A 124,796-nucleotide genomic window follows, 5' to 3' on the forward strand; every position below is an offset into this window, starting at 1 on the left:
AACCCCATTCTCCTGCCTTCTCCCCATAAACTTTGGCACCCGTATTAATCAAGAATCTGTCAATCTCTGCTTTAAAAATATCCAATATCTTGGCCTCCACAGGCGTTTGTGGCAATGAATTCCACAGATTCACCACCCACTGGCTAAATAATTCCTCCTGAAACGAGGATAGGTGACGTATTGGGTTAGGACCCTTCAGACTGTGCCTGACCTGAAATGTCACCTATCCACAATCTCCAGGGATGCTGTCTGACACACTAAACTCCAGCATTTTAGTTTTGTAAACCAGCTGTTCCTTGTGTCTACTTTTTCCACACAGAGGGTAATCAGTATCTGAAACGTGCTGCCAGTGGAAGTTCTAGAAGCAATTACAATGACTTCTAAAAGCCATTTGGACAGATAGATGGGCCAAATGCAGGTAAATGTGACAAGCCCAGAATGCCAACTTGGTCAGCATGGGAAACGTGGGCCAAAGAGCCTGTGTCTGTGCTGTCTATGAGTCTCCACTCCCCATCAGTTGGTAGACTGTCCTTGCTCCCAATGGGGCAGCTTTGTAGCGTAACTTAATACAGAAGATTGGTTTCTTGCTTCAACAACATTGCCACTCTGAGCGTGAGAGGCAAGCATGGGGGAGCGCCTTGTGACCGTCACCCAGGGGGGCAGTCGGGGCCGAGAACCTGGAGACGGGAGGAGGGCGGAATACCAGTGCAGGGCAGATCCTTGGGCAGGGCAAGCCGAGGAGGAAGCCTTCGGGCAGATGGTGGACATCTTTTGGAGACTTGGTGGTGCCCAAGAAGGAATGGAGAAGCTTTGCTAGGAAGGACGTGGATGTTTTGAGTGGTGAGAGCTGGCGAGAGGAAGACAGGGAGCGGGGGTCAGTGTGTTCCTCAGGACCCTTCCCCTACCCGGAGTCTGCACCCAAGAGAAGTGTAGAACCTCCAGGACACTCAGTAACTCTGCTCCTGAGAGACGGAGACACAGGTGAACCAAGACATTCACAGGCTGAGCTCCATGAGGTGGAGAGGGGAGAGAGAGGGGACATTGAGAGAACTGTCCCAGCTGAGCCAAGGGAAGTAGAACAGGGCAGACTGGGAATGGGAGCTCTAAAATGGGAGGTGTAGCCAATCCTAAGGAAAGGTGGTTTCGCCTTGGCCGGGGAAGACCGGAGAGGGAGCTCCAGCCAGACACGTGGATCCTTCACAAGGAGAGACCAAACCATCTCCACTTGGACCGAGGGACCTATGATGGGAGAGGTCCTACCCCAGTAGAATTAGATCACCTACCCAAGCATGAGTTCCTCGAGTTAGAACCAACTCCATTGGCAAAGGTAGAGAACGGAGAAGGTGAGATGTTTAGTGGAACATCCTGCAGGAGATGAGGTCCAACCTGGGTAAACCGGGCAAGGTTATGCCCCACCAAGTTAAGGAGCAGAGGGTGGCACCACAGGGCGAGACCTCCTGCCGTCTGCTGGGAAAATGGGGCGGCCCTGGAATCTCAGCTGGGGCAGGGAGAGAAGGAGGGATGGGATGGACCTCCCTGGCAGTCCCACCAAGGCAGCCTTGCACTGCCGGGTGACCACCTGCCTTCCCCGCTGGGCAGTGGAGGCAGCATTGGGGCAGAGGCCGCGGGTGGCAGGGAACTTCCAGGATCCGAGCTGGAGAACGGGGCGGGGGGGCAAGACTTCCCGTTGAAACCACCAGCCCCCCCAAAATGCATCACAGAAACCTCATCTATTGCAATAAACTGTCTCCAAAGCACCAGGCAGCAACATCATCTTACAGCCGCTCAGAACATTGCCCTCAGAAAGCAGTAATAATAAAAACATTAAAACTCTAGAAAAACAGAACTTTTATTTTCACTTTTAAAATACATAGATTAAAAATTAAAAATCACAATAGCTTAAAAAAATGATGAACACTTTTACTCCAAACACACAATGTGCGTGGTTTCCTGTGACTGGACATGAGCTACAAAGATTGAACCCTGAGGAAGGCTTTGCTTCTGTCGCACTCTCCCACCACACTAGACTGAAGGGCCCCAACACAAAACATTGCATGTCCATTCCCTCTGCAGATGCTGCCTGACTCACTCGGTTTTTAAAGAGCTTGAACGCATGTAAACAGGCACTTTGGAGCACCAAGCCCACACTGACCGTTGATCACGTGTTCTACGTTATCCCACTGTCTCATCCGCTCCCTGCATGCCAGGCCAATTAACCCATAAACTGGCCTGTCTTTGGATGTGAGAGGAAGCAGGAGCAGCCGGAGGAAACCCATGGTGAAACCAGAGGGAGATTGTGCAAACACACACAGGATCGAGCCAGGGTGTCTGGCACGGTTGGCGGCAGCTCTACTGCTGCACCAGTGCTGTCCTGGCACTTTGTGTTTTACTGTGCAAGACTTTGCCCCTCGTCACACTATCTCAAGACACCAGCTCTCGGGAACGCTCACTTCCACTGGCCATGGAGCTGTGGCCTGTGCGTGGGGAGGATTGTGGCCGTTACTCTTAAACATGGCCCGTGACACTCCAGTTCTGGTGAAGTCATTCTTTTTTACTTAAGGAGATTAAGCTCAGGGATAGACCTGCAAAACCTATGCCCAAAACCCATCAGTTCTGAGTCTATACCTGTCCTGATACCAACCCCAACTGGCAAAGGGTTTGACCATGGCCTAGGGTAGGTGGAGGTTGTTTTTTAAACTAACCACTGTATCTACCCCCCTCATAATGATATAGATTTCATGGGTCACCTCTCAGCCTCCTTCCCTCCAGCAGTAGAGATGGTGACCGGGACTACAGTTTGCTTCCTCCACTTCGGTTTAGTTTAGAGATACAGCACGGAAACAGGCCCTTCGGCCCACCGGGTTCCCGCCGACCAGCGATCCCCGCACATTAACACTATCCTACACCCACTAGGGACAATTTTTACATTTACTAAGCCAATTAACCAACAAACCTGCACGTCTTTGGAGTGTGGGAGGAAACCGAAGATCACGGAGAAAACCCACGCAAGTCACGGGGAGAACGTGCAAACTCCGTACAGACAGCGCCCGTGGTCGGGATCGAACCCGGGTCTCCGGCGCTGCATAGCAGCAACTCTACCACTGCACCACCTCTCGCAATGTTTCTACGAATCCGGTGAAATAGGGTGGCACAGTGGTGCAGCTGGTAGAGCCACTGCCTCCCAACACCGGAGATCCAGGTTCGATCCTGACCTCGGCTGCTGCCTGTGTGTGGAGTTTGCACGTTCTCCCTGTGACCAAGTGAGTTTATTCCGGGTGGTCCAGTTTCTTCCCGCATCCTAAAGACGTGCGGCTTTATAAGCTAATTGGCCCTCTGTCAATTGCCCCCTAGTGAAGGAGTGGAAGAGACTGTGGAATAGCATAAAACTAGTGTGATGGGTGATCAATGGTCGGCGTGGACTCAGTGGCCTGTTCCCTTGATGTATCTTTTAATCAATCAATGCAGCTCTGGGATAGAGCTGCCATAACTCTGTGGACCAGCTCGGTTCCTACCCCGGTTCCAACTCAAGTCTGCAGGGGAATAGCGAGGCTGTGAAAATACTGTGAAACACAACCCATCACGTTCCAGTTTTAATGAACGGTCTCTGAAGAACGTGAATAGGTGAAGTTTCTGACCCATGTTCTCCAGCGATGCTTCCTGACCCGCTGAGTAACTGCACCACTTTATGTCCTTCCTGTTGGGTAAACAAGCAACTGGAGTTCCTTGTTTCTCTCTTGATGAACCACCATTCTGATCCACTTTAGAGCATCCAACTGACCTTCCCTCCCACCAGACCTGTCCTGACTCCCAGCCCAGAGTAAAGCCTGAGGGAAGGGCTAAACCCAGGGCCTAGTCGCAGAGACTGTTCTCCGAGTCGCTGTCAATGTCGGCCTGGTGCTGCAGAGCTCCCCCCGTCTGCTCCTGCTCCAGCTCTTGTTCCGAGCTCTCAGCCACTTCCTCGGCTTTGACCGATGCCAGGTGGGGCTTGTGCTCGGGCGAGGCCCTGGCTCCGGGCCGCCACTGCTGCAGGAACGTGTGCGCCGCCTCCTCCAGCAACTGCGAGCACTCCGTCGTGCCCAGCTCGGGGCCATTCACGCTGATGTGCAGGAGGCTGTCGAGCAGCCCGGCGTCCCGGCAGCTGCCTCCCCTCAGCCGGGCCTCCACCCTACGCAAGGCTCCAGCCGCCCGCTCGTCCCACGCCGGGCCCACGGGTGCCGCCAGAGCCGCCTCAGCCACAGCCGCAAGCCCCGGGTAGGAACGGAGACGCAGCAGGCGGCGGAGGCTCCACTCGACAGCCGTGGCCCCGGGCTCGGCCAGCGCCGAGGCAGGCAGGCTGGAGCGCCAGGCCCGCAGCTCGGGCTGGAGCCGGGCCCACTCAGCCTGCAGCCGGGCCTCGGCGCCTGCCTCCCCGGGGTGAAAGCGGGAGGCCAGGGCGGCCACCTGGGCCTGCCCGTGGGCTGCCGCCGCCTCGGGGGAGCCTGGCTCGGGCACCAGCAGCGGGTTGAAGATGGCCAGGGCGGCCAGAGGCGAGGCCCCGGCCTCAGGCCCGAGGAAGCGGCGTCGCAGCTCGGCCGCCAGCCCGGCCGTGTAGGCCTCCAGCAGGCTGCGCAGCTCGGCCTGGTCGCGGGCGTCGAGCGGCGGTAGGCCGCAAGCTGACAGGCGGCCGCCGGGCTCCAGGTCGGCCCGCAGGCGGCTCAGCGGTGCCCCGGACTCTGCCGCTTCCCGCAGCCGCTGCAGGGCAATTCGCAGCTCGGCGTCAGGCGGTGCCTGTAGCCCCCTGGCCCGGCGCAGGGCCCGTGTCAGGCCGAGAAGAGCGGCCGCCACCTCCCGCAGGATGTAGAGGCCTCCCGCGGCTCGCGGAGAGCTCAGCTGGGCCCAGAGGCCGCAGGCCGCTGCCTCCACCCCGCCCTGAGCCCGCAGCGCCCGCAGCAGCGCCGGCAGATCCTCGTACGCACCCTCCACCGACGCCTCGACCGACTGGCGGCACCGGCGGCAGGTCCGTCGCAGCCGGCGGAGCAGCGCTGGCCGGAGGAGGCGGCTGGGCGGCGAGACCTCAGCCTCTGCTCCGGGCATGCGGGCGGCCAGGTAGGCCTCGGCCAGGGCGGGCGAACGTTCGAGCAGTTCCCACAGCTGGTACAGCCAGGCCTGGAGCCGGAGCAACGGCCCGCACGCCCCGGCTCCCCCGCGCCCAGTCCCCGCCAGCAGCAGCCGCCGCCCCGGCCACGCCATCCCCAGCAGCCCAGGCCAGCCCTCCTGCAGCCGCGCCGCCGGCTCCTCCTCGCCCGCCTGCTCGGCCACCAGCCAGGCCAGGCGGCTGCCCTCCAGCTCCGCGCGGCCCAGGGCGCGGCCCACCGCCCCGGCCACCTCCTCACCCGAGTCCCAGGCGCTTGTGCGGCCCACCTCGGCGAAGAGTAAGCTCCACGTCACCTCCTTGGAGTCGGGATCCACGTACTGCACGAAGCCGAGCAGCGCGGAGTCAACGCCGGCCCCGGCCTCCGGGTCGCTCCTCTCGCACAGCAGCCCGAAGTGAGCGGCACGCCGGAGGCCCAGCAGCACGCGCCTGCGCACGGCGCAACCCAGCGCGCGGAAGACGCGGCACAGCGTAGCGGCGCGCCGGAAGTGCGTGGGAGTGGCGCCTAGCAACAGCAGCGCGGGGCGTAGCTTTGCAGTTGGCAGCCCCTCCCTCGCCAGCCAATAGGCGGCCTGGAAAAGGGCGCGCAACGAGGCCGCTTCCTGCTGTCCGCTCCGGGCCAGTTGGCGCGCGGACAGGCGGCCCGACAGCTCGGCGCGGACCGCAGCTCCGTGCTGCTGCGACTCGGCATGGGCCTGCAGCGCTGCCTTCTTGTAGCGCACAGCCGGCGTGCCGTTGAACACCTTGCTCTTGTTCTGCCGGTTGTGGGCGTCGTGGCGCCGGCACAGGTAGCAGTACATGCCGCGGCCCTCCTCGTACAACAGCCAGTACACACCCGTGCGCTCGCAGTACGTCAGCTCCCGCTCCCACAGCCAGCGGTGCACGAAGCGGTCGCCGCCACCACGCCGGCCCGGCGCAGTCACCGTGACCGCGCTTCCCGTGGCGGGGAGCGTGCACCCGCCACGCGCGCACTTGTAGTGGGCGTGCACGCGCGCTGACTCGTAGTTGGCGAAGACGGTGCGGAAAGCGGCCTCCAGCTCGGCCGCTGCCAGCTGCTGCTGCCGCCGCGAGGGCAGCTCCTCTGGGCCGGCGGTGGCCGCTGGTGCTGGCGGCGGGGACAGGGCACCTGCCTCCGGCTCCGGCTCCGCCGCGTCTGCAGACAGAGAAAGACAGAACAGGGGTTAGTTATTATTGCAGTGAGTTGTGGACGCAGCCCAGACCATCTCAAACCAACATCCCATCCATCGACTCCATCTACACCTCACACTGCCTCAGCATAATCAAGGACCAGTCTCACCCCGGTCACTCCCTCTTCTCCCCTCTCCCATCGGGCAAGAGGTACAAAATGTGTAAAAACGCACACCTCCAGATTCAGGGAGAGTTTCTTCCCGGCTGTTATCAGACAACTGAACCATTCTACCACAACTGGAGAGCAGTGTTGAACTACTATCTACCTCATTGGGGACCCTCAGATTATCGTTGATCAGACTTGACTTGCTTTACTTTGCACTAAATGTTATTCCTTTATCGTGTATCTACACTCTGTGGACGGCTCGATTGTAATAATATAGTCTTTCTGGTGACTGATTAGCACGCAACAATAACTTCTATAAGTCTGTGCACTTTACATGGCCCATCTTTGCATACCTTGGGTCGCACTGACTCATCATGTGAGGCGTAACGTTTCGTTCATTCAATAAATGATACACAAACATTCTATGTGCAATACATTCTAAACAAACATTCAATAACTTATATAAGTCTACAATACATTATAACAATTAATACATTCCATAAGTCTACAATTAGAACAAAAACCAATGGATTCTATAAATCTACCAACTAATTATAAAATAATTTGGACAAGTTTACAATATATTTTTTAAATTTCAATGAATTCAACAACCGACGGAAATACTTCTCCCATTTTGTGTATTTTCTTTTCAATAAACTTGTCCAACCTCTCCCTACAGCTCAGACCCTTGAAGTTAGAGAAGTCAATGTTCATACCGCTGGGGTGTAAGCTGCCCAAGTGAAATCTGAGGTGCTGCTCCCCCAATTTGCGCTGGGCCTCACTCTGACAATGGAGGAGGCCCAGGACTGAAAGGTCAGTGTGGAAATTGATGGGAATATTTAACTCCCCCTAGCCGATCTCCCGGTTGCTAAACACTTTACCTCCCCCTCCCATTCCCACGCTGAACTTTCTATCCTGGGCCTCCTCCATTGTCAGAGTGAAGACAAATGTAAATTGGGGGAACAGCACCTCATATTTCACTTGGGCAGCTTATATTCATAGTATGAATATTGACTTTTTTAACTTCACGAAACCCTTACTTCCCTCTCCATCCCTCCCCCATCCTAGTTCTTTGACTTGTTTTACAGTCCACCTGATTAAATGTTCCTGATTGTATGCTCTGTTATCACCCTACTCATTCCCCTCATCAACTCCTCAACGGTGGCCATTCAAAGAAGGTTCAGTATGTCTCCAACAACTTTGACCAATTTCCATAGATGCTCCATGGAAAGAATCCTGTCGGGAAACATCACAGCTTGGTTTGGGAACAAGTTCTGCCCACGACCATAAGGAATTGCAGACAGTTTTGGACGTAACCCAGTCCATCACACAGACCAGACTCCCCACCACTGACTCCACTTACACTTCACTCTGCCTCAGAAAAGCAGCCACCATATTCAAAAACTTGTCCCACCCTGATTATTCCCTATATCCTGTATCTGTACTCTGTGGACGGCTCCATTATAAACATGTATAGTAGAAATACTATAGATACAATATATACAGTGCCCTCCATAATGTTTGGGACAAAGACCCATCATTTATTTATTTGCCTCGGTACTCCACAATTTGACATTTGAAATTAAAAAATCACATGTGGTTAAAGTGCACATTGTCAGCTTTTATTAAAGGGTATTTTTATATTTTGGTTTCACCATGTAGAAATTACAGCTGTGTTTATACATAGTCCCCCCATTTCATTAAAACCTCCTTCTTTCATCTCCGCAACATCGCCAAACTCAGACCCTCTCTCACACCTCCCGCTGCTGAAAGACTCATCCATGCCTTCATCTCCTCCCGACTGGACTATTGCAACTCACTTCTCCTTGGCATCAGCTCCACCTACATCAACCGACTCCAACTGGTCCAGAACGCAGCCGTCCGACTTATCACCCACACCAAATCCTGGCATCACATCACTCCAGTCCTCAAACAACTTCACTACCTTCCCATCTCCCACCGGATCACCTACAAAATCCTGATCCTCACCTACAAAGCCCTCCACCATCTGGCCCCCATATATCTCACTGACCTCCTCTCCCCTACCAACCCTCACGGTCCCTCAGATCCACATCAGCCGGTCTCCTCTCCATCCACAAGTCCAACCTCCGCAGTTTTGGGGACAGAGCCTTCTCCAGGGCAGCTCCCAGGCTCTGGAACTCCCTCCCCCAACTGTTCCGCAATTCCGTGTCCCTCACCATCTTCCAGTCCCGCCTCAAGACCCATCTCTTCACCTCTGCCTATCCTTAGCCCCACGTCCCCCTCCCTTTTCATCTGTGCATTAATTGCCTCATATTGTGTTTTGAATTGTATTCTGTCTTTACTTTGTGTACTAGTCATGTCTCTACTATTTATTTCATTTCCCTTACATGTTTTTCCTCTACCTGCTAAAATTTTGTAAGGTGTCCTTGAGACTCTTGAAAGGCGCCCATAAATAAAATGTATTATTATTATTATTATTATTTCAGGGCAGCATAATGTTTGGGACACATGGCTTCACAGGTGTTTGTAATTGCTCAGGTGTGTTTAATTGCCCCCTTAATGCAGGTATAAGTGAGCTCTCAGCACCTAGTCTTTCCTCCAGTCTTTCCATCATCTTTGGAAACTTTTATTGCTGTTTATCAACATGAGGACCAAAGCTGTGCCAATGAAAGTCAATTAAGCCATTATGAGACTGAGAAACAAGAATAAAACTGTTAGAGACAGCCAAACCTTAAGCATACCAAAATCAACTGTTTGGAACATCATTAAGAAGAAAGAGAGCACTGGTGAGCTTACTAATCGCAAAGGGACTGGCAAGCCAAGGAAGACTTCTGCAGCTGATGACGGAAGAATTCTCTCTATAATAAAGAAAATTCCCCAAATACCTGTCCGACAGATCAGAAACACTCTTCAGGAGTCAGGTGTGGCTTTTCAAAGACCACTGTCCGCAGAAGACTTCATGAACAGAAATACAGAGGCTACACTGCATGTAAACCACTGGTTAGCTGCAAAACTAGGATGGCCAGGTAACAGTTTGCCAAGAAGTACTTAAAAAAGCAACCACAGTTCTGGAAAAAAAGCCTTGTGGACAGATGAGACGAAGATTAACTTATATCAGAGTGACGGCAAGAGCAAAGTGTGGAGGAGAGAAGGAACTGCCCAAGATCCAAAGCATACCACCTCATCGGTGAAACACGGTGGTGGGGGTGTTATGGCCTGGGCATGTATGGCTGCTGAAGGTACTGGCTCACTTATCTTCATTGATGATACAACTGCTGATGGTAGCAGCACAATGAATTCTGAAGTGTATAGACACATCCTATCTGCTCAAGTTCAAACAAATGCCTCAAAACTCATTGGCCAGCAGTTCATTCTATAGCAAGACAATGATCCCAAACATACTGCTAAAGCAACAAAGGAGTTTTTCAAAGCTAAAAAATTGTAAATTCTTGAGTGGCCAAGTCAACCACCCGATCTGAACCCAATTGAGACTGCCTTTTATATGCTGAAGAGAAAACTGAAGGGGACTAGCCCCTAAAACAAGCATAAGCTAAAGATGGCTGCAATACAGGCATGGCAGAGCATCACCAGAGAAGACACCCAGCAACTGGTGATGTCCATGAATCGCAGACTTCAAGCAGTCATTGCATGCAAAGGATATACAACAAAATACTAAACATGACTACTTTCATTTACATGACATTGCTGTGTCCCAAGCATAATGGTGCCCTGAAATGGAGGGGACTATGTATAAACACTGCTGTAATTTCTACATGGTGAAACCAAGATGTATAAAAATGGCCTTTATTAAAATCTGACAATGTGCACTTTAACCAATACTTTGCCGGCCCAGCCCACAGTTGCCAGGCCGTTCCTTCCCCACCTCCAGCACCCACCAGTGTCGGATACTCACGGCCACAAACGGAGCAGGCGAACTTCCTCCTCTTGGCCGTGCCGAAGCTACCGCTCTCAATGGCGTCGCCCCCATAGGCTCCGACGGTGACGGTCAGTCCGACGGGAGGATGCTCGTCCAGGTTGTTGGTCTCGTGCTGGTTAGCGGCTGGTAGCTGCACTTCCTCCCCCAGCAGCCCCTCGGCTTTCTCGGCTTCTTGGGGGTGGTCTCCGAGCCCCCTGGTCTGGGCGGCTGCCGGTGGGGTGGCTGAGGGCAGGGTGCCGCTGGCATGGGAGTACAGGTGGTCCCGCAGGCTGCCCCTGGCAGCAAACCTCTCCCCACAGTAGTGGCAGGAGTAGTGTTTGTGGGACTTGCCCCTCTTGAAGCCGAGGCCGGGGACTTGTAGTCCGCGGGCCGCGGCCGCCGTCGCTCCTGGGCTGCTGTCCTCCCCGAGCGTCGCCACCTCCTGGGTGATGGGCGGCCTGGCGTAGCGGTGCTCGGGAATGTTGGCCACTGGGCCGGAGGGCAGCTGGCCCGGCTGGTCCAAGCCCAGGCCGGGCGGCCCGCTCCGGCCCGCGCTCTGTGCCACCTGCACCTTCTGCGAGCCGGAGATCTGGATGCCGTACAGGTTGGGGGACTGCAGCGGCAGCACCTCGTGGTGGGGACCGAAGAGTGGCCCCCCGTGGCCCGGGTCATGCACCAGGTTGTAGGCGTGCAGGAAGCGGATGCCCTCCTCCAGCCGGCTGGGATCAACCGGCTGCTTCGGCCCCTTGCCCGTGTACATCAGGTGCAGCAGGTAGCTGAAGATGTCCGGCTGGATGTCCACCGGCTGCACCTTGATGTAGTCGCTGTAGGGAAGAGGGGTCAGAACAGACGGGTTAGAGAACAGCACAGCGCGCAAACAGGCCCTTCGGCCAACTCCCTATACATGCATGAAAGTGTGCACTTGTCCCACCCCTCCTCCCCGCTCCCGTCCAGCAGACATTACAACACCTTGAAAGCGCGCACCACCACGACTCAGGAACAGCTTCTTCCCCTCTGTTATCAGGCTTCTGAACGGTCCTTCCATAAGCTAGGGTACTGTCCGATTCACCTCTACCCCATTGCGGACATTGGACTTTGTCTGTGGAACTGATGCGCTACAATGCCGGGAACTATATTCTGCACTCTGTATCTTCCCCTTTGCTCTCCCTATTGTACGATTTTGGCTTGATTGTATTCATGTCGGGCAGTATTTGATTGAATTGGATAGCATGCAAAACAAAATTCCACTTTACCTCGGTACACGTGACAATAATAAACATACACCAGTCTGTTTAACCTCACCAAAGCCTCCACATTAGTCCTGTACTGGAGGGACCGGAACTGCACACTACTCCAAATTATATGTCCAATTTCTAAACACTAAACTCCCCCTCCCATACTGAGCTTTCTCTCCTGGGCCTCCTCCAATGTCAGAGTGAGGCCTATACAATTTGGAGGAACCACATATTTTGCTTGGGCAGCTTACACCCGAGCAGTTTGATATTGATTTCTCTAACTTTGTAACCCTTGCTTTCCCCCTCTCTGTCCCTCCCCCATCCTAGTTCTCTGACTAGTTTCATTTTCCACCTGATGAAATATTACTGATTGTTAGCTATGGGGAAGGTGACAACAAGGTATACAATGTACCAATCTTTATTTCTTTATCATTGTCCTCTTTGATCTGTGCTTTCACACCTTACCCTACCATATCTATATGTCTCCCTCTCCCCTGACTCTCAATCTAAAGAAGGGTCTCGAACCAAAACTTCACCCATTCCTGCTCTCCAGAGATGCTGCCTGTCCCGCTGAGTTACTCCAGCATTTTGTGTCTATCTTATGTGTCCAATTCATTAGCTCTTCCTGAGCTTCCAGAGCAGCCGACCAGCGGAGAGTGAGTGAGGAAGGGGGTGAGGATGCCATGTACCTAGACTGATGGATGAAGATCATCTTGAAGTAGTTGGAGAAGGCAGCCAGCACGGCCCGGTGGGCCTTGAAATGGATGTCTCCCACGGCCACGGTGCAGTCACACAGGAAGCCAAACTCCCGCTGCACGTTCAGCTGCTGCAGCAGCACCACGCTGTGATTGGCCACGTCCATGCCCTCACCCTGCAGAGGAACAAAACCCACAATCAATACCGGCCCCACCCCCCCTTTACATTTCACTCCTCTTTCAAACCTTTTTAATTTAGAGATACAGCGTGGAAACGGGTCCTTTGGCCCACCGGGTCCACGCTGACTAATGCAATCCCACACACTAGGGACAATTTACAATCTTTACCCATGCCAATTGACCTACAAACCTATAGCCGGAAACCAGAGCACCCGGGGAAAACCCACGCTGTCACAGGAAGAACGTACAGACTCCGCACAGACAGCACTCATAGTCAGGATCGAACCAGGGTCTCTGGTGCTGTGAGGCAGCAACTCTACCGCTGCGCCACCGTGCTGCATTTCCTCTCCTTATATAGGTTCACCAGAATAAGCAGACTGTCGGGTTGCATCACAGCTTGGTTTGGGAACAGCTCTGCCCAAGAACACAAGTAATTGTCGAGAGTTATGGATGTGGCCTAGTCCATCTCACAGGCCAGACGTCCCATCATTGACACAGACCATCCCACCCCCCATCAGGCTATTAAACACTACAACCTCCAAATAGGCTCTGAACTACAGACTCAGGGCACATTATTTTAGTGTAAGAAGAAACTGCAGATGCTGGTTTAAACCGAAGATAGACACAAAAAGCTGGGGTAACTCAGCGGGACATTCAGCATCTTTGGAGAGAAGGAATGGGTGACGTTTCAGGTCGAGACCCTTCTTCAGACATTATTTATGACTGCACTATTATTGTCTATTTGCCTGTTTTTTTAATATATACTGAACATTTTTGTTGTTTATTATGGGCTTTATATTAGACAATAGGTGCAGGAGTAGGCCATTCAGCCCTTCGCCATTCAATGTGATGCGTACAATGCAAAACAGCGTACAATGTTTATATATTTGTTGTGCTGCTGCAAGTAAGAATGTCATTGTTCTGTTTTGGGACATATGACAATAAAACACTCTTAACTCTCCCTTGACTTAACTCCATCTACACTTCACACTGCCTCGGGAAAGCAGCCAATATCAAAGACATGAAGAACGAGCAAACTCCACACAGACAACACCCAACATAATCAAAGTTTTGTCCCACCCCGTCCCACCCCATTCCTTCTTCGCCCGCTCCCGTCCGACAGAAGGTACAGAAGCTTGAAAGCGCGCACCACCAGACTCAGGAACAACTTTTTTCCCCTCTGTTATCAGGCTTCTAAATGGCCCTTCCATAAGCTAGGGTCCTGCCTGAATCACATCTACCCCTATGTGGACTGTGGAGCTCATACGCTGCAATGCTGAGAACTATATTCTAGCCCATTTCTACGGAGGTACAGTGAGGTAGAGGTTCAATGAAAATCTTGCTTGCAGCAGATTCACTGGCACATAGACAACATAGAAAATAGATGGAAGACACAAAATGCTGAAGTAACTCAGCGGATGAGGCAGCATCTCTGGAGAAGGAATGGGCGATGTTTTAGGTCAAGACCCTTCTTCAGACTGATGTCAGGGGAGGGGGCGGGACAAAGATAGAATGTAGTCGGAGATAATAAGACTAGTGGGAGAACTGGGAAGGGGGAGGGGATGGAGAGAGAGAGAAACCAAGGGCTATCTGACGTTAGAGAAGTCACGTCATACCACTGAGGTAGTTTACACCCCAGCGGTATGAATATTGACTTCTCTAATTTCAGGTAGCCCTTGCTTTCTCTCTCCATCCCCTTCCCAGTTCTCCCACTAGTCTTACTGTCTCCGACTACATTATCTTTGTCCCGCCCCCTCCCCTGACATCAGTCTGAAGAAGGGTCCCGACCCGAAACGTCTCCACAGATGTTTCTGGCCAGCTGAGTTACTCCAGCATTTTGTGTCTTATTTGTAAACCTTGTGTCACAATACAAAAACATAACTTACACAGAAATTCTACAGAACGGTGAAAAGAAAATGAGTGAGCAAGAAAATTAGCAAGACATTGGTACAAAAATACACAGTTAGAAAACAAGTTTGGGCCCATATCTGAGGACAGATATGCTGTCAATGGAGGGGGTCCAGAGGTTTACGAGGATGATCCCGGGGATGTTTGGGTTAACATACGATGAGCATTTTACAGCACAGGGCCTGGAGTTTAGAAGGATGAGGGGGTACCTCATTGAAACTTGTATAGGAACTGCAGATACTGGTTTAAACCGAAAACCAGGGAGCAGGGAGGTTCTACTGCAGTTGTACAGGGTCTTGGTGAGACCACACCTGGAGTATTGCGTACAGTTTTGGTCTCCTAATCTGAGGAAAGACATTCTTGCCAGAGAGGGAGTACAGAGAAGGTTCACCAGACTGATTCCTGGGATGTCAGGACTTTCATATGAAGAAAGACTGGATAGACTCGGCTTGTACTCGCTAGAATTTAGAAGATTGAGGGGGGATCTTATAGAAACTTACAAAATTCTTCAGGGGTTGGACAGGCTAGATGCAGGAAGATTGTTCCCGATGTTGGGGAAGTCGAGAACAAGGGGTCACAGTTTAAGGATAAGGGGGAAATCTTTTAGGACCGAGATGAGAAAAACATTTTTCACACAGAGAGTGGTGAATCTCTGGAATTCACTGCCACAGAAGGTAGTTGAGGCCAGTTCATTAGCTATATTTAAGAGGGAGTTAGATGTGGCCCTTGTGGCTAAAGGTATCAGGGGGTATGGAGAGAAGGCAGGTACAGGATACTGAGTTGGATGATCAGCCATGATCATATTGAATGGCGGTGCAGGCTCGAAGGGCCGAATGGCCTACTCCTGCACCTATTTTCTATGTTTCTATGAAAATAGACACAACATTTTGGAGTAACTCAGCAGGTCAGGCAGCATCGCTGGAAAAACAGGATAGGTGACCCTTCTTCAGACTGAAATTTACCAGATAGTGGAAGGCCCGGAGAGTGGATGCGGAGAGGATGCTTCTACGAGTGGGAGACTCTAGGACCAGAGGGCCTAGCCTCAGAATAAAAGGACGCACCTTTAGAAAAGAGATGAGGAATTTCTTCAGTGAATGGGGTTTAGAAGAAAAGCCTCTTAAATACCACTATATCTGCCTCCACTACCACTCCTGGCAGCATGTTCCTGGCACACACCACCCTATGTGTAAAAATAGACTTGCCCTGCACATCTCCTTTAAACTTTGCCCCTCTCACCTTAAAGCTGTGCCCTAGTCTTTTACATTTCCATCCTGCAAAAAGAAGTTCTGTCTACCCTATCTATGCCAACCAAAATGTTATATATTTCTATCAGGTCTCCCTCAATCTTTGTCTGGTTAGCTTTTTCAGTGTGTCTTGGTCCAATTAACAACAATAAACCAATGCCAATACATCCTTACTAGACTTTTTCTTTTTATGCCCCTATAGAAGAGGGGTCTATTGAGGGAGTGCAGCGTAGGTTTACAAGGTTAATTCCCGGGATGGCGGGACTGTCACATGTTGAGAGAATGGAGCGGCTGGGCTTGTACACTCTGGAGTTTAGAAGGATGAGAGGATATCTTGTTGAAACATATAAGATTGTTAAGGGGTTGGACACGCTAGAGGCAGGAAACATGTTCCCGATGTTGGGGGAGTCCAGAACCAGGGGTCACAGTTTAAAAATAAGGAGTAAGCCATTTAGAATGGAGACGAGGAAACACTTTTTCTCACAGAGAGTGGTGAGTCTGTGGAATTCTCTGCCTCAGAGGGCGGAGGAGGCAGGTTCTCTGGATACTTTCAAGAGAGAGCTAGATAGGGCTCTTAAAGATAGCGGAGTCAGGGGATATGGGGAGAAAGCAGGAACTGATTGGGGATGATAAGTCATGATCACATTGAATGGCGGTGCTGGCTCGATGGGCCGAATGGCCTACTCCTGTACCTATTGTCTATTGGGTCGGCAACCTGCGGACCACGGGCCGGATCCGGCCCGCAGTCGTTTTTTTTTCCCCTCAATCATCCGGCCCGCAGACTTCCGCTATCTCCGGTATCTGGAATGTCTAAGAAAGAACTGCAGATGCTGGAAAAATTGAAGGCAGAAAAAAATGCTGGAGTGAATCCTGCGCAAAGCTGCCGGCATGGCGGCACACCTTGTGTGTCTGGGCTTCACTGTCGGAATCGGGGTTGTCAGTAGGCCGGGGACGAGTGAGTGTGATATTTGATCTCAGTGCTCCGGGTGGCGTCCTCGAAGGGGCGAGATCTATGTGAACCCGTGATTTGATGCCTGCCATCCGGGGCGGGAGCCATGTGCACACGTGATAGATGTGGCCCGCCACCGCTCACAGACATATGTCCTGGCCCCTTGGCCGACCCCTGCTATAGAAGATCTTAGTCTTTCACACTCCCATCCTCAGCTTTACTGCTATGTCTGCCAACTTTATAAGCTTCTTCCTTGGGTTAACACTACGTTCAATTGGCAGACACTTGGGCCTCTGTTCCATTGGATTTTTGTGCATAAAGATGATATTAGTTTTTCTGAAAATCGGATCATATTATTTTACCCACGATGCGGGAATCAAAAACCAGAGGGCGTAAGTATAAGGTGAGAGGGGAAAGATTTGATAGGAACCTAAGGGGCACTATTTTTACACAGAGAGTGGTGGGTATATGGAGCGATCTGCCAGAGGAGGTAGTTGAGGAAGGTATTATAACAATATTTTAAAGACCCTTGGACAGATGCATGGATAGGAAAGGTATATCGGTAGTAAGGAAGGCAAATTCAATGCTAGCATTTATATCAAGAGGAGTGGAATACAAAAATGGAGATGTAATGCTCCATAAAGCGCTGGTCAGGCCGTATTTGGGGTACTGTGAGCAAATGTGGACTCCATATCTGAGGAAGGATGTGCTGGCTCTGGAGAGGGTCCAGAGGTGGTTTACAAGAATGATTCCAGGAATGAGTGGGTTAGCATTTGATGACAGTTTGACAGCACGGGGCCTCTACTCGCTGGAGTTAGAGTTAGAAGGTTAGACCTCATTGAAACTTACAGAACAATGAAAGGCATAGATAGAGTGGATGTGGAAAGAATGTTTCCACTGGTGGGAGAGTCTTGGACCAGGGCTCATAGTCTCAGAATTAAAGGACGCTCTTTTAGAAAGGAGGTGAGGAGAAACTTCTTTAGTCAGAGGGTAGTTAATCTGGGGAACTCAATGCCACAGAGGACTGTGGAGGTCAAGTCAGTGGATATTTGAAGGCAGAGGTAGACAAGTTATTGATTAGAACCGGTGTCAAGGTTTATGGGGAGAAGGCAGGAAAATGGGATTAGGTGGTAGAGATCAGTCATGATTGAATGGGCCGAATGGCCTAATTCTACCTCTAGAACTTGTGGATGGAGGGATACGGGCAGACAGATGGGACTAGTGTAGATGGGGCATGTTTGTCAGCATGGACGCTGTTGAGCCAGGGGCAATTTCCATACTGTATAATTCTTATACCACCATCATTTGCCAGTCAAACAAGGGCCTCTGTTCTTGTTGGTTCTTTGTGCTTTTGGTAAATTATTGTCTGCACTTTGTGAAATCTAACTCTACCAATCTAACGACATCCCTCTCAATCAACCACAACCAGTTCTCCTCTCATTCCTTCACCGATTATTTTATTTATATAGATCTCAGCCCATCACAGGCTCATCACTTCCTTCCATCCAGTCCATCTTCACGATGCATTGCATCAGGAAGGCTGGAGTTATCGTCAAGGGTGCCTGGCCACCCTGGTCAATCCCTTTTTACCTCTTGCACCTTTTGGAGGAGATATTGGGATCTTGAAAGCTCAGATATCCAGACTTATTCCCCAAAGCTAACAGACTACTGAACAACCACCTCACTTATACCCCTTCCTAGAGGTGCTGCCACATACTCTTAACTTTTCCTCATTCTGCTGCAATTTCAAACTTACAGGAGCAGAATTTGACCATCCGCCATTCAATCATGCCTGATCTCTTTCCTTCTCAACCCCATTCTCCTGCCTTCCCCCCATAACCCCTGACACTAAATAAGATCTACAAATATTGCAATTATTTTTGCACAACTTCAGATTGCTCTACAATCTTTGTACCATTTTGCTGTTGTATATATTGTTGGACTTCACTGCACCGCTGTTTATATGGCAATAAACTAATTGATCAGCTTCCACTCACTTTCAAACTCAATCTAAAAATATTGTATATCCAGTGATTACTCTTTATCCAAAGCACATGAATTCTTCAAAGAACAATGACAGTCAAACAATGAACATAGGTCTGAAGAGTCTGAACTCAAAACATCACCTATTCCTTCTCTCCAGAAATGCTGCCCAAAGATCGCTGCCTGTCCCGCTGAGATACCTCAGCTTTTTGTGTCTATCTTTAGTTTAAACATTTTGTCTGAACCTAGTTTAGTTTATTACCACGTGTACCGATGTACAATGAAAAGCTGTTTGTTGCGTGCTAACCAGTCAGCTGAAAGACTATACATGATTACAATTGAGCCGTCAACAGTGTACAGATACAGGATAAAGGGAATACCGTTTAATGCAAGATAAGTTCCGATTAAAGATAAGCTGAGGTTGTCCGATGAGGTAGATTTTAGCGGTATTTTCATGTCTTTGCTGCCTTTGACGCTCTTCCAGTAGAGGTGGTGGGTTTGGGAGGTGATGGGGGAGTGCGAGACTAACTGTGGTGCCTGGCTAGTTTAGCTTAGAGATACAGTGCGGGAACAGGTCCTTTAGCCCACCGAGTATGCACCGACCAGCAATCCCCGCACACCAGCACTATCCTACACACTTGGGACAATTTACAATCTTTACCGAGGACAAGTAACCTACAAGCCTGTAGGTCTTTGGAGTATGGGAAGAAACCAGAACACCCGGGAAAACCCAGGGAGAACGCACAAACTCCATACAGTCACCACCCGTAGTCAGGATCGAACCCGGGTCTCTGACGCTGTACGGAGTCTGTACATTGGCCCTGTGACCACATGAGTATTTCCCTGGTGCTCCTATTTCCTCCCACACTCCAAAGACGTGCAGGTTTGCAGGTTAATTGGTTTGATTGAAAAAAATGTAAATTGTCCCTAGTGTGTGTCGGATAGTGTTAATGTGCGGGGATCGCTGGTCGGCGCGGACTCGGTGTGCCGAAGGGTCTGTTTCCGCGCTGTTTCTCTAAACTAAATTAAACTAAACTCTACCACTGCACCACCGTGCAGGCCCATATCGCCACGCGAGTGATAGGTGGATACAACTAAGGGGATTTTGATCGGCAGATGGTTGGACAAAGGCCAGAGATGAAGACAAAGTATGAGGCATAATGGTTTCACAGTTGCGAATTGGGACACTGACAATGATATTTTTTGGTCACATGTACAAAGGTACAATTAAATTATTTGTTTTTAGTTAATAGCCGTTGTATGAAGAATAACTACTCAGGCTTTGGAAACACTGAATGAGTCTGCTTTTTGCAGCAAACAGCTTTCTTTTGATTGTATGATTGTATTTAGTACCAGAAGCTCCTCGAACTGCTTTCCACTCTGTGTCCCTCCTTACACCGCCTTCCCTGCCTCACCCACACGCGCCCACGACCCCCCTCACCCACCCCCGCCCTTCACCCAACCCCCCCTCACCCACCCCCCTCACCCTCACCCCTCCCCCTTACGCACTCCCCCCCATCCCCACCCCACCCTCACCCACCCTCCCACCGTCCTAGCACACACCCCCTCCCACCGCAGCCCTCCCCATCACCCCCCCCCTCACCCACTCAGCCCCCTCCCCCCCCGCCCCCTCCCCCTCCCCATCCCCCCCTCACCACCACTGCCACTCCCCCCTCACCCACTCCCCCTCCACCCCCTCCCCCCTCCCCCTCCCCCCCCCACACCCCTCCCCTCTTCCTCTCCCCTGCCCCCTCACCCACTCCCCCCTCACCCACTCGCCCCTCACCCAAGCCCCCCCAGAAATTACTCCCCATCCCCATCCCCATCCCCCCCGCCACGCTGCCCTCTATCCCCGCTCCCCTCACCGTGCGGTGCAGGCCCTTCGCTGGGCTGAGCAGGGCCTCGGCTGCAGACCCGGCGTGAGCCTTTCCCCGGTATCGGTGCCGGAGCCGCGGCCTCTCCCGCGCGGCGTGCGCGTGCGCCTAACGGGCCTCAGCGGGTGCGCGTGTGACGTCACCGCCCCGACCAGCGGGCGGGCGCGCGCACGGCCTGCCGGACAAGTCACGTGGTGACGCACTCGGCCCGGGGAACGTCACGCTGACGTTCGGCCTGTCGGTGACGTCACCTGAGGATTTCCCCTTAAATGATGTCACTGGAGAGCCTACCCCCCCGTCAATTACGTCACCGGAGTACCTCTCTATCCCCCCCCATCAATGACGTCACTGGGGAGCCTCTCTACCCCCGTCAATGATGTCACTAGGGAGCCTCTCTATCCACCACCACCAATGACGTCACTGGGCAGCACGGTGGCACAGCGGGTAGATTTGCTGCCTCACAGCGCTATGGACCCGGGTTCCATCCCAACTACGGGTGCTGCCTGTACATTCTCCCCCTGACCTGCGTGGGTTTTCTCCGGGTACCCCGGTTTCCTCCCACATCCCGAAGACATGCGGGCCTGTAGGTTAATTGGCTTTTGTAAATTGTCTCTAGGGTACGCGATAGAACTAGTGATAGAGTCATAGAGTGATACAGTGTGGAAACAGGCCTTTCGACCCAACTCGCCCACACAGCACAACAATGTCCCAGCAACACTAGTCCCACTTGCCTGCGTACAGGTGATCGCTGGTCGGCGCGGACTTATGGGCCGAAGGGCCTGTTTCCATGCTGTATCACTGATCTGAACTAAACTAAATTAGAGGAATCTTCCCACCATCAATTATGACAGAGGAGTAACTGCACAATGTCGATGGGGAAAAGGAGACAAAGTACTGGAGTAACTCAGCGGCTCAGGCAGCATCTCTGAGCACATGGGGAATGATCCTCTCATTAATGATGTGTGGTTAGAAAATGGAACTGGATCATTTTATCAACATGTTATTCTATATTCCTCTGACCCTCCTACACATTTCCAGCATATCATGATGCCAGCCCCCAGCACAAGGTTGATCTGACAAGTGGCAAGATTCCTTTTCCCCAGAGATGCTGCCTGTAATTAAGGGTCTCGACCCAAAACATCATCTATTCCTTTTCTCCAAAGATGCTGCATGACTCGCTGAGTTACTCCAGCATTTTGTGTCCATCCTAGATCCATAATATCACCGCAGTGCCAATTCACCAGAGTGAGAATTGCTGCTCCAGTTTGTCTCGCGCAATTGGTCAGGCCACACCACATACCAAGTGCCCAAGTCAATGGATATTTTTAAGGCAGAGATAGATAGATTCTTGATTAGTACGGGTGTCAGGGGTTATGGGGGGGGGAAGGTAGGAGAATGGGGTTAAGAGTGAAAGATAGATCTGCCATTCAATCATGGTGGAGTCGACTTGATGGGCTGAATGGCCACTAAATGATAGGAGTAGAATTACATTTGGCCCATTCAATCATGGCTGATCTATCTCTCCCTCATAACACCATTCCTCTGCCTTCTCCCCATAACCTCTGACACCTGTCTCTGCATTAAAGTATCCACTGATTTGGCCTCCACAGCCTTCTGTGGCAAAGAATTCCACAGATTCACCAGCTTCTGACTAAAGAAATTTCTCCTCATCTGCTTTCGGTGAGGTGGCAGTACTCACGTGAGGGCGATCCGGCTCGGGACTGGAACGATGCTCCGGGGGCTGGGACGGCAGTTCTGGCGGCGGTGGCCTGAGACCGGGGGTTCGGCCGCGGGCCAGCGGCTGCGTCAGCAGGTCTGGTGAGCGGCAGCTTCGACTACCCCGGGCCGCGGTGTTTGAGCCGCGAGGACAGGTTTAACATCGCCCGGGTGGTATCGCCTCAGCGCAGAAGGAGAAGAGGAGGGAAGAGACTGCAGCCCTAAGACTTTTGCCTCCATCACAGTGAGGAGATGTTGGGTGGACTCACTGTGGTGGATGTTAATATGTGTTTATTGTTGTTTTTTATTGTATTGTATTATATGTATGACTGCTTAAATTTCGTTCAGACTTCGGTCTGGATGACAATAAAAGGCTATTCTATTCTATTCTAAAAAAAGTCCTCCAGTGGCCTCTAGTTCTAGAATCTCCCACTAGTGAAATCATCCTCTCCACATCCACTATATCCAAGCCTTTCACTATTCTGTAAGTTTCAATGAGGTTCCCCCCTCATTCTTCTAAACTCCAACGAGTACAGGCCCAGTGCCGACAAACGCTCATCATATGTTAACCTACTCATTCCTGGGATCATTCTTGTAAACCTCCTCTGGACCCTATCCACAGATATGGTGCCCAAAACTGCTCACAATATTCCAAATGCAACCTGACCAGTGCCTTATAGACTCTCAGCATTACATCCCTGTTTTTGTATACAAGCCTTATTTAAATAAATTATTTCCTTTCTTTACTACTGATTCGAATTGCAGATTAATATTTTGGAAATCCTGCACAAGCACTCCCAAGTCCCTTTGCACCTCCTTGGCACCATCGAAAGTGGCCTCAGTCTCGGCGTTCCACACGAGATCCCGCGGCTTACCGGCCAGGCACAGGAACAAAGGCCGCATGATCCGAGCCTCCGCCGGCACGAAACGATGATAAAAGGTCACCGTTCCCATGAACCCCTGCAGACCCTTGACGGTAAGCTGCCGAGGAAACCGCCGAATGGCATCCATCTTACCGGGAAGAGGTGTAGCGCCCTGTGGGGTAAGGTGGTGCCCCAGGAAGGAGATGGAGCTGAGACCGAACCGGCACTTGGCGGCGTTAATGACCAACCCGTGATCCCGGAGCTGCTGGAACAGCACGCGGAGGTGTTCACAGTGTTCGCGATGAAAACGGCTGGAGACGGACCAGAATGTCATCGACATAAACTAAAACAAAGTACATACAACTCAATGTTAAACGTGCTTTGATTGGACTAAAAATACCCGAAATTTTACCGGTTTTTCTCTAATTTAATAAAAATGTGCAAGTTTTGTTCTTGATGAGTTTCAGGGGTGATTTATATAGTTTTTTTACACAATATGTAAAAATTTCATGTAGTTCCGTGACTTGGGTCACGAAACACTGGAATAAAGCTCCTCGGCCCACAGCCTAGTTGAAATGTTATGAATTGAAGTCCATGCAGACTTAATGACTATGAGATGGGGGTTTTTGTAGCCTCTGCCTGACCCTCCACAGGGGATGGTCTCCCCTGCCATTAATATATATATATAGATATATATATATATATATATATATATATATATAGGTATAATAATATATAGTTTAAATGGACTGCAACACGGAAATAGGCTGCCCATCGTGTAATATGGGCATTGGCCACTAGATGGCGCTTACTTTCCCGATCTCATTTTCTAATTAGTTTAATTAATTAATGTGCAACTTTCGGCAATGACGAGTTATGACTTCCTTCTCAATTATATTTCATCTAAATCTGTGGAAAATTTCATGTAGTTCTGTGACTTGGGTCACGAAAACTGATTTCTAGACACATTTTTGATGCTCGGCCCACAGCCTAAAGGGCAAAGATGAAAGTTTACAGAGACATTGAACAATGATGATTTATTTCAAATCCACAAGTAACCATTGTGTCATTGGTTAAATGGCCCTTTATTGTCATGTGTACCGAGGTACAGTGAAATTTGATTTACCATAGTCATACAAAAGTATCGTCATACCATAGTCATACAAATGTACCGACCGCGGTCACTCTCTCTGTAGTCCCCGTCCGCCCGAACAGTCAGAAAGCCGTCCACACTCGCACCAAACTCTGGTATGTGCTCATGGGGCCATGTCCATCCAAACACCGAGAGGGAGCAGGGAGGTTCTACTGCAGTTGTACAGGGTATTAGTGAGACCACACCTGGAGTATTGCGTACAGTTTTGGTCTCCAAATCTGAGGAAGGACATTATTGCCATAGAGGGAGTGCAGAGAAGGTTCACCAGACTGATTTCTGGGATGTCAGGACTTTCATATGAAGAAAGACTGGATAGACTCGGCTTGTACTCGCTAGAATTTAGAAGATTGAGGGGGGATCTTATAGAAACTTACAAAATTCTTCAGGGGTTGGACAGGCTAGATGCAGGAAGATTGTTCCCGATGTTGGGGAAGTCGAGAACAAGGGGTCACAGTTTAAGGATAAGGGGGAAATCTTTTAGGACCGAGATGAGAAAAACATTTTTCACACAGAGAGTGGTGAATCTCTGGAATTCACTGCCACAGAAGGTAGTTGAGGCCAGTTCATTGGCTATATTTAAGAGGGAGTTAGATGTGGCCCTTGTGGCTAAAGGGATCAGGGGGTATGGAGAGAAGGCAGGTACAGGATACTGAGTTGGATGATCAGCCATGATCATATTGAATGGCGGTGCAGGCTCGAAGGGCCGAATGGCCTACTCCTGCACCTATTTTCTATGTTTCTATGAAAATAGACACAACATTTTGGAGTAACTCAGCAGGTCAGGCAGCATCGGTGGAAAAACAGGATAGGTGACCCTTCTTCAGACTGAAATTTACCAGATATTGGAAGGCCCGGAGAGTGGATGCGGAGAGGATGTTTCCACGAGTGGGAGACTCTAGGACCAGAGGGCCTAGCCTCAGAATAAAAGGACGCACCTTTAGAAAAGAGATGAGGAATTTCTTCAGTGAATGGGGTTTAGAAGAATAGACTCTTAAATACCGCTATATCTGCCTCCACTATCACTCCTGGCAGCATTCCAGTAAGGGGCGGCACAGTAGCACAGCGGTAGACTTGCTGCTTAACAGTACCAGAGACCCGAGTTCGATCCTAGCCATTGGAGCTGTCTGTCCAGGGTTTGTACGTTCTCCCCATGACTGCGTGTGTTTTCTCCAGGTGTTCCAGTTTTTTCCCCACATCCCAAAGAACTGCAGGTTTGTAAAGTCTCCTATGGTGTGTAGAAAGGAACTGCAGCTGCTGGTTCGTACCGAAGATAGATACAAAGTGCTGGAATAACTCAGCAGGACCTACAGCATCACTGGAGGAAAAGCATGGGTCAACTCGCCAAGTCTATGACCAGAGTCTATAGCCTCAGAATAAAAGGACATATGTTTAGAAAGGAGATAAGGAATTCATTTTGTTAGAGGGTGATGGCTGTGGAGGCCAAGTCAATTTACATTTTTAAGGTGGACATTGACAGGTTCTTGATTAGTAAGGGTGTCAGGGGTTATGGGGAGAAGGCAGGAGAATAGGGTTGAGAGGCAAAGATACAGTAGATCAGCTATGATTGAATAGTGGAGTAGACTTGATGGGATGAATGGCCTCATTCTGCTTCTAGAACTTATGAAATATACTCTGGTGAGCACCCAGCCACAGCTGACGATGGCCCGTTTCCTTCACCACCGTTACTTTTTTTGCATATCTTTAATTCATTTGTTCTATATCTCTCTTTATCACCATCTATATCTCCCGTTTCCGTTTCCCCTGACTCAGTCTGAAGAAGGGTCTCACAACTGAAACGTCAGCTATTCTTTTTCTCCAGATCTGCTGCCTGTCCCACTGAGTTGCTCCAGAATTTTGTGTCCGTCTTCGGTTTAGACCAGCATCAGCAGTTTCTTCCAATACATACACTATGTTTACATATCTGTTGTGCTGCTGCAAGTAAGAAATTAATTGCGTACGAATTAACTGCAAATTGTAATTTACAGCTGAGATAGATGCTGGAGTAACTCAGTTCTCTGGAGATAAGGAATGGGTGATGTTTCGGGTCGAGACCCTTCTTCAGACTGAAAGGAAGAATTTCATTTGTTCCATTTCGGGACATATGACAATAAACGAAATGTACCTCGCTACATTTCCTTGAACACCATCCCCTTTGATCTGTGTTTTCACACTTTACCCTTCCATATCTCTATGTCTGCCTCGCCCGACTCTCAGTCTAACAATAGACAATACACAATAGGTGCAGGAGTAGGGTATTCGGCCCTTCGGCCCTTCAATGTGATCATGGCTGATCATCCCCAATCAGTACCCCGTTCCTGCCTTCTCCCCATATCCCCTGACTCCGCTATTTTTAAGAGCCCTATCTAGCTCTCTCTTGAAAGTATCCAGAGAAGCTGCCTCCACCGCCCTCTGAGGCAGAGAATTCCACAGACTTACAACTCTCTGTGGCCCCTGGTTCATAGCAAAAGGATTTGAGTATAGGAGCAGGGAGGTTCTACTGCAGTTGTACAGGGTATTGGTGAGACCACACCTGGGGTATTGTGTACAGTTTTGGTCTCCAAATCTGAGGAAATACATTCTTGCCATAAAGGGAGTACAGAGAAGGTTCACCAGAGTGATTCCTGGGATGTCAGGACTTTCATATGAAGAAAGACTGGATAGACTCGGCTTGTACTCGCTAGAATTTAGAAGATTGAGGGGGGATCTTATAGAAACGTACAAAATTCTTAAGGGGTTGGACAGGTTAGATGCAGGAAGATTGTTCCCGATGTTGGAGAAGTCCAGGACAAGGTGTCACAGTTTAAGGATAAAGGGGAAATCCTTTAGGACCGAGATGAGAAAAACATTTTTCACACAGAGAGTGGTGAATCTCTTGAACTCTCTGCCACAGAAGTTAATTGAGGCCAGTTCATTGGCTATATTTAAGAGGGAGTTAGATATGGTCCTTGTGGCTAAAGGGATCAGGGGGTATGGAGAGAAGGCAGGTACAGGATACTGAGTTGGATGATCAGCCATGATCATATTGAATGGCGGTGCAGGCTCGAAGGACCGAATGGCCTACTCCTGCACCTATTTTCTATGTTTCTATGTTTCTGGACTCCCCCATCGGGAACATGTTTCCTGCCTCTAGCGTGTCCAAACCCTTAATAATCTTATATGTTTCAATAAGATCCCCTCCCATCCTTCTAAACTCAAGTATACAAGTCTGAAGAAGGGTCTCAACACGAAATGTCACCTATTCCTTCCCTCCAGAGATGTTGCCTGACCAGTTGAGTTACTCCAGCATTTTGTGTCTATCTTCAGTGTAAACCAGCATCCACAGTTCCTTCGTGCACAATAAAACACTGTTGATTCTTGGATTACATAAGGAGATACACACAGTGCTGGATTAGTTATGTTGGGGCTGCTATAACAATGATACACATAACAACGACACATCTTTGTACAGGATACAATAGAGCATATTGACTGGTTACATCATGGCTGGTTCGACGACTAGAACGCCCATGAGCAGTAAAGACTGCAGACAGTTGTGACCACTGCCCAGTCCATCACCGGCTCAGATCTCCCCACCATCGAAGGGATTTATCGGAGTCGCTGCCTCAAAAAGGCTGCCAGCATCATCAAAGGCCCACACAACCCTGGAAGGTACAGGACCCTGGAGTAACTCAGCGGGACAGCCAGACAGCATCTCTGGAGAGAAGGAATGGGTGATGTTTGGGGGCTATGCTTGAGTGGATAGGGCAGGGATGATGTAAAAGGAGCGAATGAATAATAATTAATATAATATCAAGGGTGGGTGATTAGTGTGTGCGTATGTGTGTGTGTGTGGGGGGGGGTGGTTTGTGTGTGTGGTGTGGGGGGTGGTGGGGGTTGGGGGTGTGTGTGGGTGGGTGGGTGGGTGAGGGGAGGTGGTGTGTGATGGGGTGTGGTGTGGTGTGTGTGTGGGGGTGGGTAGTGTATGGTGTGTGGGGGGGGGTGGGTAGTGTATGTGTGTGGTGTGTGGGGGTGGTTAGGGTATGTGTGTGGGGGGGGGTGGTTAGTGTAGGTGTGTGTGTGGGGGGTGGGTTAGTGTATGTGTGTGGGGGGGTGGGTTAGTGTATGTGTGTGTGTGGGGGGTGGTTAGTGTATGTGTGTGTGTGTGGGGGGTGGTTAGTGTATGTGTGTGGGGGGGGTGGGTTAGTGTATGTGTGTGTGTGGGGGGTGGTTAGTGTATGTGTGTGTGTGGGGGTGGGTTAGTGTGTGTGTGTGTGGGGGGTGGTTAGTGTATGTGTGTGTGTGGGGGGTGGTTAGTGTATGTGTGTGTGTGGGGGGTGGTTAGTGTATGTGTGTGTGTGGGGGTGGGTTAGTGTGTGTGTGTGGGGGGGGGGTGGTTAGTGTGTGTGTGATGCTGCAGGCTACCCCCCCCCCCCCCTCCCCCCAACGTTGAGGGGACGGGATCCAACGGGTCCCACTTGGTCTAGTCCATATATATATATATATTATAATTATAATAATAAACTTTATTATGGACTCGAGGTCCAGACAAGGGGCAACATTACATTAAAAAAATGCATTGCATATTAAAAAAAATATCATAACGTACATATAAAATCTTAGTATATCACTTATAAAAGCATCATAAATTATATATTTTTTAAAACACAATATAGGAGTTAAAAATCCAGATTAAAATAATGATATATATGTGTGTGTGTGTGTGTACTAGTGGGTGTGTGTATATATAATAAACGAGAGAGAGAAAAGCTCAGTGCATATATATATATGTATGCACCACTGCCAGTGCATATATATATGCACTGAGCTTTTTATTCTCTCTCTCGTTTATTATATTGGAAACATAGAAAATAGTGCAGGAGGAGGCCATTCGGCCCTTCGAGACAGCACCGCCATTCATTGTGATCATGGCTGATCGTCCCCAATCAATAACCCGTGTCTCCCCATATCTCTTGATTCCACTAGCCCCTAGAGCTCTATCTAACTTATTTACAATATAGTGTGTTTCCATATTGTGCTTTGCTGCATTGTTCCGTCTGGGACACACGACGACAATAATTCACCCTTGACCAAAGATCTTAGAGCGGAGCTTGACCAAAGATCCTCTCGCACTGTGTTTCAAAGATCCTATAGGCTGTGTTGTATCAGCGTGGGACACGCGGTGCTGCAACCTCAGAGTTCGCACAGCGCGTTTCCCCTGGAAGGAGGAGATACAGCGGCTCATTTCCTGTCGATGTGTGCAGCCGAGGCCCGAAGCTTTTGCAACCTCGCCCCGGACAGCGCGCACACCGGACTCCGGCCCACGGCAGACCACCAGCCGCTTCTGCAAAGGGTAATGGCAAGGCCGGGATAGGGGGGGGGGCAGAAGGGCGGGAGTGATGTGTCTCTGCCGATTGGCCCCACACCCTGTGCAATGCAACCGGGCGGCTGTGTGGGCGCTGGGGTGGGGTTAATGCAACCGGCCGGGTGCGCTGTGGCTGCATTGGAGTTAATGCAACCGGCCGGGTGCATTGCAGCTGGACCCGGAAACTGCGTTAATGCAACCAAAGATCCTATAGCTTGTTATGGCATCTTTGAATGCAACCAGCCGGTGGACGCGGGCGTTGTAGCAATGCAGAGCAGACGGACCAGTGATTTGTAGCTGGCCCCTGTGCAGCTGGCTTAGACGTTAGAGTAATGCAGCAGACTGTTGCAGCCGCGGGTTAATGCAACCGGTTGAGGTGGTTGCACGGGCCGTGGAGGAATGTAGCCAGGCGGGTGTGTATCCACCTATTCGGCCCAACTTGTCCATACTGAACACAATGCCTCATCAGCACTAGTCCCACCTGCCCGCCGCGTTTGGCCCATATCCCTCTAAACCCATCCTATCCATGTACCTTTCCAAATGTCGTTTGAAAGGGAATAATGTTTAATATAAGGTGAAGTCCGATTAAAGATAGTGGTGGATCTCAAGGACCACTCTCTAATTGATGATGCGATGGTTCAGTTGCCTGATAGCTGCTGGGTAAAACTGTACCTGAAATTTCTATAGGGAGGTTTCACGGCAGTCGGGTCACGACCCATGACCCGTACTGTTGCTACGCTACTCCAAATGGATTACACTTGATGAACTGCAGGTAGGCACTTACCATTGTTTCCAACGTAGCGGGCCCGTTAAAACCCGCTGAAATTGTCAATTTTTGCGCTGTAAATAATTATGGAAATCGGGATAAGCGTGAGAGACATTTAGCCTACTTCAGAATTCCCAAAGTGAGGAGAAATGACGGTAGATAGAAGCGAGAGCTGAAGGGACAACAACAGCCAGAGTGCTTGGCGAACATTGGCCGTTTGCTCACTGCATTTCATCAACAAAGGTGTTTTTTCTTGATTCCTTTGGCATCTAAACATTTTCAGAAGTGATAAATCTGTCTGTAATTTTTTTTAATCGCCCATGGTTCCCAAGTGAGTTTTTACATACAAAATGAAACGCATCTGAAGAAACATTTACAGCCAGATTGATCACCTGAGAATTTTTAGATACCAAAGGAATCAAGAAAAAACACAAATAATGCCATACTTGATGAAATGCAGTTAGCAAACGCGATAATTCCCAATATTTTCAATTCCGATATCTGCACGGCCAATGTTTACCAAGCACTTTAGCTGCTGTTGTCCCTTCAGTTCTCGCTTCTCTATACCTTCATTTCGCTTCACTTTTGGAATTCTAACGTTGGGTACATGTCTCTCACACTTACCCCGACTCCCACAATTTTTTTCAGTGCAAAAATGCAACATTTTAGCGATTTTTAACAGGTAGGAAAGTACGCGTTTTTAGCATTAATAACATATACCGGAACTGACGGATGTCCTCCAGATGGATTTAGCGGCTCCGTGCGTCGAGCCCTCTGACCCAGTGACCTTACGTGCAACCCCCCCTATACCTCTTTCCCGATGAGAGAGGAAGAAGAGGGAGTGACCAAGGTGAGACTGGTCCAAGACAACAGAACTAGTGTGAGCGAGTGATGGATGGGTGACGTGGGCTGAAGGGCCTGTTTGAATGAATGAATACGTTTATTGGCCAAATATTCACCTACAAGGAATTTGCCTTGGTGCTCCGCCCGCAAGTGACAACATGACATACATTGACAGTTAGGAATGACACATAAAACATTGAACATAATAATAAAACATTATTGATTAAACATGTGAATTAAATAAAATACCAAAGCAAAAGGAGGCTACAGATTTTTGGTTATTGAGTAGAGCTACTACTCGTGGAAAAAAAACTGTTTTTATGTTTCCATGCTGTATCCAAACTAAACCAGGAAGATTGCTTGCACATCCTCCAACCTCATCTACGGTATCCGTTGTTCTCAGCATGGATTCCTATATATCGACGACACCAAGCGCAGACTGAGTGATAGTTTCGCTGATACACCTACACTCAATCTGCCTTGGCGTACGCGATGTCCCGGTTTCCTAACATTTTACCTCCCCTTCCCATTCCCACACTGACCTTTTTTGTCCTGAGCCTCCTCCACTGCTAAGAGTGAGGCCACACGCAAATTGGAGGAACAGTACCTCATATTTTGCTTGGGCAGCTTACAACCCAGCGGTATGAACTTTGAGTTCTCCAATTTCAAGTAACCCCTTCATTCCCGGTCTCTCCACCCCTCCCCCACCCTAGTCGCCCCCCTCGTCCCACTGTTCGCATCCTTGTATCCCCTCGTTATCACCACTTCCACAGCCAACAATGGACCATTGTGGGCTCCACCCTTCCTTGGTCATCTGTTGCTGGCCCTGATTTGTTCTGGCCTTTCCCTACCTCCAGTTGCCGTCCCCTCTACTTTCAGGAAGAAAGGTCCCGACCAGAAACGTCACCGATTCATTTTCTCCAGAGATGCTGCCTGACCCGCTGAGTTAATGCAGCCTTTTATTTCTTTCTGTGGAGGGCAAGTGGGTTAACATATGATGAGTGTTTGATGGCACTGGAGTTTATAAGGGTGAGGGGGGGACCTCTTTGAAACGTACCGAATAGTGAAAAGGCCTGGATAGAGTGAATGTGGAGAAGATGTTTCCACTAGTGGGAGATTCCAGGACCAGAGGGCACCGACCAAGTCATAAGTGGTAGGACTAGAATTAGACCATTTGGCCCATCAAGTCTACTCCGCCATTCAATCATGGCTGATCTATCCATCCCTCCTAACCCCATTCTCCTGCCTTCTCCCCATAACCTCTGACACCTGTACTAATCAAGAATCTATCTTTGCCTTAAACATATCCACCACTGACTTGACCTCCACAGCCATCTGTGGCATTTTATTGAACTTCAATGTTACATCTTGCACTAAATGTTGTCCCCTTTATCAGTACTCTGTGGATGGCTTGATTGTAACCATGTGCAGTCTTTCCTTTGACTGGATAGCATTGAAACAAAAAGCTTTTCACTGTACCTTGGTACATGTGACAGTACTAAACTAAACATGCAGTGCAGAATGTTGCAGCAACATTCTTGAATAAACACAGAAGGTGGTGGTGATGCAAGACATCTATCCAGGCAGCACAGTGGCGCAGCGGGTAGAGCTGCTGTCTCACATCACCACAGACCCGGCTTCCATCCTGGCCTCGGCTGCTGTCTGTGTGGAGTTTGCACAATCTCCATGTGACCACGTGGCTTTCCTCCAGTTGCTCCGGTTTCCTCTCACATCCCAAACAAAGGTTTGTAGGTTAATTGTCCATCTGTAAATTGCATCTAGTGTGTAGGGAGTGGATGAGAAAGTGGGATAACATAGAACTAGTGTGAACGGGTGATGCATGGTCGTTGTGGACTTGGTGGGCTGAAGGGGCTGTTTTCATGCTGTATATCTCAATTCAATTGTAAACAAATCATCGGCAGGAGGTTTTAGAGCCATACAGTACAGAAACAGGCCCTTTGACCCAACTCATTCATTCTGACCAAGATGCCCCATCTAAGCTCGTCCCATTTGTCTGCGTTCGGCCCAGATCCCCCTCTTACCTTTCCTATCCGTATGAATGATTCTGAAGATCCAGGTAAAGGAGGAAGCAGAGGCAATGCTTGAACCTGATCCCTGGGCGTTGATGGTAAGGCCACTGGTGAAGACAGGATTGTGGGTGGGCAGGGATGGGAGAGTGGGTCCATAGAGGAACGTGTTTGAGGAGGAGAATGATGGGGAGCCGTGCAGGGCAGTGCTCTCTGCAGTGGGGACATGATACAAATGAGACGCTGATTCAGGGGAAGTTATTGTGGAAGGGAAACTGGAGGATGTACAGGAGCAGCCCTGCCCCGGGGTGTCGAAGGCAGAGACCTGTGTGGTGGCTGGGTCAGTGATGGGCTGATGTGGGGCTTGACTTGGAAGCTACGGTTGTAAAATAGTCTGGACCATCCCTTCCTCTGACTTCACATTTCTCTCCGCTCCTTAACTCACAGCCTTTTGTCTTCTTTTCATGACTAGCCTTTGTCCACCCACTAGCCTTTGCCCCGGGAGACAGTTCCTCCAGAGTACAGACTGCACGGGTTTATATATATACACTGCTGAACAAACAAGTGAATGTGCAGATCTTAGTTCCTTCAACAGCTTCGTCAAGTACGGAAACTGCCTAAATTACATGACTCGGATCCGTACATAGCAGCTGGTGGTTTTTATAATAACAGATAATAACATCACGCACAAAGAAACAGATATCTGTACACAATGCTCCAATCATTCGGTCAAGGCTTTCCTAAGAACAATGCCGCATCTTTAGTTTCGCAATACGTATCAACAAGCAGAACAGTTATGGCCCTGTCCCACGGTACGAGTTCATTCCAAGAGCTCTCCCGAGTAAAAAAAAAAAATCAAACTCGTGGTAAGCACGGAGAATGAACGTAGCGGGTACGTCGGAGCTCGGGGACGTCTCTTAGCGGCTCTTAACGCTAAAGGCAGGTACTCGGCAAGACTCGCTAACGGCAGGTAAGCTCGGGAAGACTCGTGAGGATTTTTCAACATGTTGAAAAATGTCCACGAGAGCCCCGAGTACCGACGAGTGGCCATTACCGTAAATCTCCGAGTTCGAATCGGGGCAAACTCGGGAGAACTCTTGGAATGAACTTGTACCGTGGGACAGGGCCATAAAAGTCACACTTATGAAAGTCTTTTGTCGCACTTTGTGTGTGTCTGCAGTGCACTGACCCGTGTATCTCCCTCTGCAGAGCCTGTGGCCCAGTCTGGCCCGGCCCGGCCTGGCCTGGTGCAGGATGTCTCGGCCCAGCCACAGTGAGTATGTGCTGCAGCAGCTGAACAGCCAGCGCGAGTGGGGCTTCCTGTGCGACTGCTGCGTGGTGATCGGCGATATCTACTTCCGGGCCCACCGGGCGGTGCTGACGGCCTGCAGCTCCTATTTCCGCATGCTCTTCATCGGGCAGCAGCAGCAGGCGCAGGCCGCCCCGGCCCAGCTCAGCCTGAACGAGGCCGAGGTGAGCGCTGACTCCTTCGACCTGATCCTGCAGCTGATGTACCTGGGCCGTGTGATGGGCCAGCCCTCCGACTTCCAGCAGCTCCGCGCCGCCATGTCCTTCCTGCAGCTCTACTACGTGCCGCGCAGCCTGGAGGAGCTGCGGGAGGCCGGGGCCCCCTCCTCCTCCTCCTCCTCCTCCTCACCCCCTCCTCCCCGGCCCTCGGGCCCGGCCCAGGGACCCATGCTGTTTGGAGTGAGGATGCGAGGCCCGGTGAAGGGAGGAGGGGTAGTGGCGACAGAGGCAGCGGTAGCTGCCGTGCTAGTGGAGGAAGAGACCGAGTTGAGGCCTAGCAGTGAGGTGGGCCCGGAGCTGGAGGTGAACCAGGCCCCGGGCAGGCTGCCTCCCCGCAAGCAAGGCCGCAATGGCAGCGGAGGGATGAAGGGCCGGCGCTTTGGCCGGCGTTACACCTGCGACCGCTGCGGCTTCGTCTTCAGCTGCGAGCGTTTGCTGGACGAGCACTCGCTGACCTGCGGCAGCTGCATGGCCTTGCCAGGGGAGGCCCGGCCCGTCACCACGGAGACAGGGAGCCAGGTAGAGGGCCCGGCCAGGCCTGTGGTCAAGACGGAACCTGAGGACACGGCTGCCACGGGGCTGGGCGACCTGATGGTGGTGGAGGTGCACGAGGAAGAGGAGGCGGCCATTGCCGGGGGTGACGAGAATGAAGCCTGCGGCCTAGGCGGCCGGGAGCCCGGCTGGACAGAGGACGAGGAGGAGGAGGGAGGAGAGGAGGTTGAAGGCCTGAAGGAGGAGACGGAGACGGAGGCCGGTGACGGGTCGCTAGGCCCAGCCTGTGAGCTGTGTGGTGTGGCCTTGCCCGAGAGCCAACGGGCCGACCACTACGTGTCCCGCCACATAGAGAGCGTGTGTGCCTGCGGTAAGTGTGGCCGCATCCTGGTAAAGGGGGGCCGCATGCAGGAGCATGCAGAGCATTGCTTGGGTGACGGGCAGGCGGGTCAGGCCTCGGGCCTCTTCTCCTGCCACGTGTGCGGGGTCGGCTTCCGCAGACGGCGCCAACTGGAGGAGCACATGCCCAAGCACAGGGCAGGCACGGCCTACCGCTGCCCTGGGTGCACGCTGGCCTTCGAGGAGGAAGGGCCCTGGGCCGAACACATGTCCGCCTGCCTCCTGCCCCAGGCCGGGCCTCCGGGCCCGCCCCTACGCAATTCCCATCGCAAGCACGTCTGCCAGCTGTGCGGCAAGGCCTTCTTCCAACGGTGCCACCTGCGGGAGCACCATGCCACGCACACCCGCGAGAAGGAGTTCACCTGTCACATCTGCGGCAAGAACTTCCTGCGTGAACGCCTCCTGCGGCTGCACCTCGACATGCACCGTGGCGTGGCCCGCTATGTCTGCCCCAGCTGCGGCCAGGGCACCTACCGCAAGCAGGACCACCTGCGCCACCTGGTCTCGCACCTGTCCGCCGGCCAGGTGGTCTGCGACGTCTGCTTTCAGGTGCTGGGGGGCAGCCAGCAGCTGCAGAGGCACATGGACCAGCACCTGCACACCTGCAGCTTCTGTGGGGACAAGTTCAAGCACAAGAAGGACCTCAGCAACCACCATCTGACCTTCCACACCAAGAAAGGTCAATAGGGCCTCAGCAACAATCATCTGGCCAGCCACACCAACATGTGATAGAACTTCAGCCACACCCAGAAGGTGTAATAGGATCTCTGCTACCATCATCTGTCCAGCCACATCAAAAAGTGCGACAGGACCTCGTACTGTCAGACCAACCACATTGATGCGCTAGCCGAGACGACACACCAATGCCTCGACTTCCTTTGCCTACTGAGGAAATTCATCATGTCTCCAACCACTCTGAAAACTTCTAAAGATGCACTACAGAAAGCATACTGACGGACACAGGGTGATGGGGTGAATCAGCTGGTCATGCAGCATCCCTGGAGAACATGGATAGGTGATCTTTCTGGTCGGGACCCTTCTTCAGACTGATTGCTGTGGTGGCGGGACATTTGTCTGTGGAACTGATGTGCTACAATGCTGAGAACTATATTCGGCACTCTGTATCTTCCCCTTTGCTCCACCTATTGTACTGGAGTTTGACGAATTTGTTTATGGTTTTTCTGACCTGTTTGAAGAGCATGCAGTACAAAGCTTTTAACTGTTCCTCGATCCATGTGACGATAATGAACCCAAACCTGACCAGATAGCAAGAAGTTGCGACGGGGATCTTAGACAACATCCCCAAAGGCCCCTCCACCATGTCCGAGCTCCTTTTGGTTGCGATTATTAATAGGAATCTGAGGTGCGACGTTTTCACTCAGAGGAGGTGGACAGAAGGAACTGCAGGTGCTGGTTGATACACAAAAGGACACAAAGTGCTGGAGTAACAGGTCAGGCAACATATCTGGAAAACATGGATAAGCGACGGCTTGATCCGTAACGTCACCTCTCCATGCTCTCCACAGATGCTGCCTGACATGCTGGGTTATTCCGGCACTTTGTGTTAGAGGAGGTAGTTGATGCAAGTACAATTAACAGCATTTAAAGGACATTTGGACAGATGCATGGATGGGAAAGGTGTAGAGGGATATGAGCCAAACGTGGGCAGGGCGATGCAGGGGTAGAGTTGCTGCCTTACAGCGCCAGAAATCTAGGTTCGATCCTGACTAAGGGTGCTGTCTATACAGAGTTTATACGTTCTCCTTGTGAACGCGTGGGTTTTCCCTGGTGCTCCAGTTTCCTCGCACTATCCAAAGACAAGTAGGTTTGGAGGTTAATTAACTTCTGTAAATTGTCTCTAGCATGTAGGACAGTGCTAGTATACGGGGTGATCGCTGGTTGGTGCAGACTCGGTGGGCCGAAAGGTCTGTTTCCACGTAATATGTCTGTCTAAAGCAGTATGTGGGGAACCTTTTCATGTTGGAATGCCGCATTAAGTTAGCTGTAATCTAATAAGGCCGCATCCAAAAAACTTCAATTAGATATATTTCAAAATATACACTATTTTGTTAAAATAGCCCTCATGACTTACTCATGTTTTAATTGTGGCCGTCAGTCGGGGAGGATTATTTCGTTGAATCTTCTTTTACTCTTTAGTATTTTAAATAAGTTCATTTTAAGATAAAAATAAAAATAATTAAAATTAAAATAAAAGACGAACAAAAACATACTAATAAAATTAAAAGGATTTGTTCTACAAATTTTGGATTCATTCAAAAGGCCGCACTTAATGGCCTAGAAGGCCGCATGTGGACTTAAGGCCACAGGTTCCCCACCCCTGGTCTAAAGTAAAGGGGGGACTAGTGTAGATGGGGCATCTTGGTCAGCATGGATGAGCCTGTTTACGTGCTGTATGACTCCATTCCTCGAGCAGATTATTTGAAGGCACACGGAACTGCAAACGCTGGAGTCATGAGCAAAACACAAAGTGCTGGAGGAACTCAGTGGGTCAGGCAACATTTTAGTTTAGTGCAGAGACGTAGTGTAGAAACAGGCCCTTCGGCCCACCAAGCCAATGCCGACCATCGATCGCCCTTACACACTAGTTCTATGTTATCCCACTTTCTCATCCACTCCCTGCACACACGGAGCAACTTACAGAGGACCAATTAACCTACTAATGTGCATGTCCTTGTGATGTGGGAGGAAACCGGAACACCCGGAGGAAACCCACAGGGAGAAGTAGCAAACTCCATACAGACAGCACCTGAGGTCGGGATCAAACGCGGGTCTCTGGCGCCGTGAGGCAGAGACTACACCACTGAGGACAAAGTTGCCACGGGGCTGGGAGACCGGACGGTGGTGGAGGTGCACGAGGAAGAGGGGGCGGCCCTTGCCGGGGGCGACGAGGATGTGAAGCAGCAACGACACCACTGTGATGCCCACGGAGGGGAAATGGACAGGAGACATTTTGGGTCACAATCTTCTTAAGACTGACTGACTGAGGCGGGGGCGGGGGGGGGGGGGGGGGGGGGTGAGAGTGAGATCGGGGAGTGCTGGTGAAAGAAAGGAGGGAATCTATATCCCAGCCTCAGCCACATCGCACCCTCTGGATTTACATTTCACTCCTCTTCTCCCAGCCTGCTCTTTTCCCCTCCCCTGTCTCCAACTCCCCCATTCACCTTTTATCCTCCCTCTTTCCCCCCCCCCCCTTGTTTGGCTCAGTTAACTACCCCCCCCCCCCCCTCTTTTTTTCTCCCCACCTGGATGCGACCCATTTCTCCCTCTTCCCCCCCCCCCGTCCCAACGTTCCCTTCTACCAATCAATATTCCTTTCCCCAGCTTCACAGTTCATGCCTCTTCACTCCTTAATTCTTATCTCACATTTTTTTGTCTTTTCATCTCCGGCCCTTTGTCCAACCATCAGCCTATCACAGCCACCACCTCCACACCAGTAACAACCTTTCACTTGCCAGAGATGTAAGGAACTGTAGACAAAAGGCCACAAAGAGCTGGGGTAACTCCAGAGCTCCCTGTGGCAGCAAATTCCAAAGATTTGTGACTTTGCAGATAATCATCGGGTCTGTGGCACGTAGTGTTTGCCAGTGGCTGGTAGAGAGGGGGAGATTTCCTCTGCCTTGTTATATCTGTAGAAAGGAATTGCAGATGCTGGTTTATACCAAAGATAAACACAGAGTGCTGGAGTAACTCAGCGGGTCAGGCAGCATCTCTGGAGAACATGGATAGGTGTCGTCTTCAGTGTGCAGAAGGGCGCTGACCCGAAACGCCACCAATTCATATTCTCCAGAGATAATAGACAATAGGTGCAGGAGTAGGCCATTCGGCCCTTTGAGCCAGCACCGCCATTCACTGTGATCATGGCTGATCATCCACAATCAGTACCCATTTCCTGCCTTCTCCCCATATCCCCTGACTTCGCTATCTTTAAGAGCTCTATCTAACTCTCTCTTGAAAGCATCCAGAGAATTGGCCTCCACTGCCTTCTGAGGCAGAGAATTCCACAGATTCACAACTCTCTGGGTAAAAAAGGTTTTTCCTCATCTCTGTTCTAAATGCCTTATCCCTTATTCTTCAACTGTGGCTCCTGGTTCTGGACTCCCCCAACATCGGGAACATGTTTCCTGCCTCTAGCGTGTCCAATCCTTTAGTAATCTTATATGTTTCGATTAGATTAGATCCTTTAATAATCCTTTACAGGAAATTACAGTGCCACAACAGCTTCAAGACAGACATAACACCACACATTTCCTCAGATAGCTTCCATACTTAATAAGTTAAAATACAATGAATGAATACTAAAAAAGTGCAAAGTTATTTTTGTGCATTGTAAAACCTTATAGCAGCTGGTATATAAGACTTCCTATATCTCTCAGTTTTGCACATTGGTGCAATCAGTCTCTGACTGAAGGTGCTGCTCTTGATCACCTTCAGGGCATGGAGTGGGTGAGTGGGGTTGGTCATTATTGAACCCAGTTTGTTCAGAGTTCTGGCCTCTGCCACCTGCTGGACCGTTAGTTGCTCAGCCCCGACCACTGAGCCGGCCTTCCTGATCAGCTTGTCCAGTCTGTTTTTGTCCGCTATGCGGGCGCCTTCTCCCCAACAGGCCACAGCAAAAAAACAGAGCACTGGCCACCACTGAATGGTAGACACTGCACAGCAGGGGTTGGCAGATGTTGAATGACCTTAGCCTCCTTAAGAAATACAGTCGACTTTGTCCCTTCCTGTACACCGCCTCCATATGACTCTTCCAGTCCAGCTCACTGTCAAGCTGCACACCAAGGTACCTGTGGTTGGCGACCACCTCCACCTCAGTGCCCCTGATGGTGATTGGTGTTGGTTGAGTCCTCCTCCTCCCCCTCCTGAAATCCACAACTATCTCCTTGGTTTTTGTGGTGTTGAGATGGAGGTTATTGTGTGCACTCCACTCCACAAAGTTGTTTATTGTATCTCTATACTCCTCCTCATTGCCCCCTTTGATGAGGCCGACAACAGCTGTGTCATCTGAAATTTCTGCAAAAAGCAGCTGTTGGTGTTGTATTGGAAATCCGCTGTGTAGATGGTGAACAGGAATGGAGCCAGCACAGTTCCTTGTGGAGCCCCTGTGCTGCTCAGGATGGTGCTTGAGACATTGTTCTGTAGGCGCATGTACTGTGGTCTGAGGAAAAGGTAATCCAAACACCACAGTACCAGTAATGGATCCACCTTCATCTTCTCCATCTTCTCCCCTAGCAGTCGGGGCTGAATTGTGTTAAAGGGGCTTAAGAAGTCAAAGAATGTAATCCTTACAGATGCATCAGGGATGTCCAGATGTGTGTACGCCCTCTGCAGCATGTAAATGAGGGCATCATCGACACTGATGTTGGGCTGATATGCAAACTGTAAAGGATCCATTTGAGTTGACACACTAGTCCTGATGTAGAAGAGGACAAGTCTCTCAAATGTCTTCATAATATGTGAGGTGAGCGCTACTGGTCTGTAGTCATTGTGGTGAGTGGGATGGGTCTTCTTTGGGACAGGTACCAGGCAAGATGTTTTCCACAGCCTTGGGACCTTCTGTAGACGCAAGCTCAGGTTGAACAGGTGTGTTAGGATACCACACAGCTCTGAAGAGCAAGTCTTCAGTAGCCTTGGGCTGGTGTCATCGGGCCCCACTGCTTTCCCTGGCTTCAGTCTGTCCAGCATCATCTTGACCTGAGCAGTATGAAGAGTGGGGCTGCTGGTGGAGTAGGAGGTGGGAAGAGGGGACTCCGTGCAGGTGACATCTCAGGAGTGTTGGAGAGAGGGAGGGGAGGTGGAGAGGAAGCAGCAATGGTCAGCAGACAAGGTGGGGGGGGGGCTGGGGTGGTCTGGGGCAGTCAAATCTGTTGAAAAATCTGTTCAGATCATCAGCCAGACTCTGTTCGCCATCAGGCAGTGTACCGCCCTTCTGCTTCATGCCCGTGATCTTTCGCATTCCAGCCCATACCTGCTTCACTCCATCTTGCTGCAGCTGTCGTTCTAGTTTGAGCCTATAAGCTTCTTTCCCCTCCTTAATCCTCACCTTCAGTTCCAATAAGATACCCTCTCATCCTTCTAAATTCCCGAGTATGCAAGCCCAGCAGCTCCATTCTATCAACATATGACAGTCCCGCCATCTTGGGAATTAACCTTGTGAACCTACACTGCATTCGCTCAATAGTAAGAATGTCCTTCCTCAAATTTGGAGACCAAAACTGCACACAATACTCCAGGTGTGGTCTCACTAGGGCCCCGTACAACTGCCGAAGGACCTTTTTGCTCCTATACTTAACTCTTGTTATGAAGGCCAACATGCCATTAACTTTCTTCACTGCCTGCTGTACCTGCATGCTTACTTTCAGTGAGTGATAGACAAGGACACCCAGATCTCTGTGTTTCCCCTTTTCCAACATGACACCATTCAAATGATAATCTGCCTTCCTGTTATTGCTACCAAAGTGGATAACCTCACATTTATCCACATTATACTGCATCTGCCATGCATCTGCCCACTCACCCAACCTGTCCAAGGCACCCTGCATCCTCATGACATCCTCCTCACAGTTCACACTGCCACCCAGCTTTGTGTCGTCTGCAAATTTTCTGATGTTACTTTTAATCCCTTCATCTAAATCATTGATGTATATTGCTGCGGTCCCAGCACCGAGCCTTGCGGTACCCCATTAGCCACTGCCTGCCATTCTGAAAGGGACCCGTTAATCCCTACTCTTTGTTTCCTGTCTGCCAACCAATTTTCTATCCATGTCAGTGCCCTACCCCCAATACCATGTGCTCCAAGTTCAAATTTATTTGTCACATGCACCATAAGGTGCAGTGAAATGTTATTTACCATGCAGCGTTACAATTAAAAATGGACACAATACAAGGCATAATTCAACACAGACATCCACCACAGCATTCTTCACCGTGGTGGAAGGCAATACAGTTCAGACAGTCCTCCTTCTCCTTCTCCTCCCTTGTTCACCCGTGGTCGGGGCCCTAACCCTCCGTAGTCGCCGTTACGGATGGCCCGATGTTCAAGCCCTCTGGTCGGTATGCCGACATCGGGACAGGTCGGAGCCGGAGCTCCCAAATCGGCCACCTCCTTCCGGAGACCGTGGCTTCCAGATGCAGGCCGGCGGTTGGCGCTCTTCTCCGGCGACGCCCGGCAAGGGATCGCCCGCTCCATGATGGAAGGTCCGCTCCACGCCTGCCACCAGAAGCTCCACAGACCGAGGCTCCAAGATGTTGTAGGTTGCAGGCCAAAAGGTCGGAGCGCTGCCTGACATGCTGAGTTATTCCAGCACAATCTATTTTCAGGCAGATACTGTTGGCTTTGTTTTCAAAACACAATGCTCAGCTGCTTTACATGAATGACTAGAGGATTTTTGGTTGCAAAGATTTGTTTGGTGCTTTCCTGCTTCCCTCACTGTGTCTTGTTACATATGTTAATAATAAACCAATGCCAATATCACACTTGGAAGTTCCTCGAGTATCGGTCAAAACCCATCTCTTTTTTATTGTAATGGTAAGTGCCATGCATCTCTTCACTACTGATTCGAATTGCAGATTAACCTTTTGGGAATCCTGCACCGGCACTCCCAAGTCTCTTTGCACCTCCGATTTCTGGATTCTCTCCCCATTTAGACAATAGCCCACGCCTTTATTCCTACAATCAAAGTGCATGATTCCACACTTCAACAGGTTAACATACGAGTAGGTTAACGTCTGATGAGCGTTTGACAGCACTGTGCCTGTACTCACTGGAGTTTAGAAGAAGGACCTCATTGAAAAGTACCGAATAGTGAAAGGCTTGGATAGAGTGGATGTGGAAAGGATGTTTCCACTATTGAGAGAGTCTAGGACTAAAGGTCATAGCCTCAGAATGAAAGGACGTTCTTTTAGGAAGGTGATGAGGAGACATTTCTTTAGTCAGAGGGTGGTGAATCTGTGGAATTCTTCGAGCCAGCACTGCCATTCAATATGATCATGGCTGATCATCGAAAATCAGTACCCCGTTCCTGCTTTTTCCCCGTATCCCTTCATTCCTTTAGCCATAAGAACTAAATCTATCTTGAAAACATCCAGTGAATTGGCCTCCACTGCCTTCTGTGGCAGAGAATTCCACGGATTCACAATTCTCTGGGTGAAAACGTTTTGCCTCTTCTCAGTCCTAAATGGCCTACTCTTAATTCTTAAACTGACCCCTAGTTCCGAACTCCCCCAACATCGGGAACATTTTTCCTGCATCTAGCCTATCCTTTAAGAATTTTATATGTTTCTATAATAACATACCCTCTCATCCTAATACAAGCCCAGTCCACCCATTCTTTCATCATACTGTATGTCAGTCCTGCCATCCCGGGAATTAACCTGGTGAACCTACGCTGCACTCCCTCAATGGCAATAATGCCCTTCCTCAATTTAGGGGGCCAAAATTGTACACCATATTCCAGATGTGGTCTCACCAGGGCCCTGTACAACTGCAGTAGGACCTCCTTGCTCTTAAACTCAAATCTTCTCGCAATGAAGGCCAACATGCCATTAGCTTTCTTCAATGCCTGCTGCACCTGCATGAAAAGGACCTGTTAATTACTACTCTTTGCTTCCTGTCTGCCAACCAGTTTTCTATCCATGTCAACACCCTACCCCCAATACCATGTGCTCTAATTTTGCACACTAATCTCTCATGTGGGACCTTGGCAAAGGCAGATACGCCACATCCACTGGCTCTCCCTTATCCATTCTACTCAAAAACCCCAGAAGATTATTCGAGCGTGATTTCCCTTTCATAAATCCATGCTGACTTTGACCGATCCTGTCACTGCTTTCCAAATGTGCTTCTATTACATCTTTAGTAATCAACTCCAGCATCTTCCCCACTACCGATGTAAGGCTAACTGGGCTATAATTCCCCGTTTTCTCTCTCCCTCCTTTCTTAAAAAGTGGAGTTACATTGGCTACCCTCCAGTCCACGAACTGATCCAGAGTCTATAGAACTTGGAAAATGACCACCAATGCATCCACAATTTCTAGGGCCACCTCCTCCTTGAGTACTCTGGGATGCAGCCAGCAGGTCCTGGGGATTTATCTGCCTTCAGTCCCAACAGTTTACCTAACACCATATTCTGGTTAATTGGATTCAAAAGTCAAAGGTCTTTTATTGTCACGTGCACCAATTAAGGTACAGTGATATGTGAATTACCATACAGCAACAAGACACAACTACATAAGTTAACATAACCATCCACCACAGCGGATTCCCCACATTCGTCACTGTGATGGAAGGCAAAAAAGTCTAACCTTCCTCTTCATTCTGCCACGGTCAGGGCAGTTGAAGCCCCTGTGTCGGGGCGATCGATGCTCCCGCGTCCGGGAAGTCAAAGCTCCCGCGTCAGGGCGGTCGAAGCTCCTGTGGCTTGGACTTCCCGAAGTCGTATTCTGACCAGAGACCGCGGGCTCCGTGATGTTAAGTCCACAAGCACCCACAGTTGGAGCTCCGAGGTCGATCCCTGACAAAGGCCGCCAACTCCTCGATGTTAGGCCGCAGTGCAGACGGAGATACGGTATGGGGGGTGGGAAGAAAACATTTTAAAATCGCATCTCTGTTAACGTAAGAGATTAGAAAAAGTTTCCCCCACATAAAACAAGCTAAAGAACACTAAAAACATACATTTAACACATACTATTAAAACACAAAGAAGGAAGGGACACACAGACTGTTCCCTTCAGTTCCTCCCTCGCACTAGGTCCTCAGTTCCCTAGTATTTCCGGGAGATTGTTTGTGTTTTCCTTAGTGCCGCCATTTCCTTGTTTCCCCATTATAAATTCACCTGTCTGACTGTAAGGGACCTACTTCGTCTTCACTAATCTTTTCCGTTTTACATACCTAAAGAAACTTTTACAGTCTAGCTTTCTTTCATGCTCTTTTTTCCCCCTCTGTCCCTTTGTCCTCCTCTGTTGTGTTCTAAATTTCTCCCAGACCTGTGGTTTCATCTCACAACCTGCCTACTGCTGTTTGGTGGTCTGCATACCACGCCAACCAAAGATCTTATAGTGAGCAAGATGGTCCACTCCTGCGAAATACAATGGACTGACGTGTAGTACGCACCTGAGCGTAACTTCCGTCATTCCTAATTTGAGGAAGGACATTCTTGCTATTGAGGGAGTGCAGTATTGATTTACAAGGTTAATTCCCGGGATGGCGGGACTGTCATATGCTGAGAGAATGGAGCAGCTGGGCTTGTACACTCTGGAATTTAGAAGGATGTGAGGGGTTCTCATTGAAATATAAGATTGTTAAGGGTTTGGACACGCTAGAGGCAGGAAACGTATTCCCGATGTTGGGAGAGTCCAGAACCAGCGGCCACAGTTTAAGAATAAGGAATAAGCCATTTAGAACAGAGACGAGGAAACACTTTCTCACAGAGAGTGGTGAGTCTGTGGAATTCTATGCCTCAGAGGGCGGTGGAGGCAGGTTCTCTGGATGCTTTCAAGAGAGAGCTAGATAGGGCTCTTAAAAATAGCGGTGTCAGGGGATATGGGGAGAAGGCAGGAACGGGGTACTGATTGGGGATGATCAGCTGGCTCGAAGGGCCGAATGGCCTATTCCTGTACCTATTGTCTATTGTCTATTTCAGTAACCCTGACCCAACTTCACTTATGCCTCTCGCAGCGTTGCGGGGGAACAGTTTATGTTCCAACTAGCGTTTTCTGCCCTTGGCTATTTCGCAGTTCTACCCATACCGATTCAACACCATCCAAGCTAATGTCTCCTTGCTATTGCATTAATTTCCTCTTTAACCTGCAATGCCACCCCACTTCCTCTTCCTTTCTGTCTATCCTTCTGAATATCGAATATTCAGCATGTTTAGCTCCCAGCCTTGGTCACCCTGGAGCCATGTCTCCGTAATTCCGACTATATCATATCCCTTAACTCTAACTGCACATTCAATTCATCCACCTTATATCGAATGCTCCTCGCATTATGGCACAAAGTTTTCAGGTTAGTTTTTTTAAAATCTCCCTTCAACCTTTCGCTTCTGTTGTCCTTTTATGGCCCTCTCTCTCCTTGCATTGGGTCCCATCCCCCTGCCCTGTTAGTTTAAACACAACATTTCCTACAATCTCTCGTTAACTGCATGGATACGCATCCATGTTATTGATTCCACCCCGCCCTATTTTTTAGTTTAAACCCATCAGTGTAGCACAAGCAAACCTTCCTGCCAGAATGTCAGTCCCAAATCCCTGCCCCCTGCACCAACTCCTCTGCCACACATTCAGATCCCCTATCTCCCTGTTCCTACCCTCACTAGCATGAGGTACTGGAAGCAGATAACCACCCTAGAAGTCCTGCTTTTCAGCCTCCTACCTAGTTCTCTATACTCATGTTGCAGAACCTCCTTCCTTTTCTTACCCACGTCATTTGTGCCTATAAGCGCAACTACTTCCGGCTGTTCACCTTTCCTCTCAAGGATATTCTGAGGTCGGTCTGAGACATCTTGGACCCTGGCTGCAGGGAGGCAACACACCATCCTCGAGTCTCGCCTGTCGCAGCAGGATCTCCTATCCGCACCTTGGACAATGGAGTCACCCACAACTATGGCTCTGCCTAACGTCAGTCTCGCCAGTCGAGTCTCAGCGCTAGGATTTGAGTCACAGACCTGTCCGCCTTTCGGACTGAAAGCGTCGTCTGCCCCGACAGCTCCCAAGAGGGAGTACCTGTTTTCAAGAGGTACTTCCACCCAGGTCTCCTGCACTCACTTCATCCCCTTTCTTTCCGTCTCTACCCGTCGCACCTCCTGCACTGTTGGAGTGACAAACTGACTGCAGGCCCTATCCAGGAAGCTTTCGTCATCCCGGATGGACCCACAGGTCATCCAGCTGCTGCTCCAGTTCCCCAACTCGGCCCCTGAGGAGCTGCATCTGAACACAGTCCCCACAGGTGTAGTGGTCAGTGACACCAGCAGTGCCCCTGACTTCCCACATCCTGCAACAAATGTATTGCAATAAAATTCCTGCCATCACATGTATAAATATCACACACACACACACACACACACACACACACACACACACACACACACACACACACACACACACACACACACACACACACACACAAGATTCAAGTGTAGCCTCCTTGCCTCAGCCTCCTCGGCGAAAACACTTGAGCCAAAGACTCGCACTTTACCGCACCAAGGCGCTCCCTTAGACCTGAACTTAATTTTACCTAATCGTCAACCATCCACTCAACTAGAAGACAGACACAAAATGCTGGAGTAACTCAGCGGGAGAGGCAGCATCTCTGGAGAGAAAGAATGGGCGACGTTTCGTGGTCGAGACCCTTCTGCGGAGTGCCACGAGGTTCCATCCTTGACCCCATTCTCTTCTCCCTGTATATGCTCCCCTTAGGCTAAGTCATTCAAAGGCACGGCATTTCCTTCCATTGCTATGCAGACGATACACAACTCTATCTCCCCATGATGCCCAAAACCCGATCAAATCTACTTAACCTTATCCACTGCCTTGAGGATATAAAGTGTTGCATGGCCCAGAACTTCCTCCAACTAAATGAGAGTGTCTGAGGTCATCCCCTTCGGCCCCTCGGACTCAATCAAAATGATAGCAGGCAGCCTTGGAGGCCTTACCCCATTACTCAATCCTCACATCGTGATATTTGACTCAGCATTGAAATTTGACAAACAAGTCAATGCAGTGGTAAAAGCTAGCTTCTTCCAGCAGGACGATAGCTAAAATAAAACAATTCCTCCAGTTTGATTACCTCGAAAAGATCATCCACACATTTATCTCCTCCAGCCTTGATTACTGCAACTCCCTCTACACTGGCATCAGCCAATCTTCCCTGTCTTGCCTGCAACTGGTCCAAAACGCCGCAGCGAGACTCCTGACGGGCACCCGAAAAAGGGACCACATCACCCCGATTCTGGCTTCTCTCCACTGGCTCCCTGTGCGGTTCCGAATAAATTTCAAGATCCTTTATGTTTACAAAGCCCTTAACGGGCTTGCCCCCACCTACATCAAAAGTCTGCTTACCCACCACACCACCTCCAGGTCCCTCAGATCGGCCGACTTGGGGTTACTAAACATCCCGCGGTCCATGCATAAGCTCAGGGGCGACCGCGCCTTTGCGGTTGCAACACCTAGACTGTGGAACAGCATCCCTCTTCCCATCAGAACAGCCCCCTCCATCGACTCTTTTAAGTCGAGACTTAAAACTCATCTTACTCTCAAGCCTTTCTTGATGTCCTCTGAGGGAGAGCTATATGTATGTATTTATGTATGTACTTAATCTATGAACCAATGTTGTATAACATTACTACCTCCACCAATGTAAAGTCCTTTAGTCAACGTGAGTTGTTTTTTAAATGTGCTATAGAAATAAAAGTGACTTGACTTCTTCAGACTTGAAACGTCACCCATTCATTCTCTCCAGAGGTGCTGCCTGTTCCGCTGAGTTACTCCAGCATTTTGTGTCTACCTTCTATTTAAACTGGCATCTGCAGTTCCTTCCTACACATTTCATCCACTCCACTAATTAGGATGTCTAAGCCGATCCACTCACTCGCTCGCTGGTCTGGCGGCTGCTGCTGCTCTGCCATCTTCCAGGTGAATTGAATCTGAGATTCATTGCCACAGGAGGCTGTGAAGGCCGCGGACATTCGGGTGTCGACATTCGAGAGATAAATCAGCCATGATTGAATGGCGGAGTAGACTCGATGGGCCGAACGGCCTAATTCTGCTCCTACAACTGATGCAAGGGTCTGGTCCGCCAACCACAGCTCCATGATGTTGAAGCAGTAGGCACAACACTCCAGAGCTTCAAACGGCGATCCAGGTAAGGCATTGCCCGCTCCGCGATGAATCCAATATGTATTTTAAAACCATCTGTTTAATGACAAAATACAATAGGATCTAAAAGTGTCACACTGTCACTGTCGGGTAGTCATGGTCCTCTAGTCGCGGGGGTGGGGGATTGGGAGGGGGGGAGGCTCACAAGTGAAATAGCTTAGGGCCTCTCTTCATCTAAATCCGGCCCTGCTAGGGGCCGTTGCTGGGGTCCGTTGCTGGGCAGCGTCGTCACGGGCTCGTTGCTAGGGGTCGTTGCTTGGGGCCGTTGCTGGGCAACGTCGTCACGGGGCGACGCTCGTCACCGCCCCGCCGGCCACGTGGTCCGGTCGCACCCATTGGTCAGAGTTCCCGCGGATGCCATTGGTCCGTGCCCCGCGGTGAACGCTGATTGGTGAGCGGGTGGACGGGCCCACGTGGCCCGCGGGGCTGTGATTGGTCGGTGTCCGCGGGGAGGCGTGGCTCCGGGACAAAGGGCGTGGTGCTGTGATTGGCCGGGGTTTGCGCGGGAGGGAGCGGGCGGCCGCGGCGTCTTCAGCTCCGCAACCGGCGCCATGTCCGCCCGCTCGCCGGCCGTCGGCATCGACCTGGGCACCACCTACTCGTGTGTCGGAGTCTTCCAGCACGGCAAGGTGGAGATCATCGCCAACGACCAGGGCAACCGCACCACGCCCAGCTACGTGGCCTTCACCGACACCGAGCGGCTGATCGGCGACCCCGCCAAGAACCAGGGGGCCGTCAACCCCACCAACACCGTCTTCGACGCCAAGCGGCTCATCGGCCGCAGGTTCGACGACCCGACGGTGCAGAGCGACATCAAGCAGTGGCCCTTCACCGGTGAGAGGGCTGCGGCCGTGCGGCCCCTCCACAGCCTATTGTCACCACAGCTGTGGGCTCACACCTCAACATCTGGACCAGTCATAGAGTCTGAAGAAGGGTCTCGACCCGAAACGTCACCCCTTCCTTCTCTCCAGAGATGCTGCCTGTCCCGCTGAGTTGCTCCAGCTTTTTGTGTCTATCAATAGAGCCACACAGCACAGAAAGAGGCGCTTCAGCCCATCTAGCCTATGGCAACCCAACATGCCCCGTCTACACTAATCCCACCAGCCATGTCTCACCTTTATCCCTCTAAACTTGTCCTATCCATGTATCTCACCTATTAAATCTATCCCCTCTCTCCTTAGACATACAGTTCCCTTCCTCCCGCCCCACAATCAGTTTGTGGTATCGTCTGTTGTCTTTCCGCTGACTGGTTAGCGCACAACAAAGGTTTTTCACTGTACCTCGGTACACATGACAATAAATTCAACTGAACTCACATACTGAAGAAGGGTATCACAAAATGCTGGAGTAACCTAGTGGGTGAGCCAGCATCTCTGGAGAGAAGGAATGGGCGATGTTTCGAGTCGGGACCCTTCTTCAGATTGATGTCAGGGGAGGGGGCGGGACAAAGATAGAATGTAGTCGGAGACAGTAAGACTAGTAGGAGAACTGGGAAGGGGGATGGGATGGAGAGAGAAAGCAAGGGCTATCTGAAATTAGAGAAGTCAATGTTCATACCGCTGGAGTGTAAACTTCCCAAGAGTAAACTTCCCAAGAGGTGCTGTTCCTCCAATTTGCGCTGGGCCGCAATCTGACAATGGAGGAGGCCCAGGACAGAAAGATCAGGTTGGGAATGGGAGTGGGAGTTAAAGTGCTGAGCCACCAGGAGATCAGGTAGGTTAAGACGGACTGAGTGGAGATGTTCAGTGAAACGATCACTGAGCCTTTGCTTGGTCTCGCCGATGTAGAGAAGCTGACACCTGGAACAGCGGACACAGTAGATGAGGTTGGAGGAGATGCAAGTGAACCTCTGCCTCATCTGGAAAGACTGTTTGAGTCCTTGGATGGAGTTGAGGGGGGAGGTACAGGGACAGGGGAAAGTACCTGGGGAGGGGGTGGTTTGGGTAGGAAGGGATGAGTTGACCAGGGAATTTCGGAGGGAACGGTCTGCGGAAAGCAGAAAGGGGTGGAGATGGGAAGATGTAGCCAGTAGTGGGATCCCGTTGGCGGTGGCGAAAATATTGGAGCGATGGCTGATGGGGTGGAAGGTGAGGACTAGTGGGACTCTGTCCTTGTTACGAATAGGGGGAGGGGGAGTAAGAGCGGAGCTGCAGGATATCGAGGAGATCCTAGAGAGAACCTCATCTATAATGGAATAGGGGTACTCCCGTTTCCTAAAGAATGTCTCCGATGCCCTGGTATTGAACACATCATCCTGGGTGCAGATGCGGCATAGATGGAGGAATTGGGAGCTAGGGATAGAGTCTTTACAGGAAGCAGGGTGGGAAGAAGTGCAGTCAAGATAGCTATGGGAGTCAGTAGGTTTGTAGTACATGTCGGTCAATAGTCTGTTTCCTGTGATGGAGACGGTGAGATCCAGAAACGGTTCGGAGATGTCGGAGATGGTCCGTGAATTTGAGTGCAGGATGGAAATTAGTTGTGATACTGATGAAGTCAAAAAGGGTCCTGACCCGAAGCATCACTTATCCACGCTTACCAGAGATGCAGCCTGACCAGCTGAGTTACTCCAGCACTTTATTTTTTTTTTTCTGGAGAAAGATGGAGGGAATTAAGTTGTGTGTATGGGGTGGAGGGATATTGTAATATGTACAAATGTCATGGTGCAGTTTTATAAAACTATGGTTAGGTTGCATTTGGCGTATGGTGTCGAGTTCTGACATAGTAAGACCCTTAACTACATTGATGTACAGAGGGATCTTGGGCTCCAAGTACACAGCTCCCTGAAAGTGGCTACACAAGTAGATAGAGTGGTAAAGTGTTTGTTATGCTTTCTTTCAGTGGTCTGGGCATTGAGTATAAAGTCAGGAAGTCATTATGCAGCTTTACTGGACTGTGGTTAGGCTGCATTTGGAGCAGTACGTGTAGTTCTGGTCACCCCATCAGGGGAAAGATGTGGAGGCTTTGGAGAGGAGGTTTGCTAGAATGTTGTCTGAATTAAAGGGTATTAGCTACAGGGAGATGTTGGATAGACTTGGATTGTTTTCTCTGTAATGCTGGAGGTTGCGGGATAGAAGGGTATAAAATTTATGAGAGGCATAGATAGGGCAGACAGTCAGAATCTTTTTCCCACCATGGTAGAAATGTCAAAGGCTAGAAGACAAAGGAGTGAAAGGAGGAAGTTTAGATATGTGGTGAGACATTTTAGTAGGTGGGTGCGCAATCATGCTGCCGGATGCGGGTGGAGGCAGATATGATAATGGTGTTTAAGAGGCTTTTGGATGGGCACGTGGATATGCGGGGAATGGAGGGATATGGATCACGCGCAGGCAGAGGAGATTAGTTTAACTTGGCATCATGTTTTGCACTGACATTATGGGCTGAAGGGCCTGTTCCTGTGCTGTCTGTTCTATGCTGTATATACGAACCCAAAGGGGTCATGATGGGTTAGAAGTGGAGATGTTTCCTCAAATGGGAGAGCCTCGAACCTGTGGACAAAGTTTCGGCATAAATGGTTATTTCATTTAAAACTGAGCTGTGGAAAACTGCACCCAGATGAACACAGAATATTACAGCACAGGAACAGGCCCTTCAGCCCAGGTGGATTACAGGTGTACTTGTACAGGTGTCTAAAATCACGAGGGGAATAGATAGATGAATGCACACTGTCTGTCCCCAGAGTGGGGAATCGAGAGGTAGAGGGCATATGTTTAAGGTGAGAAGGGAATGATTTAATTATAACCTGTGGGACTACTTTTTCCACAAAAAAGGTGATATATATTTGGAATGAGCTGTCAAAGGTAGAGGTTGAGACGGGTAGAATGACATCATTTAAAAGATATTTGGACAGCTACATAGTCATACAAGGAAACAGACCCTTTGGCCCAACTTGCCCACACCGACCAACATGTCCCATCATTAGTCTCGCATGCATTTGGCCCATATCCCTCTAAACCTGTCCTATCCATGTACCTGTCTAATAGTCCGGCAGCTCGTTCCATGCACCCACCACCCTTTGTGTTATAGGAAAGGAAAGGTTTAGAGTAACATGGGTTAAAGGACTTGGATGGGGACTCAGTTGGCATTAACTAGTTGTGTCAAAGGGTCTATTTACGTGCTGGGAATAAGATTTAGTGCATTTGTCCTATCTATTCCTCTTAATTTTATGTATCTGTTGAATCACCCCTCGGCCTACTCCATTCCAGGGGTGATTTAACAGAGGTTTGTAAAATTAAGAGAAATAGTTAGAACTATTTGTCACCATAGCTATTATACCTATTTTATACCTATCTTAGGCACAAATAGATGTTATATTTCTGAGGCACCCCTCAGCCTATCCAATCTCTCCATAAAACTAATGTCCAATAATCCAGGCAAGATCCCAGTGAGTCCACTGCATTCTCTCCAGCACAACCAACATCCCTCCTATAGTGTGGCGATCAGAACTGTGTGCAATACTCCAAGCAGCATCTAACCAGTGACTTGTAAACTTATAAATTTATATATCCGTTCCCTGACTTAAGAAAGCCTTCTTCACCACTCTATCTGAATCATTATGTTATTACTTTCAGGAAACTGGACTTAAATCCGAAAGTACTTCTGTCAGCTTTCCTTCATGCCCAACAATTGATGGTATTTGTCCTACCCCTCTGACTTCTTTAGTCAGAGGGTGGTGAATCTGTGGAATTCATTGCCACAGAAGGCTGGAGGTCAACTCAATGGATATTTTTAAGGTGGAGATTGACAGATTCTTGATTAGTACGGGTGTCAGGGATTACGAGGAGAATGGGGTTGAGAGGGAAAAAAAGATCAGCCATGGTTGAATGGCATAAGGGACTCGATGGGCCGAATGGCCTTATTGTGCTCCTAGAACATGAATTATGACTTCCCAAATTACATCAGTTTGCACTTGTTATTAAATTCCATCTGTCATTGCTCCACCCAATCTTTTATCTGATCCACATTTTACTGTAGCCTTAGACACTTCCTCACTATCACATCATCACTGACTTTCATGTAATTTACAAAGTTACTGACTATACCTCCTACATCCATATCCAAGTTATTAATATCTACAGGGGTCCTAGCATCATAAGGTCATAAGTGATAGGAGTAGAATTAGGCCTTTTGGCCCATCAAGTCTACTCCGCCATTCAATCATGGCTGATCAATCTCTCCCTCCTAACCCCATTCACAGTTGCCTGATAACAGCTGGGAAGAAACCCAAGAATCTGGAGGTGTACGTTTTCACACTTCTATAACCTTTTGCCCAATAGGAGAGGGGAGAAGAGGGAGCGGCCAGGGTGCGACTCGTCCTTGATTATGCAGCTGGCCTTGCCAAGGCAGCATGAGGTATAAATTAAGTCAATGGACGGGAGGTAGGTTTGTGTGAAGGCCTGGGCTGCATCCACAATTCGCTGCAATTTCTTGTGGTCTTGGGCGGAGCTGTTCCCAAACCATGCTGTGATGCATCCCAATAAAATGCTTTCTACGGTACATCTGTAGATGGTGGTGGGAGTTGTAGGGAACATCCTGAAATTCCTATGCCTTCTAAGGAAGTAGAGGCATTGGTGTGCTTTCTTGGTCGTTGCTTCAATATGGGTGGTCCAGGAAAAGTTGTTGGTGACTCCTAGGAATTTGAAGCTTTCAACCATCTCTACTTCAGCACTGTCAATGCAAACTGGGGTATGTGTAGCGCTTCGCTTCTTGAAGTAGTTTACTGTTTATTGCCCTGCCTTCATCAGTTTTCTTCGTTAGTTCCAGAAAACATTTAATCCGTAGAATTGCTGCCTTACGACGACCCGGGCTCGAACATGACTACGAGTGCCAGTTCCTGTGCTTTAGTGTTCTACAGTATTTAACAGGCGATCAGTGGCGTGGTCTCAGTGGGCTGAAGGGTCTGTTTCTGACAGAAAATGATGGAATGTAGAAGATTTTTGGAAGGTGACCAGTTTCATTGTAGACTGAATGCAAAAAAATGGTTTCACCATCTTGCGCTTGCTGTTCAATGGAGAATTATCGATGGATGTCGGCAGTGAAGTATACCTTGCTGCTTTCCATGGGTTGGGCAACAAATAGGATTATTTAATGCGTCCTAGTTTAGTTTATTGTCACGGGTACCGAGGTACAGTGAAATGCTTTTTTATTGCGTGATCTCCAGTCAACGGAAAAACTATGAAGGAGGGTCTCGACCAAAAATTTCACCCATTGCTTCTCTCCAGAGATGCTGCCTGTCCCGTTGAGTTACTCCAGCTTTTTGTGTCTGTCTTCGACTATGGTTATATGGTTATATACATGATTTCAATCAAACTGTCCGCAATGTACAGATACCAGATAAAGGGAATAATGTTCAGTGCAAGATAAAGTTCAATCAAAACTAGTCTGAGGGTCTGCAATGAGGTGGATGTGAGGTCAGGACTACTTTCCAGTTGAGAGGATGGTTCAGTTGCCTGATAACAGCTGGGAAACTGTCCTTGAATCTGGAGGTGTGCGTTTTCACACTTCTGTACCTCTTGCCTGATGGGAGAAGAGGGAGTGACCGGGGTGAGACCGGTCCTTGATTATGCTGCTGGCCTTGCCGAGGCAGCGTGAAGTGTAGATGGAGTCAATGGTAGGGAGGTTGGTTTGTGTGATCATATCAGCCATGTCACAAGTTCTCTGCAATTCCTTGCGGTCATGGATGGAGCTGTTCCCAAACCATGCTGTGATGCATCCCGATAAAATGCTTTATAATTTAAAACCTGTCTTAATTAAACATGTCTTAATTATTTTCCCAGTGATAAATGATGACGGGAAGCCCAAAGTGCAGGTGGAGTACAAGGGAGAGAATAAGTCTTTCTTTGCTGAAGAGATTTCGTCGATGGTGCTGACAAAAATGAAGGAGACGGCAGAAGCATACCTCGGCGGTCCAGTCAGCAACGTGGTCATCACTGTGCCGGCGTACTTCAATGATAGCCAGAGACAAGCCACCAAAGATGCCGGGACCATTGCTGCTCTTAACGTGATGCGGATCATCAATGAACCCACCGCAGCAGCCATTGCTTACGGACTGGACAAAGCGGGATCCGGTGAGCACAGCGTCCTCATCTTCGACCTGGGTGGCGGAACATTCGATGTCTCCATCCTTACCATCGAGGATGGCATCTTCGAAGTCAAGTCCACCTCTGGCGACACTCACCTGGGAGGGGAGGACTTTGACAACCGCATGGTCAGCTACTTCATCGAGGAGTTCAAGCGTAAGTTTAAGAAGGACATCTCCCAGAACAAGCGTGCGGTAAGGCGGCTGGGTACAACCTGTGAGCGGGCCAAAAGGACACTGTCCTCCAGCACGCAAGCCAGCATCGAGATCGACTCCCTGCACGAGGGTGTCGACTTCTACACCGCCATCACCAGGGCCCGGTTTGAGGAACTCAACGGCGACCTCTTCAGAGCCACGCTGGAGCCCGTGGAGAAGGCCATTCGCGACGCCAAGATCGACAAGTCACTGATACAGGACGTTGTCCTTGTGGGAGGCTCCACCAGGATTCCCAAGATCCAGAAAATGCTCCAGGACTTCTTCAACGGGAAGGAGCTGAACAAGAGCATAAACCCGGACGAAGCCGTGGCCTACGGGGCAGCAGTGCAGGCGGCCATCTTATCGGGAGACAAGTCTGAGAATGTGCAGGACCTGTTGCTCTTGGACGTCTCTCCTCTGTCCCTCGGCATCGAGACAGCCGGGGGGATCATGACGGCCCTCATCAAACGCAACACCACCATCCCCACCAAGCAGACGCAGGTCTTCACCACGTACTCGGAGAACCAGACCAGCGTGCTGATCCAGGTGTACGAGGGTGAGCGGGCCATGACCAAAGACAATAACATGCTGGGCCGCTTCTCCCTGACCGACATCCCGCCGGCGCCTCGCGGCCTACCGCAGATCGAGGTGACCTTCGACATAGACGCCAACGGCATCCTCAACGTGTCGGCCATCGACAAGAGCACCGGCCACGCCAGCAAGATCACCATCACCAACGACAAGGGCCACCTGAGCAAGGACGATATCGAGCGCATGGTGCAGGACGCGGAGCAGTACAAGACGGAGGACGACACCAACCGCCAGAGGGTGGCGGCCAAGAACGTCCTGGAATCCTATGCCTACAACATGAAGCAGGCCATGCAGGACGACAAGCTGAAGGGGAAGATCAGTGATGAGGAGCAGACGGTCATCCTGGCCAAGTGTCAGGAGGTCCTCGGCTGGCTGGAAACAAACCAGACCGCGGAGAAGGAGGAGCTCGACTACCAGCAGAAAGAGCTGGAGCAGATTTGCAAACCGCTGCTGAAGTTCCTCAGATGCCCCTGCAGTGGGATTCCCCAGAGTGCCGCAGGTGCCCCCTCCGTGCCTGAAGCTGCATCTGGGCCCACCATTGAAGAGGTTGACTGAGTGGTGTGGGCCGGGGCACTGGACTAACTGCCCACTCACCAGCTGCTTATTGCCCTGCTGGGAGGGGAGGTCTGACAATGTACTATCAATCATGTTCCATTCAAATAATACAAAAGACTCCACCATTTTCTTTTTCTCTTGCTTACTGTAGATTAATTGCCAGAGCTCCTGAAGCAATTACCATCCATCGCACCCATGATGCTTTCTGGGTTTTTTTAAACATTATCACGGTATTCCAGAGCACAAACAAGACACCTGACTTATAAAGTCACAAAGTGCTGGAGTAACTCAGCAGGTCAGGCAGCATCTCCGGAGAACATGGATAGGTCGACCTATCACTTGCCAGTCTTTGATTCCCCTTCCCCCACCCCACCCCACCACAATTAGTTTGAAGAAGGGTCCCGATCCAAAACGTCACCTACCCACATTCTCCAGAGATGCTGCCTAATATTCATATTGAAATATAGAAAAATAGATGCCCGTGTAAACCAGCACCGCCATTCAATATGGTCATGGCTGATCATCTTAAATCAGTACCCTGTTTCTGCTTTTTCCCCATATCCCTTGATTCCTTTATCCCTAAGAGCTAAATCTAATTCTCTTTTGAAAACATCCAGAGAATTCCACAGATTTACATCTCCTTGGGTGAAAAAGTTTTTCCTCATCTGAGACCTAAAAGGTCTACCCCTTATTCTTAAACTGTGACCCTGGTTCTGGACTCCCCCAACATCAGGAACATTTTTCCTGCATCTAGCCTGTCCAATCTTTTAAGAATGTTATATGTTTCTATAAGATAACCTCTCATCCTTCTAAATTCCAGTGAATACAATCCCAGTCGACCCATTCTTTCATCATATGTCAGCCCCGCCATCCTGGGAATTAGCCTGGTGAACCTACAATGCACTCCCTCAATAGTAATAATGTCCTTCCTCAAATTAGGAGACCAAAATTGCATAAAAGACTCCAGGTGCGGTCTCACCAGGGCCCTGTACAACTGCAGTAGGACCTCCTTGCTCCTAAACTCAAATACTCTCGCAATGACGGCCAACGGCTTTTTTCACTGCCTGCTGTACCAGCATTTTCAGTGACTGATGTACAAGCACACCCAGGTCTCGTTGCACCTCCCCTTCTAATCTGACACCATTCAGATAATAATCTGCCTTGCTGTGCTTGCCACCAAAGTGGATAACCTCACATTTATCCACATTGTACTGCATCTGCCATTCATAACGCGGCAGCTATATAAACGTTGGCTTCTATTTAGTACTTTCCATGCAAAAACAGTTAATAGTGGGGAGGGGAAACTCTATTTATTGGACGAGCAGGAATCACCCGTTCTTATTGGAAGAAGGATTGTAATCTCTCTGTTCTGGGAAAGGAGGATGAGCTACACAGCTTCATTGGGCTTGTGTGGAAGAAGTAACCATTGCTATATATGACCTTCTAACATTTGACCTGCCATAATGTAACAACTCACAATATTTCGGGCTTAACTTCATCTGCCATTTCCCTGCCCATATCTGCAACTGCTCTGAAGCACAGTGGCACAGCGGTAGAGTTGCTGCCTCAGATCGCCAGAGACCCAGATCCCGACCTAAGAAGCTGTCTGTGAGGTGTTTGCACATCCTCCCTGTGACCGCATGGGTTTTCTCCAAGTGCTCTGATTTCTCTCTCACATCAATTCGATGACGTGCGGGTGTATAGGTTATTTGGCCTCTGTAAATTGTCCCAAGTGTGTAGGACTCCCTGGTCAATTCTTCCCTTCCCACCCGCACCACCCCCTCCACGGGCACTTTCCCTTGCAACCGCAGGAGCTGCTACACTTGTCGCTTTACCTCCCCCCTCGACTCCATTCAAGGACCCAAACAGTTGTTCCAGGTGCGACAGAGGTTCACCTGCACCTCCTCCAACCTCATCTATTGCATCCGCTGCTCTAGATGTCAGCTGATCTACATCGGTCAGACCAAGCGCTTGGTCTGACCGATTCGCCGAACACCTCCGCTCAGTCCGCATTAACCAACCTGATCTCCCGGTGGCTCAGCACTTCAACTCCCCCTCCCATTCCAAATCCGACCTTTCTGTCCTGGGCCTCCTCCATGGCCAGAGTGAGCACCACCGTAAATTGGAGGAGCAGCACCTCATATTCCGCTTGGGCAGTCTGCACCCCAGCGGCTTGAACATTGACTTCTCCAATTTCCGGTAGCCCTTGCTATCTCCTCCCCTTCTCAGCTCTCCCTCAGCCCTCTGGCTCTTCCTCTTCCTTTCTTCTTCCCGCCCCACCTCCCCCACCCTACATCAGTCTGAAGAAGGGTTTCGGCCGGAAACATTGCCTATTTCCTTCGCTCCATAGATGCTGCCTCACCCGCAGAGTTTCTCCAGCACTTTTGTCTACCTGTAGGATAGAACTAGTGTACTGGTCGGCATGGACCTGTTTCCACGCTGTATCTCTAAACTAAATTAAACAAAAATAGCCTTAAAGACAAACAGTCTCTTCAGTGTCAAAGGAATGAGGAGCTGATGACTTTTTCTTACCTCTGGAGTTCAGGGACTCAACACTGCCATCTCTGGTCACTCTACTATAAGGCAATCTCCATAAATCCCATTTACAATGACACCATTCACTGACAAAGGTAATGACTTCCATAACTTCTTACGTTCACCATTTAACCAGCTTTACTACTTTCCTCTGAAATTGCAACTATCAGTCTTGATCTTGGCTAGTGATTTTATTGAACATACTGTCAAAGTGTTCTTGTCCAACTTTGGTGACCAGTGCAGTCATAGTGGATGGGACAGGCCCTTTTGACCCACAACGTCTCTGCAGTACATGATGCCAAGTAGGGCCTGTCCCACTTTCACGACCTCTGCCGAGTTTGCCCTTGACTCATACTCGCAGCATGGTCGTCTCGAGGTCGTAGGTAGGTCGTGATGCTAGTCGTAGGTACTCGTGGCATCAAGTAGGTCGGGCGTTTTTCTAGCCTGATGAAAAATGTCCACGAGTAAAAGAGGTCGTGAATTAGGTCGTGAAAGTGGGACAGGCCCTTAACAAGTTGCACATGATCCATATCCCTCTGTATCATAGAGTCACACAACATTGAAACAGGCCCTTCAACCCAACTCATCCATGTCAATCAAGATGCCCCATCTAAGCTTGTCTCATTTGCCACACGAGTTTGGCCTATATTCCTTTAGACTTAAGAGATACAGTGTGGAAACAAACAGGCCCTTTGGCGGACCGAGTCCATACCGACCAGCAAAAGTCCCTTACACTAGCACTATCCTGCACATTAGGGACAATTTACAATTTTACCCGAACCAATTAACCTACAAACCTGTACACCTTTGGAGTGTTGAAGGAAACCAGAGCACCCGAAGAAAACCCACGCACTCACAGGGAGAAGGTAAAAACTCTGTACGGACAGCGCGGGAAGTCAGGATAAAACCCGGGTCTCTGGTGCTGTAAGGAGCAACCCTACCTCGCACCATATTGTTGCCCACTCCTGTAAATAGGAATACTTTATTGACACATGTGACTAGGCACAGTAAGATTCTTTGCTTGCATACACAATGTATACAAACAGCGGCCACCTACAAAGGTACAAAGCACGCCGCCATGTATCTATATCTAAATGCCTCTTAAACATAATTATTGTACCTGCCCCAGATAGGCAGCAGAGTCCAGCCACCCACACTCTAATTGGCCCGCACATCTTTAAACTTTGCCCCTCTCACCCTAACATCTAGTCTGAAGAAGGGCCTCGACCCGAAACGTCGCCTATTTCCTTCGCCCCACAGATGCTGTCTCACCCGCTGAGTTTCTCCAGCATTTTTGTCCAGTTTAATAATTATTTATTCTACATTTTCCTTGATCCACATTCCCTTTGCCCTGATTTCACACCTTCACACTTCCTTATCTATGTATCTCTCCCCCGCCCTCTTGACGTCAGTCTGAAGCAGAGTCTCGACCTGAAGCGTCACCCATTCCTTCTCTCCACAGATGCTGCCTGTCCCGCTGAGTTACTCCAGCATTGTGTACCTATCTCTAGTCTTTGTCATTTCCTTCCCTTCACCAGATTCCCGTATACTTAGCGATCACGGTAAAGTGTACTATTCTGTGTGACATCTTTAAAACGTTCAATTAAAAGTGTGTTTGAGTATAAATAGAGTAAATCGGTTGGCGAGGCGCCACTGAGCATGCTGGATTAACGGAGTTTAGTTTAGAGATACAGCCCTTCGGCCCACCGGGTCCCCGCATATTAACCTGAAGAAGGGTCTCAACCCGAAACGTCGCCCATTCCTTCTCTCCAGAGATGCTGCCTCACCCGCTGAGTTACTCCAGCATTTTGTGTCTACCTTCGATTTCAGCCAGCGTATGCAGTTCTTTCCCACACACTTCAATGAGTTATCGGACTTCCATTGGCTCCTCTGGCCGCGAATGTATGCGTAAGAAGGAACTGCAGATGCTGGTTTAAACCGAAGATAGACACAAAATGCTGGAGTAACTCATCTGGTTAGAGAAGGAATGGGTGACGTTTCGGGTCGAAACTCTTCTTCAGACTTTGTGTCTTCTGCCTAACTTGGTGTCTATATATTGTTTAAGAAGGAACTGCAGATGCTGGCTGAGTTTCTCCAGCACTTCTGTCTATCTTTGGTGTCTATATACTTGGCTTCACTGGCCACTCTAGTACCAATGTAGCACTTCGTGTAGATACTTGCTTCTCATTGGCCTCTCTCGGCCAATGTAACACTTTGATGGGGATACTTGCTTCTCATTGGCCTCTCTCGGCCAATGTAACGCTCCATGCCGTTGCCGGCCTCCCATTGGCGTCGGTGGCCGCGGTGGGGTCGGCGCCGTTGCCGGGAGACGGGACGCTGGCGACGGACTGACCCGAACTGCCGGCGATGGACGCCCGCCTCAGCCTGGAGCAGGTGAGATGCCGGCGGCGACGGCGAGGAAACACCGGGGTCCGGGCTGCCCGAGTTGGCGTCCGCGGCTCCCGGACTCTGGTGCAGTTCAACTGTAAAGAATCACCGAGTCACACAGCAAGGAAACAGGCCCTTCGGCCCAACTGGCCCACACCGACCAACGTGCCCCATCTACACGAGTCCCACCTTGCCTGCGTTTGGTCCATATCCCTCTAAACCTTTCCTATCCACGTACCTAACATGTATCTTAAACGTTCCGATAGTTCCTGCCTGAACTACCTCTTGTGAAAGCTCTTTCCATACACCGACCAGACCACAGTTACCCCTCAGGTATCTATTAAATCGTGTGTGTGTCCCTCCCCCCCCCCCCCCCCTCACCTTAAACCTATGACCTCTTGAGTTCTTGAATTCCCTACTCTGGCCAATAGACTCTGTGCGTCTACCCAAGTGCAAGAAGATTTACAAGGATGTTGCCAGGGCTCGAGAGCCTGAACTACAGAGGTTGGTCAGGCTGGGACTTTATAACTTGGAGTGCAGGAGGCTGAGGGGTGATCTTATAGAGGTGTACAAAATGACAGATGGGGTGAATGCATGGAAAAATACATTGAGTGCTGGAGTAACTCAGCATCTCTGTAGAACATGGATAGGTGACGTTTCATATCTGGGCTGTGTCTTTTATCCAGAGTAGGGGGATCAAGAGGACAGAGGTTCAAGGTGAGAGGGAAAAGATTTAATAGGAATCTGAAGGGCAACTTTTCACACAGAGAGTGGTCGGTATATGGAACGAGCTGTTGAGGCAGGTCGTATAACCTGCATTTACCTTGGACAGATGATTGGAAAGGAATGATTTGGAGGGTTGAAGTTTTCATGAGCGTCTTGGTCGACATGGATGAGTTGGGCCGAAGGGCCTGTTTCCATGCTGTATTACGCTTTAACTATCCAATTATGGCTCAATCTGGATCATATGTATTTCATAAGATCACCCCCACACACTATTTGCTACAGAAAGTTACGATACAACTCTATGGAACTTCATTTAGGCGACATTTGGAGTATTGTGTGCAGTTCTGATCACCCCATTGTAAGAAGCATGAGGAAGCTTTGGAGAAGGTGCAGAAGAAGTTTAAAGGGCTTGTGGAAACTCGGGTATTGTTGAGATAAGAGTGTGTGAATTGGAGTGTTTATACAGCCATTGTGCTGTACAGCACGGAGACGGGCCCTTCAACCCACTTTGTCCATGCTGACCAAGTTGGCATGCTGGGCTCGTACCATTTCCCAACAGGAGGCTGAGAAAACAAGGCCCTGTGAATCAGGTTCTGAATGATTGGAACCCCTGGGACAATCAGCTTGGGGCTCGCCAGAGTTTAATAGCAACAAGACCATGTCTGGTCAGATTGCGACTGCCCACCGCCTATTCCCCCCCCCCCCCCCCCCCCCCCCCCCCCCCCTAACCCCCCACCCACGGTGACCTTTCACCCTTCCCTTTGATCTTTCCTCTCTCCACTCAAACATATTTCACGCGATGTGGCGCCAAGGATTGATTTTGGCATTCCGTGTTCTGCAGCTGTTTGCGGCCATACCAGCGCAGTGGGTATGGAAGGATGATGCCAATAAACTGGAGTTGGTCAGGTAAGCCAGTTAACCCTTTTTTGCCAGACCTCAGGAGTCAAGAGTGTTTAATTGTCATTTGTACCAACAACTGAACAATGAAATTCCTAGAATAACACAGAGTGCTGGAGTAACTCAGTGGGTCAGGCAGCATCTGTGGAGAACATGGATAGGTGACGTTTGACAGAGTGCTGGAGTAACTCAGTGGGTCAGGCAGCATCTCTGGCGAACATGGATAGGTGACGTTTGACAGAGTGCTGGAGTAACTCAGAGGGTCAGGTAGCATCTCTGGAGAATAGAATAGAATGCCTTTTATTGTCATTCAAACAGACAAGGTTTGAACAAAATTTCATTCCTACAGTCAGGACATTACAAAAAAACCCAAGACACACACTTAACACAATTTACACAAACATCCATCACAGTGAATCTCCAACATCTCCTCACTGTGATGGAAGGCAAAAGTCTTATCTCTTCCCTTCAGCCCGAGGCTGAAGACGGCACGGTACTCACGTGAGGGTGGCTGGGACGGTGTTCTGGCGGCGGTGGCCTGAGTCCGGGGTTCGGCCACGGGCCAGCGGCTGCGTCTGCAGGACTGGTGGGCGGCAGCTTCGACTACCCCGGGCCGCGGTGTTTGAGCCGCGGGACTGATTGTAACATCGCCCGGGGGGTATCGCCTCAGCGCAGAGGGAGAAGAGGAGGGAAGAGACTGCAGACCTAAGACTTTTGCCTCCATCACAGTGAGGAGATGCTGGGTGGACTCACTGTGGTGGATGTTAATATGTGTTTATTGTTGTTTTTATTGTATTATATGTATGACTGCTGCAATTTCGTTCAGACTTCGGTCTGAATGACAATAAAGGCATATCTATCTATCTATCTATTGTTCTTCTCCCGCGGTGCAGCAGTCCAACTGCAGCATCGAGGCGACTGGGGCTCACGATATGGTAAGTCTCGCGGCCGTTTAAGCCGCACCAGGCGATGTTAGGCCCCGCTCTGAGTCATTTAAACCCCGCGATTCCGGCGGGAGAAATTGCCGTTGTAGGAGCTTCGAAAAGCGGTCTCCCACCAGGGACCTGCAAGCTCTCAATGTTCCTGTCCATCGGGCCTGCGGCCGGAGCCTCCGAAGCTCCGAAGTCAGGTTGCAACCGCGCGCCACCACAGCTCTCCCCGTTCCGAAGTCGGCAAGCTCTGCGATGGTGAGTCCGCAGAACATGGATACCAACAACTGAACAATGAAATTCCTAGCAGAAAACAGAGTGCTGGAGTAACTCAGTGGGTCAGGCAGCATCTGTGGAGAACATGGATAGGTGACGTTTCACAGAGTGCTGGAGTAACTCAGCGGGTCAGGCAGCATCACTGAAGAACATGGATAGGTGACGTTTCACAGGGTGCTGGAGTAACCCAGCGGGTCAGGCAGCATCTGTGGAGAACATGGATAGGTGACGTTTCACAGAGTGCTGGAGTAACTCAGCGGGTCAGGCAGCATCTGTGAGAACATGGATAGGTGACGTTTCGGGTAGGGCCCCTTCTTCAGGGATTATACTTAGGTTTATTATTGTTGCGTGTACCGTGGTTCACTGAAGAGCTTTCTTTTAGATGCTACCCAAAAAGATCAGATAATACTATACGCAAATACAAGTCAAACTCAAGTACAGTAGGTAGAGCAAAGGGGAAGATACAGAATATAGTTCTCAGCATTGTAGCGCATCAGTTCCAGAGACAAAGTCCAATGTCCACAATGGGGTAATGGGACAGTACCCTAGGTTAGGAGATACAGTGTGGAAACAGACCCTTCAGCCTACCGGGTCTGACCAGGGATCACCCGTATACTAGTTTGATCCTATACACTGGGGACAATTTACAGAAGCCAATTAACCTACAAAGTGCACGTCTATATGTTGTCTACCGTACACCTGTAGAAGTTCAGGAGAGTATTTGTTGACACACCAAATCTCCTCAATCTTCGAAGAGAATAGAGGCTTTGATAGTTTACTTAGAATAACACCCGTACATCACTCCATCACTGTCCATGCATCACTCGCTCTCATCTTTGCTCTGGGATTTTATTTAATTCACATGTTTAATCAATAATGTTCTATTATTAATGTTTAATGTTTTATGTATCATTCCTAACTGTCACTGTATGTCATGTTGTCACTTGCGGGCGGAGCACCAAGGCAAATTCCTTGTATGTGAATACTTGGCCAATAAACTTATTCATTCATTCATTTCTCATCCACTCCCTACACACTAGTGGGCAATTTACAGAGGGCCAATTAACTGACAAACCCGCACGTCCTTGTGGGATGTGGGAGGAAACCGCAGCACCCGGAGAAAACCCGAATGGTCACAGGGAGGACGTACAAACTCAACACAGGCGAGACTGGAGGTCAGGATTGAACCCGGGTCACTGGCGCTGTGAGGCAATGGCTCTACCAGCTGTGCCACCCTGTTCCACAACAGAATCCACAGGGCAATAGAACTGGACACATCCTTTAAAAAATGTTTAAAAAAATTTAAGTTTAACACTTGCGGGTTTTTCCCTTGCAGCTTGCAGCCAACACCAGATGGCAAAGACAAAAAGGCGCTGGCCAGAGTGCGAGCCATCCTGGACCCCATCCATGAAGCTCTGGAGAAGTGAGCAACCTTCCTGAAATCTGTGGCCAGGCCGTACAATTCTGGTCACAACATTACAGCAAGGATGTGCAGGCTTTGGAGACGGTGCAGAGGAGGTTTACCAGAAAGATTGGGGCCTGGATTAGGGGGTAGTAGCTACAGGGAGAGGCTGGACAGACTTGGATTGTTTTCTCTGGAGCGTTGAAGGTTGACGGGAGACCTTGTAGAAGTATATTAAATTATGTCAGGCATAGATGCGGTAGACATTCAGAACTTATTTCCCAGGATGGAAATGTCAAAGACTCGAGGGTATAGTTTTACGGTGAGGGGGGTCAAAGTTTAAAGGAGATGTGCGGGACAATTGTTTTACAGAGGGTGGTGGGAGCTTGGAACGTGCTGCCAGGGGTGGTGGTGAAGGCAGATGCGATAGTGGTGTTTAAGAAGTTTTTAGACAGGCACATGGATATGGAGGGGTATGGATCACGTGCAGGCAGAGGGGATTAATTTACTTTAGCATCATGTTCGGCACGGACATTGTGGGCCGAAGGACCTGTTCCTGTGCGGGGGTGGGGTGAGGGAGTGCCATACTGTGGGGGGGGGGGGGGGGGCGAGGGTAAGGTCAGTTGGGGTGAGGAGGTTACAATGGGAGGATGTTTTTCTCGCTGTGAAAGGCAAAAGGTTAACAGAATTCTGCCTCACAAACAGATCGAAGTACGGAGTTTCCAGGCGGGCTTACGTGAGCATGGCCAAAGTGGTTGCGCAGCCCCTGTCCAACCTACAGGACCAGCAGAAGCAAGAAGAACATCTGTGCCGCTGTGTCACCCTCAACGACATCAAATGTGAGCCTGCCGGTGGAATAGAACGTAGAACCAAGTGCTGGAGTAACTCAGCGGTGAACCTCCTCCTGAACCTATTTTCTATGTTTCTATGTTTCTAATGGTGTTGCTGTTTTTCCCCTGACAGATGCTGCTCTCCTCTTGCTGGGCGAGAAAGATCCCGTCGGCACCCGGAAACGATTTCGGCCGATGTTGAGGTCAGAGCCTCCCTGGCGCTTCCTACCGCTACCCCGTGCCATTGCCCAGAGCTGGGATCAGGGCCAGTCTCCATCTCAAAGAGAGACACAAAAAGATGGAGTAACTCAGCGGGACGGGCAGCATCTCTGGAGAGAAGAAATGGGTGACGTTTCGGGTCAGACTAATCAGTCTGAAGAAGGGTCTCGACCCGAAACGTCACCCATTCCTTCTCTCCAGAGATGCTGCCCGTCCCGCTGAGTTACTCCAGTTTTATTGTGTCCATCTTCGATTTAAACCAGCATCTGCAGTTCCTTCCTGCCCACCAGTTTCAGTCTCAGTCTCTACTCCAGAGCCGCCGTATACACCTTAGACACATTATATACATCTGATACACTGCAGCCTCCTTTCAGACTGCAAGGAATTGCATTGTGGACGCAGCCCAGACCATCACACAGACAAACCTCCCTTCCATTGACTCCATCTACACTTCACGCTGCCTCGGTAAGGCCAGCAATATAATCAAGGACCAGTCTCATAGAAACATAGAAAATAGGTGCAGGAGGAGGCCATTTGGCCCTTCGAGCCAGCACCGCCATTCATTGTGATCATGGCTGATCGTCCCCTATCAATAACCCGTGCCTGCCTTCTCCCCATATCCCTTGACTCCACTAGCCCTTAGAGCTCTATCTAACTCTCTTAAATCCATCCAGTGACTTGGCCTCCACTGCCCTCTGTGGCAGGGTCTAACCCCGGTCACTCCCTCTTCTCCCTTCTCCCCTCTCCCATCGGGCAAGAGGTACAGAAGTGTGAAAAAGCCCACCTCCAGATTCAGGAACAGTTTCTTCCCAGCTGTTATCAGGCAACTGAACCATCCTACCACCAACTAGAGAGCAGTCCTGAACTACTATCTACCTCATTGGTGACCCTCGGACGATCTGTGATCGGACTTTACTGGCTTTATCTTGCACTAAACGTTATTCCCTCTATTCTGTGTCTGTACTCTGTGAATGGCTTCAGTGTATTGTCTTCCTGCTGTCTGTTTAGTACGCAACAAAAGCTTTTTACTGTATCCCGGTACACATGACAATAAACTAAATAAACAAAACAGGGCCTGCTGTGAAGGTTAGCAAGACCCAGTTCTGGGACAGAAGAGCAACCATGTCACGAGACCTGGCAGAAGTAAATAAAATTATGAGAGGCATAGATAGGGTAGACAGTCAGAACCTTTTTCCCCAGGGACTAGAGGGCATAGCTTTAGGGTGAGACGGACAAAGTTTAAAGCAGATGTGCGGGGCAAGATTTGTAGAGTGGTTGAAAAAGGGTCCCAACCCGAAACGTCACCTACCCTTTTCCTCCAGAGATGCAGAGAAAGACCTTCAGGTTCTTCTTAAATCTTTTCTTCAGACCCTTCTTCAGACTGCCTGACCTGAATCATTTCCTATCCATGTTCTCCTGAGATGCTGCCTGACCCGCTGAGTTACTCCAGCACTCTGTGAAACGTCACCTATCCATGTTCTCCACAGATGCTGCCTGACCCGCTGAGTTACTCCAGCACTCTGTTTTCTGCTCAAGGTTCCAGCATCTGCAGTTCTTTGTGTCTCTCCTTCCCATTCCCTGCTCTGGTGGTGAGACTTTGACCGGCCTCCCAGCTTCTGAGTTTTAGTTTAGATTAGTTTAGAGATGCAGCGCGGAAACAGGCCCTTCGGCCCAGCGAGTCCGTGATGACCAGCGATCCCCGCACATTAACACCATCCTCCACACACGAGGGACAATTTACATTTATACTGAGCCAATTAACCTACAAACCTGTACGTCTTTGGAGTGTGGGAGGAAACCGGAGATCCCGGAGAAAACCCACGCAGGTCACGGGGAGAACGTGCAAACTCCGTACAGACTTATCTCTCCGTCGCCATCGGGAAGAAGGTACAGGAGCCTGAAATCTGGAACATCCAGGTTCAGGAACAGCTTCTTCCTCACAGCCATCAGGCTATTAAACACGACATCAAACAAACTCTGAACTATAACAGCCTATTATTACTTTTGCACTTTATATGTTTATTTATTGTGTATATATGTGGTCTATGGTATATAGACACACTGAACTTTTATCTCCTGTTCTGTACTATGTTTGCATATTCTGTTGTGCTGCAGCAAGCAAGAATTTCATTGTCCTATCTGGGACACATGACAATAAAATTCTCGTGACTCTTGACTCTCTTAGACAGCACCCATGGTCAGGATCGAACCTGGGTCTCTGGCGCGGTGAGGCAGCAACTCCTCCGCTGCGCCACCGTGCCGACCCTCGTGCTTGCCAAGACATTGTAAAGTTTGGTTCGCAGCATCCGCTGGCTCCTTCTCAAGGCGTTCCCTTTGGTTTTCCAGGAAGCAACAGCTGGATGACTTCCTCATGGCTCTGATCAGATACTTCTCCATCTTGCTCCCCAACGTGGGATCCGAATCCAAGGCGGCAGATTTTGTGACGTAAGTGCCCTCTCCCCCCACGCGTCGTGCAACCAGGTCCCTGGGGAGGATCAACGACAGGCAGCAAAGCCAGAGTCAAGTGTGGTAGTCCTTACCCCAATGAGCGCAGGAGGCTGAGGGGTGATCTTATAGAGGTGTCTAAAATCATGAGGGGAATGGATGGTCGGGAGCCAAGAGTCAAGAATGTTCATAAGGTCATAAGGTCATAAGCTATTGGAGCAGAATTAGGCCATTCGGCCTATCGAGTCTACTCTGCCATTCAATCATGGTTGATCTAACTCTCCCTCCAAACCCCATTCTCCTGCCTTCTGACACCCGGACTAATCAAGAATCTATCTATCTCTGCTTTAAAAATATCCACTGACTTGGCCTCCACAGCCTTTTTTTAAATTATCAGCCATGATGGAATGGTGGAGTAGACTCATAAGTTCTTGTCATAGGAGCAGAATTAGGCCATTCGGCCCATCGAGTCTACTCAGCCATTCAATAATGGCTGATCTATCTCTCCCTCTTTCTCCTGCCTTCTCTCCTTAACCTTTGACACCCGTACTAATCAAGATTTCTGCTTTAAAAATACCCAGGACTTTGCCTCCACTGCCGTCTCGAGGGGCCGAATGGCCTAATTCTGCTCCCGTGACCAATGAATGGGTCACAATGGATGGCAGAGGCATCACTGAGAGAATGGCCTTGCACTGTGGGCTAGCATCCAGTCTAGCTTAGTTTAGAGATACAGCACGGAAACAGGCCCTTCGGCCCACCGAGTCCGCACTGACCAGCGATCCCCACACATTAACACGATCCTACACACACCAGATGGGGCAATTAACATTTATACTAAACCAATTAACCTGCAAACCTGTACGTCTTTGGAATGTGGGAGGAAACCGAAGATCTCGAAGCAAGCCCACGCGGTCACGGTGAGAACGTACAAACTCCGCACAGACAGCACCCGTAGTCGGGATCGAACTGAATTGAATACTTTATTGTCACATGTGACAAGTCACAGTGAAATTCTTTGCTTGCGAACCCAAGGTTTGGGTATAGTCGCCCAGAAAGGGGGCTGACAAAGTTACGTTCACCCACTGTGGCAGATCCCCCTCTGAACTAACCCCCCCACACGCTGGGTGTCCATTGTTCCTTCCCTCAGCAGCGGCGTCCTCACTCCACGTGTCCGTCATCGTCCATCGGTCGGCGCCATCATCGACCGCTGCATCGACCATTCCACTCACTAACGCTGCCGGGTCCTCTCCGGATGCCTCCGTAGCGCCGACCCAGCGGCCAACCGTGGGCAATAGACAATAGACAATAGGTGCAGGAGTAGGCCATTCGGCCCTTCGAGCCAGCACCGCCATTCAATGTGATCATGGCTGATCATCCCCAATCAGTACCCCGTTCCTGCCTTGTCCCCATATCCCCTGACTCCACTATCTTTAAGAGCCCTATCTAGCTCTCTCTTGAAAGCATCCAGAGAACCGGCCTCCACCGCCCTCTGAGGCAGAGAATTCCACAGACTCACAACTCTCTGTGTGAAAAGGTGTTTCCTCGTCTCCGTTCTAAATGGCTTACCCCTTATTCTTAAACTGTGGCCCCTGGTTCTGGACTCCCCCAACATTGGGAACATGTTTCCTGCCTCCAGCGTGTCCAAACCCTTAAAAATCTTATATGTTTCAATAAGATTGCCTCTCATCCTTCTAAACTCCAGAATATACAAGCCCAGCTGCTCCATTCTTTCAGCATAATGCAGTCCCGCCATCCCGGGAGTTAACTTTGTAAACCGTCTACCCAGAGCCCAGCCATGGGCACTGCCGTCCCGTGATGCCCAGGCTGTGAGGCTCCCACCTCGGCTGCTTGGCGGCATGTCCAGAAAGCATCGCTGGGTCTCTGGCTCTGTAAGGTCGGAGCTCTGCCGCTGTGCCACTTTGATGGGGCCCATGGGTCTGTTTTCGCAATGTATCTCCAAAAACCAAAGCTAAAACACCTGCGGCGGTCGATCTCGCCCTGCTGACCCCCGCGCTGTTCACGGTTTCCCCGCAGAAACGTGGAGAAGGTGGAGAAAGATGTGTGCCAGTGCAAGATCGCACAGAAGCAGCTGGCTCACACCTACGCCACTCTGCTGCTGGGTCTGGGAATGATGGAGCTACACCACATGGCCTGTGGCAAGTGAGTACCACTCCACGCCTCTCCCCATCCCCCATCCCCTCTCCCATCCCCTCTCCCCCCCCCTCTCCTTCTCCTCCTCCTCCCCCTCTCCCCATCCCCTCCTCCCCCTCTCTCCCCCCCCTCCCCCTCCCCCCTTCTCCCCACTCCCCATCCCCCTCTCCCCCTCTCCCCCTCTCCCCACTCCCCCCTCTCTCCCCTCCCCCTCTCCCTCACCGCCTCTCCCCCTCCCCCTCTCCCCGTCCTCCTCTTCCCCCCTATTCCCCCCCCTCCCCCGTCGCCCTATCCAGAGGACCAAGTGTTTTCTTGTCATGTGTCCCACACATACAAACAGTGACATTCTTACTTGCAGCAGTACAACACAATATGTAAACATAGTCCACTGTAAACAATATAAACAGTCTCACCCCAGTCACTCCCTCTTCTCCCCTCTCCCATCAGGCAAGAGGTACAGAAGTGTGAAAACACACACACACACACCTCCAGATTCAGGCACAGTTTCTTCCCAGCTGTTTTCAGGCAACTGAACCATCCTATGACCAACTAGCGAGCGGTCCTGACCACCCATCTACCTCATTGGTGACCCTCGGACCATCTTTAATCGGACTTTGCTAAATGTGCAGGAAGGAAATGCAGATGTTGGTTTAAATCGGAGATAGACACAAAACGCTGGAGTAACTCAGCGGGCCAGGCAGCATCTCTGGAGGAAGAAACGGAGGGCTTTAAGACCTTCCTGATGAGGAAAGGATGTGTAGGCGAGGCAGAGGTTCTCCATTTCTTCCTCAACCACAGAACCAGCCAATTTCCGTCTACTAACACTCTTCCGCCTAGCAGAGCTGGTCCTCACCCTTAACAACTTCTCCTTCGACCTCTCTCACTTCCTCCAAGGCGTAGCTATGGGCACTCGCATGGGCCCCAGCTATGCCTGCCTCTTTGTAGGGTACGTCGAAAAATCACTGTTCCAGGCGTACACTGGCCCTATCCCCGAACTCTACCTCTGCTACATTGACGACTGCATTGGTGCTACCTCCTGCGCCCATGCAGAACTCACTGACTTCATCCACTTCACCACTAATTTCCATCCTGCACTCAAATTCACCTAAACCATTTCCGACATCTCCCTACCGTTTCTTGATCTCACTATCTCCATCACAGGAGACAGACTACCCACTGACATCTATTATAAACCCACTGACTCCCATAGCTATCTAGACTACACTTCTTCCCACCCTGCTTCCTATAAAGACTCTATCCCTAACTCCCAATTCCTCCGTCTACGCCGCATCTGCGCCCAAGATGAGGTGTTCCATACTGGGGCATTGGAGATGTCCTCATTCTTTAGGGAGTGTTATCCAGTCAGTCCCCTCTTCCATTATAGATGAGGCTCTCACTAGGGTCTCCTCAATATCCTGCAGCTCCACTCTTGTTCCCCCTCCCCCCATTCGTAACAAGGGCAGAGTCACCCTTTGTCCTCACCTTCCACCCCATCAACCGTCGCATACAACAGATAATCCTCCATCATTTTCGCCACCACCAACGTGATCCCGCTACTGGCCACATCTTCCCATTTCCACCCCTTTCTGCTTTCCGCAGACCGTTCCCTCCGCAACTCCCTGGTCAACTTGTCTCTTCCCACCCAAACCACTCCCTCCCCAGGTACTTTACCCTGCAACCTGTCCTTTACCTCCCCCCTCGATTCCATCCAAGGACCCCGACAGTCTTTTCAGGTGCGGCAGAGGTTCACTTGCACCTCCTCCAACCTCATCTACTGTATCCGCTGTTCCAGGTGTGGACTCGGCGAGATCAAGCGCAGGCTCAGCGATCGTTTCGCTGAACACCTCCGCTCTAAACCTACCTGATCTCTCGGTTGCTAAACACTGTAACTCCCCCTCCCATTCCCGCACTGACCCTTCTGTCCTGGGCCTCCTCCATTGTCAGATTGAGGCCCAGCGAGGAACAGCACCTCATATTTCGCTTGGGCAGCTTACACCCCAGCGGTATGAACATTGACCTCTCTAACTTCAAGTAGCCCTTGCTTTCCCTCTCTCTCCATCCCCTCCCCCTTCCAAGTTCTCCCACTGGTCTCACTGTCTCTGACTACATTTTATCTCTGTTTGCTTTGTTGTTAACTTCTCCTAACTAACCATGATCTATTCCTCAAGTTCTTTGATCTCCATTCCCTTTGTCCAATTTTCATACCTTACACCTCTGCATCTTACCTTACACTATGTATCTCCCTCCCGCCCATGACATCAGGCTGACGAAGGGTCTCGACCCGACATGTCACCCATTCCTTCTCTCCAGAGATGCTGCCTGTCCCGCTGAGTTACTCCAGCTGTTTTTGCTTAATCGGACTTTACTGGACTTTATCTTGCACTAAACGTTATTCCCTTTATCCTGTATCTGTACACTGAGGACGGCTCGATTGTAATCATGTGTAGTCTTTCAGCTGTTTAAGAAGGAACTGCAGATGCTGGAAAAATCGAAGGTAGACAAAAATGCTGGAGAAACTCAGCGGGTGAGGCAGCATCTATGGAGCGAAGGAATAGGTGACGTTTGGGGCGAGGCCCTTCTTCAGACTGATATGGGGGTGGGGAGTGTTCCTTTCTCCTTCCTTTCTCCCACCCTCCCCCCCACCAGCCACATCAGTCTGAAGAAGGGTCTCGACCCGAAACGTTACCTATTCCTTCGCCTTATAGTCTTTCAGCTGACTGGATAGCATGCAACAAAAAAGCTTTTCACTGCACCTCGGTACATGTGACAATCTAAACTGAACTAAATTAAACTAAAATAAAATAAAATAAAATAAAATGAAATACAATAAAATACATTAAAATAAACTAAACTAAACTAAACTAAATCTAGCATTCCTACATTCTTGTATTTATGTATGATGATGTCGTTGTGAAGTAAGAGTTTCACTGGAGTGGAACCAGAATAGGAATGTCACTGTACCTCGGTACAGGTGATTATGAAGCTTCAGTGCAGCGTTGATTTGGACCTTGCTACGTTGCACGGTTGTGAAGTAACATCTTTGTTGCATTGGCAGGTCGCTGGGTTCAGCCACTCGTAAGGACCGGCTGCTGTTTGAGGTGAGTCCGTTCTACAGAGATTCCGCAGTGAGCCTTGACTCCTCTGCGGCTGTTCAATGTGATCAGAGCACAGAACAGTATAGCACAGGAACAGGCCCTTCGGCCCACTATGTCCGTGCTGAACATGATACCAAGTTAAACTAATCACCTCTGTCTGCATGTAATCCACATCCCTCCATTCCCTGCATATCCAACACCACTTAAACACCACTATCGTATCTGTCTCCACCACCACCCCTGGCAGCGCGTTCCAGGCACCCACCACCCTCTGTGTAAAAAACTTGCCCCGCACATCTCCTTTAAACTTTTCCCCTCTCACCTTAAAGCTGTGCCCTCTAGTCCTTGACATTTCCACTCTGGGAAAAAGGTTCTGACTGTCTACCCTATCTATGCCTCCCATAATCTTCTACACTTCTATCAGATTTTCCCTCAACCTCCGACGCTCCGGAGAAAATCACGAGGTTAATTCCCGGAATGGCGGGACTGTCATATGCTGAAAGAATGGAGCGGCTGGGCTTGTACACTCTGGAGTTTAGAAGGATGAGAGGATATCTTATTGAAACATACAAAATTATTAAGGGTTTGGACACGCTAGAGGCAGGAAACATATTCCCGATGTTGGAGGAATCCAGAACTAGGGGACACAGTTTAAGAATAAGGAGTAAGCCATTTAGAACGGAGACGAGGAAACACTTTTTCTCAGAGAGTTGTGAGTCTGTGGAATTCTCTGCCTCAGAGGGCGGTGGAGGCCGGTTCTCTGGATACTTTCAAGAGAGAGTTGGATGAAGCTCTTAAAGATAGCGGAGTCAGGGGATATGGGGAGAAGGCAGAAATGGGGTACTGAATCGGGATGATCAGCCATGATCACATTGAATGGTGGTACTGGCTCAAAGGGCTGAATGGCCTACTCCTGCACCTATTGTCTATTGTCTGTTGATAAAATGCTTTCTATGGTGCTCCTGAAGTGATGTGAAGCTGCCCACTTGGTGTGGTGGACTTGGAACCCTTCTTCCTGGATCACTGGTCCTGCAAATGTCTATTGTGGGCACTAAGTCCCTGCACCCTCCTGCCCAAGTGTGTTAATCATTGTAAATTTTCTTCCCATTCTCACACCAACCTTATGTCCTGGGCCTCCTCCACTGCCTGTCCTGGGCCTCCTCCACTGTTTGTCCTGGGCCTCCTCCCATGCCTGTCCTGGGCCTCCTCCACTGCCTGTCCTGGGCCTCCTCCACTGCCTGTCCTGGGCCTCCTCCACTGTTTGTCCTGGGCCTCCTCCACTGCCTGTCCTGGGCCTCCTCCACTGCCTGTCCTGGGCCTCCTCCACTGCCTGTCCCGGGCCTCCTCCACTGCCTGTCCTGGGCCTCCTCCACTGCCTGTCCTGGGCCTCCTCCAGTGCCTGTCCTGGGCCTCCTCCACTGCCTGTCCTGGGCCTCCTCCACTGCCTGTCCTGGGCCTCCTCCACTGCCTGTCCTGGGCCTCCTCCACTGCCTGTCCCGGGCCTCCTCCATTGCCAATTGACACCACACACAAATTGAAGAACGGCACCTCGCATTCCGCTTGGGCAGCTCATGAGGGGGGACCTCATTGAATCTTACGGAATAGTGAAAGGCTCGGATAGAGTGGATGTGGAGAGGATGTTTCCTCTAGTGGGAGAGTCCAGGACTAGAGGTCACAGCCTCAGAATAAAAGGACGTTCCTTTCAGAAGATGAGGAGAAATTTATTTAGTCAGAGCGTGGTGAATCTGTGGAATTCACAGAAGGCTGTGGAGGCCAAGTCAGTGGATAATATTAAGGCAGAGATAGACAGATTCTTGATTAGTACGGGTGTCAGAGGTTATGGGGAGAAGGCAGGAGAATGGGGAGAGATAGATCAGCCATGATTGAATGGCAGAGTAGACTTGATGGGTTGAATGGCCTAATTCTGCTCCTACAACTTATGAACACCAATTTTTGGTAACACTATTTTTCTTTTCCCTCATTTTCCTCCCCCCACATTCCAATAAATACGCATTTCTCCCACTATCCTACCCCTCCTTTCCTCTCCCCCTCCACCTACATTCCTCCTGATAATTCACCCATTCTCACTTCTCTGTCTCTGACACACTCTTGTCTCCTTTTTATTGCTGGCCATTGTGTCCCCAGCTACCAATCACACCCCCATCCCCACCTGTAATCACCTATCACTATCCGACACAAGACCTGAAATTTACAGGACCTGAACTGAAACGTCACCTATCCATGTTCTCCACAGATGCTGCCTGACCCGTTGAGTTACTCCAGCACTCTGTGAAACGTCACCTATCCATGTTCTCCACAGATGCTGCCTGACCCGCTGAGTTATGTTCATAAGTCATAGGAGCAGAATTAGGCCATTCGGCCCATCAAGCCTACTCTGCCATTCAATCATGGCTGATCTATCTCTCCCTCTCAACCCCATTCCCCGGCCTTCTTCCCATAACCTTTGACGTCATTGCTAATCAAGAATCTGTCAATGTCCGCCTTAAAAATACCCACTGACGTGGGCTCCACAGCCGTCAGTGGCAATGAGTTCCACAGATTCACCACCCTCTGGCAAAGGAAATTCCTCCTCATGTCGGCTGTAAAGATGTGTATTTTTATTCTGTTCCTCGGGCACTTAGTGTTGTACGCAAGGAGCGAGTCTTTCTGCGGTTGCCAGGGCCTCTGTGCTGACACTGAGCCGTCCTCTCGTCCTCTCATCTTTTAGAAGGATGAGAGGGTATCTCATTGAAACATATAAGATTGTTAAGGGTTTGGACACGCTAGAGGCAGGAAATATGTTCCCGATGTTGGGGGAGTCCAGAACCAGGGGCCACAGTTTAAGAATAAGAATTTAGAACGGAGACGAGGAAACACTTTTTCTCACAGAGAGTGGTGAGTCTGTGGAATTCTCTGCCTCAGAGGGCGGTGGAGGCAGGTTCTCTGGATGCTTTCAAGAGAGAGCTAGATAGGGCTCTTAAAGATAGTCAGGGAATATGGGGAGAAGGCAGGAACGGGGTACTGATTGGGGATGATCAGCCATGATCACATTGAATGGCGGTGCTGGCTCGAAGGGCCGAATGGCCTACTCCTGCACCTATTGTCTATTGTCTATTGTCTCTCTCATGCCCGCAGTGCCTGTACGCCTACAGTGTGCACGTGGTCTGGGTCACCTACGGAAGGAAGAACCTGGAGGTGATCCGGGCCGAGGTGGGACGTCTCCTGCGATCCGAAGCCTTCAACCCTGCCCAGTACATGAAGGAGAAGGACCAGGGTGGGCAGAAGCCTCAGAGCGAGCACAGGTAACACCACTGCCACTAAGGGGGCTGAGAGTCGGTACCCCGGCACGGCGGGTACAGCTGCTGCCTTACAGCTCCAGGGACCCGGGTTCCATCCCGACCTCGGGTGCTGCCTGTACGGAGTTTGTACCTTCTCCCCGTGACCTGCCTGGGTTTTCTCCGGGTGCTCTGGTTTCCTGCCACATCCCAAAGACGTGCGGGTCTGCACTTTAATCAGCTTCTGTAAAGTTTAGTTTAGTTTATTGTCACGTGTACCGAGGTACAGTGAAAAGCATCTTTAAAGTGTGTCTGGTGCGTAGGATGGAGCTGGTGTAAGGGTGATTGATGGATAGCACGGGCTCGGGGAGCCGAAGGGTCTCTTTCCCTGCTGTTTCTGTAAATAACTAAAATTAAAGTCATAGTCTTACAGTTGGAAACAGGCCCTTCGGCCCAACTTGCCCGATGGAGACTAGTCCCACCTGCCTGCATCTGGCCCATATCCCTCTAAACCTTTCTTATCCATGTACCTGTCCAAATGGGGATGGGAGATTGCAACCTTCATGTGGTTCGCCCTGTTTCAACGAATGCAATCAACCCGGCGTGCACAATCAAATAAGATACTGGAAATGGAAATAAGGCAATTAGATATTGAGAATGCGGCTGATAAAACACAATAAAATTGCTGCACATATATAAGTTAAACCAAATATATTCAGACCAAGTCATAAAACTTTATCAACGTACTAAACAATTATATTTTGAATTCGGTGACAAACCACAAAAACTATTAACTCGTCAACTTCGAAAACTGGATTGGGAAAAAACAATTTACAAAATGACATCAGATATGGGAGAAATACTAACATTGCCCAAGGATATCAATGACAGATTTCTACAATATTATCAAACACTTTACTCACCCAAAACGATAGAACGTTCTGCAAGAATGGAATTATTTTTACAGAAATGTAATCTTACAGGTTTAGATCTGAAAAAGAGGGAATTATTAGGTGCTGAAATAACAGTAAAAGATATCGAAGAGTCTATTAGATCATTAAAAAACGGAAAGGCCGCAGGCCCTGATGGCCTAAGCTCTGAATTTTATAAGAAATTTAATGATCTGACTCCTCCACGTCTACAGACATTGCATAATTACGCTTTTACTCAACAGAAACTGCCTGAAACTATAAACGAATCAACAATAACACTTATACCAAAAACGGATAAGGACCTTGAGGACCCAGGTTCATATAGAGCAATTGCTCTCTTAAACACTGATCAGAAAATATTCACTAAAATTCTAGCCCATAGATTAAGTTTAGTGATTCATAAATTAATACACCCTGATCAAACAGGATTTATTCCAAAACGTTACTCTTTCCTCTTAGAACGGAGACGAGGAAACACTTTTCCTCACAGAGAGTGGTGAGTCTGTGCAATTATCTGCCTCAGAGGGCGGTGGAGGCTGGTTCTCTGGATGCTTTCAAGAGAGAGCTAGATAGTGGAGTCAGGGGATATGGGGAGAAGGCAGGAATGGGGTACTGATTGGGGATGATCAGCCATGATCACATTGAATGGCGGTGCTGGCTCGAAGGGCCGAATGGCCTACTCCTGCACCTATTGTCTATTGTCTTAAACTTTATTTCCTTATCATGTAATTTATACACTGTAAACAGCTCGATCGTAATCACGCATTGTCTTTCCTCTGTCTGGTCAGCCCGCAACAAAAGCTTTCACACTGTACCTCGGTACACGTGACAATAAACTAAAGCCAAACTAAAAGATAGGGGCAGGGGTTGGTCTCACAGTGTGGGTGGCCGACGGACTGACTCTTCTCTCTCCCCGACCCCAGGAGACAGCAGGCCAAGCGTCCAGCCATCAGCTCCATCGTGCACCAGCGATCACCGGTGCTGATGACCGAGCTGCAGACGGCCAGGGACAAGTCTGACTACCTCTTCAGGCAGCACGGTGTGAAGCTGGACCTGGGCGCCCCTCAACAGCGAGAGAAGGCCTTTGGCCTGCAAGCACAACCCAACAAACCCCCTCCGTGAGTTGGCTCACCTACGACGAGCCTTTGTCGGCACTGGGCCTGTACTCGCTGGAGTTTAGAAAGATGAGGTGGGGGGGGGGGGGAACTCAGTGAAACTTACCCAACAGTGAAAGGCTTGGATAGAGCGGATGTGGTGAGTAAGGCTGTGAGCAGTTTTGGGCACCGTATCTGAGGAAGGATGTGCTGGCTCTGGAGAGGGTCCAGAGGAGATTTACAAGAATAATCCCAGGAATGAGTGGATTAACATATGATGAGCGTTTGTCGGCACTGGGCCTGTACTCGCTGGAGTTTAGAAGGATGAGGGGGTGACCTCATTGAAACGTACAGAATAGTGAAAGGTTTGGATAGAGTGGATGCGGAAAGTATGTTTCCACTAGTGGGAGAGTCTGGGACTATCGGTCAGAATTAAAGGACGTTCTTTTAGGAAGGAGATGAGGAGGAATTTCTTTAATCGGAAGGTGATGAATCTGTGGAATTCTTTGCCACAGAAGGCTGTGGAGGCCAAGTCAGTGGATATTTTTAGTGTGGAAATTGACAGATTCTTGATTAGTACGAGTGTCAGGGGTTATGGGGAGAAGGAAGGAGAACAGGGTGCTGTTCACTCACTGGGAGAGGATTCCTCACAGGGTGCTAGTCCCACACAGGGAGACAGGTCGCTCCCCACCCCAGGGTGCCAGTCTCTTCACTGGGACACGGGTGTCTCCCTCCGCCCAGGGACTTGTTCCCCACCCAGTACCCTAGGGTGCTGATTATCACTGAGAGAGAGTGGGGGGTAGAATGACTGGGGGGAGTGGTGAGGGGGATTGGGGGGGTGTTGATTGGGGGTGGTGGAGTGGGTTGCCCACCCTCACCTTGCCTCTGTTCCTTCCACAGGTTGGGCATCCTGGGGGAGCCGCTCAGCAAGTTCCTGCAGGACACGCTGATCCCGTTCGAGGTCCACGCGGAGGGGAGCGCCGGGGAGGGGGCGGAGACGGACACGGAGGAGGGGGACGGGGGAGGGCAAGATGAGGAGCTGAAGAGCGTGCTTTCCCTGGAGGCAACAGCGCGACAGGGGAGTGTCTCCACCCATGCCGTGACCATGTCTCGCACCACCACCGGCGGCACCGACTCACGCCACAGCCTTCTCCGCTAGCCCAGAGCTGGGCATCGCCAACCATCTACAACCCCCTCCCCTCCCCAACATCCTGTCCGTTCAAGACCACCTCCAACCCCCTCTCCTCTCCTGCTCTTCTCTTCTCCTCTCCTCCCTTCTCCTCTCCTCCCCTCTCCTCCCCTCCCCTCTCCTCCCCCCCCCCCCCCCCCCCCCCCCCCCCCCCCCCCCCCCCCCCCTCTCCTCCCCCCCCCCCCCCCCCCCCCCCCCCCCCCCCCCTCCCCCCTCCTCCCCTCTCCTCTCCTCCCCTCCCCTCTCCTCCCCTCTCCTCTCCTCTCCTCTCCTCCCTTCAAAATAAACCTCACTGTGTGACCTGTTAGTCTGACTGTATCGATTTTCTGCTCCCTCACCATCAGTTGTGGTCACTCTTGTATGGGATGGATGGCATAAAGCTGGAAAGAGTGCTATGTTCGTCCAATGTATGGGCGGTTACGGTAGCGCAGCGGTAGAGTTGCTGCCTTACCAGCGCCGGAGACCCGGGGTTCCATCAGACTGCGGCTGCTGTCTGTACGGAGTTTGCACGTTCTCCCCGTGACCGTGTGGGTTTCCTCCGGGTGCTTCGGTTTCCTCCCACACTACAAAGACGTGCAGGTTTGTAGGTTAATTGGCTTTCTATAAATATAAATTGTCCCTATTGTGTGTAGGGTAGTGTTAATATACGGCTCGGTGTGCTTTATCCCTCAGCTAAACTATACTAAAGTTTAGATTCTTATTATTGTCACGTGTACCGAGGTACAGTGAAAAGCTTTTTTGTCACATGCTAACCAGTGTAGAGTCGAGTCAAGAGTGTCTTATTGTCACTCGTAAACATGTTTAAGAAGGAACTGCAGATGCTGGAAAATGGAAGGTAGACATAAATGCTGGAGAAATTCAGCGGGTGAGGCAGCATTTATGGGTTTCGACCTGAAACGTTGCCTATTTCCTTCGCTCCATAGATGCCTCACCCGCTGAGTTTCTCCAGCATTTTTGTCTACACTGGTAAACATAGTCAGTGGAAAGACTATACATGATTACAATCAAGCCACCCACAGTGTACTGATACGGGCAGCACAGTGGCGCAGCGTTAGAGTTGCTGCCTTACAGCGCTAGGGTTTGATCCTGACTATGGGTGCTGTCTGTACGGAGTTTGCACGTTCACCCTGTGACTGCGTGGGCTTTCTCCAAGATCTCCGGTTTCCTCCCACACTCCAATGAATTACAGATTGTAAGCTTCTGTGAATTGTGCTTAAGTGTATAGGATGGTGCTCGTGTGCGGGGTTATTGATGGTTGGCATGGACTCAGTGGGCTGAAGGGCCTGTCTGTATCCACGCTGTATCCCTAGGGTCTAAAGTAAACCATCAGGCTATTGAAAACGATTACCTATTATACTTCGAACTATGAATTGGAGACATTTCCGGTCGAGACCCTCCTCGGGTCTTCTGAAGAAGGGTCTCGACCTGAAACGTCGCCCATTCCTTCTCTCTAGGAATGCTGCCTGTCCCGCTGAGTTACTCCAGTATTTTGATTGTCTGGATTGCTCTGGGAATTTAGGGATTTTTTCCCCCCACACTATATTGGGTTTATTTATTTATTAATTAAAAAAATTAATTTGTTTTGTTTATTTTATTATCTATTGCGTTTGTGTTTACAAAGCTGCTGCTGCTGCTGCTGCTGCTGCTGCTGCTGCTGCTGCTGCTGCTGCTGCTGCTGCTGCTGCTGCTGCTGCTGCTGCTGCTGCTGCTGCTGCTGCTGCTGCTGCTGCTGCTGCTGCTGCTGCTGCTGCTGCTGCTGCTGCTGCTGCTGCTGCTGCTGCTGCTGCTGCTGCTGCTGCTGCTGCTGCTGCTGCTGCTGCTGCTGCTGCTGCTGCTGCTGCTGCTGCTGCTGCTGCTGCTGCTAACTTTATTCTGTTTCGGTACAGAAGACAATGAAACAATATTGACTCTTAGCCAACTCTGGAAGGCCAAGTTAAGTTGAATCAAGTTGGGTTCATTGTCATCTACACACGTATGGCAGCATCACAGACACATAGACTCACAACACACAGAACATAATTTATACATGAATTATATACAAGAGTCAAGAGTGTTTTATTGTCATATTTCCCAAATAGGACAATGAAATTCTTACTTGTTGCAGCACAACAGAATATGTAATACATAACGGCAGAAAAAATGTTCAGTGTGTATATGAATGAATGAATGAATAAGTTTATTGGCCAAGTAGTCACATACAAGGAATTTGCCGTGGTGCTCCGCCCACAAGTGACAACATGACATACAGTGACAGTTAAGAATGAAACATATAACATTAAACATTAACACTAAAACATTATCGATTAAACATGTGAATTAAATAAAATACCAGAGCAAAAGGAGGCTACAGATTTTTGGTTATTGAGTAGAGCTGTTTTTATGTCTGGCTGTGGCAGCTTAGACTGTCCGGAGTTGCCTTCCAGAGGGAAGTGATTCAAAGAGTTTGTGGCCAGGGTGAGAGGGGTCAGAGATGATCTTACCAGCTCGCTTCCTGACCCTTGCAGTGTACAGTTCGTCAATGGAGGGAAGATTGCAGCCAATAACCTTCTTAGCTGATCGGACGATTCGCTGCAGCCTCCAGGTGTCGTGTTTGGTGGCTGAGCCAAACCAGACCATGGTGGAGAAGGTGAGGACAGACTCTACGATGGCCGTATAGAATTGGACCATCATTGCCTGTGGCGGATTGTGCTTTCTCAGCTGCCGCAGGAAGTACATTCTCTGTTGTGCCTTTTTGACTGTGGAGTCGATGGTAGCCCCCCACTTAAGGTTCTTGGAGATAATGGTTCCCAGGAACTTAAAAGACCCCACAGATGTGACTGTGGTGTTGTTGATGGTGAGTGGGGAGCTCTCCTAAAGTCTACTATCATTTCCACTGTCTTAAGTGCATTGAGCCCCAGGTTGTTGCGATGGCACCAGGACGCCAGCTGTGACACTTCCTGTCTGTAGGCAGATTCCTCCCCATCCTGGATCAGTCCAATCAGGGTTGTGTCGTCCGCAAACTTGAGAAGCTTGACAGAGGTGTCTGTGGAGGTGCAGTCGTTGGTGTAGAGGGAGCAGAGGAGAGGAGAGAGTATGCCGCCTTGCGGTGCTCCTATGCTGAGGGTTAGCGGGTCCGAGGTGCTTTCCCAGCCTCACATGCTGCTCCCTGTCTGTCAGGAAGCTGGTGATCCATCGACAGAGGGGTTCAGGCACAGTCAACTCGGAAAGCTTGGAGTGTAGTAGCTCTGGCACAATGGTGTTGAATGCCGAGCTAAAATCAACAAACAAAATCCTCGCATAGGTCCCCTGGCGGTCAAGATGCTGGAGGATGAAGTGCAGGCCCAGGTTGACTGCGTCACCCACAGATCTATTGGCCTGATATGCAAACTGCAGAGGGTCCAGCTGGGGGTTCGTGATATTTTTCAGCTTAAGGTCCTTTATCATGCTGGAACATGCTGAGCTCTGCCGCTTGTAGTTGCTAGATACGAACCTTGCTGCTCTGTTTTGTATGGCCCGGATCGTATTGATGTTCCCTTGAGTGAAAGGATTCCACACGGAGCAGCAATATTCAACATGTGGACACACAAGGCTTTTATATGCTTGGATCTTAACTTCTTTGGGTGCATTTTGCAGATTGTGACGTAGAAAGCTGATAACACTGCTGGCTTTGGCTGTTGCCCCTTCCACATGCCCCTTCCACATGCCTGTTCCACTGTTCAACTGAGTACAGGTCCACCACCGATTTTCCCGCACCCTTGGTTCCAGAGCATTTCTGGATTATCTGTTTTTTTCCGGAACAACAGAGATTCCGGCCTCCGAGAGCAGTCCAACGGTACTGCAATGTTCCGCCTTGGCCACCGGTGTGGCGGGATACCATCCTGGAATAGCCCAGCAAAGCCGGTCGTGGAACTCAGAGGTGGGAACGGATCTGCCAGCTCCAGCCGGGCCGCTGTTCCAGAGCCCCGGCCGCAGGGGGCAAACTCAACTCGCCGATCGGCCACAGAAGTCCCGATGAGGTCGAGACCACCTCTGACACCATGTCGAATCATCTGATTGTCCTTTTAATTAAATTTTATGCTTCATTGTCAACTTCTCCTTGATGCCTATGAACTATTCTTCGAATCTGCAGTTCCTTCCTAAAGAGCATTTAATGTTGTGTTTTATTTCAGATCTCCGACATCTGCAGCATTTTACTGAGTCATAGAGTCACATAGCTGGAAACAGGCCCTTCGGCCCAACTGGCGCACACCGGCCAACATGTCCCAGTTACACTAGTCCCACCTGCCTGCGTTTGGTTCATTTCCATCCAAACTTGTCCTATCCATGTACCTGTCCAATTGTTTCTTAAACGTTGGGATAGTCCCAGCCTCAACTACCTCCTCCAGCAGCTCGTTCCATACTCCCACCACCCTATGTGTGAAAAAGTTACTGCTCAGATTCCTATTAAATCTTTTCCCCTTCACCTTGAACCTATGTCTTCTCGTTATCGATTCCCCTCACCTGGGCAAGAGACTGTGTGCATCTACCCAATCTATTCCTCTCATGATTTTATACACCTGAGGTTTGCTGTTGTGTCTTATTTCAGATCGCTGGCATCTGCAGCATTTTGTGAGGTTTGTTTTGTTGTGCTTTATTTCAGATCTCCGGCATCTGCAGCATTTTATGAGGGTTGTTGTTGTTCCGGCGCCTTTAATTCGGAGCACGTGCGTTCCCAGGACCGCACTAACTCTGGGCCCGGGGGGGGGGGGTAGAGAAACTCAATCACAAAATAATGATTAAATCTGAAAGGTATTGCAGCTGGAACGGTCCGCCTGCCGTGTGTTTTTTTGTGGATTGTGTCGGTGTTTGTGAGCGGTGGAGCGGAGCTGGGTTTAATATTTAAGAGTCGGTTCGATCCATCATGAACATCCCCCCCCCCTCCCCCGGTGTGGGCTGCCCCGCGCTGCCGCCGGCTCAGCTCAGTGCGGCTCCGGACACCGAGCGGAGTGGAGCGGACACGGGGCGGGAGCGTCGTCGACCAGAGGCCGGGACCGGGGAGCAGCAGCGGGGGCGCTGGCCGGGACTGAGTGGTAACCGGGCCTCAGCCGGTAAACCCGGGACCGGTGACGGTGACCCAGCGGGGCGGGGAGCAGCTGGTCGCCGGGTTTCAGCAGCAGAGAGAGCGGGAGAGAACCAACCGGGCACCGGCACCGGGTCGTCACCGAGACCCAGCGGCTGTGGAGCAGGAGCGGCAGCGGCGACCGAGAGCCGTGCCCACTAGGAGCCGGAGCCGGAGCCGGTGTCGGGCCCGCTCGGTACCCGAGGCAGAGGCCTAGCGATCCGCCGGAGCCGGGACTCCCCGACAGGCGGCCAAAGGCCCGAGAGAAGCCGCGGACTCGCCGCTCGCCCCGCGGCCGAGGGCAGGGCAGAATCCCCGGGCCTTCGTGAGGCCGGTGCCCGCCCGCGGGCTGCCGTGAGGCGGAGGCCCCAGCAGAATCCCCGGGCTGTGGTGAGGCGAGTCCCCGGCGGGCAATGGCGACCCCACGGGTGTGCCGCACCTGCGGCTGCACGGACATCGAGCTGGACCCGGCGCGGGGGGACGCGGTGTGCACGGCGTGCGGCTCCGTGCTGGAGGACAACATCATCGTGTCCGAGGTACAGTTCGTGGAGAACAGCGGCGGCGGCTCGTCGGCCGTCGGACAGTTCGTCTCCCTGGACGGTGAGCGCGCCCCCCGACCCCCTCAATGCGCGGGCACGTCCCCACCCCACCCCATTGACCCCTTCATGTGTGCCCCCCCCTCCTCTCCATCCCCATGTGTGTGCACTGTCCCCCCTCTGAATCTTCTTCCATGTACACCTCTTTCTCCCTTTACCCACATGGGCTCGTTTCCCACTCTCTTCCACCCCCCCCCGGGCACTGCTCTCCCTCTGGACCCCATCACTCTGTGGCACGCCTCCCCCCTCGGTGTGCCCCTGTGTATGTGCCTCCCACTTTCTCCTTCCCCTTGCTACTGCCCTTCCATGATCCACCTGCTCCTCCCCTTGTTGATTGGTAGGGCCCCTGTAGCCCCCTCCTTTATACCCCTTTGTATAGCTTTCTCACTGTACCCCGGTTCTCGTGACAATAAACTAAACTATCTAGGCATGGGTTGGACAAGACCTCCCACCTGCTGGCTTGGCTCCCCCCACCTACCACCGGTATTGTTCACCTTGTGTCACCCCTCCAAACCCCCCTAATTGTGCGGGCAGGTTCCCTTCCCCTGTGCCGTTGTCGAATTAATTTGCCATTGGTAACTATATCTTTCTTTGTCAGCGTGGTTTATGTTTACTTTTGTGAGAATATAATGTGCGGTGCCTTTGAAAAGTTTCCAGACGGTTTGCAGTGAAAGTTGCATTAATTGCTGTGAAATGCTAACTTCAAATTTCTGTTGTTCCTTGTGGGAGCTTGAGTCACTTGCAAAAGTACTGCAGGTTTTGAAATTGTTGGACTCTTGCAATGTGTAAAACTGACAGGAGTGATCAAGAGTAACTCAGCGGGTCAGGCAGCATCTGTGGAGAACATGGATAGGTGATGTTTCACAGAGTGCTAGAGTAAAGGGCCTGTCCCACTGTACGAGGTAATTCAAGAGCTCTCCTGAGTTTAAAAAAAATTAAACGCGTGGTAAGTACGTAGAATGTATGTGGCGGCTACGTCGGAGCTCGTGGATGTCTAGTAGCGCTCGTAATGCTAACGGCAGGTACTCGGGGAAATGCGGTAACTCGTGAAGTTTTTTCAGCACTGTGAAAAATGTCCACGAGAGCCCCGAGTACCTACGAACGGCTATTACAATACAATACAATACCATTTATTGTCATTTGAGCCTCAGTGAGGCTCAAACGAAATTCCGTTTCCACAGCCATACAAAGACAATTTCCTACAGACATACACACAATTTAATTCACACAACCATCCATCACAGTGAACCCACTGTGATGGAAGGCAAAGTCTTTTCTCTCCCCTGTTCTCCATTTCTCTCCAGATGTCCAAGCCCCAGGCGGGCGATGCTAAGTCCCACGGCCATTTTAGGCCGTGCCGGGCGATTTACGGCCCCGCTCCCGGTCTAAATGTCACAACGTTGGAGCCCCCGGCGGGTGCTGGAATGTCCCACGGCCATGAAGCCGTGCCGAGCGATGTACGTCCCCGCTCCGGGTCGTTCCAACCCCGCGACACGGGCTGGAGAAGTCGCGTTGCGGGACAGGGAAGAGATTTTAAACAGTTTCCCCTGCCCCCCACATATACACATTTAAAACCAGTATTACAAAAACACCAACACTACATTTAACTAGACAAAAAATAAAAAAAAGACAGACAGGCTGTAGGGGCCGCTGCAACGGGTGAGTCGCGCCGCCAAAATTGTGTTCAATCGGGAAACTCGGGAGAACTCTTGAATTACCTTGTACAGTGGGACAGGCCCTTAACTCCGTGGGTCAGGCAGCACCTCTGGAGAACATGGATAGGTGATGTTTTGGAATGGGACCCTTCATTGAACTGAGAATGCTGCCTAACACGCTGAGTTACTCCAGTACTTTGTCTTTTTTTTTGGCAGCCAGCATCTCCTGTCCCTTGTTTCTCTAGGAGTAATCGGGACCTGACAGTGGTGTGGCTGAGTGAAATAATTCTATCCATTGGACACTAATAATAATTCTCAAATAATTGGTGTTGGACCTCCTACAGATACATTAGAGGGCCATGGTAAGTCCTATCCAAAAACTGCATCAGCCTAGGTGGTGTTGGAAATGGGAGTTCAAGAGTTGAGTGTGTTTTATTGTCTTATGTCCTGAAACGGAACAATGAAATTCTTTCTTGAAGCAGCACAACAGAGATATAACGTGTGTAAGAAGGAACTGCAGATGCTGGCTTAAACTGAAGGAACACACAAAAAGCTGGAGTAACTCAGCGGGACAGGCAGCATCTCAGGAGAGAAGAGATGGGTGACGTTTCGGGCCGAGACCTTTCTTCAGCCTGGTTAGGGTTATGGGAAACGAGAGATATAGCCGGTGATGTGGAGAGATAAAGAACAATGAATGAAAGATATGCAAAAAAGTAACGATGATAAAGAAAACAGGCCATTGTTAGTTGTTGGGTGAAAACGAGAAGCTGGGGTGACTTGGGTGGGGGAGGGATATAGAGAGAGGGAATGCCGGGGCTACCTGAAGTGAGAGAAATCAATATTCATACCTCTGCCCAAGCGAAATATGAGGAGGAGGACAATGGCGGAGATGTAAATAGTACTCTGTAAACACCATAATCAACAACAAAGTTCTGTATGTACATATATCATAATCATATCATAATTTATTAGCCAGTATGTTTTGCAACATACGAGGAATTTGATTTGCCATAGTCATACCAATAAAAAGCAACAAGGCCCACAAAATACATTTTAACATGAACATCCACCACAGTGACTCCTCCACATTACTCACTGTGAAGGAAGGCAAAAAAAAAAATGCCCAAAGTCCCTGTAGTTCTGCACTTATTTGGAGGTTGTGGTGTGTAAGAGCCTGATGTTTGAAGAAAAGAAGCTGTTCCTGAACCTGAACGTTACAGTCTTCAGGGTCCTGTACTTTCAGGAGTGAAATGAGAGTGTAGCCAGGGGGTGTGGGTCTCTGATAGTGCAGGTTACCTTTTAGAGGCAGCAACTCCTATAGACCCCTTGGAGGTGGAGAGGTCATTACCCGGCATTGGACCAGGGCAGTGTTCAACACTTTTTTGCAGTCTTCTTCATCCTTGGGCCTTTGAGTTGCTGAACCAGGCCGTGATGTAACCAGTTCTACAGCTGCAGAAGTTCAAGAGAATATTCAAGAGTAATATAGCAGTTCGCTTACCAAACAAAGATGGGGTTTGAGAATGCCACAATCCACCTGCTCCATCGTTCTATGCTCACCTGGATGAGCCGGGAAGCATCGAGTCATGTTTTTTAACTTCTCCAGTGCTTTTAATATCGTCCAGCCTGCACTGCTAGGGAGCAAACTGACGAAGATGCGGGTGGATGCTCCATTGGTGTGCTGGATCACCATCTACCTGATTGGAGGACCACAGTATGTCTGGCTACAGAACTGTGTCTCGGACATGGTGGTGAGCAACACAGGGGCCCCACTGGGGACGGCCCGCTCTCCCTGTTCACCATCTACACCTCGGACTTCTGATACAATTAGGACTCCTGCCACCTGCAGACGTTTTCGGATGACTCTGCAATTGTGGGCTGCATCAGTGAGGGGAGGGAAGCTGAATACAGAGGTGTGGTCAACGAGTTTGAGTGGTGTGTGCTGAATCACCTCCAGCTCAACAACCGGTAAGACGAAGGAGTTAGTGGTGGACTTTAGGAACACCCTGTCTCCATCAATGGTGTGGATGTGCAGTTTACCAAGGATTACAAGTACCTTGGAGTGTACCTGGACAGTAGACTGGGCTGGTTCAGGAACGCTGAGACCCTGTATAAGAAGGGACAGAGCCGGCTATACTTTTTGAGAAGGCCCCACCCCTTCAACGCCTGCAATAAGATGCTGCAGATGTTCTACCATTCGGTGGTAACCAGTGCCATCATCTTCACAGTCGTGTGCTGGGGCAGCAGGGCGATGGCTGCAGATGCCAACAAGGTTAACAAAACTCATCAGGAAGGCTGGCTCTGTCCTGGGGGCGGAGTTGGATTCATGGGAGGTAGTCTTGGAGGGGAGGATGCTGCTCAAAGTACAGAGCATCCTGGACAATACAGCTCACCCCCTCCATTACACACTGGCCAACCAGAGGAGTACCTTCAACAACAGACTGGTTCCACCAAAATGCAGTAGAGAATGCCACAGGAGATCCTTTTTCCCTGTAGCTACCAAACTGTACAACTCCACCCCCTCCGTCTGTCGTGGGGTAGACCTGAGTCTTCCCCCCCCCCCCCCCCCCCCCCCCCGATCTTTGCACATCCTTTCCACTCGTCACTTTAATTTCATGTATCTTGTGTTTGACAGACCAATTTCCCTCCAGGGATAAATAAAGTTCTGAAGATTCTAGACACAAAAAACTGGAGAAACTCAGCGGGACAGGCAGCATCTCTGCATCGTATCGTAATCCATGATGGAGTCAATATCACTAGCCAGCCTAGACCTGGAGTCCTAATGCAGGGTCTCGACCCGAAACGTTGACCATTTCCTTCCCCTCACAGATGCTGCTCAATCCGTTGATTTCCTCCGGCAGATAATTTATCACCAACAAGCCTAAGAGCACGGGAGCAGGGGAATAATTGAGGCTACTCCTGTTCCAAAACACCGTGGTTAGTCTTCTACTGTGCCCACTTTTCTGCGAACGGTGCAGTATAATAAGGGCGTCAAAGGTTACGGGAAGAAGCCAAGAAAATGGTAATGAGAGGAATAATGTAGATGAGACACGATTGAATGGCAGAGCCGACTTTATGGGCTGAGTGGTCTAATACTGCTTTGATATCTTATGGTATATATTTTGTTTAATTTAGAGATACAGTGCGGAAACAGGTCCTTAGGCCCACTGAGTCCGCACCGACTAGCGATCCCCGCACATTAACACTATCCTACACTAGGGACAATTTTTACATTTATATAAGGTCAATTAACCTGCACACCTGTACGTCTGGAGTATGGGAGGAAACCGAAGTTCTCGGAGAAAACCCACACAGGTCACCGGGAGAATGTACAAAGTCTGTACAGACAAGCATCGTTGGACAGAATCAAGCCCCGGTCCCTGCGCTATGCGCTACAAGGCTGCAACTCCACCGGCGCATCACCATGCCGCCCATATTCTTGGCTTGTGGTTCCCTCAAGTGCTTTAAGACGTTTGTTTTGCCAAGATGCAGTTTAGTTGCGATGTATACTGCCCTCCATAATGTTTGGGACAAAGACCCATCATTTATTTATTTGCCTTTTGTACTCCACAATTTGAGATTTGTAATAGAAAGAATCACATGCGGTTAAAGTGCACATTGTCAGATTTCAATAAAGGCCATTTTTATACATTTTGGTTTCACTATGTAGAAATTACAGCAGTGTTTATACATAGCTCCCCCCCCCCCCCAATCAGGGCGCCATAATTGGGATACAACAATGTCATGTAAATGAAACTAGTCATGTTTAGTATTTTGTTACATATCCGTTGCATGCAATGACTGCTTGAAGTCTGCGATTCATGTACATCACCAGATGCTGGGTGTCTTCTCTGGTAATGCTCTGCCAGGCCTGTATTGCAGCCATCAATGCTTGTTTTGGGGGCTAGTCCCCTTCAGTTTTCTGTTCAGCATATAAAAGGCATGCTCAAGTGAGGTCAGATCGGGTGTTTGACTTGGCCATTCAAGAATTGACCATATTTTAGCTTTGAAAAACTCCTTTGTTGCGTTAGCAGTATGTTTGGGATCATTGTCTGGCTGTAGAATGAACTGCCAGCCAATAGGTTTTGAGGCATTTGTTTGAACTTGAGCAGATAGGATGTGTCTATACACTTCAGAATTCATTGTGCTACTACCATCAGCAGTTGTCTCATCAATGAAGATAAATGAGCCAGTACCTTCAGCAGCCATACATGCCCAGGCCATCATACCCCCACCACCGTGTTTCACAGATGAGGTGGTATGCTTTGTATCTTGGGCAGTTCCTTCTCTCCTCCATACTTTGCTCATGCCGTCACTCTGATATAAGCTAATCTTCATCTCATCTGTCCACAAGACCTTTTTCCAGAACTGTGGTTGCTCTTTTAAGTACTTCTTGGCAAACTGTAACCTGGCCATCCTAGTTTTGCAGCTAACCAGTGGTTTACATCTTGCAGTGTAGCTTCTGTATTTCTGTTCATGAAGTCTTCTGTGGGCTGTGGTCATTGACAAATCCACACCTGACTCCTGAACAGTGTTTCTGATCTGTTGGACAGGTGTTTGGGGATTTTTCTTTATTGTAGAGCGAATTCTTCTGTCATCAGCTGTGGCGGTCTTCCTTGGCCTGCCAGTCCCTTTGCGATTAGTAAGCTCACCAGTGCTCCCTTTCTTCTCAATGATGTTCTAAACAGTTGATTTTGGTATGCCTAAGGTTTGGCTAACAGTTTTATTCTTGTTTCTCACTCATAATGGCTTATTTGATCATTATTGGCACAACTTTGGTCCTCGTGTTGATAAACAGCAATAAAAGTTTCCAAAGATGATGGAAAGACTAGGTGCTGAGAACACTCTTACACCTGCATTAAGGAGACATTTAAACACACCTGAGCAATTACAAACGTCTGTGAAGCCATGTGTCCCAAACATTGGTGCCCTGAAATGGGGGAACTATGTATAAACACAGCTGTAATTTCTACATGGCGAAACCAAAATGTATAAAAAAACACCCTTTAATAAAATCTGACAATGTGCACTTTAACCACATGTGATTTTTTTTTTCTATTACAAATGTCAAATTATGGAGTACAGAGGCAAATAAATAAATGATGGGTCTTTGTCCCGCACATTATGGAGGGCGCTGTATATGCCCCCCCCCGTTCCCCACCTGTACTTGCAACAACTTCTCTTCTTTCCCCTCCCCTTCCGCCTATATTCCTTGCTCTGGCTTCACCTCTTCAGTCTGTATATCACACCTTTTGTCTTTTCATCTCATAAGGAGGTCAGAAGGAATATGAGCAGAATTAGGCCATTTGGTCCATCTCTACTCTACCATTCAATCATGGCTGATCTATCTCTCCCTCCTAACCCTATTCTCCTGCCTTCTCCCCGGTATTAATCAATAATCTATCTATCTTTGCCTTAAAAAATATCCACTGACTTGGCCTCCACAGCCTTCTGTGCAAATAATTCCACAGATTCACCACCCTCTGACTAAAGAAATATCTCCATCTCCTTCCTAAAGGAACATCCTTTAATTCTGAGGCTGTGCCCTATAGCCCTAGACACACACACTAGTGGAAACATCCACTCTATCCAAGCCTTTCACTATTCTGTACGTTTCAATGAGGTTCCCCCTCATCATTCTTCTAAACTCCAGTGAGTGCAGGCCCGGTGCCGACAGAAGCTCATCATAGGTTAACCTTCTAATTCCTGGGATCATTCTTGTAAACCTCCTCTGGACCCTCTCCAGAGCCAGCACATCCTACCACTGATATGGTGCCCAAAATTGCTCACAATATTCCAAATGCGGCCTGACCAGCGCCTTATAGAGCCTCAGCATTACTTCCCTGTTTTTGTATACAAGCCCTTTACTACTGATTCAACTTGCAGATTAACTTTTTGGGAATCCAGCACTCCCAAATTCCTTTGCACTTCCGATTCGTGGATTCTCTCCCCATTTAGAAAATAGTCTACGCCTTTATTCCTGCTACCAAAATGCATGACTCCACACTTTGCTACACTATATTCCATCTGCCACTTCTCTGCCCACTCTCCCAACCTGTCCAAGTCCTTCTGCAGAGTCCCTGCTTTCTCTACACTACCTGCCGCTCACCTATTTTCGTATCATCCGCAAACTGCCACAAAGCCTTCAATCCACTCGTCCAAATCATTAATATACAACGTGAAGAGTAGCGGCCCCAGCACCGAGCCCTGCAGAACTCCACGTCACTGGCAGCCAACCAGTAAAAGCCCCATTTATTGCCACTCTTTGTCTTCTGCCATTCAGCCAACCTGCGATCCATGCTAGTATCTGCCCTTTGATACCGTGGGCTCTCATCTTCCTTTGCAGCCTCACGTGTGGCACCTTATCAAAGTCTTTGTGCAATCTAAGTGAACAACATCTTCTGACTCTACTTTGTCTGTCCTGCTATTTACTTCTTCAAAGAATTCCAGCAATTTTGTCAAGCAAGACCTTCCCTTCACAAAGCCATGCTGACTTCCACCTATTTTATCGTGAACTTCTAACCTTTATCATAACCTCATCCTTTATAATGGACGCTAAAATCTTACCAACCACCGAAATCAGCCTATAGTTCCCACTATTCTTCCTTGCTCCCTTTTAGTGCAGCGGGGTAATATCAATAAAATGGTGGCGCAACGGTAGAGTTGCTGCCTCAAAGCGCCGGAGACCCGGGTTCGATCCCGACCACGGGTGCTTGTCTCCAGAGTTTGTACGTTCTGCCCGTGACCTGCGTGGGTTTTCTCCGAGATCTTCGGTTTCCTCCCACACTCCAAAGACGTACGGATTTGTAGGTTAATTGGCTTGGTGTATGCCTAAAATTGTCCCTGGTGTATTTGTAGGATAATGTTAATGTGCGGGGATCGTTGCTTGGTGCTAACTCGGTGGGCCGAAGAGCCTGTTTCTGCGCTGTATCTCTAAAACAAAAAACTTCTCCCACATCATTGTCCAACGTCCAGTCTTGCCTCTTTCTTGCATTTTATATAACTGAAGAAACTCTTGTTGTCCTATTGGTTAGCTCGCCTTCGTATTTCATCTTTTATTCCCCGTATTGTGTTTTTAGTTACCCTCTGTTGTTCTTTAAAAGCTTTCCAATCCTCTGGCTTCCCACTAATCTTTGCTATGTTGTACGCCTTCTCTTTTAGGTTTACACTGTCCTTGACTTCTCTTGTCAGCCACAGTTGCCTCTTTCTGCCCCTAGAATCTTTCTTCCTCTTTGGAATGAAAAGATACTGCATATTCTGAATTGTTCCCAGAAATTAGATTATTCCCAGATATTATTAGGTAATACTCTGCCTTCCTGTTTTGCTACCAAAGTGGATAACCTCACATTTATCCACATTAACCTGCATCTGCCATGCATCTGCCCACTCACTGAACCTGTCACCAGGCTTTGTTCTGCCCCCTGCCCCTCGTCTCTTCCAGCTTTAACCCCCCCCCCCCCCCAACCCTCCATCACAATCAGTCTGAAAAAGGATCCCGACTCAATTTGTCACCTGTCCACGTTCTCCAGAGATGCTGCCTGAGTTACTCCAGCACCTTGTGGCTCTTTTTTTGTGCTCTTCTTTAGAACTCTTCTTTAGTTCCTTGTTCCTACTATGCTTCGTGTTATCCTGAGCTGCCCGTCGGTGCACTCCCACTGTAGCCTGAACTGCAGATATTTGGGATCTGAGGGCTTTGGTCCCACGTTCTGCTGCTGCTTGAGATCAAGCTTGACGAATTCCATGACCGAGGGTGGTGGCTATGAGCTGCCAGAACATTTAGTTTTGTTCCGTTTATTGTCATGTATACCGAGGTATAGTGAAAAGCTTTACCAGTCAGCGGAAAGACTATACATGATTACAATCGAGCCGTGCACAGATACAGGATAAAGGGAATAAGGTTTGTCCGATTACAGATAGTCCAAGGGTCTCCAATGAGGTAGATAGTAGGTCAAGACTGCTTTCTAGTTGTTGATAGGATGGTTCAGTTGCCTGATAACAGCTGGGAAGAAATTATCCCTGAATCTGGAGTTGTGCGTTTTCACACTTCTGTCCTTCTTGCCTGAGAGTATAGTGGCTGGGGTGTGACTCGTCCTTGATTGTGCTGGTGGCCTTGCCGAGGTAGCCTGAAGTGCAAATGGAGTCACTGGGAGGGAGGTTGATTTGTAGTAATGGTCTGGGCTACTTTCACAATTCTCTGTCATTTCTTGTGGTCTTGTATGGAGCTGTTGCCAAACCAAACTCTGATGCATCCCGATAAAATGCATTCCACGGCACAACTAGAAGTCGGTGAGGGTTGTTGGGGACATGCCAAACTTCCTAAGCTTTCTAGGGAAGTAGAGGTGTTGGCGTGCTTTCTTGATCGTTGCTTCAATATGGGTGAGCTAGGACAATATGGTATCTCACTATACTTGTGCATTTGATAATAAACACGACTTGAATTACTACTTCTGCAGCATCTCCCAATCCCAGGATTTACCACTGAGATTGACAAGGATCGCTAATGCAGGTGGAAAATATTCATTGTGACTGACGGCCAAATGCTGGAACTCTCTACTCAACACCACTGTCGATCACCTTGACAAGAAGGACTGCAGGAGTTGAAGGTGGTGACTGAGCTCCACCCTCCTCCTGTATAGACAATAAATATTGGCCTTGTCAGTGACACCCAGATCCTGAAAATCAGGCTCATATAAAAACATCTCCCTTCCTCTTACCTCCCCTGAAATGCATCTGTACAATTTGCCTCAACCACCTCTGTGGGAGTGAGTTCCACATGCTCACTGCTCCGGTCCGGCCTATTTGCGACCTCAGACCCCAGTGCGTTTGACTCCGAATTGATCTTCATTTGCGCAGAGGAAAATGGTGATGATCAATAAATAGGTGGCACAGGCCCACCACCGGTTTTCCCGCACCCTTGGTTCCAGAGCCTTTCTGAATGATCCTTTTTGCCGGACCAAGGGGAGATCACGGCCTCCGGGAGTTGTCCAACAGTTCCGAGCGGTCCGCTGAGGAGCCAAGATAACGGCTTGCAAAGTCGTCTATGGAAACCGATCTGCCGGCTCTGGAGTTCCAGAGCCCCGGCCGCAGGGGGCTAATTCGGCCCGCTGATCGGCATGGAAGTCCAGATGAGGTTCAGATTGGCCACCTCACCCAGCCTAGGAACCACATTTTGGGGGGGACTTCCTGGGGGGGGGGAGGTGTTTCAAATGCGCTCTTGGAATTTTGTCCTGATTAAAGGGGGTGCCGGAGCTGGTGGAGCTGTATTGCCAGTGACATGCACGTCCCAGGAACAAACGCAGCTGTCCGGGTCAACCGATTCCTCTCCGAGTTTCTTATTGGGATACTTTGTCATTGTCTTACAATTGTTTATCAACCCACCAAGTGGAAAGATGTGTAGGAAGGATCTGCAGATGCCGGTTTAAACCGATTATAGACACAAAATGCTGGAGTAACTCAGCGGGACAGGAGGGAATCTCTCCGGATATGCTGCCTGTCCCGCCGAGTTACTCCAGTTTTGTCTATAAGTGGAAAGATGTCCCCTGTTTTAAATTGGTATCTGAGGTCAGGTGTAGTAGGGTATGATGCTAGAACCCTTTGTTGTAAAGCTCAGTTGTCTAATCAATTCCAGCTTGCAGGAAATGCAGACAGCAGCACTAACCACTGTTCCTAGCCTTTTATGACCTCATTAAACGCTTTGATGGCATCGGTAAGGAGGGATTGTGAACTGCTTCTATCCACAGATTTGTCTGTCCACAAAAATCTGTCTCCATCGTGCATTTGGCATCCAAACCATTCTATCCACCAGGGCTGCAGTAGAACCAATCTTTAGTTTTAGTTTTGGAGATGCAGCCGCCCTTCGGCCCAACAAATGCGTGCTGACCAGCGATCTATCCTATACATTAGGGACAACTTGCAGAAGCTGATCAACCAACAAACCTGCACGTCTTTGGAGTGTTGGAGGAAACCGGAGCACCCGGAGAAAACCCACGTGGTCACTGGGAGAACTTACAAACTCCGTACAGACCAGACACGTGCCGTGAGTAATTACTCAGAGCAGGCACTGGGCAGTCAGTCGACCTTTAAAAATCGTCAAAACCGTGCATGCACAGAAAAATCGTAAAAGCGCGCATGCGCAGATTGATCTCCTCTCCTGCGGGCGTGCGCGGCACCTTGCGCGCAGTCCACGGTGCAAAGGCAGGATTTCAGCTGCCTTTATTGACCGATGTAATTGAAGTCTTGAAACAGCGTCCACAGCACGTGAGTTAAACATTGTTACGCGTATTACACGTACTGCGGATGAAAGGCACGGGAGAATTATGCCTACCTAAGATAGATTATTAAAATAATAGCCATTTAATAATAAATACTGAATTTAGTAAATGAATTGGAAATCTTTACTATTTATATTTAATAATTACCGTTATATAATTTCACTGCCTACCTTGCCTACCCTGACAGCACGTGCCTGGTACAGACAGCACCCGTAGTCAGGATTGCAACTGCATCCCTGGCGCTGTAAGGCAGCAACTCTACTGCTGCGCCACTGGGCTGCCTTATTCTTAGTGAAGACTGGTGTCAAAGAAGGCTGCAGGTTGGATGAACATCTTTTGAGTTCAGAGTTCCGAGCAATAGCCCGAGACCCCGCATGGGGTTTGGTTTGGGAATACAGCGCCAGAGACCCAGTTTCTATCCCGACTACGGGTGCTGTCTGTACGGAGTTTGCACGTTCTCCCCGTGACCGCATGAGTATTTTCCCTGAGATCTTTGGTTTCCTCCCACTCTCCAAAGATGTACAGGTTTGTACTTTAATTGGCTTGGTGCAAATATAAATTTGTCCCTCGTGTGTAGGATAGTTAATGTGCGGGGAAGGAATGAATGAATACTTTATTGTCACATGTGACAAGTCACAGTGAACCTCTTTGCTTGCGTACCCAAGGTATGCAAATAGTCACCACGTAAGGGTGGACAAAGATACAGTCTATACAGTATCCGCGGCAGCCCCCCCCCCCCCCTAGTGTTCTCCCACCCCTCACAGCGGCCTCAGCCACCCTGCGGTTCGCCGAGAGGCGTCTGGTCACCCGGTCGGGATCACTGGTCAGCGTGGTCTCGGTGGTCCGAAGGGCCTGTTTCCGTTCTGTATCTCTAAAATAAACTAAACCCGAGTCCTCTCTGATTAAGAGCTTGGTGTGGGCTTGTGGCACTCTCTAGTAAATATGCAGCAGTGGGATTGACTTCAAGTCTGGCAACAGATGGTGATTGAGTTATGGATTGGCAGAGGGCAGAAACAAGCCCTTTGGCCCACCACATACATGCAGACCTTTCCTATGCATTTAGAGTAAGCCAATTTGCGCCTATTAGATCAGTATAGTATCTTGAGAGGGAGAAGGAACTGGAGGTGGTGGAATCTTGAGTAAAACACAAAGTGCTGGAGCAACATGTTTCAGGTCTGGACCCTTTGTCAGGACTCTACGCTGCCTTATTTAAGTGTATTGTCTAAATGTTTGTGAGCCACATTGATTGCTGCTGTTTAATAAGGGTCTCGGGGTTATGGGGAGAAAGCAGGAGAATGGGGTTGAGAGAGAAAGATAGATCAGCCATGATTGAATGGGGGAGTAGAATTGATGGGCCGAATGGCCCAATTCTGCTGCTGTCACTTATGTCTCCCACCTCCACCGGCAGCACATTCCAGGTGACAGCCACTTTATTTGGGGGTGGGGGGTCGGGGACAGACAAACTTTTCCGCCCAAACCCTCTATAAGATTCCTTCCTCCCACCTTAAATCATTGCTCTGTTGTCGTGATGCCCTAAAATATGGGATAAAATGGCACTGTTTGCAAAAGAATGTGGTTAGGCAGCATTTGGAATATTGGGTGCAGTTCTGGTCTCCACATTACAGGAAGGATGTGGAGGCTTTGGGGACGGTGCAGAGGAGGTTTACCACAATGATGCCGGGATCACAGGGGATTGGCTATAAAGTGAGGTTGCGCAGACTTGGATTGTTTTCTCTAGAGCACTGGAGGTTGATGGGAGACCTGCTAGAAGCATTTACAAATATAATAATAATAATAATAAATTTTATTTATGGGCGCCTTTCAAGAGTCTCAAGGACACCTTACAAAAATTTAGCAAGTAGAGGAAAAACATGTAAGCGGAATGAAATAAATAGTAGCGACATGACTAGTACACAAATTAAAGACAGAATTCAATTCAAAACACAATATGAGGCAATTCAAGCACAGATGAAAAGGGAGGGGGACGTGGGGCTAAGGATAGGCAGAGGTGAAGTGATGGGTCTTGAGGCGGGACTGGAAGATGGTGAGGGACACGGAATTGCGGATCAGTTGGGGGAGGGAGTTCCAGAGCCTGGGAGCTACCATGGAGAAGGCTCTGTCCCCAAAACTGCGGAGGTTGGATTTGTGGATGGAGAGGAGACCGGCTGATGTGGATCTGAGGGACCGTGAGGGTTGGTAGGGGGAGAGGAGGTCAGTGAGATATGGGGGGGCCAGATGGTGGAGGGCTTTGTAGGTGAGGACCAGGATTTTGTAGGTAATCCGGTGGGAGATGGGAAGCCAGTGAAGTTGTTTGAGGACTGGAGTGATGTGATGCCAGGATTTGGTGTGGGTGATGAGTCGGGCGGCTGCGTTCTGGACCAGTTGGAGTCGGTTGATGTAGGTGGAGCTGATGCCAAGGAGAAGTGAGTTGCAGTAGTCCAGTCGGGAGGAGATGAAGGCATGGATGAGTCTTTCAGCAGTGGGGGGTGTGAGAGAGGGTCTGATTTTGGCGATGTTGCGGAGGTGAACGAAGGAGGTTTTAATGACATGGCGGATGTGAGGCTCAAGGGAGAGGGTGGAATCAAAGATCACGCCAAGGTTGCGGGCCTGGGGAGATGGGGAGACAATGGTGCCGTCGATGGTGAGAGTGGGGTTATTGATTTTACTGAGTGTGGATTTGGAGCCTATGAGGAGGAATTCTGTTTTATCGCTGTTGAGTTTGAGGAAGTTATGTTGCATCCAGGTTTTTATAGCTGACAAACAGTTGATATGGGAGAGGGGGGGGGTTGTGGGGGGATTTGGTGCCGAGGTAGATCTGGGTGTCATCGGCGTAGCAGTGGAAGTCCAGGTTGAAGTGGCGGAGTATCTGACCAAGGGGGAGGATGTAGATGATGAAGAGGAGGGGGCCGAGTACGGAGCCTTGGGGAACGCCTTGAGTGACTGTGGCTGTAGCAGAGGTGTGGTTATGGAGAGAGATGAAGTGGGATCTGTTGGAAAGGTAGGAACAGAGCCAGCTGAGTGCAGAACCTTCAATGCCAAGGTCCCCAAGTCTGGTAAGCAGGATGTTATGGTTCACTGTATTGAAGGCTGCACTCAGGTCGAGGAGGATGAGGATGTTGAGGGAACCAGCGTCACAGAGGTGAGGAGGTCGTTGAGGACTTTGAGGACAGCAGTTTCTGTGCTATGGAGGGGGCGAAAGCCAGATTGGAGGGGTTTGAATAGGTTATACGCAAGGAGGGGACTTTAAATCTCGACCGCCGGCCTGCGGCCTACAACAATCTAAAGCCGCGGTCTCCGGTGAGGAAGAGCCGATCCTGCACTGACTGGACTCTGGTCCTGTACACGGGGGGGAAATGGAAGAGGACTGGCCAAATTTTTCTGCCTTCCACGACAGTGATGAATGCTGTGGTGGATGTTTGTGTTACAGTTTTATTGTGTGTTCTTTATTATTGTACTGCTGCTGACAACCCAAATTTCCACCAACCCTGGTTGTGTGGCAATAAATTATATCTATCTATCTATAGATGGTGCTGATTTTATCAGCGAAAAAGTGGAGGAATGAGTTGCAGAGAACCGGAGTAGAGGTAGGGAGAGTGTTGGCTCGAGGCTTGAGGAGGTTGCCCACTGTGGAGAAGAGGGTTCTGTGGTTTAAGCAGGGGTCGGTGAATATGGAGGAGAGGTAGGCAGATTTTGCAGCAATGTGGGCATCTTTGTAGGCAGTGAGGTGGAGTTTGTAAGCTTCATGGTGGACTGTGAGAGATGATTTCTTTGTGAGTCGTTCAAGTCGGCGACCAGTCTGTTTCAGTTTACGAAGTGCAGGTGTGTACCAGGGTGAAGATGTGTTAAAAGTTACGGTTCTTGTTTTGAGGGGGGCCAGAATGTTAAGGGAGGTAGACAAGGTGGAGTTGAGATGGTTTGTGAGATCATCAGGTGAGATATGGGTTGAGTCCAGGGGGAGAGTGGTGGAGACAAATATGAAGGCACAGATAGGGTAGACAGTCAGAACATTTTTCCTAGGGTGGAAATGTCAAAGGCTAGAGGGCATAGGTTTAAGATGAGAGGGGTAAAGTTTAAAAGAGATGCGCGGGTCAAGTTTTTTTTACAGGGATGGTGGTGGAGGCAGATACAATTGTGTGTTTAAGAGGTTTTTGGAAAAAGGCAGGGAATGGAGGGATATGTATGACGTGCAGGCCGAAGAGATTGTGGGCTGAATGGCCTGTTCCTGTGCTGTACTGTTCTAGGTTTAGCTTTATTGTTGTTGCGTGTCGCTTTGTTTGGCATACTATCCAATCTAATCAAATATAATATACTTCAATACAATCAAGTCAAACTAAAGTCCAACAGGTAGAGCAAAGGGGAAGATACAGAGTGCAGAATATAGTTCTCAGCATTGTAGCGCATCAGTTCCACAAACAAAGTCAAGAGTTCAAGAGTTCATTGTCATGTGTCCCTGATAGGACAATGAAATTCTTGCTTTGGAACATAGCAGGCACGAATACTGAACAGATCAGTGTGTCCATATACCATTGTAGAAATATATACACACATGAATAAATAAACCGATAAAGTGCAAATAAACAGATAATGGGCTATTAATGTTCAGAGTTTTGTCTGAGCCGAGTTTAATAGCCTGATGGCTGTGGGGAAGTAGCTATTCCTGAACCTGGTCGTTGCAGTCTTCAGGCTCCTGTACCTTCTACCAGTGGGGAGATGAGTGAGTGGCCAGGATGGTGTGGGTCCTTGATGATGCTGCCAGCCTTTTTGAGGCAGCGACTGTGATAGATCCCCTCGATGGTAGGGAGGTCAGAGCCGATGATGGACTGGGCAGTGTTTACTACTTTTTGTAGTCTTTTCCTCTCCAGGGCGCTCAAGTTTCCGAACCAAGCCACGATGCAACCAGTCAGCATGCTCTCTACTGTGCACCTGTAGAAGTTAGAGAGAGTCCTCTTTGACATACCGACTCTCCGTAATCTTCTCAGGAAGTAGAGGCGCTGATGTGTTTTCTTTATGATTGCATCAGTGTTCTCGGACCAGGAAAGATCTTCAGAAATATGCACGCCCAGGAATTTGAAGCTCTTGACCCTTTCCACCATCGACCCGTTGATATAAACGGGACTGTGGGTCCCCATCCTCCCCCTTCCAAAGTCCATAATCAGTTCCTTGGTTTTGCTGGTGTTGAGGGCCAGGTTATTGTGCTGGTACCATATGGATAGTCGCTCGATCTCTCTTCTATACTCTGACTCGTCCCCATCAGTGATACGTCCCACAACAGTGGTATCGACAGTGAACTTGATGATGGAGGCACACTATGTCCGGCTACGCAGTCATGAGTATAAAGCAGGGAGCTAAGCACGCAGCCTTGAGGTGCTCCCGTGCTGATTGTTATCGAGGCTGACACATTTCCACCAATACGAACTGACTGTGGTCTGTGAATGAGGAAGTCGAGGATCCAATTGCAGAGGGATGTGCAGAGACCCAGTTCTGCGAGTTTGGTAACCAGCTTGGAGGTGATGATTTCATTAAATGCCAAGCTGTAATCAATGAATAACAGCCCGACATATGAGTTTTTGTTGTCTAAGTGGTCCAGAGTGGAGTGGAGGGCCAGTGAGATCGCATCCACTGTTGATCTGTTGTGGCGGTAAGCGAACTGCGGAGTGTCCAGGTTTTTGTCGAGGTAGGAGTTGATTTGCGCCATGATCAACCTCTCAAAGCACTTCATCACCACAGACGTTAGTGCCACTGGTCGATAGTCATTGAGGCACGTCACCTTACTCTTCTTGGGCACCGGTATAATTGATGCCCTTTTAAAGCAGGTGTCCGCAAAGGGGTAGAGGTGAATCGGACAGCACCCTAGCTTATGGAAGGACCGTTCAGAAGCCTGATAACAGAGGGGAAGAAGCTGTTCCTGAGTCTGGAGGTGTGCACTTTCAAGCTTCTGTACCTTCTGCCAGACGGGAGCGGGGAGAAGAAGGAATGACCGGGGTGGGACAAGTCTTTGATTATGTCGGCTGCGTTCCCGAGGCAGCGTGAAGTATAGATGGAGTCGATGGTGGGGAGTGTGGTCTGTGTGATGGACTGGGCTACATCTACAATTCTCTGCAATTTTTTGCTGTCTTGGGCAGAGCTGTTCCCAAACCAAACCGTGATCTAAGTGATAAATTAGGGGAATATATTGGCTGCGATCTTTTAAAAGCCGTGGGGTGTGACAGTAAATTACTGTAGCTGAAACAATGGATGAATGGTCTAGTGAGTGACACTACAGGTACCGACCCAGGGAGTAATCTCGAGTGTTCACTGAGCCACTGGCTGTGCAGTGATTGGAAATAATGAAGCATTTAAAAGCTGTGCGGTTGCCTCCGGCATTCTGAAACAAACCACCAACGACTTGCCTTTAAAATGTGTTTCATACAATAAAAGCAGCCCAGAGCTTCGCAGCTGCGATGCCAAACAAAAGAACTCTAACCCACGGGCACTTAACAAATCTTAGAAGAATGAATGTCTGCTGTGCTAAGGAGTGAGGGTTTAGGAAGCATTCTACTAGGAGCAGAGGGTGCAGGCAGGGACTAGGGGAGGCATTGATGCGTTAATTTAGATTTTGGGGATAACTACAGCAAGCAAATGAGAAGTTTGTTTCATGGTAGTTGGTGCTCTGACATTGGCCGCAGGCTTGGAGCCAATCCCATTGACATTAAACTTATTGAAAAGTGTCAAGGTTGTTGCTGCTCGATCAGATCATTTCCAGTGATCTCTGGCAAGGGTGGCGCAGTGGTGCCAGAGACCCCGGTTGTAACCTGACTACGGCTGCTGTCTGTACAGAGTTTGTACATTCTGTCTTCATCAGCCTGATGAAGGGCCTCGACCCGAAACGTCACCTATTACTTTTCTCCAAAGATTCTACCTGACCTGCTAAGTTACAATAGACAATAGGTGCAGGAGTAGGCCATTTGGCCCTTCGAGACAGCACCGCCATTCAATGTGATCATGGCTGATCATCCCCAATCAGTACCCCGTTCCTGCCTTCTCCCCATATCCCCTAACTCCGCTATTTTTAAGAGCCCTATCTAGCTCTGTTAAACTGAGTTCTTCTGTCAATCTAAAGTCAACTTGACTCAAACACATGTTGCTGTTAAAATCAATTATTTATTCAGCTGAGACTAGTCTCTTGAACCTTCCAACACAGAGCTGATGCTCTGGGGCGGGTCCAGAGAGGAGTAACTTTGATACAAACTCATGGCATTTATATAGGTATTAGACATTTCAGATACAGAGGGTATGACAAGCTAGTAACCAATCATTTGAGTCCTTCTGGTGATTTACAACATCAGTCACATAATCCCCCTTCCCTGGCCTCATCTTACAACCTTCGTTTGCCTGTGTTATAACTTTGCTTAGAATTATTTTATTTCAACACAGCAAAACCCCAGTAGGCTCTTATCAAAGACCATTCCTCAAAATATATGATACATACAATGATCACACAAGTCATACACACTTCCCATACCAAGAAGAAAGATATTTCTATAAATCTAAACAATTTCTATAAGTCTAAAGTGTACCTTTCTACTAAGACATTACATTTCATAGTTTGTTTTACTACAATTTCACAGTTTGAAATACCATTACCTATGTCTTTAAAACATTCATTATATAAGTTTACTGAATTACAGTTTCTAAGTTCAAAACCCATACCCCATCCAAGGATACATGGGTCGTAAATTTGTCAATTTACTTAATTAATGTTTGGTTCCAGGATACGGCTTCATTCACTTAACTTACATACTTCATACAGCTTAACTTACAGCCTCCCCTTTTCCTGCTATCTCTGGGAGCTGTATTTCCAATCTCTCTACACGGCCTTTTACAAATATTACAAATGATCTTCTTCTCCAGGCAACGACTCCCCTTCACATACATCCTAATTCAACATAGCCAAGGCTAACTACAGGGCCTATTATCTCTCAGCCCTGAACTATATCTCAAACTCAGCACAAACCTCACAGCTCAAGAATGTCCATAAAGAAAAGAGTAGATGACCTCTAGCCTAAGAAGAGGCCCCTTTCAGTTATCCATTTTCCAACACAATCATACCAAATACAATTTCCTCCAGTGCTATAATTGCCTCGGCAATAAACCTAAGCTAAGCAGGTTCAGGTTCAGGCCTCCATGTTTTGATTCATCTTTGCCTGTGTGTATCTGTCTGTTTGCACTTTATTTAGCTAGGAAAACCCTAAGCTTTCCTTTTGCAAATTACCTAGCTTATATAAAAGTCACTATCCGAGCGGTTCTATTTATATAATATTTGCTCAGCTTTCTCTTGAAAGTATCCAGAGAACCTGCCTCCACTGCCCTCTGAGGCAGAGAATTCCACAGACTCACCACTCTCTGTGAGAAAAAGTGTTTCCTCGTCTCCGTTCTAAATGGCTTACTCCTTATTCTTAAACTGTGGGCCCTGGTTCTGGACTCCCCCAACATCGGGAACATGTTTCCTGCCTCTAGCGTGTCCAAGCCTTTAACAATCTGCACTTTGTGTCTATCTTAAGTAATGTGGCAGGCTCAAGGGCTGAGTCGCCTGCTCTTGTCCCCAGTTTGTATGCCTGTGTGTAATATGGAACAAATGGCCACAAGGTGGTAATTCGATAGAGATCAACTACACGGTCCACGCACCCCAGTTTGCATTGACAGTGCCGAAGTAGAGATGGTTGAAAACTTTAAATTCCTAGAAGTCAATATCTCCAACAACTTCTCTTGGACCACCCATATTGAATCAACAACCAAGAAAGCACACCAACGCCTCTATTTCCTTAGAAGGCCCCCCCTACAACTCTCACCAACTTCTACAGATGCACCATAGAATTTTTTTTATCAGGATGAATCACAGCTCGGTTTGGGAACAGCTCCATCCAGGACCGTACGAAATTGCAGTGAGTTGTGTGCACAGCTCAGACCGTCCATTCTATTGACTCCACTTACACCTCACGTTGCCTTGGCAAGGCCACCAGCATAATCAAGGACGAGTCGCACCCTGGCCTCTCCCCTCTCCTAGCAGACAAAAGGTATAGAAGTGTGAAAGCACACACCACCAGATTCAGGGACAGTTTCTTCCCAGCTGTTATCAGGCAACTGAATCTTTCTACCACAGCCAGAGAGCAGTGCTAAACTACTATCTACCTCTTTGATGACCCTTGGACTAACCTTGATCGGACTTGCTGGCTTTACCTTATTCTTAAACTGTGGGCCCTGGTTCTGGACTCCCCCAACATCGGGAACATGTTTCCTGCCTCACTCTCACCATCGACGGCACCACTGTCTCCCCATCTCCCCAGGCCCGCAACCTTGGCGTGATCTTTGATTCCACCCTCTCCCTTGAGCCTCACATCCGCCATGTCATTAAAACCTCCTTCTTTCATCTCCGCAACATCGCCAAACTCAGACCCTCTCTCACACCTCCCGCTGCTGAAAGACTCATTCATGCCTTCATCTCCTCCCGACTGGACTATTGCAACTCGCTTCTCCTTGGCATCAGCTCCACCTACATCAACCGACTCCAACTGGTCCAGAACGCAGCCGCCCGACTCATCACCCACACCAAATCCTGGCATCACATCACTCCAGTCCTCAAACAGCTTCACTGGCTTCCCATCTCCCACCGGATCACCTACAAAATCCTGATCCTCACCTACAAAGCCCTCCACCATCTGGCCCCCCCATATCTCACTGACCTCTCCCCCTGCCAGCCCTCACGGTCCCTCAGATCCACATCAGCCGGTCTCCTCTCCATCCACAAGTCCAACCTCCGCAGTTTTGGGGACAGAGCCTTCTCCAGGGCAGCTCCCAGGCTCTGGAACTCCCTCCCCCAATTGATCCGCAATTCCATGTCCCTCACCATCATCCAGTCCCGCCTCAAGACCCATCTCTTCACCTCTGCCTATCCTTAGCCCCACGTCCCCCTCCCTTTTCATCTGTGCATTAATTGCCTCATATTGTGTTTGGTATTGAATTCTGTCTTTACTTTGTGTACTAGTCATGTCGCTACTATTTATTTCATTCCCCTTATATGTTTTTCCTCTACCTGCTAACTTTTTGTAAGGTGTCCTTGAGACTCTTGAAAGGCGCCCATAAATAAAATTTATTATTATTATTATTTACCTTGCGCTAAACATTATTCCCTTATCATGTATCTATACAATTAGAATAAAGGGGAGGTCATTTAAGACTGAGGGGAGAAAAAACTTTTTCACCCAGAGAGTTGTGAATTTGTGGAATTCCCTGCTACAGAGGGCAGTGGAGGCCAAGTCATTGGATGGATTTAAGAGAGAGTTAGATAGAGCTCTAGGGGCTAGTAGAGTCAAGGGATATGGGGAGAAGGCAGGCACAGGTTATTGATAGGGGACGATCAGCCATGATCACAATCGAAGGGCCGAATGGCCTCCTCCTGCACCTATTTTCTATGTTTCTATGTTACACTGTAAATGGATCGATTATAATCATGTATTGTCATTCTGCTGCTGACTGGTTAGCATGCAACAAACAGCTTTTCACTGTACCTCGGTGCACATGACAATAAAATAAATGGAACTGAATTGATCAGTCCAGTGGGAAAGAGAGGCAAGACCAGGAGGGTCTCGAGCCGAAACATCACCTATTCCTTCTCTCCAGAGATGCTGCCTGTCCCGCTGTGTTACTCCAGCACTTTGTGTCTATCTTTGGTATAAACCAGCATCTGCAGTTCCTTCCTACACATGGTAAAGGGATAGCTTGAGCAAATGGGATGTGTGAATTAGGATGGAAACCAAGAGAAAATGGATTATAGAGATTGGTGCTAAAGGGAGATGCGTGTTCAAGATCAGCTCATGATTGTGACCAGTCAGTAAGGGGAAAGTATACAGGCCCCTAACAGCATTAATGTACAGAGAGATGTTGGAGTCGAAGGCTATAGCTCTGTCCAAGTAGAAAGCAGTAAAGAAGGCTTTTTCTATGCTTCCCTTCTTCGATCAGGGCATTGACTGAGAAGCAGAAAGTCATGTTGCAGCTCAATAAATGTTCAGCTTCATTACAGGAAGGATGTGGAGGCTTTGGAGAAGGTGCAGAAGAGGTTTACCAGGAGACTGTGGGTATTAGCTGCTCTGTTTTCTATGGAGCTTTGGAGGCTGAGGGGTAACCTGCTGGAGTTTATATATGTTTTAAATTGAGAGACGTTTATAGGGCAGTCAGAAGTGTTATTCCCAGGGTAGAAATGTCATACTTCAGGCCATTACTTTAAGATGAATGGGGCAAAGCTTAAAGGAGATGTACAGAGGGTGGTGGGTGCCTGGAACACGCTACCGGGAGTGGTGGTGGAGGCAGATATGATGGTGGTGTTTAAGAGGCTTTTAGACAGACACATGGATGTGCAGGGAGTAGAGGGATAGGGATTGTGCATGCAGAAAGGATTAGTTTAATTTGGCATTGTGGTTGGCATCTGTTAATGTGCTGTACTGTTCTTTCATAGCGTGGAAACGGGCCCTTCGGCCCAACTTGCCCACACCGACCAACATGCACCATCTATACCAGTCCCACCTGCCTGCATTTGGCCCATATCTCTAAACCTATCCTATCCATGTACCTGTATAATTATTTCTTAAAGGTTGTGTCTTAGTGCTGCCTTCCATCTTTTCTTAGCCACCACCCCAGCCATTCCCCTTGTCTTCCTCCAACTGTTTTGTAACCTTTCCCCATCTGATCGAAAGTCATCAATCTCTCCCCCCCCCCCCCCCCCCCCCCCCCCACAGAGTACTTTCACCATTGCTGCTACTTTGATTATCTTGAAGCTGTTGTTGGCTTAATTTTACCAAGTGTGCCACTGGGTGGCAGCAAATACACAAGAAACCCTTTACCAGGAAAACACTGCACATTGAATTGTACCTTATACCTTCTGAAGAGTCCACTGGAAGTTGGACAATTAAAAAAAAAAAAATTTTCAAGCCAATTAATAATGCCAATTAACCTACAAACCTTTGTTTGAGAAGGAACTGCAGATGCTGGAAAATCAAAGGTAGACAAAAGTGCTGGAGAAACTCAGCGGGTGCAGCAGCATCTATGGAGCAAAGGAAAAAGGCAAAGTTTCGGGCCGAAACCCTTCTTCAGACTGATCCTCTAAGATCCACTGATCCGACAGCCGCACCAGCTGAGTTTCTCTAGCACTTTTGTCTAACCTACAAACCTGTAAGTCTTAGGAATGTGGGAGGAAACCGAAGATCTTGGAGAAAACGCACGCAGGTCACGGGGAGAACGTACAGACAGCGGCCGTAGTTGGGATCGAACCTGGGTCTCTGGCACTGCATTTCGCTGTAAGGCAGCAACTCTACCGCTGCGCCGCTGTGAATTTGCCAATTTTAAGTAACAACTCTGTCGATCCCTTTTGACCTCACTACTCCCTGTGCCCCCACTCTCAGTGGAGTAACTCAGCGGGTGAGGCAGCATCTCTGGAGAGAAGGAATGGGCGTCGCCTCACCCGCTGAGTTACTGCAGCATTTTGTGTCCACCTTTGATTTAAACCAGCATCTGCAGTTCTTTCTTACGCACTTGGCTGGGGAATTTGATCATCTTCCCCTTGCTGCTTTGATTGCAAATTGCTGAGCATTTCATTGCAGTCCATTTAGCTCACACTGTGTTGCTTCAGTTAGCCATTTAGGGCAGAATATCCACTTATGATGCATCTTTAGTTCCAGCAAAACCTCCCAAGGTGCTTCACTGGAGCATGTTCAAACTGAATGTGACACAGAGCCATAATCAGATGTATAGCGGAGGATGGGTACAGCTGTGATCAGAACTAGCAGTTGGAGGAGGGAGGCAGGGACGCGGGGGCTGAGGGAGGGAATTCTGGAGGCCGGAACGTTGGCCATGGAAGTTGTGACTGGCAATGGTGGAGCAATTCTTGCTCGTGAGGGAGCGCAGCGTAGGTTCAACAGGTTAATTCCCGGGATGGTGAGACTGTCATATGCTGAGAGAATGGAGCGGCTGGGCTTGTATACTCTGGAGTTTAGAAGGATGAGAGGGCATCTTATTGAAACATATGTAGCGGCACCAAACGTGGTGAATAAACAGTTGCTTTATTCAGTGAGAAAATAGGTTTGAAATACAGTTTGGTCCTCTAACATAATAATGTAATTGCTGCTGCAGCTGAGCGATGATGTTGTCTCGAGCTCAGCTACCTGTTGACTGGGGTGATCTCAAGGTGAGATATGCTTATGTAGCAGGACACTCCCCTAAACCCATGACGTCACGTGACAGCCCTCGTAACCACTGACGAGGGTTCGACCGTAAGTGGTCTGTCTATCAGCTGACGCCACACGTATAAGATTATTATGGGTTTGGACACGTTAGACGCAGGAATCATGTTCGCGATGTTGGGGGAGTCCAGAACCACGGGCCACAGTTTAAGAATAAGGAGTAAGCCATTTAGAACGGAGACGAGGAAACACTTTTTCACACAGAGAGTTGTGAGTCTGTGGAATTCTCTGCCTCAGAGGGCAGTGGAGGCCGGTTCTCTGGATACTTTCAAGAGAGAGCTAGATAGGGCTCTTAAAGATAGCGGAGTCAGGGGATATGGGGAGAAGGCAGGAACGGGGTACTGATTGGGGATGATCCGCCATGATCACATTGAATGGCGGTGCTGGCTCGGGGCCGAATGGCCTACCCCTGCACCTATTGTCTATTGTGTAATTACATTCCGGGACGATGAAAGCCCACAATTGGAGGATCACGGGCTGGAAGAGGCTGTAGTGATAGGGAGTGGGGAAAACAATAGACAATAGGTGCGGTGCGGACAATAAACAAGGGCAGTGAATTCAAAATATGATTTATAATTCAGTTTCAAACCATGAAAGACTGCATCAAGAAAGGTATTGATTGATTGAAAGAGACGTCATAGAAGCTGGTCCCATGGCCCACTGAGTCCATGTTGATCATTGATCATCCGTTCACACCCATTCTATGTTATCCCACTTTCCCATTCACTGCCTGCACACTTGGAGTCAAGAATGTTTAATTGTTTTACGTATCAACAACAAAACAGTGAAATTCTTGCGTGCAGCAGCATAACAAGTCTACAAACATAATGCACAGAGATCAAATATAAACAAAAATTCTATAAATTAATTTGGGCGACATGGTGGCACAGCGCTGGAGTTGCTGCCTTACAACGCCAGAGACCCGGGTTCATTCCTGACCACGGGTGCTGTCTGTACCTGTCTGACCTGCGTGGGTTTTCTTCGAGATCTTCAGTTTCCTCCCACACTCCAAACATGTACAGGTTTGTAGGTTAATTGGCTTGGCATATATGAAAATTGTCCCTAGTATGTGTAGGATAGGGTTAATGTGTGAGGATCACTGGTCGGCGCGGACTCGGTGGGCCGAATGGCCTGTTTCCGCAATGTATCTCTAAACTAAAATGAATAACCCCAATACTAGAGCCAAAAAACCCAGTGCAACCAAAGATGATCCATAGTTGAGAGTTGAGTTTACTGTTGTGTAGTGTTCAAGAGCTTGATGGTTGTTGGGAAGAAGCTATTCTTTAACCTGTTGGTCATGGGAGAATCTCAAACAAGAGCACATGGTTTCAAGATAAGGACCCAATTAATTTGAGGCACATAGAACTGTCTTCTTGCAGAATGTAGTAAATCTGTGGACTTTTGTACCCCAGGTAATTGTGGAGGATGGATCATTTAAAGTACTTAAGACAGAAGCAAATATTTTTGACAAGGTTGAAGAAATTGGGGCTGTGGATAACTGGCACACGAGAGAAGTCGATTTCTGGAGTAGATCAGTCATGAATGATTGTGTTCCCAGCAACCAAAGGGGTCTTGAACACTCCACAACACCAGGCACTACCTCAGTAGCAAGGATCTGTTATGGACTGTCTTTGGTTGCACTTTATGGTTACCTGTGATTAGTTTACTGCCACACGGGGTACAGTGAAAAGCTTTTGTTGCGTGATATACAGTCAGCGGAAAGCCAATACATGATTACAATCGAGTCGTCCACAGTGTACGGAGAAGGAATAATGTTTAGTGCAAGATAAAGTCCAGTAAAGTCCAATCAAAGAGGCTCCAAGGCTCTCCAATGGTCCCCAATAATCCAATTTCAAACATTAACACCAGTGTCTTCTTTATTCCCCTTTTGTCATCCTTTTGATTCCTTTACACCTCTCATCTTTGTCCACCATCAATCAATCACAAACTCACCTCTGCAGTATCGACCTATCAGTTGCCTGGCTTAGTCCTTCCTCACGCCTCTCTTCCAGCTTTCTCTACCCTGCTACAGTCAGTCTAAAGAAGGGTTCCTATCCAAAACATCGCACTGTTCATGTCCTCCAGAGATGCTGTCTGACCCGCCGAGTTCCTCCAGCACTTTCGCGTTGTATGCATTATACCAGCGTCTGCAGTTCTTTGTGTCTACATTAATTAAATAAATTATTGACTATATATTTGCGTGTTATTGCATTAACGGGCTTGTTAAGCTGCAGCTTAAGAAGAATTTCATTATTCCATTACCGGTACAAAAGACAATTTAGCATTTACAGAAAAAGAACAGCAGATGCTGGTTTATACTGAAATTGGACAAAGATAATCAGAAAAGTGTTTAATTGTAGACACAGAATGCTGGAGTAACTCAGCGGGCCAGGCAGCATCTCTGGAGAAAATGGATGCGTGACATTTTGGGTCGGGACCCTTCTTCAGACTGATGTTTGGGATCAGGACCCTTCTTTAGCCATTTGAAGAACGTTCCTAACCCAAAACGTCACCCATCCTTCTCCTCCAGAGATGCTGCTGGACCCGCTGAATAACGCTGTGTCTACCAATAAACATTTTTTTTGATTCTTTCAATTCTTGAATGGCAAGCAGGTACCTGCTCCCGTTTACTTGCGTTTATAAGTTCATAAGTGTAGGAGCAGAATTAGGCCATTCAGCTCATCAAGTCTACACCTCCATTCAATTGTGGCTGATCTATCATTCCCTTTCAAACCCATTCTCCTGCCTTTGCCCCAAACCCACTGACTGATCGAACCATTCTTCTGAAAGATGGCATGTTAGACTGTGCAGTGCTCCCTCACTTCACTATGTGATTGCTGGCCTGACGTAAGCCAGTGACCATCAGTGTATGACATTTCCACCTTCTGGTTTGGTCTCACTGCTGCACACCTGCCCACAAATGGTCCCACAAATCTTCACACCTGCCTTTCAATGCTCTTTGGTCTCTGTTCGGTACGGGATACTGAGTTGGATGATCAGCCATGATCATATTGAATGGCGGTGCAGGCTCGAAGGGCCGAATGGCCTACTCCTGCACCTATGTTCTATGTTTCTATGTTCAGTGACTGTATAAAGTCATCAGAGGTGGCCTCATTTAGACATAAAAGCAAATCTCCATTCTGCTGGTGGATGAACAATCATGTCAATAGACAATAGGTGCAGGAGTAGGCCATTTGGCCCTTCAGGCCAGCACCGCCATTCAATGTAATCATGGCTGATCATCCCAAAACAGTACCCCGTTCCTGCCTTCTCCCCATATCCCTTGATTCTGCTATTTTTAAGAGCCCTATCTAGCTCTCTCTTGAAAGCATCCAGAGAACCCGCCTCCACCGCCCTCTTGAGGCATAGAATTCCACAGACTCACCACTCTCTGTGAGAAAAAGTGTTTCCTCGTCTCTGTTCTAAATGGCTTACTCCTTATTCTTAAACTGTGGCCATGCTGGATCACTCCACTTGGGATGTTGGCAAACCTTGAAACTTTCTCTCCAGTCAGGCACCTTTCTTCACCCAGGTAAACCATGCTAGCAACAACTAAACAGCAGTCTTCAGCTACTATTCACCTAATTGAAGAACCTCAGACTATGTTTGATTGGACTTCACTGGACTTTATCTTGCATTAAATGTTATTCCCTTCAACCTGTATCTGCACTGTGGATTGCAATCATGTATTGTCTTTCATAGAAACATAGAAACATAGAAATTAGGTGCAGGAGTAGGCCATTCGGCCCTTCGAGCCTGCACCGCCATTCAATATGATCATGGCTGATCATCCAACTCAGTATCCCGTACCTGCCTTCTCGCCATACCCTCTGATCCCCTTAGCCACAAGGGCCACATCTAACTCCCTCTTAAATATAGCCAATGAACTGGTTGCTCTGAGTTCTCGGACTCAGAATTGCTGTAGCTTTGGGAGCAACAACAGCAGCAGCAGGAGGAGATTAGCAAGAGATACGACTGATTGGCTCTAGCCCAAGTGGGAGGAGAGAAGTGAAAACAGTTTAAGTACAGGTCAAGGACAGGCAGACTTGACTCAGAATTGCTGTAGCTTTGGGAGCAACAACAGCAGCAGCAGGAGGAGATTAGCAAGAGATACGACTGATTGGCTCTAGCCCAAGTGGGAGGAGAGAAGTGAAAACAGTTTAAGTACAGGTCAAGGACAGGCAGACTTGACTCAGAATTGCTGTAGCTTTGGGAGCAACAACAGCAGCAGCAGGAGGAGATTAGCAAGAGATACGACTGATTGGCTCTAGCCCAAGTGGGAGGAGAGAAGTGAAAACAGTTTAAGTACAGGTCAAGGACAGGCAGACTTGACTCAGAATTGCTGTAGCTTTGGGAGCAACAACAGCAGCAGCAGGAGGAGATTAGCAAGAGATACGACTGATTGGCTCTAGCCCAAGTGGGAGGAGAGAAGTGAAAACAGTTTAAGTACAGGTCAAGGACAGGCAGACTTGACTCAGAATTGCTGTAGCTTTGGGAGCAACAACAGCAGCAGCAGGAGGAGATTAGCAAGAGATACGACTGATTGGCTCTAGCCCAAGTGGGAGGAGAGAAGTGAAAACAGTTTAAGTACAGGTCAAGGACAGGCAGACTTGACTCAGAATTGCTGTAGCTTTGGGAGCAACAACAGCAGCAGCAGGAGGAGATTAGCAAGAGATACGACTGATTGGCTCTAGCCCAAGTGGGAGGAGAGAAGTTTGTAAATTGGTAAATCAGGCAATTTAAGTAAGACTGCTCTTAGGGAGCGGCAGTGAGTGAGCGGCCTTGTGAGTGAAGTGTCCTGTGAGAAAAGTGTGAGTCTTTGGCTCGAGAGTCTTCGGCGAGGAGGCTGAGGAGAGGAGACTACGCAAAACACTGCAGAGGGAAAGACGAAAGAAGGAGATGTCAGGCAAGCTGATTCAGTGTGATGCTTGCAGTATGTGGGAGGTCAAGGACACCGCTGGTGCCTCTGGCTGCTACAAATGCGAAAAGTGCATCCAGGTAGAGCTCCTGAAGGGCCGTGTTGGGGAACTGGAGAAGCAAGTGGATGACCTCCGGTTCGTCCGAGAAACGGAGTCGTTCCTCGACAAGTCCTACAGTACGATTGTTACACCTAAGGTACTGGAAGAGAGAAGGTGGGAGACAGTGAGAACGGGAGGGAAGCATGGAATGCCAACGTCCCCGGGGGTTGTACCTCTTGTGAACAGGTTCACCCACTTAGAAGCTGTCGGGACAGAAGAGGTGTTTACACTGGGCGGCGGACTGGCTTGTGATGCGAATAGGGCTGTTGAGCCAAAACCAAAAAGGCCTAAGGCAGGCAACGCCATTGTAGTAGGAGACTCCATTGTGAGAGGTACGGACAGGGGTTTCTGCGGCAACAGACGGGATGCGAGGATGGTGTGCTGCCTTCCTGGTGCCAGGATCCAGGATGTCACGGACAGAGTGCAGAAAATCCTCAAGGGCGAAGGTGAACATCCGGAAGTGGTAGTGCATGTCGGCACAAACGATGTCGGAAAGAAGGGGATGAATATTCTGCAACGTGACTTTAGAGAGCTCGGAAAAATGCTGAAAAGCAGGACGTCCAGGGTTGTTATCTCCGGTTTGCTTCCAGTTCCTCGTGCTGGCGAGAGCAGGAACAGGGAGATACGGGACCTGAACGTGTGGCTGAGGAACTGGTGCACGGGGCAGGGATTTAGATTCTTAGATCACTGGGATCTGTTTTGGGGTAAGGGGGAACTGTACAAAAGGGACGGATTGCATCTTAACAGGTGTGGGACCAGCATTCTGGCAGGCAGGTTTGCCACTGCTACACGGGTGGTTTTAAACTGAATAAGGGGGGTGGGGTGTCGAATGGGATAGTGGAGGATGGAGTTAAAGGGAAAGGGTTTCTTAAATGTGTGAGCGTAGAGACAGAGGGGTGTAAAATGAAGGTAGAAGCAATAGGTAGCAAGGTGAAAAGTAAAAGTGGCAGGCAGACAAAACCAGGGCAAAAATCAAAAAGGGCCACTTTTCAACATAATTGTATAAGGGGTAAGAGTGTTGTAAAAACAAGCCTGAAGGCTTTGTGTCTCAACGCAAGGAGCATTCGTAATAAGGTGGATGAGTTGAATGTGCAGATAGCTATTAATGACTATGATATAGTTGGGATCACGGAGACATGGCTCCAGGGTGACCAAGGCTGGGAGCTGAACATCCAGGGATATTCAATATTCAGGAGGGATAGACAGAAAGGAAAAGGAGGTGGGGTAGCGTTGCTGGTTAGAGAGGAGATTAACGCAATGGAAAGGAAGGACATTAGTTTGGAGGATGTGGAATCGGTATGGGTAGAGCTGCGAAACACTAAGGGGCAGAAAACGCTGGTGGGTGTTGTGTACAGGCCACCTAACAGTAGTAGTGAAGTTGGAGATGGTATCAAACAGGAAATTAGAAATGCGTGCGACAAAGGCAAAACCGTTATAATGGGTGACTTCAATCTACATATAGATTGGGTGAATCAAATTGGCAGGGGTGCTGAGGAAGAGGATTTCTTGGAATGTATGCGGGATAGTTATCTAAATCAACATGTAGAGGAACCAACGAGAGAGCAGGCTATTTTAGACTGGGTATTGAGTAATGAGGAAGGGTTAGTTAGCAGTCTTGTTGTACGTGCCCCCTTGGGCAAGAGTGACCATAATATGGTTGAGTTCTTCATTAGGATGGAGAGTGACATTGTTAATTCAGAAACAATGGTTCTGAACTTAAAGAAAGGTAACTTTGAGGGTATGAGACGTGAATTGGCCAAGATTGACTGGCAATTAATTCTAAAAGGGTTGACGGTGGATATGCAATGGAAGACATTTAAAGACTGCATGGATGAACTACAAAAATTGTTCATCCCAGTTTGGCAAAAGAATAAATCAGGGACGGTAGTGCATCCGTGGATAACAAGGGAAATCAGGGATAGTATCAAAGCGAAGGATGATGCGTACAAATTAGCCAGAAAAAGCAGCATACCGGAGGACTGGGAGAAATTCAGAGACCAGCAGAGGAGGACAAAGGGCTTAATTAGGAAAGGAAAAATAGATTATGAAAGAAAACTGGCAGGGAACATAAAAACTGACTGCAAAAGTTTTTATAGATATGTGAAAAGAAAGAGATTAGTTAAAACAAATGTAGGTCCCTTGCAGTCAGAAACGGGTGAGTTGATCATGGGGAACAAGGATATGGCGGACCAATTGAATAACTACTTTGGTTCCGTCTTCACTAAGGAAGACATAAATAATCTGCCGGAAATAGCAGGGGACCGCGGGTCAAAGGAGTTGGAGGAATTGAGTGAAATCCAGGTTAGCCGGGAAGTGGTGTTGGGTAAATTAAATGGATTAAAGGCCGATAAATCCCCAGGGCCAGATAGGCTGCATCCCAGAGTACTTAAGGAAGTAGCTCCAGAAATAGTGGATGCATTAGTAATAATCTTTCAAAACTCTTTAGATTCTGGAGTAGTTCCTGAGGATTGGCGGGTAGCAAACGTAACCCCACTTTTTAAGAAGGGAGGGAGAGAGAAAACGGGGAATTACAGACCAGTTAGTCTAACATCGGTAGTGGGGAAACTGCTAGAGTCAGTTATTAAAGATGGGATAGCAGCACATTTGGAAAGTGGTGAAATCATTGGACAAAGTCAGCATGGATTTACAAAAGGTAAATCATGTCTGACGAATCTTATAGAATTTTTCGAGGATGTAACTAGTAGCGTGGATAGGGGAGAACCAGTGGATGTGGTGTATCTGGACTTCCAGAAGGCTTTCGACAAGGTCCCACATAAGAGATTAGTTTACAAACTTAAAGCACACGGCATTGGGGGTTCAGTATTGATGTGGATAGAGAACTGGCTGGCAAACAGGAAGCAAAGAGTAGGAGTAAACGGGTCCTTTTCACAATGGCAGGCAGTGACTAGTGGGGTACCGCAAGGCTCAGTGCTGGGACCCCAGCTATTTACAATATATATTAATGATCTGGATGAGGGAATTGAAGGCAATATCTGCAAGTTTGCGGATGACACTAAGCTGGGGGGCAGTGTTAGCTGTGAGGAGGATGCTAGGAGACTGCAAGGTGACTTGGATAGGCTGGGTGAGTGGGCAAATGTTTGGCAGATGCAGTATAATGTGGATAAATGTGAGGTTATCCATTTTGGTGGCAAAAACAGGAAAGCAGACTATTATCTAAATGGTGGCCGACTAGGAAAAGGGGAGATGCAGCGAGACCTGGGTGTCATGGTACACCAGTCATTGAAAGTGGGCATGCAGGTGCAGCAGGCAGTGAAGAAAGCGAATGGTATGTTAGCTTTCATAGCAAAAGGATTTGAGTATAGGAGCAGGGAGGTTCTACTGCAGTTGTACAGGGTCTTGGTGAGACCACACCTGGAGTATTGCGTACAGTTTTGGTCTCCAAATCTGAGGAAGGACATTATTGCCATAGAGGGAGTGCAGAGAAGGTTCACCAGACTGATTCCTGGGATGTCAGGACTGTCTTATGAAGAAAGACTGGATAGACTTGGTTTATACTCTCTAGAATTTAGAAGATTGAGAGGGGATCTTATAGAAACTTACAAAATTCTTAAGGGGTTGGACAGGCTAGATGCAGGAAGATTGCTCCCGATGTTGGGGAAGTCCAGGACAAGGGGTCACAGCTTAAGGATAAGGGGGAAATCCTTTAAAACCGAGATGAGAAGAACTTTTTTCACACAGAGAGTGGTGAATCTCTGGAACTCTCTGCCACAGAACTCAGAGAAGGTTCATCAGAACCTTTCCGCTGACAGGTTAGCACACAGCAAAAGCTTTTAATTGTACCTCGGTACAAGTGACAATAAACTAAACTCAACAGACAGAGCCTCTATCAGCTCACCTCTCGGCCTCTCCCACCCCGGGGATAACAACCCCAGCCTATCCCCTCCACCAAATGCTGGAATAATTCAGCAGGTTGGGCAGCATCTTTGGAGAAAATGAATAGGTGATGTTTTGGGTCGGAACCCTTCCATCCAGTCTTTCCTTGGTCAAAGTGCCAAAGTCTCTCGATGACTGAAAACTGACCGTACCCTTTGTGGGACAGTGTGGAGGGATAAGAGGTGGTGGCAGTAAGCAGAAAATGGCATGGCTGAATAAAATCATATGACTTTTATAACATAAGAGGCCATTCGACCTATCGAGTCCATGGCAGTACCTTCGTTATTTGATAGCATTTAACTTCTCTTCAATCCCATTCTTCAATGTACATTTGACGGTTAATTATAGCTTAATTATATTGTGCCGAGGTACAGTGAAAAGCTTTCAAATCGGATAATACTATACATAACTACAATCAGGTCAAGCTCCAGTACAACAGGTAGAGCAAAGGAGAAGATACAGAGTGCAGAATATAGTTCTCAGCATTTTAGAGCATCAGTTCCACAGACAAAGTTCAATGGCCACAATGGGGTAGAGGTGAATCGGACAGTGCCCTAGCTTATGGAAGTCTGATAACAGAGGGGACGAAGCTGTTCCTGAGTCTGGTGGTGCTGCTTTCAAGCTTCTGTACCTTCTGCCCAAAGGAACGGGGAGAAGAAGGAATGACCGGGATGGTACAAGTCTTTGATTATGTTGGCTGCTTTTCCGAGGTAGCGTGAAGTGTAGATGGAGTCGGTGCTGGGGTATAAAATAGTATAAAAGAGTAGAGGTCAAATATCAGAGGTGTGATTCAGAGGGGAGATTGCGAAATTAATAAAAGTAAAAGAAAATTATGAAAGCTAACCTTTTTGTAAAGGCATCAATGGTGAATCTCAGGTGGACGCAAAGAGCTGGAGTAACTCAGCGGGTCAGGCAGCATCTATGGAGAGAAGGAATGGGTGACTTTTCAGGTCCAGACCCTTCTTCAGACTGATCCTTCTAAAGTCTGATGAAGAAGGATCACATCACCCATTCCTTCTCTCCATAGATGCTGCCTCACCCGCTGAATTACTCCAGCTTTTAGTGTCTACCTTTGATTTTACCAGCATCTGCAGTTCTTTCTTACACAGTGATGGATCCCAGACTGTATGACCAAGGATGTTGATTGATTAAAGACAACATGGAATGCCATGGGCAGGCCAAAAGTGTTAATTGTTTGATTGTCATATATGCCATGAAAGGAACAATTACATTCTTACTTACTGCAGCTTTAAAGGCCCATTAATGAAAAATGCACAAATAAAGTACAATCATCAATAATACAATAAACAAATAATCAGTAAAACTAAGTAAGCAGACCAAAGTCTGTAGTGCAACAAAAATAAACTTCATTGTTGCTGATGTAATGTTTAATTTTGTTTAGAGATACATAATGGAAACAGGCCCTTCGCCCCACCAAATCCATGCCGGCCATCGATCAAGCGCGTGCTAGTTATATGCTATACCCTAGGAACAATTTACAGAAACCAATTAACTCACAAGCCTGCATGTCTGGAATGTGGGAGGAAACTGGAGCACCAGGAGGAAACCCACGTGGTCACGGAGAACATACAAACTGTACAGACAGCACCTGAAGTCGGGATCGAGCCCGGGTCTCTGGCACTGTGAGGCAGCAACTCTACCGCTGAACCACCTAATGGTCAGTGTGTGGTGTTCAAGAGCCTGATGGGAAGAAGCTGTTCTTCAGCCTGGAGGTTATGGTTTTGAAGAAGTTAAGTACAAATGAAGAAGGTGTCCATGATGATGCTGCCACACAGGGTTGGGGAAGAGTGAGGTTGTTGTTCTGGCACCATTCAATCAAACGAGCGACCTCTCTCCTATATTCTGACTCGTCATTCATCCAGCAGCAGTGATGCCGTTGGTGAATTTAAAGCTGTGGTTGGAACAGTGATGGGGTTGGAGCTACACAGTCATGGGTATAGAGTGAGTAGAGCAGGGGCTGAGCACAACCTTGAGGTACCCCTTTACGGATGGTTGTGACGAAGGTAGTGTTGTTGCCAATTTGTACAGCTTGTATGATGAGGTCGCGGATCCAGATCCGTATGAGGGGATGATGGTGTTGAACGCTGAGCTGTAGTCTATGAACAACAGCCTGCTGTATGTGTTTTATTGTCACATCCTTGATCCTTGAATCTTATCCCCTTAAAATAAAAGACACAAAGTGTCTCAGCGAGCAACTCTAGGTCGGGCAGCATCTCTGGAGAACATGGATAGGTGACTTTTTAAATGTTATTTTTCAAAATTATTATTTTTTTATTATTTTATTTTGTTTACAGCGTGGAAACAGGCCCATTGGGTCCGCGCCGATCAGCTATCCCCACATATTAACGCTATCCTACACACACTGGGGATAATTTTTACATTTACCAAGCCAATTTACCTACATACCTGTTCAGGAAGGGACTGCAGATGCTGGAAAATCGAAGGTACACAAAAATGCTGGAGAAACTCAGCGGGTGCAGCAGCATCTATGGAGCGAAGGAAATAGGTAACGTTTTGGGTCAAAACCCTTCATCAGTCTGAAGAAGGGTTTCGGCCCGAAACGTTACCTATTTCCTTCGCTCCATAGATGCTGCTGCACCCGCTGTGTTTCTCCAGCATTTTTGTGTACCTACATACCTGCATGTCTTTGGAGTGTGGGAGGAAACCAAAGATCTCAGCGAAAACCCATGCAGGTCACGGAGAGAACGTACAAACTCCGTACAGACAGCACCCGTGGTCGGGATCGAACCCGGGTCTCTGGCGCTGCGTTCGCTGTAAGGCGGCAACTCTAA

The 124,796-nt window shown here is 49.1% G+C and overlaps 5 protein-coding genes and 1 long non-coding RNA gene across 8 annotated transcripts in view; 4 read left to right on the plus strand and 2 right to left on the minus strand.

The window, feature by feature from the left end:
• Positions 1-2,992: 2,992 nt before the first annotated feature.
• On the minus strand, positions 2,993-20,511 carry LOC116977149. Its single transcript, XM_033027509.1, has 4 exons — positions 20,383-20,511; positions 12,248-12,429; positions 10,321-11,147; positions 2,993-6,284 (listed from the first exon to the last, which is right to left on the minus strand). The coding sequence occupies exons 2-4, from the start codon at positions 12,418-12,420 to the stop codon at positions 3,850-3,852; spliced, it is 3,435 nt and encodes a 1,144-aa protein (XP_032883400.1). The 5' UTR covers positions 12,421-12,429; positions 20,383-20,511; the 3' UTR covers positions 2,993-3,849.
• Positions 20,512-29,298: 8,787 nt separating this feature from the next.
• Positions 29,299-36,909, plus strand: zbtb1 (zinc finger and BTB domain containing 1). Its single transcript, XM_033027510.1, has 2 exons — positions 29,299-29,452; positions 34,310-36,909. The coding sequence occupies exons 1-2, from the start codon at positions 29,354-29,356 to the stop codon at positions 36,203-36,205; spliced, it is 1,995 nt and encodes a 664-aa protein (XP_032883401.1). The 5' UTR covers positions 29,299-29,353; the 3' UTR covers positions 36,206-36,909.
• A 13,050-nt stretch (positions 36,910-49,959) lies between these two features.
• Positions 49,960-57,826, plus strand: LOC116977151 (heat shock cognate 71 kDa protein-like). Its single transcript, XM_033027512.1, has 2 exons — positions 49,960-50,242; positions 56,182-57,826. The coding sequence occupies exons 1-2, from the start codon at positions 49,960-49,962 to the stop codon at positions 57,822-57,824; spliced, it is 1,926 nt and encodes a 641-aa protein (XP_032883403.1). The 3' UTR covers positions 57,825-57,826.
• A 1,097-nt stretch (positions 57,827-58,923) lies between these two features.
• LOC116977153 lies at positions 58,924-85,873 on the minus strand. Its single transcript, XR_004413131.1, has 3 exons — positions 85,770-85,873; positions 59,020-59,035; positions 58,924-58,935 (listed from the first exon to the last, which is right to left on the minus strand). It is a non-coding gene; the product is annotated as an uncharacterized LOC116977153 (long non-coding RNA).
• Positions 62,644-82,303, plus strand: ppp1r36 (protein phosphatase 1 regulatory subunit 36). Of its 2 annotated transcripts, XM_033027513.1 has the most exons (11): positions 62,644-62,753; positions 64,315-64,379; positions 66,912-66,998; positions 67,683-67,816; positions 67,941-68,010; positions 70,373-70,471; positions 72,506-72,631; positions 75,678-75,720; positions 78,853-79,019; positions 80,848-81,042; positions 81,919-82,303. In XM_033027513.1, the coding sequence occupies exons 1-11, from the start codon at positions 62,727-62,729 to the stop codon at positions 82,175-82,177; spliced, it is 1,272 nt and encodes a 423-aa protein (XP_032883404.1). In that variant the 5' UTR covers positions 62,644-62,726; the 3' UTR covers positions 82,178-82,303. The 2 variants fall into 2 exon arrangements, with proteins under 2 accessions (XP_032883404.1, XP_032883405.1); XM_033027514.1 differs by lacking the exon at positions 80,848-81,042.
• Positions 85,874-87,161: 1,288 nt separating the features above from the next.
• Positions 87,162-124,796, plus strand: part of brf1 (BRF1 RNA polymerase III transcription initiation factor subunit) — a 340,666-nt gene continuing 303,031 nt past the window's right edge. The window contains exons 1-2 of one of the 2 annotated variants that reach the window (XM_033027516.1): positions 87,162-87,644; positions 87,689-87,884. In XM_033027516.1, the coding sequence (XP_032883407.1) occupies positions 87,698-87,884 (187 nt within the window). In that variant the 5' untranslated portion in view covers positions 87,162-87,644; positions 87,689-87,697. Of the gene's footprint in view, positions 87,885-124,796 lie in introns of both variants that reach the window. The other variant, XM_033027515.1, reaches the window with a different exon arrangement.

The sequence above is a fragment of the Amblyraja radiata genome, chromosome 9, assembly GCF_010909765.2.
Source record: "Amblyraja radiata isolate CabotCenter1 chromosome 9, sAmbRad1.1.pri, whole genome shotgun sequence".
In the NCBI taxonomy this organism is placed as follows: Eukaryota; Metazoa; Chordata; class Chondrichthyes; order Rajiformes; family Rajidae; genus Amblyraja; species Amblyraja radiata.

Excerpts from the sequence above, each read along its gene's own strand:
- LOC116977149 (XM_033027509.1), bottom strand. The coding sequence starts at position 12,420 with ATGGACGTGGCCAATCACAGCGTGGTGCTGCTGCAGCAGCTGAACGTG. Across the intron at positions 11,148-12,247 it reads ATCTTCATCCATCAGTCTAG|CGACTACATCAAGGTGCAGC; the intron begins GTACATGGCATC and ends TCTTCCCTACAG. Across the intron at positions 6,285-10,320 it reads CGCCTGCTCCGTTTGTGGCC|ACGCGGCGGAGCCGGAGCCG; the intron begins GTGAGTATCCGA and ends CTCTGTCTGCAG.
- zbtb1 (XM_033027510.1), top strand. The coding sequence starts at position 29,354 with ATGTGTGCAGCCGAGGCCCGAAGCTTTTGCAACCTCGCCCCGGACAGC. Across the intron at positions 29,453-34,309 it reads ACCAGCCGCTTCTGCAAAGG|AGCCTGTGGCCCAGTCTGGC; the intron begins GTAATGGCAAGG and ends CTCCCTCTGCAG.
- LOC116977151 (XM_033027512.1), top strand. The coding sequence starts at position 49,960 with ATGTCCGCCCGCTCGCCGGCCGTCGGCATCGACCTGGGCACCACCTAC. Across the intron at positions 50,243-56,181 it reads CAAGCAGTGGCCCTTCACCG|TGATAAATGATGACGGGAAG; the intron begins GTGAGAGGGCTG and ends TTATTTTCCCAG.
- ppp1r36 (XM_033027513.1), top strand. The coding sequence starts at position 62,727 with ATGGACGCCCGCCTCAGCCTGGAGCAG. Across the intron at positions 67,817-67,940 it reads CACCCTCAACGACATCAAAT|ATGCTGCTCTCCTCTTGCTG; the intron begins GTGAGCCTGCCG and ends TTCCCCTGACAG. Across the intron at positions 81,043-81,918 it reads CAACCCAACAAACCCCCTCC|GTTGGGCATCCTGGGGGAGC; the intron begins GTGAGTTGGCTC and ends TTCCTTCCACAG.